General features: G+C 40.7%; 6 protein-coding genes across 8 annotated transcripts; 3 read left to right on the top strand and 3 right to left on the bottom strand.

Annotated features, from left to right (window-relative positions):
• The first annotated feature begins 452 nt into the window (after nt 1–452).
• znf276 (zinc finger protein 276) lies at nt 453–10,861 on the top strand. 2 transcript variants are annotated; one of them, XM_030424723.1, is made up of 12 exons: nt 453–597; nt 1,222–1,516; nt 1,791–2,097; nt 2,753–2,799; nt 2,890–3,315; nt 6,019–6,091; nt 6,326–6,409; nt 6,528–6,647; nt 6,761–6,836; nt 7,224–7,341; nt 8,467–8,566; nt 8,693–10,861. In XM_030424723.1, exons 2-12 carry the CDS (start codon nt 1,288–1,290, stop codon nt 8,967–8,969), a joined length of 1,857 nt encoding a protein of 618 aa, XP_030280583.1. In that variant the 5' UTR covers nt 453–597; nt 1,222–1,287; the 3' UTR covers nt 8,970–10,861. The 2 variants fall into 2 exon arrangements, with proteins under 2 accessions (XP_030280583.1, XP_030280582.1); XM_030424722.1 differs by having other exon boundaries at nt 1,788–2,097.
• On the bottom strand, nt 10,700–67,331 carry fanca (FA complementation group A). Its single transcript, XM_030424721.1, has 43 exons — nt 66,581–67,331; nt 63,961–64,040; nt 63,383–63,495; nt 62,783–62,873; nt 61,094–61,248; nt 58,613–58,708; nt 57,785–57,858; nt 48,361–48,470; nt 45,226–45,336; nt 44,970–45,027; nt 32,789–32,901; nt 32,219–32,295; nt 31,368–31,509; nt 30,400–30,533; nt 27,775–27,885; nt 26,783–26,878; nt 26,615–26,677; nt 24,631–24,719; nt 24,467–24,527; nt 24,303–24,352; nt 23,924–23,994; nt 23,530–23,628; nt 22,361–22,494; nt 22,159–22,229; nt 21,979–22,078; nt 21,590–21,777; nt 21,392–21,488; nt 20,005–20,208; nt 19,731–19,804; nt 19,524–19,652; nt 18,764–18,842; nt 17,994–18,169; nt 17,810–17,915; nt 17,600–17,659; nt 17,385–17,489; nt 16,922–17,037; nt 13,214–13,373; nt 12,695–12,757; nt 11,853–11,946; nt 11,613–11,688; nt 11,354–11,504; nt 11,171–11,245; nt 10,700–11,061 (listed from the first exon to the last, which is right to left on the bottom strand). The coding sequence occupies exons 1-43, from the start codon at nt 66,613–66,615 to the stop codon at nt 10,963–10,965; spliced, it is 4,386 nt and encodes a 1,461-aa protein (XP_030280581.1). The 5' UTR covers nt 66,616–67,331; the 3' UTR covers nt 10,700–10,962.
• A 1,350-nt stretch (nt 67,332–68,681) lies between these two features.
• slc10a3 (solute carrier family 10 member 3) lies at nt 68,682–71,153 on the bottom strand. The gene has a single exon (XM_030424724.1). The coding sequence runs from the start codon at nt 70,689–70,691 to the stop codon at nt 69,276–69,278; it is 1,416 nt and encodes a 471-aa protein (XP_030280584.1). The 5' UTR covers nt 70,692–71,153; the 3' UTR covers nt 68,682–69,275.
• A 2,847-nt stretch (nt 71,154–74,000) lies between these two features.
• chmp1a (charged multivesicular body protein 1A) lies at nt 74,001–84,322 on the bottom strand. The gene is made up of 7 exons (XM_030425438.1): nt 84,166–84,322; nt 82,060–82,079; nt 81,891–81,968; nt 79,969–80,115; nt 79,689–79,817; nt 79,289–79,482; nt 74,001–76,140 (listed from the first exon to the last, which is right to left on the bottom strand). The coding sequence occupies exons 1-7, from the start codon at nt 84,311–84,313 to the stop codon at nt 76,119–76,121; spliced, it is 738 nt and encodes a 245-aa protein (XP_030281298.1). The 5' UTR covers nt 84,314–84,322; the 3' UTR covers nt 74,001–76,118.
• Nucleotides 84,323–85,166: 844 nt separating this feature from the next.
• Nucleotides 85,167–87,506, top strand: LOC115586413 (charged multivesicular body protein 4b-like). Its single transcript, XM_030425439.1, has 5 exons — nt 85,167–85,475; nt 86,314–86,410; nt 86,676–86,787; nt 87,058–87,184; nt 87,351–87,506. The coding sequence occupies exons 1-5, from the start codon at nt 85,292–85,294 to the stop codon at nt 87,419–87,421; spliced, it is 591 nt and encodes a 196-aa protein (XP_030281299.1). The 5' UTR covers nt 85,167–85,291; the 3' UTR covers nt 87,422–87,506.
• A 1,877-nt stretch (nt 87,507–89,383) lies between these two features.
• On the top strand, nt 89,384–102,458 carry cdk10 (cyclin dependent kinase 10). 2 transcript variants are annotated; one of them, XM_030425435.1, is made up of 15 exons: nt 89,388–89,559; nt 90,917–91,130; nt 91,676–92,007; nt 95,770–95,842; nt 95,933–96,004; nt 96,459–96,561; nt 96,825–96,906; nt 97,450–97,517; nt 98,250–98,302; nt 98,703–98,772; nt 99,016–99,075; nt 99,285–99,408; nt 100,633–100,772; nt 101,428–101,480; nt 101,580–102,458. In XM_030425435.1, exons 3-15 carry the CDS (start codon nt 91,918–91,920, stop codon nt 101,672–101,674), a joined length of 1,083 nt encoding a protein of 360 aa, XP_030281295.1. In that variant the 5' UTR covers nt 89,388–89,559; nt 90,917–91,130; nt 91,676–91,917; the 3' UTR covers nt 101,675–102,458. The 2 variants fall into 2 exon arrangements, with proteins under 2 accessions (XP_030281297.1, XP_030281295.1); XM_030425437.1 differs by lacking the exon at nt 91,676–92,007 and having other exon boundaries at nt 89,384–89,559.
• Nucleotides 102,459–103,104: the final 646 nt, after the last annotated feature.

The following is a 103,104-nucleotide window of genomic DNA, read 5'->3' as shown; positions in this document are numbered from 1 at the left end:
TTGTGTATAGTACTATCTATCTATCTATCTATCTATCTATCTATCTTTCTGTCTGTCTATCTAAATAGTGTTTATGATTTTATGTTTCCATAATTTAGTCAAAGAGAAGGAATCACAAGGGCGAAGAGTAGAGGAAGTACTTACCATGAGTTCTGTGAAAGCACAAATAATACTGTATTCATCTGTGTTACTGTAAGGATTCTTAGCATGAGCAGCATGTTCTGTTGTATTATTAGTATTAGCAGATTAAGCAGCAAAATACAGACGCTAACCAAGTCATTATTTGCTTTTAATATAGGTAATATTGCCTTGGTAGATAATGTACGTCTCCATGCTTTCAGGCTACGCTCATTCCGTCCCATTAGTTTGGTATAACATTAAGTTGTTTGACTCACTGGGTGAATATCTCTCCATGAACGGCAAGTGGCGCTCTATCATGTTATCGCCTTCATTTTGTTATGGTTGCATTTCCGGGATCTAATGTTTACAACTGGGAACAGCTTTGAAGGCAAAGAGCTGTTTTCTTGCCTCCTGAAAACCTTTTTTTATGTTAAGGGCAACATGTTCTTCAAGTGCTAGGATTTATATACTCTGGCGGTAGGTTACGTCACTGGACTGCATGAATTATAACATTAAAACAAACATTTTGACACACTCGCCAGCAAACGTAGCAGGCTCACTCAGGCTAACCAGCTAGCTCGCGTTAGCTAGTTCAAATCAGCACTGGGTGGTGAACAGAAAACTGCACTGTCCAAGTTTAAATATCCCAGACATGTTTGTGTTGCTTTTATCGGAAATAATTGGAGACGAGCTTATGTGAAAATTGTAAATTCTGCTTATTTACTGGGCTTTGGCTACCATAAAACTCAAGCAAGTTTATTGAATGCAACTGCAATTACTGACTTTTCTTCTATCTTTTTAACGGTCTGTAATATCTGAAACTAAATTAGATGTAGTTGATGTATGTTGCTTTTAAAACAACGTTATCACTGTAGGAAAATAGAGTTACCAACTTACAGTGGTTCATGGGAAAATGATATGCTGGTGCGCAGACTAACTCTCAGAAAAATAAAAATGTTTTCCTAGTTGATATAGCTGCTGAAACATGTGCATAATTCAGAGATGATTAGCCTAATTGTTTCAATAATTGTCTATTTTAAAAAAGAAGATAATATTACGATTAACTCATCGGGACTCGGCTTGCATTGTATATCTGTACAGTGCAACGGGCGGCAAGTGTCCAGTACCAGGATCAGCTGCCGAAAGTCCATATTTATAGAATAAATCATGAAGAAGAAGAGCAGACGTCCAAGGCCCAGCAAGACACAGACAACGGTGAGCGTCATTGAGGAGAAGAGACCGCCTGGAAGCAGAGGGAGGCCTCGGAAGACTGTCCCTGTAACCACAAACAGTTTCCATTATAACGCTGCAGAGCACAAGACTGCTAACTTTGACTTCAGTGTGACGGCAGCTGACAATACACAAAAACATCCAGAGAGCAAGACCAAATCTTCAGGTGAGTGCTAATGTTAGTATAAAAAGTCACACCAGACCTATTAAATTAATTTAAAAACTGGGATTTTCTTCATCGACAACTGGCTTCCACACAGAATAGTTTAAGTCTTGAGAATAACTAGACCTATTCCCTTGTGATGTCACCAAAATTCTGGTGGTGGTAATACAGGAGTAGATTATTTTAAAAAAGCTATCTGTTTGATCAGATGTATGCTGATTTAAAGACTGTCTAAACAGTAAACAAAAAAACACTTATCTTTTGTTCCTCCCAGCAGGTAGACTATCAACTGCTATTTGTCGGCTCTGCCATGGAAAGTTCTCTCCACGCAGTCTGCGACACGCCTTCAACAAGTGGCCTCAGGATTCTATTGAGATCATTGACAATGAGTCAGCCCAGTCACCCCTTTTATTCCATACAGACTTCCAGCAACTGGTTGGAGTCCAGTTGGACCGTGACCCCCGGTTATCTGAGTTTATCTGCAAGAAATGTCACACAAAGTTCTACAAATGTCACAGCATCCTCATCAGGTTTCTGCAGAGAGTCAACATTCCACCTGTTGGAAAAGAGAACCGGAAAAGCCAGTGAGTCAACATGTGACTTTATGTCCCCACCATATGATCATTTTCAAGTTGGTACTTTATTTTGGGTGTCTACTAGAAAATGTTTAAGCCTCTGCACAGTTTTACACCTTGATTCCACTGGACACTTACCTGTTTTCTGTTACCTGTTGTGTGTGACACTTTTGTTTTGTTCCATCCTCCACGCTGCTTTATATCCCCAGTGGAATCTAGGGGTCAGATCCTGTGTCTTTGAGGCCCACTCCAAAAAAGCCCGGTCTGCTCTGATATGTCAGTTCTAACAGGCCTGAGAAGGCACTGCCCACCACGTGGACACACATCAGCTCTTCTGGTGTTTTGAAGCCACGGTTGTGCTGGGGCTTGGGCCAAGGGCTGTGACTGTAACATTTTTACATCACATACTCATGGAAGTCTTTACGGCCTGTTTGAAGACACAGTTTCTGAACGTGGGCTGCGTGCAATTCTCTGTGAATTAAAAAAATTGATACTTTGACACACAGTCAATACAGCACCTAGACCTGATTGATGATGAATAAAAAAGGACAGGCAATCTCCCCTTCCACAAAATGGGAGCTAAAAAGTGTGTATTTATTGCATGGTTTTCAATTGTTAACTCAGAAAATCTACAAGTACAATCCATGGTTTGTTTGTTTTTCAGGAACAATGCAAAGTGTCCAGAGTCCTCAGTAAACCATGGCCCACCAAGTAAAGAAAAGCCTTTCTTCATTGCTTTTGCTTCTTCATATAGAAATGGAATACAAGTCAAGGTAACAGTTTTATGCTGTTTTCTTTCAGCACCACCATCCTTCACCTCAGATCCTAAGTGCCTCCACAGCCTGGTGTCCTGGGTTCACCACCACGGAGAGGCCTGTCACTCCTGCCCTGACCTGAAGGAGGTGCTGGAGGGCCAGTGCTGGGGCTCTGTACAGGCCATTTGGGGCTGTGTTGATGGCCACAGATACATCATGGACACTCAGTGCACAACTGCTGCCAACCCAGGGTACATGGTGAACCTAAGCAGTGGAGCTTTCGGCAGTGGCAGTAGTGACAGAGTGATGTCAGATGAGGAGGATCAGGAGGAGGAAGATGAAGAAGAACAACCCAGTGGGAACGGGAGAACCCCTGTTGGAAGTATAAGCACTGTGTCTCAACACAGTGCACCTGCGGTCCCAGCACAGACTCAGAGATCAGCACTGACTCACTGGACCAGTAACACTGAAGGTGAGACTGAGATCAACAGGTAGGTAAGTTTTAAAATGTTTCATGTTTGAAAAGGACACAACCAATACTGCCCTTTTCTCCCTTCTGAGGATCTGGGATGAATATTCTCTTGTGTTTTTCTTTGGTCTGGCATTGCATTGTTGAAATTGCTGCATAGTGAGATTGCTTTACATTTGACCAATAGTGACAATCTGGCCTTTGTGTTGGTCACAGAAACCCAAGACCACAATTCTCCTGTATTTCTCCCGATTCATGACACAATTTTAGAACTTTTTTTCTTATTTTAGTTATCATAAACTTTCTCTGGTACCATACAGCATGTACTCTATTTTACATTTGAGCCTCATCCTCCTCAGAGGGTGAGAGACACACAGAGAGGAAGGAAGACATAAACATATCACACATCATGGAAAGAATACCCATTTCCTATAGCAACAATGTGTTAGACACTTCTTGTTTGTGATCCCTCTCTCTTGCAGTTAAACAGTACACTAATATATATATCAGAATACATTTTAAGCAGATATAGACAGTGTAGCAATATAATTAGAATTAGAATTGGGCAGCTATGGCTCAGGGGTAGAGCCAGCATCTTGATATCAGAAGGTCGCTGGTTCGATTTCCCTGGTCTGCGTGTCAAACTGTCCTTGGGCAAGATACTGAACCCCAAACTGCTCCTGATGTGCTGGTCGGCACCTTGCATGGCAGTCGCCGCCATCAGTGTGTGAATGTATGTATGAATTACTGGACAAAAGTTTCTGCTAAATGTAAAAATAGTTTATCAGCCCTGCCTAGTTTAGAAATTCAAATTGGAGCGTGGTGAGATACCCCTCCCTGATTATACTTTTATGTCTGTGGATGCGCGCATACCAAAAATGCAGCCCAACAATCTGTAGTTGATACAACAGCCCTGAAGTCTGACATATTTAGCCTCATATGGAGAATATTTGCCTGCAACAGAGTGATGGGTTTAAAATCATTCATTTGCATATACTGCCAACATTTTGGCGACGCAGAGCTGGCTGAAAATCACTGAAGCTCTCATTTAAATGTTGAATTGAATTGAATTCTTTATTGTCATTGTAACAAGTACAACAAAATTAAGTGCAGTCATTTCAGTGCAAATAGAGCTTGATAAATAGTTTTTTAAAAAAAAGTAGGAACGTTTTAACAAAGTTTTATTCAAAACAAACACATTTTCGACAAGCATGCTGGCAGTCTGGGTCAATGGAGGAGAGTCCCCAGGAACTGGGCAGAGCCTGCCTTTAAACTCTTGTTGTCAGACAGGAACCAATCAGCTCCCAGGCAACCTGCAACCACTCAAACACACCTGCACCCAATCTCACACACACACGTAAAAAGAGGGTTATTAAAAGACAGACAAGCATTTGACCTCTAGGGTTGTAACAACAACACATAAAAAACAATATAAAAAAAAAAACATGTAAGAACAGGCACGTCCAGTGAAAATAAAAAAAAAAAGTATATGTATAAGTAATAAGTGTAAGTAACAGTATTTCAAAAGAAAGAAGTGCATTTCAGTGAAAGGAAAAGGTGAGTGAGTTATTCACTTTCTGGCAGTTATTTAGTGCAACCATAGCTGTTGGGTAGAAACTGTTTTTGAGTCTGTTTGTGCGAGTTTTGAGGACCCTGTGTCGTCTGCCTGATGGAAGTAGTTTGAACAGATTGTGTCCGGGGTGTGATGAGTCCTGAGAGATGGCATGGGCTTTCCTGAGGCAGCGGAAGCTATGAAGTTCCTCCATTGGTGTCAGAGGGCAACTGATGACTTTATCGGCCACCTTGATGACCCTCTGCAGAGCTTTCTTTTGTGCCACTGTGCAGCTGGCAAACCAGACACAGAGGCAGTATGTCAGTATGCTCTCGATTGAGCAGCGATAGAAGGACACCAGCAGTTTTTGAGGGATGTTGTGCCTTTTCAGAATCCTCAAGAAATAAAGTCTCTGCTGGGCCTTCTTTACCAGCTCTGCCGTGTTTGTGCCCCATGTCAGGTCCTCTGAGATGTGGACACCCTAGAAGTGGAAGTGTGTGACCCTCTCCACGCACTTTCCACTGATGTGCAGAGGCTGGATGTCAGTTTTTTTCTTCCTGAAGTTCACAATTAGCTCCTTGGTTTTTGATGTGTTCAGGAGCAGGTTGTTGACCCTGCACCACGCCGTCAGATGCTCCACCTGGGCCCGATAAGCGGAGTCGTCTCCTCCTGAGATGAGCCCCACCACGGTGGTGTCATCTGCAGATTTGACCACGGTGTTGCTGTGGTGTGTGGGGGTGCAGTCATGTGTGTACAGGGTGTAAAGCAGGGGGCTCAGCACACAGCCCTGTGGGGAGCCCATGCTGGTGCTGAGAGCCGTGGAAAAGTGAGGGCCTACTCTAACCCTCTGTGTGCGGTCTGTCAAAATGACAATCTTGGTTTTGTAACCCTCGCTGATATAAATGGGCTGGACATTTAACAGAAAAGACCATTTCATCAACATTCATACTGTGGTTTATTCATGGGAACTCGGTTGCACATTGATGAATCAGCTGTACATTGGTTTCTCCCTGCATGTAAACACAACCAGTGAAGCATTGATATGCCAACAACCTGTTCTTACCCTGCAGCTGCTGACACAGATGTTAAGAACTCCCTTGTGGTAAATCTGTATGAATTCTTGACTTACAATTGTGGTTTGCCATCCTTTACAGGTCATGACAAGCCGATGTCTTCTGCTCTGGTCCAACTGGAAGACAGGGCTGTTGACAGTGATCTGTCTGACAGGTTGGTGATGCTGTTCTTCTCTCTCACCTGATTCTGTCTTAATGCTTATTGTATAACCACCCATTTGTGGGAATAAACCTTAGAACCTATAATTTGTGGGTGCTATTTAGCCTTAAAAGTAATTTGTACGGTGGCCCTGAATGGCAAACGACAACAACAAAAAGAAAAACACAACCACAAAAAGACATTGTGTTTTGTGTGTGTGTGTGTGTGCGCGCGGGCGAATGCATGCAGGGTTGTCTCTGATGAAGACTTTGAGGAGAGTGGAAAAGGAGGGTTATCAGACGATGAGTTGTTTAAGCCATTCTCAGACAAGAGGTGGGTACAGATATTCTTCAGTAAAGATGTTCTTTCTGAAAAAGGAGCGAGGGCGTCAAATGACTCCTAACAGCAGCCCAGGCTCAGTGTTTGTTGACCTTTTCTCTCCCTCTCCCAGAGCTCGTGAGATGACCATCCCCATCAAGAGAAGAGGCAGCCCAAAGGTGCCAGAGGAGCCAAAGATCAAAAAGAAACCTGGACCCAAACCCGGCTGGAAGAACAAGTTCAAACCTAAAGGGTACCCTGCCACATATTCTTTAATACACTAGCTTTGTTTCAGTTCACTTTAATTAACTGTTAAAACTTTGCATAGCATACATGTACATGAACAAACTGCTGTTGTGTTTCCAGAGAGGAGCTTCCCAACATCTACAAGTGTCCATATCAGGGCTGTACAGCTGTATATAGAGCTCCTGATGGTTTAAAGGTGAGCATTTGCAGCATTTCACTGTTACTTAGTAGATGAATGCTCTGTAGTTGGATGAATAGTAATAGCTGTGGCAACAGAAAACCTTTTACGTTAACATATCATCATGAAGTAAATATTGATTTCACACTCATACCGTGTACAAGAAACATGTAGAGTATTAATATTCATATGTTATTGTTAATGCATAAATGTAAATCATCCAATCTACAATTTGACAAAGAATATGTGACATATCTTAATAAGACAAAAAGTCCTTTTTAACCCACTCCTACACAAGGGCCTTCTTTTGCAACTTACTACTCAAGAATGAATGAAACCTGATTGTGAATATGCTCTGCCTTTGACAGTATAAGTAACTAGTTTTCTTATTGGCTGGATTTTTAGAAGCACATCAAAGAGCATCATGAGGAGATGAGAGAGCGACCTTGTCCTCATCCAGGCTGCAACAAGGTGTTCATGATCGACCGCTACCTGCAGCGACATGTCAAGCTAATACATACAGGTGAGGTCTACAGAAAGATTTCTGTTTGCCTTTAGACAGTGTGTTACCCCCTGAGGCCAGTATAACAAACCACTTTCAGATTTAGGGCTATATGATTCACACTGATTGCACTGAGTGCATGCCCAGCCCTGGGTTAAATGTCCATTGGAACATGTGACTAATGTTTACATTCTAAAATGATGCATATTATTAGCACCATTTCACAGCGCTGATAACCTTTTAAGCTCAGAGCAAACCCTGCTCTAGAGCAGTGCCAGCAGGCCTGCTTTGGAATGAGCCAGGATTGTGCAGCTTTCTGCACTTGGGGCTAACAGGTCTTTCCATTGTAAAGCCTATTTTCTTGGTTATTTGGCTTTAGTGAACATAACACTAGCAGTCCTTGATAACTGATGTCATGAAGCTGTTGATCGTTTGGCTCAGTTCACTCAGGGTTACCTATCCAGCTGTGAAACCATGGCAGAGGCAGATGCCTCAGTTACTGGCTAATCTCATTCATCATCAGTGTGGCAGGAAAAATCATCCGCTACTGCACAGGATGTGGTGTCTTTTTTATTGGTAGGAGCAGCTGAGGAAAAAGAATCTCACTTTTCTATGTTTAGACATTTCCCCAAAATACCTGCCATGGTTTACCTTGCCAGATGTTGACAGAGAGGAAGAATAATACCATCTCCGTGTATACTCACTAGCCTAATTTAAGGAGGTTTCCAATGTAATCAGGGCTGGGCAATATATTGATATTACATGGTTAATGTGATATGAGACTATATATCATCTTAGATTTTGGATGTCATTACATCATGATATTGCATAAATGTGGTCTTTTTCTGGTTTTAAGAGCTGCATTACTGTATAAACTGTATAAATACTATATAACAAACTATATATATAACAACACAATCAAAACAGTGTTCACTCAGTGGGCCATCTCATCATCATCTCCATCATATTACTCCATTTGTTTTGCTCCACTGGTAAAATGGTTAGACTCAAAGCCTGAACTTTGTCTTGAATTTGAAGGACATGCAATGTTAGAGACAGTCCTAGAAACAGACTGGACCATCAGTTAAATGAAGTAGGCATAAATTGTAGACGTTTGTGTATTTTAGCTTGTACTCTTGTTTTTAGAGGAGAGGAATTACATTTGTGACCAGTGCGGCCAAACCTTCAAACAGAGGAAACATCTTTCCGTTCACCAGATGAGACATTCAGGGGCCAAGCCTCTACAGTAAGTCCTGATGATGTCATCTGTCACTTTAGAAAAAAACACCTGACTTCTGAGTTATCCCTGGAAAGCTACAGAAGTTTTAGTTAAGAGACAGGCTGTAGATGCTAATGTGTTCCTTCCCTTTAGATGTGAGGTTTGTGGCTTCCAGTGTCGCCAGCGTGCGTCACTTAAATACCACATGACCAAACACAAGGCAGAGGCTGACCTGGAATTTGCTTGCCTGCTTTGTGGGAAACGTTTCGAGAAGGCCCACAACCTGAACGTCCACATGTCCATGGTCCACCCGTTGACCCAGACCGAGGTTCAGAGAGGAAGCAGTCAGCAGCAGCAGCAGCCGCTCTTCTCCGACCTGCACACCATCACTCTGACTGGGGAGGTGGTTCAGCAAGACCAGGACAGGTGACAGCAGGGGGTCCAGGTCAGCTGTGCGGGCACATAAACTTGGGACAGGGACCAGTTCTTGCACTGTACCACTTGTACTGAATTTCCCATTTTTTTCCACATTCATGGACTTGGGCCTGCTGCATGGCTTCACTAGCTAATATGAAACAGATATTTATTTTACGGACAGCTCTTTATCACTTCTCATTCCAAAATGAATGCATTTCATCATCAGGACATCTTCTGACCAAGTATACCACAAGTCTAGGGTTGAGTTTGTTTTTTAAGGAAGCTGCAGTTTTTCCTTCACATGTACTGTAACATTGACAAATGCTGGTGTGATACCTCTTCCTATAGTTTGTGAAAGCAAATAGGTTTAGAGATTCTGTCTTTAGGTAGAATACATTTTTAAAATGTCCTGGATTTTAAAGTTGTAATCCTTAAGTTTTCAGTTCTGTTTGATTTTGCAGCACCCATGGTAACTGTCAGAGCAGCAGTTAATACTACTACTTAGGTAGCTACTGTGACAAACAGGACAGATGAGTATCTGTAGTGAGTGTTTATAGTGCATACAAACTGGAGGTATGCAGCCATTTTCATTGTCTAACAGCTCACCATGGCTGCGCCGGACTCTAACAATACTCCCCTGCATTTTTAAAAATTGTCTATGAGGTGAAGAATGCATTGCTTTAAAGGGGCAACATGTAAGTTATGGCCAGAATACCCGTTTAAAACATTTAAAGAAACATCAACAAGTGTGAAGAAATAACAGTGTTGAAGCAATGCCAAAAACGACTGTGTATTGTATTGCAGAGACGTCTACTGAAGTTCGCATGCTAACCAGCTCACTCCAGCCTCTTCTGTTTCATAACACCACTTTGTACCCAAAGAGGTGATAGTCTGATAGCCTCTGTAGTTTAAGCTAGTAGATGAAAAATGGGCGAGTTTGTAATCTAGTCTCATAAGTACCTCTCTTTTACTGCACTAAGACAAAATTATTTGCCTCATTAACTCATCATAAAACACACTTAAAAAGTGTCCATTAAATAAAAGTCACTGATAAAAATAAATCCTCAATTCACTGAATAAAATGTGTAAATATTTGGGTTTTACATGCCCTTTTTGTCTGTTCTAGCTGCCCAACTTCTTCTCACTCATCTGTGGTGTATTCTTGTCCTCTGAGTTATAGTCCTAGTTAAATCACTTCTGTATTTTATCCCTTCTTTAAACTGATATTTGTTGGTCTCAGAGGCTATGTTCAGTCTCAATCTGGTGTCAAGCAGTGTTCACTGGGAGGTGACTTCCCCAGTGATTTGAGGTTGCAATCCAGGCATACTCTCCTCAGCTAATTGGGCCACTTAGCTCACGGCTAACTGAGCTACTTGTTAACTGCAGCCTGTTGCTGTAAACAAACATAGCTGTGAGCATAGTGAACCACGGCAGGCAATTATGCCGCCTCCTTTATTTTCCGAGCTACCTTTGATTTCTGGTCATTTCTTACAAATGTAATCTTTAAAGTGAAGCAGTACTATATGATGTTGGGCTGCATTAGCAGTAACTTGATAATCGTGTGAGAGATTTTGTCTGGAGGAAATGGATCTATATAGACAATTTTACGAAGTAGACGAATGCATAACCGATATAAATGAAGCTGTTAGTCGTATAATGACATATTCTCGTTACATAAATATATGTAAAGCACTTGTATGTGCAAATAGTTGTGCAGAATGATTTCAAGAACATTCACATCACTTTTAGTAGGTCATTGCTTTTATCAAGTTATTACAATACGAAGTACTCTTTTTAAGAGTTAATTGTAAAAATGTAGATCAGTTGTACATGTGTATAATAAAGTCCTGTGTACACTGTGTACAAAAATACATGTAAATAAATGTTTACCTTTTTTGTTACAAAGCTGAGTAAAGAATGTTTTAAACATTGGTCAGATCTGAACAAAAGTAATTTTGATATATTACAACAGGAACATGTTTGTGTTGGATTACATCAGCAGCTGTTCAGAGGAAGTCCATCTCTGGGCTGAGGCTGTGAGGGTCCAAGTGCACAGAGAGAGCTGCTGCCACTTCTGGGTCCAGGTCTGCACACTGGGACTGCAGCTAGAGCAGGAAACCCACCAGCAGACAGAACAGACAAGGAGGGATAAAAAGGAGATAAGACAAGTGAATATTGCCAATTTAAGATCCGTATAAACAGCATGTTGGTTACCTGGCTGGAGGACAGAGCAGCTGGAGGCATCTGTGAGATCACTCTCAGAAGAAACTGCTTGGCGTTGCTCAGAATCTGGAAAGGTTCCATCAGACAAAACAATTCATAGACATCAGGAGAGTGTCAAAGGTTACAGTTACACTGTCATCACTGTGATATAATCTGTTTGTGAAGCTCAGTCACCTGATTGTCAGAGTGTTCAGGGCTTGGTCTAAGTCTGTGTCCCTCTAGGAAAAGCTGCATCAGACTGATGTAGCAGAGGACAGCAGTATGGAGGAACCCTGGACAACACACAGCTCTCTGCTGGAGCTCAGCACTCTGATGGAGCAAAACGCTGAAAGGATAGACACAGACACATACACAGAGTTATAAAACAGACATTTAAATCTACTGGCTGGAAATATGATTCTCCTAAAATTGCTAAAAAGAAAACAACCCTTACCTGTAAAAGGCCCATGGCATCAGTTGAATAAACTCATCTGATGTTACCATGGTCATCAACTGGTAAATACTTTGCTCTAGAGTTGGTGAAAAAGATACATCACACTGATTTAACAAGGCAGAAAAATACTGATGGGAAAACATTTAATGGTGACATGTAGATAGATTCATCTGCCAAATGGACTACTTGGATAAACTTGCAAAGTATCTGAGGTGTGATTATAGAAGATGCACACTGTACCGTTTGATTTAAAGATGAGCAGCCAGTCAGCGGAGTCCACCAACACACACAGAAGGTCTGTGCATAAAGTCCTGGTTATGTGATAGTTGTTCTGCTACACACACAATAGTGTTTTTAAAAGGTTAACTACCATTGGGGAGAGATTTGAGGGAAATAATGAGGATGAACAAGAACAAACAATACATTTTTATGGCCTTTTCTTTTTTTAGTGTAACTTCAGCTCTGAACTACCTCTCATTGTTTTAATTATCATAGACAATCTGCACGTAAGGGGTTGTATACTTGCCAAAAGCATGTCTTGGGTTCATTTGTGTCCCATTGTTTATTTATTGCTTTCTTCAAAGCTTGAACGATAAAAAAAATTACGGTGAAGTTGGCCCTAATGTGTCAAACCCTTGCATTCTCTTAAAATAGTTCAACATTTCTGAAAATATGCTGATTAGACTTCTTTCTGAGAATTAGATGAGATGATTAATACCACTCTCATGGCTATACACTAAATATAGAAATAAAATGAGTATCAATATGAAAACAACAACGTCAGTAGTACACTCCAAATACTTTCATCAAAAATTTTGAGCATAGTCCTTTCTGTTGTTTCTAAATAGGGTGATTGTCTCCAGGCTTAATATTGTGTCATAAAGAGGTGCTACATCAACATATTAGTCAGATCTTGTACAGTATGTGAGAGTGCATGCTGCTTATTATGGTTATTAAACTGAGGCAGGCCTCAACGACTGACCTGTCACTCTGACTTGATTTAAATCCCAACTGCTTTACTGCAGCTAACCTACAACTGAACACAACCTGTGGATGGATTGGGGCAGCGCAAGGTTAATTACCTGAGGATACAGCAGTGCTAACACATAGTCATTAACACACAGGAAAAGCAGAAAAACCAGCACCTGGAAAAGAAAAGAGACAGCAGCAGGTAAACACACAAAAGCAAGTGCATGTTTAAACTAAATTATTTACATTTGAAATGTGCATTTTTTAAAGAGCAGAAGCACTAATGAGGCCAAGAGGTTGGAAGTCTCATATACAGTACAAAGGTTTGAAATGGCCCAGTAATATTAATCAGCATGCAGCTCAACCACATCATGTTTATTTTTATCTACAACCAGGGATAATGAACAACACCATTATTTTCGGAGCTGAGTACTGGCAGGCATTACCTATATGTCAAGAATTCAACATTGTTCATCTTGGTAGCAGCTGTGACTTACTGTATATAAAGATGATGTTTTTGAATTGAACACAAACATGCACATACATTGCATACATATACAAACACACTAGTCAGTTTTGCCTGACTTGGGGTTATAAAATGACATAAATATAACAAAGTTCTTCACTCTCACCTGTCTGTGCTGTGTGCCCCTCTCTGCTCGCAGCATATTAAGGGCAGCACTGAAGTGCTGGTTGTTGCACCCTCTGTCCTGCCAGGTATGGTGCAGACTGGCAGCCAGCAGCAGAGTTGACGCTGCAGGCACTGGTGACAATGACTGACCCTTCTCTAAACTGAACACAAGAGAGAATTAACTACAAATTACCTCCTGGTGGTTGTATGCCTCTGTGAAATGGTCAAGTTGCACTTTATATCCATATATGTAGTGATGATTTTAAATTTAATAAAAGGGTATTAAATGTAGTTCTTGGTGAAATGGAAGTAATCAATAAATTGACATGTATGATTCCAGAGAATAATTTCCAATGAGAAACCTGTTGACTATCTTTACAGAGGACTGATAGAGAGCCTTATCACATGGTGCAACAACAATCACCTGAAGCTCATATTGGACTACTGCTGTATTTAAGTGTTGAATTCGGTGAGAGAAACAAAAAAAAGTCGAACTCATTATACAGGAGTATACTCTTTATTACACTAACCCTAACCCAAAAAAAGTCACACTCTAATATTTAGTTTGACCACATTTAGCTTAGGTTATGGCTCACATTTGCCATGGCATCATTTTGATAACCTTATGCAATGTCACAACATTTATTTCTGTCCAGAGTAGCACTGATTGTATTGACGATGGGAGAGTCGGGCTGCTGCATAAAGCCTTCTCCAGCACATCCAAAAGATTCTCAATGGGGTTAAGGTCTGGACTCTGTGGTGACCAATCCATGTGTGAAAATGATGTCTCATGCTCTCTGAACCACTCTTTCACAGTTTGATGAATCCTGGCATTGTCATCTTGGAATGTGTTCATGCCATCAGGGAAGAAAAAATCCATTGATGGAAAAACCTGGTCATTCAGTATATTTAGTTAGTCAGCTGACCTTATTTTTTGGGCACATAATGTTGCTGACCCTTGACCTGACTGAATCAACCCCAGATCATAACACTGACCCAAGAGGCTTGTACGGTAGGCATTACTGCTTCTCTTCTTACCCAGATGTGCCCATCACTCTGAAACAGGTTAAATCTGGACTCCAGAGACCACATTGACTTTTTCCATTGCTCCAGAGTCCAATTTGTATGCTCCATAGCAAATTAAAGCCTTTTTTCCCTGATTAGCCTCACTGATAAGTGGTTTTCTTAAGGCTACACAGCTGTTTTGTCCCAATCCCTTGAGTTCTCTTCACATTGTGCATGTGGAAACACTCTTACTTTCACTATTTAACATAGCCGTGAGCTCTACTGTTGAGTTGTTAATATTTGATTTCATAAAACTTTTAAGTGATCTCCGATCAAGATCATTCAAAACTTTATTCCGACCAAATTTCTTCATCAAAGATGATGGTTCACCACTATCCTTCCAGGTTTCATAATGCATTGGACAGTTCTTAACCCAGTTTCAGTAGTTTCAGTTAAGGTGAAAGAAATCAGAAGCTACTCACTGCACCAGTTAGGGTTCAGCAACTTGTTGCCAGCTGAAACATTTTAATCCCTGCAGTAACTATCCAACGAAAGGTTCTTACTAATTTACTCTTACCTCTTACGACTTTTTGCAGTGTATGTGTTGACATTTGGTCAATAAAGCTAATTCTGATAGAACACGAAGAAGCTACATATTCTGAAACTTGGATGCTGCAATTCTCTGAGATTCCTACAGTCACCACAGTTTGAAGGTGGGCACTGGAATTTAGTGTCACCTATTCAGTGTCTGACCAAATGGGAAATATGGTCACAATCTCACATTCATTTTGACCAACTAAAAATCTTGTTATAATTAGTGTACAGATTTTTTGGTTGTGGCCAAAAATATGTTTTGTGAGGTCACAGCAACCCTGACGCCTGACTGTCAAATTCTAATCAGTTCATCTTTCGTTCCAAGTGGATGTTTATTAGGGATGTGAAAGGACGTGAAAACTTGTTCAACCAATTCTCGATTAAACCGATTCTCAATTAAACCGATTCTCGATTTAAACTATTCTCGATTCAACTGATTCTCGATTCAATAATTGATACAATGCATAGTGTGTTAAGGCAAATTATGGCATCAAAACAATACAGTTTGTATAAGATAATGTGATTTTTCCAATGATGTAATCACACAAAGGCAAACTTAAGAAAAAAGGTAACATCTATCTATGGTCACATTATGCTATACAAGAAATGAGAACTTCTCTCACGAAATGCGCAACAGCACAACTTTAATAGCGCAATCTGCTGCAGAATGAAAAAAGCAAGCCCTTAAAGAGTGTGTTTTCACTAGATGAATATGGGTTTTGAAAAAGTTGCTGTCTCTCTGCTTGGAAGGAAGGTGCTGGCTACACTGTGTGTGGATGTTATGACCTGCACCTTCTTTTTGTGCACTTCTGTTTGACATTGTGCCTGCAGTGCATGGCTGTCCTTGTTTGCATAGTTAATAGCCGCTTTTATACTGGGCAGTAAGCCGCCAATTTGACCATCCTTTTTGCGTCTCGGTCCGCGGATTTAGACAGAAGCAGGTAAATTTGGGGTCTGTCCTGGTTCGCCAATTTGCCACCTCGGAGGGTACACTTTTATCCAACTCCATTCCGATCTAAATCCGAGACGTCGTTATGCCGGAAATTGTGTGAGATGGGTGGAGGTGTGGATGACCGGCACTGTTGTGCGACCTACAGCTGGGGAGTTTTAAAACCAGGAAACAGCTGATCACAGCAGTCAGTCCATCACTTCATCTGCGGATGTAAAGATGAGCAACTGGACAGCCACTGAGATCCAGGAGATGTTAGCGTCTCCTCGGTCTCTGTAGCTGTCTCCGCTGTTAGCTTGTTGTTGTAGCGGCAAGCTAGGAACGGTCGCTACTTTCAAATTAAAAGCCCCCCGCTAAGAACCCAGTTCTAAACTCCAATGGGGTGCAATGTAAAGCTCTTATTTTGAAGACAAATTCGTTGTCTTTCTTTCCCCAAGCTTGCTGCAACGCTGTGTACGGAAGCCCGTGGGGACACACAGAGAGACGGGGGAACTTTAATAAAAAATTGATTTTTGAAGTTTATGAATCGATTCAGAATTGTGGATGATTAGAATCACGATTCTTATGTGAATCGATTTTTTGCCCCACCCCTAATGTTAATGCCAAATTTAAAGAAATTCCCTTAAGCATTCCTGAGATATTGCATTAAAAAAATGGGCCGGATGAATGGACAGACAACTTCACAAGATCACTTGAAAACAACTGACACACAGATCCACTACCAAACAGACAAAGCTGACACTATAATTCCCTTCAATCATTGTGCAATCTGTATCTAACTTATAAACCCCCCTTCTTTTACTTATTTGTTTCTCTTTCTTTCTTCTCTTCATATTGAGCCCGACTTTAAGCACCTTCCTGTATAGCTCCATGGTCTATGAAGTATAGATGATGCTAGTGTGATCTGGGGGCGACTGGTACAAAACGTACAATACACAACTCGGTCACAATGTGCTTTGTAAACTTGTCATATATGTTGTGCACTTTTTTCTTTTGTAAAATCCATTAAAAATATTCTTGAGAAAAAACGCTGACACTGTAAAAGAAGCCAAAAGATCCAGAGGAGACTACATTCTGCCTATCCTTTGATTCATTACACTAATGGATGGAGTGAAGTGGATCAGTGATTCAGAGGTGGTGGTTATAAAAATGTGGTTTTACCTGCACGCCCACTTCTGACAGTTGGTAAGGAGCTGCAGCTGCTCTGGTAGAGGCTCTCCATCACTTAGACGAGACCAGTGTGACAACAATACCGGAGACAGGCGCTTCCACCAGTGCTAAACACACACACAAACTCATAGTGAAAATTCATCTTTAGCCTACAAAACATTTATAGGTCAGCATTAGTATGGATTTCACGAACTCCAGGAAAATAATATGAAATAACGAAATACAGGACCAGATTTAGTCATGTAATATCTGTCTCACCAAGTCATATAAGCTGTGAATTTAACCTTTAAGATGTACAGTTTTTAAAATAAAACAAATTGTAGTTTTTATTTTTCAAGAATCTTCAAGAATGAGTGCTTATAACATACAAAATGGCAGACTGCTGCATGAGAATCCAGAAAATGATGCTTGAAAAGTTAATGCAATTCATAGCTATATGGAGAACAAACTGTACCACTGTGGAGACCAGGAGCAGAGGACAATGTAGACTGATCTGAGACCAGGCTTTGTTGACTTCTTCAGATGCGCGTCCACAATGTACACTGGCACATAACACACCCTGGACAGGAAGCAGACAGCAGAGTTACTCTCCCAGGAGCTCGTGCACATACAGTAAGAAATGTACCTTAGCTGTGATTTCTCTTCAGACTTTTATAAAGTGATTCTCACTTTCAGGAGGTGTGCTGTTAGATGGAAGGACAGCAAGCCGGCTGGAGAACACACCTTCCTCTGATGCATGATTAGAAGTGACCAGCATTAAATCAGTTTTACTGAAGAGGATATTTCTGACACATAATCACTGCACTTTTCCACACAGCTGATCAGATTTGGAAAAGCAATGTACTAAAACCTGATAGGAACAAGAACTCAGCAGCTCACCTGATGATGGTTGACATGTTTTATCAGCTTTTTACAATCCAGAGTCCTCCTCCCTCCTTCAGTCTTTACTTTAATTAATAACACCGCTGGGAGAGCCAGCAGTACTCTGTGACACATACAAACAGCTTTAAGTGGCTGTACGTCAATAACAGGGATGATCTTTATGACATATTTGTGTGCATACCTGTTCCATGTGTTCAGAGTGAGATGCAGGCTAAGCTCAGTGCTGATGCTAGGTGAAGCAGATGTCACTGTGGAGGAGCATCTCTCAGACACAAACTCAAACAGGAAGTCACACACATCTTCTCTGCTTCTACAGCTGCCACAGAGTTCAGTCACTTCCATCTCATAGATGAGCTCCTACAGAAACAATGATTAAACGTCACCTTCACAAGTGCAGCTTTTTACCTTCACACTTTTAATGTTAGAGAAAGAGTTCACCCAAAAATTACAATTTCGTAATCTACTCACTCTCCACCCTCATTATTTACACTTTTAATGAGCAACAGAGCTGTGCACCCACTTCAGATGGGGTGTGCACTGGCTTAGCAGCTACACAGAAGATTTCAGCTTCAAAATGTTATTTACAACTGTTTTCAAACCAATTTGGGATCTCAGGGCCTCTGGGGACTTGGATCACACTGAACAAGTTGTATCGAGCAGTTTTCTGTTTGTTTTTTTGTTTTTATTAAATTGTCTTTTTTTAAAAAAGGTCTTGAAACAACTCCAAATCCACTTCAGTTGTTTAGCGAAATACAGCAATGCTATTTCGTTGTGAAGCTCCAGAAATGTTCGGTGGACTATGACATTCCATCAGCATGGGGTTGAGAAGCCAATGATGGAAATTTATATTTTTGGGTGAACTGTGCCTTTTAGAACCACACCAGTTAATTTATAAATGTATTTTACTTATATCAGCTTAAGTGATGTCACACACATATGCAGTGAACACACCTGTAGTCTGGACAGGATATCTGGCAGACAGGTGCCTTTCTCTGACACGCTGCAATCTAACTTTTGCAGGCTCTGTTTGCTGTTGGCAGAAAATGGACAGAAGAGATACACTTTGACTAAAGACAGAAATAACAATGAGCATTTATTTTTATTAGTTTTTTTTATTGGTTAATTGTTGGTATTAACCTACTTAAACTTAAACTACTTAAACTTGAGTCCTACTCAAATCCAAATCAGCAGGTGAAACTTTCAAAATAACAGAATCAGCTAGGAATACTGCAATCAGTGCATCTCTACAAACAATAATATGAATATAACAGTGGCTGGATAAAGACAATAAACGCTGTGAACAGGCAGACAAATAAAAAGCACCATTATCTTGAATCAAATGACAAATTTCTCTGGGTTTACATTTCAGATAATGGAAGTACACAATTAGTTGTTTTAAGTAACTTGAGTGTGGAAATGTTACATATTATAGCCTTAAGCCAGGTGTCAGCAAAGTAAAGCCACTTGGTGCAGAATGTTTTAATACCTGCATAATTACTTTTCAAAACCTTTGTTATGTTCACCTTGTGCACTGAACAATAAGCTGTATATACTGCGGACCTCTACACCAACCTTTTTTGAAAGGTTTCTCCCGAAAAACATGTAAAGGAAACTAGCATGTAGAATTCAGCTCAACAATACAAAGTCTATTATTTTTTATTCCCTTCTCTAAATTTGTTTGTGTGCAGTAACAGTACAGATGTACACCCACCCTAAGTGCTGATCCATGATGGCATTAAGCAGATGAGAGCAGAGGCTCCTCATATCTCCTCCACAGCCTCCCTGCTCCTTTGGATGAGGCAGGTAGAACTCTAAGCAGGCCCACTGCTGGTACTCCTGACTACACACATAAGGGGTATATTGTCTTTATTTTTACTATTTGTCTAGCCTACAAGGTTAAGTGTGTTTCCTGTCTTACCGCTCTGGGTCTGACAGGGCGTCCTCACTTCTCTGTACTCGAAGCTCATTAGCTAGCCAGTCTGAGAACAAAAGCTTGACAAACATTTTTTGTCTTGATTTTTTTTTTTCGTTACTAACATCAATTCATCATACGATTTAATTTCAGACACAAAGGAAAGTAAGAAATCTATTGATTGCTCTCTAAGGCTCACTGAATATACTATACTTCAAAACTAACTAAACCAAGACTTCACTGAAATGTGAAAGCAAGCGAGCCAGTGGAGCTATGTTACCTGATACTGTGGTATGTCTCCTAGCTGATAGAAAGCAGGGTGCCTCCACAGATGCCATGCAGTCTTTCTCCATGTGCTGTTGGTGTCTGTGGCACTGCTCCACAGGCTGAGCAGGTTCTCCTCCTGGTATTCACTTACTGGACGAGAAGCAGTGATAAGAGCTCTTCTGGCTTCAGGCAACAGTCTTGGGATGAGGTACAGGAGCTGACCACACACAGTGTAGAATTAAATAAGTACAATGACATGATAATAAAATAAGAATAAAAATGATGAAGGCGGGACTGGGATTAATTGACCCCTTGTCCCCATCCTCACTCACATGGATCACATTGAGTTCAGACTGTGTTTGAAGTTCATCTATCTACATCATCTATCTTGATGTTTTCTTTTAATTTACATATAAAAACAGTAGTAATAGTAATACTAAGAGTATGAGTAAAACCTCAACATCATCAATACATGATCACGTTATTTTAGCTTTATTTTACATATTTTATAATAAACACCGTCCACAACAGTGACACAACATGATGATTTTATTATCACTTCAATAGAGTCTGTCCTAGACAATTGCATATTAACATGTGTAGCTGTTATTTAGACTGTGGAAAGTAACTACAGAGAGCTGTACATTGTGATCAGAGTGTATTCAGGTGTCAGACACTTGAAAAGAAAGCTTTTTAAGTAAGTTAAGTAAGTGTAAAGTAAAAAGTCACTATTAGGTTCAGTGGTAAGCCCAAAGATTTGTTCAATCAGAAATGTGGACTTTTACATAGTTGGTAAATAATAGAAAAGATCAATGGAATTAGATTAAAACTTTATAGCATTCAAGGCCTCACATATCTAATTTAAGACAATTTCATTAATACTTACTTACTAAATACTTTTAAGGCGTGATATTAATCAAACTGAAATCATGATAATTTAAGACTTTTTAAGGACCCGCAGACCCCGTGTCATGTACTTGGCCTGTGGAAAACATGATTGGTTCCAGATTCCTCAATGTGAGAATCTGTTGCTTTTCTCTGTTTAACATCATTACATCATCATCATCATCATCATCATCATCATAAAATTAATTTCCCTGGGTTAGGATGAATCTGTATCACTATTTTCTGACATTTCATAGACTAAGTGGCAAATCAATTGCTTGAAAGTATTATCATTATAGTGCTCTGGCAAAAATAGCTGTAAATTGTCAATATCCATTTAGCAAAGATTGGAGATAGATTGTGGCATAGTCTGATGCACCTGTTCACTCTATTTAAACACATTAACAGTTTCTACTGTTGCTGTATCAAGTTGTTGCTGTTGTACAAGTTGGGATTATTTCCCTTTCCTGACAAGCCTGATACAAGTGTTATGACCATTTTAAAGAAAGAGGTACCTTCTTATAGAAGCTGCTGAGGATAAAGTCCTGCTGTTGTTGCTGAGGCAATGAGTCCCCTCTGCACATCCCATAACACACAGCTGCCACACACAACCTGGAAAGCACCAACAAGATGTGAGTCAAGGTGGCAGCAAGATGTGAGATACAAGCTCAACAACAAGTCTATAATGGATCAGCTAAAGTTTGTAACCTCACCTGACACAGAAGAGCATGTTGCTGTGCGTGCTGCAGACAAGCGCCGAGGTCAGAGCTTCTCCAATTGGCACTGGCTCAGGAAGACTGGGTGGGACCAACTGAACTAGAGGACCGTGGGACATGGAGTTGTGGAGGTGGACTACGAATGCTGCTAGACCAAGTAAGTGGGCAGCACTCAGTGAAGAGCCCTTAATAAGAGAAGAAGTTTCTTAAACTGACAACTGACTGTACTGATGAAGTACCGAACGGAATGAAGCAGTTCATTGTTTCTTATTCAGTCCAAAAATTAACAACAAAAACATCCATGCTTGAAGACAGACAAAGATTTAACAGACACAACGTGAAAGACAGATGCAGATGATGTGTTTTTTGAAAATGGATTTATGTACCTGGTTATGAAAAAGGTCCCAAAGTCTGTGTATAAGGCTGGAGAGGAGCTGTGGTTTACCAAGCAGCGCACTGACAAACCCGGAGGCCCATAGGCTCTGTCTGGACAGGCAGAATTATCTGGTGAGTGGTTGACCACAAAGAAACTCGCTCAATCCATTTATTTACAGACCACTTCTCACTTGTTAGGAGGGTTAGCTCTTGAAGCGTCTAACATGCACTGGCAGAAGTTTCTTAGGATCATGTTTACAACCTGAGGATAAAAGTGAGAGATTCTTTAAAGAATACATATAATTACAAACATACATACAACTAACAGAATACAGCAGAATGGGAAATCAAAATCATAAAACAAAGAAGAAAATGAATTTCATCAGTACATACTTTGACATGGAGCTCAGGGGATGGAGGTCTGTTTGTGTTAAGTTTGATAACTGACAGTCCGATCAGCTCATCTGGACAAGCAGGAAAGATGACACTGAGAGTGTGTGAGATCCTGGACAGTTGTGCCGACATCTCTGAGGATAAATGACCAATGTGACAAGTATAGAAATTAGGGATCTTGAAGTTAGGAATGTGACTGAACAAACAGTGGAAGAAACTGAACATCAAACATTCCAAAAAATGTGTTCAACTCATTCCATCACAGAAAAAAATGAGAGTCAAGACTGTCATGATATACTTGTATATACGTGTATGGACTCTTTTGACTATCAGAAATAATACACACAGGATAAACTGCTGGTGGTGTATTTCCATTATCTGAAATGGGATTAACTCTTAATATCCTCTGATGAGTGATCTGAGTGAACTGTTCCAACTCTCACGTCTTTAAATCAACACTGAAGACCTTTGCGTTTGCCACTGCTTTTCATTGAAGCAATTTTAAAGCTTTGAACTGCACTGCGACTTTTATTTTCTACACTTGTCTCTTTTAAAACTGTTCTATTTAAGCCTACTTCTCCATTTCTCAACACTGTTTTGTGTCTTATGTCTTGTTAGTTGTTTTTAAATGTATCTTAAATGCAAATTTTAATGTTAACCTTATTTGTATGCTCCTGTAAAGCACAGACTTGTGTCTGAATTGTGCTATACAAATAAACTTGCCTTGCCTGCTTTGCCTAAAAAGCTGTCCATCTCTAACCTACAGACCTGCTGTATATTGATTTCCAGATTTATTTTGAACTGCAACCAGGGGGAGCCCACACATTTAGAGATCAAGTGCCCCCATTTGTTTATCCTTTAATTATGAAAGGGGACATCATGATTTATTATTTCCTTAATTTGTTTCACCAAATAGGATTTTTACTTAAGTTCAGTTATCTGTACTTAAAAGAAACACTATGTGAGTGTATCATTAGTTTCTTATTACATAGCATCAACTCACAAAGTGCTCTGTGTGTGTGTGTGTGTGAGTGAGAGAGAGAGAGAGAGAGAGAGAGAGAGAGAGAGAGAGAGAGAGAGAGAGAGAGAGAGAGAGAGAGAGAGAGAGAGAGAGAGAGAGAGAGAGAGAGAGAGAAAGTGATGTGCTGCATCTCATAAAATTTGCCTACCTCCATCATTTCCCCCAACAAGCAGCTGTTTGAACTCCTGCATCTGAATCTTCAGGACCTCCAGAGGATCATCATTAGTGTCCAAACACACTGCACTACCTGAAAACACAGAAGAGTGTAAATTAAAGCCATCTGTCTCTTAGTTACTGTTACTATTGTACAACATCACATCATCTATCTTTGAGGAGATTTCATGCTGTCCCACTCTGCGGTATTATAGATGAGACAGTCACTCATAAATACCATCTTGTCTGTATAACATAAACATTCTAAACTACCATGCAGAAGATATATTTCAGATGTGCTCAGTTTCAAAAATGTACATAATGTATTAGAGTCAAATAAATCAGTGATGGTTAATCACCGAGAAATTAGTGTTACAGAGAATACCCACAGTCCTGCTGCCTCTGTTTCTGGCAGGACTCCACATAAGATGAATACTGCGCAGCAGGGATCTTATCTGCTCTGAATACAGACAGACAACCGTTAGAACAGTGAAAAACACATAGTAATTACAAATAACCATTATTGGTCAAGTATAACGTTAACAGTCTGAGGGTTACAGAGGCCCACAAACACAAACAAATTATCATGAGCAAAGACGCTTCCTTTAAATTTATTTTAAAAAAACATTTTTGGAGACAATAAATACAGGAAGGGATAAAATTATATAAACTGATGTCTTGAAAGTTAGTGCACAGAGAAGGGATAACAATGAACACTGAACTAGAAGAGCTATAATGCATATTCACTAACTTCTGGTAATAACTCACTTTTTCAGAATTTCTATGAAACTCATCCGAGTATCAGGTTTCACAGGCAGCTGTGAGTGAACAACAGGTAAACTTGATTTAATGTTAAGATGTGAAGATTTAAATAAATAACAAAATAACTTAAGCATCAGACAATCTGTCGTTCAAACAAAGAAGGTGCTCACCACTCTTGGTGTCAGCAGAGCAGGGAGAAATCGTGTCAGGAAATATGGCCTCCGGAAAATACTGTAAAGATAGAGGCGTCAATGACTTTTAATTTCGACATGAACCCAAGATTTTTAAAAGGACCCTCATATACTCTGACGTAGCTGATAATATGACTGATTACCTGGCCTCCATGACTGTGGGAGAGATTCTTCCTGTGCTTGCAAACAGAGACACTGCCTTCTCCACATCCTGGACAGCCTGGCACTGGGGCTGCATATGCAAACATGATACCGTTATACTGTTTAGATATTAAAAAAAAAACACATCTGAAGTTTTGCAGTACACACAATAATTCTGGAGCTTCACAGCAAAACAACATTGCAACATTCTCCTTAACAACTTAAGTAGATGGGACATGATTTAAATTGTAAAATTGTGCAGCGTAATCCACATTTTCGCAAGTCCAGAGATTCCAAACTGATTTGAAAAGACATTATTTATTTATCTTTTAAGCAGAAATATCATATCATATTGTTAAATGTAGGTCCCATTTTTGCAGACAAAACAGCTGACCTATCTAGGCAGGGACTCCACAAGACCTCTGAAGGTATGCTGTGGTATCTGGCACATTAGCAGTAGTCCTGTAAGTTTTGAGATGGGGCCTTCACGGATCGAACTTGTTTGTCAAGCACATCCTACAGATGCTCGATTGTATTGAGATATAGGGACTTTGTAGGCCAAGTCAACACCTTAAACTCATTACTGTGTTCCTCAAACCATTCCTGAATCATTTTTGCAGTGTGGCAGGGCAGATTATCCTGCTGAAAATGGCCACTGCCATTAGGGAATACTGTTTCCATGGTGGGGTATGCCTGGTCTGCAACAATCGTAAAGCAGGTGGTGCATGTCCATGCAAAATCCACATGAATGGCAGGACCAAATGTTTCATGGTCCTGCTATTCATGTGGCAGCATGGGCCCTCTGACCGGTCTGCCACAATGCAGGCCCATACGCAGAAGGCTGTGATGCACTGTGTGTGCCAACATCTCTCTATCAGAACCAGCATTAATTCACAGCAATTTCTCTTCCATATGACTGGACAATATAGGCTAGCCTTCACTCCAACATCAATTTGCTTTGGGTGCCTGTGACTCTGTCGCCGGTTTACAGGTTTTCCTACCTTAGACCACTTTTGAGAGGTACTAACCTCTGCGGATAAAATGTTCACCTGCTGACTAAATATATCCCACCCACTGACAGGTGCCATCATAATGAGATAATCAGTCTTAAGACTATAAATTGTTTTGGCATTGCAACCAAAACTTGGGAATAGTTTAGAATAACAACTGAAAAATCATGCATGTTGGGTGTTTGGCAATTGATAAATATAATTCAATACCCCTTTTCCACTGGTAAAAATCCCACTTAAACACACTAAGATCAGGCTTTTGTGTGCAATTGGAATGTATAATTTCTGTATTTATGGGTCCATAGACTCTGGAATAGACAGGTTTTTATCACCTTGACTCAGCTCCGCTTTGATCGAAACTTAAGACCCAGGTGATGAAGTTCAGTGGTGCAGTGTAATTGAAGAAGGAATTTGGGATGCAGTCTATTGAAGGAAGTTTTATCACTGGACACAGTGTTGGAGGTGTAGCCACATTCATACCTATGAAGGTTGCTCAGTTGTGTTTTGAAGCCAAAAAAGATTGACTTCCCGACTATGAAAATACCTGGATCGCCGATCGAGCCAGGCTTACTTTTAATTTAGCGCTGACTGACTTGAATGGGGATAAAATAATGAAATTATGCAGATCTTCTTCTTGACTTTCAAATGTTATTGGCTTGAAGGGCTCAAATAATAACAGTAAAACAGGTGCATTCGTGATGTGAAACATGTCGGTGACATTTAACGAAACACTTCAGATAAAAATCACAGATGGTTATTACTGGTTCAATAATTATTTTACTAGGTCCTGAGGTCTCAGATTTTGAAATCTAGGTTCAAGCATGATGAATTAATTTTATTACTATCTTGCCTGTTTTCTAAGCCCAAATAATGAAACAGCCTTAACAAAATAAAAGTGTTCTATACTGTCATCTCTCACCATGTCAGTGATTCAACAGGGGTTATTCATAAACAAACCATTGGGTGCCACTGTTACCTGCACTGATGCGATGCCTGCACCAGACACATGCTCATATAATCCCATGTCCTCCACTGACTCCTGCAAACAAAACACAAACACACTTATTTTTAATGAAAAATGTAAAATAAAGCTAAAATAAGCGACCATGTATTGATGATGTTGAGCTTTTACCCATACTCTTACCTTGAGGTCAGCCAGTCTCGTCTTGGCCAGAGAGACGTACTCCATCAGGAGGCTGCGGTGTTTCAGGGGTACAAATGGAGGGTGCAGGACGTGAACCTACCAGGTAAAAATTACAATCAAAAGTCACAGCTGGTTTCCAGTGCTTTTTTCACTGTAATTATATCTTTTTAGCCCCTGACTTGGTGCAAGTTAAATCTAGCACCAACTACAGACCAGCAGTGGAAGAAGTACAAATATCACCTAATCTTAAAATGATTAATTACATGTAAAGGTCCTGGACATAAAATATTACTTAAGTAAAACTACAGAAGTACTAGCAACTAAAATTACTGTAAGTATCAAAGTAAGTACTCAATAACATGGTAAAATGGTGTCTGTAACTGGGTTCAGGTCCTTCTACAGTGTCAAAATAAAAATCTGGTGGTTGGAGAAATTATCAGTGTGAGAGGAAAGAGGAAAAAACTCCTGATACAAAGGTTTGAATAATGCATTCTTTTGTCTTTCTTGTGAAATATTCAATAATTTGATCTCTTTGAACCATAAGCATTAATCATTGATAGTTACATGAAATCAGCTGAGAAGTTTGGAGGGATAAAGTAGAAAATGTTTCATAAGCCAAAAAAAGTTGCAAACGTGGTTTTATAAGCCTATGATGTTTTCTGACTAAAAAATCTTGATCTGAAAAGTAAGGGTAAAGGTAACTATAGCTGTCAGATAAATGCAGTGCAGTAACAAAATATTCCCCACTGAAATGTGATGCAGCATGAAATGGATATAGTCAAGTAAAAGCTTGTTCAAGTAGTTATGTTACACGACATGCACCACATATCAAATATATTTTTCCACTTACCCCTCTTTTAACATGTCTTCTTCTGAAACCTGTTGAATCTAATTGGCCCTCGGGCATAATTTAATGTCAATTGACTTCAACAATAACTTTTTAATAATATTTTTTCTAATGTATTTTTCTATGACATGAGTACCAGTGTCACCTTGAGATACTGTGGCGGTTCAAAGGGCACAAGGTCAGAGAGGAACTTCAGCAGGAACACCAGAGATTTCTTACTAGCTGCATTGTAGCCACTGCCTCCCCCGAAAGACATCTGAGAGGGCAGAAACGAAGAATGCTACTTGTAAAACTGATTAACTTAAATCTGCAGAGAGAATAATTAAGTTCTATGGACCTATATCTGAGGCAAGGACAAACTGAAAAAACTGTTAACTTGAACAACCCAACAGCATTTTGGAAACTGTTGCATCACTGGGTTCATCAACAAGCCCATCAGCCCACCTTTATTTAACAATATTGAAGAGTTAAAAAAAAAAAAAATCAACTATCAGGACATACAACAGTGCAAGCAAATAAAACAAAGGATTGTAGTGAACACATACGAATACAACTGCTGGTTATGGTACTAAGAAAATGTTAAGGTGCTTGATTGAAAGTGAAGTGTGGCACATTCTAACTTCATACGCAGATTTCTTTACTTAGATAATGCTTCAGCCTCAGACCTTCAAGATCAAGACAAACAAATAAAGGAACCAGATGTTATATAGGCCACACCCTAGTAACACCTGTGAGAGTGATCAGACTATCATCATCCATCACTAGGGTGGGAACAAACAATACAATTTTAATGTGGGAATCATGCTCTGATACTCCACTGTGTGAAAGTTACAGATGTGGCGAGGGGGGACGGTTTCGCTGTGGCTCTGATCCCCCTCTGAAGGTAGTATCAGGACCAAACAACAGTAATGTGGTAACTGGAAGTGTCTTTGGCAACTAATATGAGACAAAAAATACACCATCCATACATGTAACAGTGTCTGTCATCCTCTCTGTCCTAGTGACTCTTTGTCTCATTCCTGCCCGAAAGACAGCCGTTGTCCCCGGCAGCACGGCCAGGCAGCTCCCACAGTTAAATGATGGTGATTATGTGACGTATTTCGGACCAAAAAAATTCACCATGTATTTGTCACCTTCCACTGTTGTGCTGTTGTGGTAACTGTCTCTGGCATAGAAAGAGATTACTGCGATGGTCAGCCCTCCCAACCGAGACTTCAGGAAACTTTCCCCCAGAAAACAGCCTCCCTCCTCGAGAGTGAGAGTCTGACAGGGTCCCTGATTTACTGATCGGGTTTATGTAATTATGTAATTTAGAGCAAAAAACATCTCTTTGTCATTTTCCAGGATGCACGGTGAGTCAGAATCTCAATAATGATACATTTGAACTGCATCCATATGATTATAAACAGTCTGCCGCAACATGATTAGATTAACATTTGGACAGAGGGAGACACATTGGAAAAAAGAACGCAGATGTCAACATCATGATGTGTACCGTCATGCCTCTTTCGATTCCGCGGCACTGGCTCAAAGGGATATTCCGGTGTAAATTTAATCTATGGTCTAAATCACCGTAAAACTGTGTTAGACTCCCTCTCGAGAGATCAAGTTATAAGACCGCTAATTTAGGAGTTTTATCAACCTCAGAAACGACCACACGACAACAATACACTGCAGTAAATGGATCCAAATATAAACCGCCACCAAAAAGCCAAAAATAACGCTCATAACAGCACCAAACTTCAGCAACAGTACAAATAGGGTCTCAGCACATAGTCTGGGGCATCTAACCTCCGCTAGCTTAGCTGGATTTCTGTTGTGAAGCTAAAACAGATTTCAGCTCTCCTCCATCAGCTTCCGGGTCAGGGAAGTCCTGACGCGACGATTACCGAGTGCGGTTAGAAATGCTCAATTCCGTTCTTTTCCCTGTCCGCTCTCGATAATAACTGTTATAAACTGGCAGGTAAGACACATATGAACTTTGATTGCTTTTCCATGGAGTCATAATCATACATTTTCATCCATGAGCCGCGGAACTCTACTGCACTCGGTAATTGACTCGTCGGGACTTCCCGTCAACAGGAAGCTGCTGCAGAAGAGTGGTAAATTTTGTCAGCTTTTCAGTAGAAATCCAGCTAAGCTAGCGGAGGTTAGATGTCCCGGACTATGTGCTGAGACCCTATTTGTACTGTTGCTGAAGTTTGGTGCTGTTCTGAGCATTATTTGTGGCTTTTTGGTGGCGGTATATATTTGGACCCATTTACTGCAATATATTGTTGTCGTGCGGTCGTTTCTGAGGTTGATAAAACTCCGTTAGCTAGCGGTCTGCTAATTTGATCTCTCGAGAGGGAGTCTAACACAGTTTCACGTGTTAGACCATGGATTAAATTTATACCGAAATATCCCTTCAATGCCGATCCTGTGTCATTTTATACAGCCTGCCGGTGCTGCTTGGTTCAGTGTGAACAGACAAAGGCAATGTATAGGCGAGCCTTGTGGCGATAATGCAGGGTCTCTGTGACAGCCAGTCAAACTATTCTTAAAGTAAACGTTTTAAACCACTTGTAAGGATTCAAACTACCTTCCAAAATGCTACACATTTCAACCTTAAATTCTAATAGATTTAAGACAAAAGCTAAATATCAGATCTAAATGAGTACAATAAAACACCTTTAATCAAATAGCCAATAACTGGTGCTTGATATCAGCAGCAGCTAATCCAAACAAATTAATAAACTATGAGCGAGTGTTGAAAAGCTGACATAAAAACCTTGAACCACTCGCTGTAGGAGGGGAAGATGCTGGCTCCCTCTAGCGCTCCCTGTCGAGCCAAAAGGAAGGCAGTTATCATGTTCTCCAGGTCATATCCTTCAAATGCAGAGGTCAGCAGTCTGGACAGCAGCTCTAAATGAGGAAGAGAAACACAATAGACATGACAAGCTTCTTCACACTGGAGTCACTACAACTGCAAGTCCTTCTTACACTATGTATGTATCCCTTTGTATAAATACACAAAGTCTAATATATTAGCTGACTGGTGCAGAAAATCAAGCTTTAATTAAAAATGCTAACTGCAAAATACAGTAATGCCTTATATTAAGGTCCTTGTATCATGTGTTAGTTAACAGGTAATACGGCCCTTATAAGTCCTGATGTGAAGTGTTAAAAAATATAGCAACACAAACACAGTCATTGTTAGGGCAAAGAACATCTATGAGCATGTCACATTAAAATATGCCATATGAGTTTCTTATAATTGTTTATAATAGCATTACACATTTAACTTTAATTTAACTTTTTGGTATAACTTTAAATGTGTAACCTTTAATCTCATAATATTTGTATTTATGATGCTATTATTAACACTTATTGTCTTATCAACAATTTATAATGTTAATAAGAATCTTATAAAGGCCTTATTACCTATAAATTAACACATATTACAAAGACCTTTCCCTAAGCATTACTCTAAATAAGCATCTATGAGAAACTGCTGACCTTTGTTCATTTTAATGTAACTATCTGAAAAAACACAACTGAAATGTTTTTTATTTTGCTGGATTTTCAGTGAAAACACAATTATTTAGTAGTAGTGTTATAGTATGAAAGTGTATGATGCATTTTATCATTTTTTTCTTAAATCAAAAAAGGTCAAATGTTTTCTCTGCACAGAATAATTGCAGTTGGTAGGTTTAATCCCATCTACCGGTAAAAGCCAGTTTACATTAGTTAGTTTACCTCTCAGGCTGGGCTGGGCACAGGGGTTGTAAACCAGCACAGTAGAGAGGAAGCACAGGACGAGTTTCCAGTTAACTTCGTGGGTTTCCAATACCTGCTGCAGGTGACACAGCAGCTGCTCCACACTGAAGATCACCGCCAGCTTTTACACAAACACAGCAACAAGACAGATGAGTTACAGCTGTTCATCACAGCTAAGAACATCCTCATTGATAAATCAATACTCTCAGTATTGTGTTGCTCTGGGCTGAAGGCTGCACACCTGAAGTGATGTGACTGTTATCTACAGTTTCAAATACAGCAATGACACTGACTGTGTTCACAGCAGAGCAGTGAGGCTGGTAACTGCTGACATTATGTGCAGTTTGGACTGGCCTATACTATATATCAATAATATATGATTTACCACGACCTGGATGACTGAGAACTTTTATCAACGATAAATCTATCTATATCGTGATATGGCTATATATCATCTTAGATTTTAGATACTGACATATCATAAGTCATTAGTGTTGTCTTTTCCTGGTTTGACTTAAATTGCTTTACAGTAAAGTAATGTTGCGATTTCTATATCGAAGTAATTGGTCAAAAATATTGTAATATTTGATTTCTTTGCTCAGTACCAGCATTTACAAATGTTTAAAAATATCAAGATATATTGTGTATCATGATATAGCCTAAAATGATTGCTATATTATCACCTAGCCCAATAATGTAAAAAAAGAAAAAAAGCATAACAGACATCACAGAGACACTAGCAGTCAGAAGACAGATGAGCAGAGAACATGAATTCATCGTGGCAAACTTCCTTATATGTGAAGGCTTATAAATGAGCTACAAACACTTACCTTACGAAAAAGGCAGGTGACCAATCGGTTGGCTTTTGCAAAGGTCCACTCGCTCTGCAGAGTGATGGCATCTGATACTGAGGAAGTATGACTTCATGTTACACTTTAACTTTGCAGAAATCCTGTTCGCAACCATTATGAAAGCAGCATGTGCTGTACCTCAGGATACTTATTTCAAAGTCTTCCCAAGCCTCTATTTTCTGACAGCATTTGAAGTTCTCGCTGTTTTGTTTACAGCAAAATTTAATTATAAATGTTGTTAAATAAAAACAGTATCACATTATTGATACCTGATATTTGATTTATGCATTTATTACTAGCAGGTTGAAGTAACTCCATGTTTTAACTGTCAACCAACAAGAGCTATTAGTTACACTGGTGCTGAATTTTAACGTTTCCTAAATTGGCCTGTGGAACATGCTAAGTTAGATTAGCACTGTTAACAGTTTTTTCTATTGTATTGTTTTTAAAACCTTACTTATGAGCAGTTGGAGCTGCATTTTAAGATGGAAAGGTGCTGTATAAATGTTGTTGCTGTTGTTAAAAAAAATGTCAATAACTTGTCTTTACCTGTTAGTTGAGGCTTGTATGTGAGAGTTTGTGTGAGGGAGTGTGTGAAGAAACACCGAAGGGCATCTTCTGATGCTGAACCTCCACACAATGAAGCATCAAACATCTGAATCCTGTATAAAACACAGGGCAGAGGAGTAAGACATTCTGTGGCAATAGATAAAATACATCATGTAGACTAAAACTGTGTACAGGCTTAATTACATTTTTTTTTCTGTTTTTCATATATGACCCTGAGACTCAGAAGGGCTGTGCACAGACTTATACTGTGAGTGGCTGCTTTCTTAAAATGTTTAAATGAACAGCTTTCTACTGCAGACAGAGTCAAGGGGCTGTGAGTCAATGTGTAAAGCATGCACACTGAGCAGAGAGCCAGTTACTGTTACTGTTCCACTTATTTAAGCAGTGTGATCACAGATGCCAGGTGCTCTGCTTCAGCATTTCAGGACCAGACAAGCGCCAGGAATGTTCACACAGAGTTTACTCTGAACAGGGTAGAACAGAAAAATCATGCAGTCAGCTGCCGTCCTGCTGGATTAGAGTGTTTCAAAAAATATGGTTAAGCTGCTAGACAACAAATCTGCACAGAAAATCTTGTGAGGTGCATCTTTTGAAGTTTATCAGCTACAGTAACAGATGAAGCTAAATGGGTGTAAGATCAAATCTGGACAACTGAAGAGCAAACAAACATTAGCTGGGCCAGCAAAATCCTGTTTTCTGTTGTGACATGACAGAAGCTGCTCAGCATGAATATACAGGAGCTGCATCCTTATGTATTTTAAAAAGAAGTCATCACCCGGAAATCGCAATTTCTCTCGTTAAATCATGCATATTGGTGTTGGACCTCTGTTGAAACTTGCCTGAAAAGCTGGAGTTTGAAAGTGGCTAATTTTTTTCGCTTTGGCTCTTTTTCTGAACAGGGATAGTGCACAATAGTGCGCATTCCTAAAGCACGAGATTTTGACTCTGCTCCTGTGGTGACGTTACCACAGGAGGCTACTTGCATATGCATCGGCTCACAGCCGTCCTCAGCCAGAGTGAGCACGCCGAATCTGCCTATTTCTCTGTCATTTTCACGCCATACTTCGTGACCGCCAGCATTAAAACTCAGGTCTTACATGTAAAACACGAGTGTGAAAAGTAAGAAGGAAAAAAAAAGAATTTACCATTCAGAGACGTCCTGCTGTAAACGTGTCTCTTCCACCGTCTCTGCCTCTTCACTCTCCCTTTCGGTTTCCGACTCCGGCTCGTACATAAATGCCTGAATTCCGTAAGGTTCGTCATTTAGTGTGTGCGCCATGATAGGGGACTGTTTATGTTTTGGAGTCTGTGTGCATGCAGGCTCGCCCCCCATTCCGGCTCTGTCCTTCCTGCGGCCAATCAACGCGCGCCTCATTACATATTAATACAATGCACATCCGGACCGGTCAAAACCTCGCACATAATCTCGCGTGAGAAAGTCGCGGTATGAAAAAGTGTCAGAACAAGCTCTATGTTTGTTTGTTTTTTTTTTTTTTCTAATAAGTTTTAAGAATTGATCCAAAGCGAACCAAGAGGGACTGGATATGTAAAAAACCAGGTGATGACTCCTTTAAGGATTTTGTCCTCAGGATCCCAAAATCAGTTGAGGGCCAGTAATATGAAAAAGGGTGATTTCAGGTGATTCTAATCACCTGATAAAATCAAGAAATATTACATGAACATTGTATTTGAGGTTACTTTAAATTGCCATCAGCAACACAAACATCATCTGGATTAGAGTTGAAACAATTAGTCTATTAATCGTAACTATTTGCAAAAAATCTATCTGCAACAATTCTGATAAACAAGTATTCCCTTTAGTCATCCATCAGTGCTTCTTTCATCTCAATTGGTAAGATTTGTTGCTTTTCTTTTTAAGAAGTTTTATACTGTTGGTCGGAAAATATAAACTTAAATCATTTAAATCATGACACAGGAAAGTTTAAACTGGTCATGGATCAAATAAATTATTTCCTCAATGTTCTTCTTCTTCTTCTTGATGCAAGTAAACTGTATTTGGTTTCTCAAGATCACAAATTATTCATGTGATTATCAATATAATCAATATAAATATGGTTTTCCTGAGATAGCAAAACAATGTATCAAGAGTAAACTACTTTATAACAGATTCATAAGAGTGTACCATTACTTACACACACTGCTCTGTGGAGTTAAACAAACCATATAAACTTTTTGAACATTTGCCATTTGTTTAGGGATAAGCAGTGCCATAGCAGCATGCACACATGGCTTCTGTGTAGCACCTAGTTTAAGCTGAAAAGTGTCTGATAAAGGAGTACCCTTTGTTGGTCAATGAACACTAATTTTATACATACTTTACAAGTCATACCATTCAAGCACACATCAATGTTGGCAGTTTCTTTTCCAAAGGCCAACAACAGGTTGTAGTCTACGAGACAGTATCACATCTGCTTTGAGTTGATCACTGTATGTAAGGCGATTGTTTCATCTGCTCTCTCTACAAAGAATTGATGATTAAAGTGTTAGCTGCTCACGCTGTCATATTGCAAACATGGCGTGACAAACACTCTAGCCAGCTACTCGTAAAAGTCAGTGTGGCAACAAGCACTACATAATAATACTATTGTTACACTTATTCCTACATTAGCCATAATGAAAATCCCCCATATCAAATCATTATCAAATCAATAGGTAAAACATTTACATGGCAAAAATTTAAAAAGTTCATATGGTTTGCTATGAAACTCCCACACCCAGCTCATAGGGAAGTGTGTGTATGTCATGGTCCACTCTCTTGAACCTTATGATGATCTCATGATACATTTACTCATTATCTTTGGGAAACAATATTTCGTGATAATTACATAAATAACTCCTTATCACGGGAAAACGGAGGAACTAATATGTTTGGCCCTCCCGTATATTTTTAGGGCTCCCGTATATTTTGGCACAACAATGCTGATCTAATAAACATTAATTTACCTTAATCTATGTTGTAACAACAAAGCTGGTTTTCTTGAGATAATGAAATAAAATAATCTGTTATCACAAGAAAAGAAGGATCTCTGTTATCTCGAGATAACGTAATAAGGAACTACGGACCAGACGATACCGCTGAATGAAGTGTGTTGGTGAGTGTTGGAGCTGTATAGTCCAACAGTAATCATTATTAGAATGTTTGGTCAGTGTTGAGTCAAAAGTCAAATCAGTTAAAGTCAAAGACATCATGACACCTGTAGGACAAGTGGAGCAGTGCATTGCCTCCCTGTTGAGGAGAGGAAAATCCCCAAACTAACACCAGCTGATTAGCTGACTGAGAGCACCTGCCTGCAGTCTTTCAGCAGGATCACTCAGCACTCCAGTGTGGATTCAGACAACAGAGGAGTTCAGGACTGTTCAGCTTGGGTCAAACCATGAAGGAGCTACTCGTATGGATAAACTGAAATTATATTGATGAGAAATGTTTGTTTTGTTTCTGAAAGCAGAAAAGGTGTAGTTTGGTTTCTTGCATGAATAGGATAGACTGCAGGCCTATTCATGTTGAGTAGCAGTGAAGCAGCCTGCTGGGTTTTGTTAGTCTCTTTGCTGTTGATTTTGAAACTGATTTCATGCTTCAATGTAAATAATAATTGAGAAATAATATTTGTTGATTGATAAATTAGATGTACATGGTAATCAAATATTGTAAAGATTAAAACAGTTAAGTTAAAGTTAATAATAATTATAATTTGAATAATAAATTACTTTAAAAATGACTAAAACCTTTAAGACATTTGTTTGTTTGAAAGTAATGATTCTTGTACATTTCTGTTTCTGTTTGAAGGTTTTCAACCTAATATCTCCTCCAATAAGAAAATAAAATTAAGAAGAGGAAAAGAGTTGTCCCATTGATTCTTTTATGGTTGGCCAGGCCATCTTTCAAGTTTGGGCGGAAGCTGAGCAGAGTAAACCTCAGGATAACTTTCAGTTGAAAACTACTACATGACAGTGAAGACTAATAAAGGATTAAAGGCCTGGGAAAAGTCAAGAAAGAGGCTGTCAAAGCAGAAGGGAAAACTGGACTCAGCTATAAACTGATGATCTTTGCAGAATGGCGGAGGAAGCTTTTGGGAAGACAGTGAGCCAACTGAAGAAGGAAAGGACCTTGGCTAAAACTGCTTTCACCAAAGCAGTTAATTTTCTCACCCGAGCAGCACAAAGCATGGCTAAAACTGAACTACAAGAGGAGTTCAAAAAGCTCACTTGCGAAGCAAGAAGATTCGGTGAAGCAAATGATGATTACAAAGCTGGTTTAATAGCAGACCTTGAGGACACAGGTAAAGAAGCAGAGCTTGACAAACAACAGGAGGCTGACCTGGAGAAAACAGTTTGCGACTATAAAACAAAGTTGGATGAAGTCAGGGAGCTGGTTCAATCCAAGCTATGGTCATGCTACGGGCAGGATGAGTTGGAAACTGCAATCCGGGAGGCGGAGAAAGCTTGTGATGATGCTGCTGCAATAGCGATCACTGCTGTAAATCAAGATGGTTATGAAGTGCAGATGACCTTCATGAGACAGTTGGTCCAAGAAGCTACTAAAAGCCTAGTGGCGTGGGAGTTGTGGATTCCAGCCAAGGAGAAACCTGAACTAGGAGGCCGAGTAAAGGACCTTAAATTGATCAAGAATAAGCTTGAAACAAGAAGAGCAGCATTTGCTGTAGCACAAAGGATTGCAAAGGAGAAGGTAGCAGAGGTGGCAGCAGCAGCCAGCATAGCAACCACACCAGCTGCACACACCGCACCAATTGTGAGAATTAAGCCGACTAGCCTGCCCAGGTTTTATGGTTGCAAAAGAGAGTTTCACCGATGGAAAAGGGACTGGGAGAGCCTGCAAAAGCAGGGAGAACCCACCGGTTCAGTTGAAGTGAAAAAAATGCAACTTTTGGACAGCATAGACGAAAAAATCTCCAAAGACCTCCACCTATCAACATACAACACAGCTCAAGACATGTTCCGTGTATTGGAAAACAGATTTGGAAATAAATCTACAATTGCCCTGGAGATAATAGAAGAACTTGAGAAAATTCCTGCCTTAAGAGCAAATCAGCCAAGGAAGGTGATTGACTTAATCCAAACCGTTGAGAAAGCTCTGGCAGACCTCACAGAGCTCGGGGACACAGGAGCCATCAAGAACCCTCTGGCAACCAAGTCAATTGAAAGCAAGTTACCGGATGCTGTAAAGAAAGACTGGCTTGTATTTATGGTGAACCCCGGCAATAATGTCACAAGAGACAATCATTTTGACAGCCTCCTCAACTTCCTGAAAACTCAAGAAGAAATTCTGGAGAAATTGGAACAGCTCGGAGTTACTGAGAAGCCGGAGAGGCAAGAGAGGAAATTCGAAAGAAAACTTGCTTTCACACGTTCCACATGGAAAGAAGGATGTGTTGTCTGTGGAGATGAAAGGCACAGAGAGAAGGTTTTCTTCTGTAAGCGGTTCAAGGGATTGAAACTGGCTGAGAAGTTAAGCGCTGTGAGGAAGCTGGGAGCATGTAAAAAGTGCTTGGGATGTCATAGAGAAGAGGATAAATGTGTAGGAACCTACCTGTGCATCAATAAGGATTGCAGAAAGGGGAGCTCATCAAATCACCATTTCTTTCTCTGTCCAAAAGGGGAATCCAGAGGGGGCGAAGAAGACAAAGGTGGAAAAGACAGCAGGAAAAAGCCTAAGCTTACAGAGGAACAAGAAAAATTTATAGCCGAACTCCCCCCAGAAATGGCAGAGAAATGCATGCGGGCTTTTACCAACATGACTGCAATAACGAACTGTGCAAAGAAGGAACAGCTGGGACTGGTGGCAATGAATGGATTGGAAGAGCTACCGGTTATTATGATGCTGCTAGAAGTCACTGCCAATGCAGGTCAAAAAATTGGAACCCTGATCGACTTAGCGTCGGACACCAACTATATCACTCACAGAGCTGCTGAAAGACTTAAGTTGAGGAGTGAAAGAGTCACTTTAGTGGTTCAGGGAGTCGGAGGACTGGCTATGAAGGTTGCCACCATGAGATATCTACTCAGGGTGAGAGTCAAGACACCCAGAGGGACGGAACAAGCACACGGACTCGTCTGCTACGGGCTAAATGAAATAGCTAAAGTCCACAGAGTCATCAAACCTGAACAGTTGAGGAAGTTCTTCCCAGAAACCGAGCTGGGGGATTTGAAGAGACCAGATAGCATTGAACTACTTATTAGCCATCGTGAAGGTAGACTTGCCCCACAAAGAGTGAAGATCGTTGGGGACCTGGTCTTGTGGGATGGCCCACTGGGAAAAACTGTGGGAGGAGCTCATCCGGATCTCCTTGAGGAAGTGGACATGGCAGCACATCAATCTAAAACACACTTTGCCCGTTCAATGAGAACAGCTGCTGTGAAAGATGAAGAGATCATTGAGGGAGGAGAGAGGCAGGCTGAGACCACAGTTGCTAGTCGAGAGTTTCTGGAATGGTGGAAATGGGACAGCATCGGAGCAGCCTGTGAACCAAAGTGTGGTGGATGTCGCTGTGGTAGTTGTCAACCAGGGGGAAAGGAGATGACATTGAATGAGGAAAAGGAGCTTGAAATCATAAAGCAAGGCCTCACCTATGTCAAAGCCGATGCCCACAGCGATGCTCCACACTGGGACTCCAAATATCCCTGGATTGAAGACCCGACTTCTCTTCCTAATAACAGGAGTGCAGAGGAGGCTACCTTTCTGAGGACAGAAAAACAGCTCAGGAAGGATCCCGAGTGGCAGGCCGCCTATACGGTTCAGGTGCATGAAACGGTTGCAAGAGGAGCAGCGAGAAAACTTACCAAGGAGAGTAATGACAGTTGGAAAGGACCGGTGTGGTATGTAAGCCACTTAATAGCACCAAATCCCCGCTCTTTGACAACACCAATACGCATCGTGTGGAACAGCAGCCAAAAATTCAAGGGGCTGAGTATGAACGATCTCCTATTGAAAGGGCCTGATGTCCTTAATCCAATCCGGGCAGTTTTACTCAGGTTCAGGAGAGGAGTTTTTGCAGCTCTGGGGGACATCAAAAAAATGTATAACTCTGTGTGGCTGGAAAACCGGGAGATGCACCTCCACAGATTCCTATGGAGAGATACTCAGGATGAGAAGATTGGAGAGTATGCGATCACTAGAGTGGACATGGGTGATCGACCGGCAGGATGCATAGCACAGCTGGCTATGCGGGAAACGGCGAGGCTGCCAATCTTTACTCACCTGAAGGAGGAGCGTAGTCATAGAGGAGGACAGCTACGTTGATGATATCCTGACGTCCCACTGTGACCCGAAAAGGCTGGACAAGACCACAAAAGGCGTGGAGGAAATTCTGAGAGCTGGTGGATTTTTCCTCAAGCCATGGGTCCGGTCAGGGCAAAGTGGGAGGCAGGCGAACTGGGAGGCAGAAGGACCTGGATCAGGACAATCAACAAGGGAAAGTGGAGTCATAATACTTCCAAATCAGATGAAGGAGGGTGAAAGTAGAGCCCTAGGGGTTGGATACCTGGTCCAGGAGGACAAGCTTTACATAATATCCTCAATCAACTTCTCAAGAAGGAGAAAGAAAGTAAGAACAGGCCAAGACCTCCTTGAAAAGGAAGTGAGAGAGAAGACTCCTGACCCACTGACCAGAAGAGAGCTATTAAGCTAGGTAGCTGGCCTCTACGATCCAATCAGCCTGGTTTCACCCACCAAGCAGAAAGGAGCCATACTCGTAAGGAAAGCATTCCAAGAGGCTGGAGGTGGAAGTCTGATCTGAGACACTTGGGACAAGCCCCTTTCTGGAGAACTCCGGAAGGAAGCCATCAAACTGTTTGAGGAGTATGTGCGTCTTGGCCAGATCACTTTCCATAGAAGTCTCACACCAGCTGGCTGGGTTGGAAAACCGTGGGGAATAACGTTCTCCGATGGAAGTGACAAGAGCTTTGGAGCAGTGGTATACCTCAGGTGGGAAACCGAGCAAGGCATCCAGGTCAGGTTGATTGAATCCAAAGCAAAGCTTACACCACTGGACCAGAAAGTAGAACCAGTCAAGGCAGAGATCTGTGGTGCAGTTTTTGCAGCCCGGCTCAGAAAATACTTCGAAAAGCACAGTCGAATGGAAGTAGAACGATGGTTCCACCTGCTGGACAGCCAAACTGTGTTGGGAGCTATTCAGCGAGACAGTTATGGATACCAGACCTTCTTTGCTAACAGGGTTGGTGAAATCCAGAAGGCTGGATCACTCGAGGACTGGTGGTGGATCCCGGGAGACGTAAACATCGCTGACATTATAACTAGAGGAGCGACTCCTGAGGATCTCAATGAGGTTTCAGAATGGCAAAATCGACCTTGGTTCCTGAGGCGGCCAACTGAAGAGTGGCCGAAAAAGTCAGCTAAAGAGATTGCAGCAAATGCCAAGGAGGGCATAGAAAAACTTCAAAGGAAGGCTTTCTCAGCAGTACTGACCAGAGCCCAAGAAAGAAAAGAAAAAACGGAGTACTGCACTGCAAAACCCTGACTGCAATGAACCTGTGACTCATCCAATGACTTCTGACTGTCTGGGAGAAGTTCCAATCTGCAGACCCCCCGCTGGCTCGGTAGTTAAGCTACTTGTTGATGAAAGGAACTTCAGTAGTTTGTTTAAACTGGTCAGAGTCATTGCCTGGGTGTGGAGGGCTGCAACAAGGTGGAAGATGAAGGGCTCAGCTGTCAGTAAGGCAAAGGAGGAGGCTAAGACCAGAGCCAAGCAAGCCGTTCTGTCTGTTGGAGAGTGTGAAGATGCACTTCGAGACCTTTTCCTTGCCGCCCAAGAGGGTGTTACCTTTCATGACACTACCCTCAACAGACTGGCTTTATACAAAGAAAATAAGTCAGGATTGTTACTATGTGGAGGAAGAATACAGTTCTTCAATAAAGAGGAAACTGCAGTACCAATCTTACCATATGAAGCATGGATATCAACCCTTCTAGCTCAGGAGGCCCACAAAGCAAACCACGAGGAGGTAGCAGGAACACTCCTTCGGATGAGGAAGAAAGCCTGGGTTATAAGGGGCCGAAGACTGGCTAAGAAAGTTGTTGACAGCTGCGTGATTTGCAGAAAAGCAAGAGTGAGAAAGTGCCAGCAAATCATGGGTGACCTTCCACTGGAGCGAACGCAGCCAGCCAGACCATTTGAGTTCACCACAGTAGATCTATTTGGACTGTGTGAAGTGAAGGACACAGTGAGAAAGAGGGTGAGGCTCAAGGTCTGGGGCGTTGTTTTCTGCTGTATGGTTTCAAGGGCTATACATTCAGACGTCGTTGGTGACCAGTCAACTGAAGGGTTTTTACTAGCCTACCAAAGATTCACAGCATTGAGAGGGCATCCAAGGAAGTTGTGGTCGGACCTGGGGAAGAACTTTGTGGGAGCCAAGCCTGCCCTAAAGAAACTTTACCTGTTTCTGGACCAGTTGGAGAAGGCAGACCTCAGGATAACTTTTCAGTCAGTATCTCATGTCTCTCCTCACCCTGACTCATGCAGTAAAGACAAAATACATTTTCTAGTATTCCTGGCCACTTCATTCAGTCAGGACAGAAAACTTCATAAATAGACGGTTCTGTCTGCTTGTGAACACACAGAGAGTATTATCCTCCTGTTCTGGTTCCTACACCAACATAGATGACAGCTTATTATACCAAACAGGCCAGGCAAAGAAAAATGCTTGAAGAAAAGAGAGAGATGAGTTGCGGGTTCAATGTGAGGTGTAAGAAATCAAAGGCAGGCATATGATTTATCACAGTGAGTTACAGATACAATAAATGTTTCAATAACATTTTAAATGTTTAAAAGAGTATTTGCCCTTTTAGTGTTTCAGAACTCAGTAAGAATTGAGCCAGATCACACATTTTCTTTATGAAATGGGTTCAACCAGGTTTTTTTCTTCTTTTCTTATATCGTCAGCCTCATAGCATAATTGCCTAAGTCATATTTTAATGTTTTTGGAAAACAAGAAAAAACATAATTTTTAGAAAACATATTGATATTTCTTAATGATATTGTAACAGTACATTCAACCAGATGTGTGAACAAGTGTGCAAAAAGAAAAAGACCCATCATCAATTCCCTAACAAATAAAAAGTGACTTAGGCAGAATATGCCATGACTTAGGCATTTTTCGCTCTTACATATAAATGCAAACATCACATAACCAAAGTTGTTTTACTCTCCTAAATATAACCAAGATGTTTAACTTGTCAACCTTAACCAAGTTGTTTATTAATGTCTAACCTTAATCACTGTTTTCCTTTCCCACCCTTAATCAAAGTTCCACTCAGGTGCTGTGCAAACTCATTTTCACACTGTCTATTGATGAGGGAGGTTGTCATAGTACTGGTGGGCCACTCTTGGTAGTACTGGTTTCATTGCCTGCAAGTCATTGAATTTCCTGAGAGTAATTGGCAATTGGGAAGGAAAGAGTGGGACCCATTGGAATCCCAGAGGAAACGAAAATTGGAAAAGAGATCTCAGTAGTGTCTCATTCATTTCTCCTAGACAACTATGAGATCTATGTGAGACCAAAGTGAGGCTGTGGCTGATTTCTTCTGTTTCTCAGTTGTTTCTCCTGAGAAAATCTCAACTTGGGCTCCCTGTAAGTTTCAAAGGAGATCTCATCAAGCTCTCAATGAAGTTTCAGAATGTCTCCTCAGTGCTGGAAAGGAGCAAGGTTTAAGTGGTAAAGTCTCAAGTCTCACCTATTGATCCTAAGGAATTTTAGGAGAAACAAATGAGAAATGTTTGAGACCAAAAAAGACGACAACGAGACTGAAATGAGAACTCTCATTGAGCTCCTTTATGGCTCCATAGCCATAAAGGAGCAAGCTTTGAGCAGTAACATTTTCCTCTGGGATGGTTCTTCGGAGATGCTGATTCGCTGAGGCATGTCCTCCCAGTCAGACTCAAAATCCAACTTGTACCAGATTCCACCATCAGTCAAGTACTGGAGAGCCCGGAGGTCATGGACTGTGGGGTCACCAAATTTTTTATCTGGTCGAATATTGATGACATAGGCCCCAGATAACTTCATGAAGTCATTGTGGTATAGCTGAGTCACATTGTATGGGGATGGATGCATTCGTGCAGTCTCAAAGATGACAATGTAATCACGTGGAGTGTGAAAATCTTTGATGATGCGCCGTTCAATGAGGCTATGCATGGAGTCACACTCCATTTGTATGTGCCCTGCAACCACAAACTTTTGTTCAATGGTGACACCATGCTTCATGGCCAGATGAAGGTAGGTGTTGCTGATGGTACCACACCGATTTTGATATCCACAGCCATCACTCCAGACAATGACTTTCTCGATGTTTCCGTTGGCCTCTAGGATTGATTCAAAGTGTTTGGACTGCAGATGGGCAAAAACCTCACTGCTGAGGGAGCCTTCATGCTCCTCCCAAGCATAACAATACCCATCTTTGTTACTCAGGTTGAAGCAAGCAAAGTTGTGCATCTGTAATTTAGTTTTATAATACATTGTACTTGCTTTTGTCTGGGGGCACAGAAGAACGCATTGATGGTCCATTGTCCACACTGAAAGTTTGTCACTGGATATTGAATAAAGATGAACTCTTACCAGATAAAAACGAATCAAAGAGAAGCGCTAATGCTTCACTTGTGGACAGCCGAGCCCTCTTTCTCATGTTTTCTGCCATTTTTGTTGTATCATCAAAACTGCCTAAGTCAAAGAGATGACTAAGGCAGATAGTGTTTTTGGATTCTAATGAGTGTTGTGATTGGCCAAGGACATAGGCAGAAAGGCAGGATGATGCAGCAGTGGTAGGAGAGTAAAGTTAGGCAGATATCACAATTTGGCCAAAAAATGACTTAGGCAATTATGCTATGAGGCTAACGATATTATATTATAAATCATATAATTATATATCTATATATTCATATATTTTACCTGAGCCAAGGAAGAGGTATTCATACAGAGTATCACATTTTACAAGGATGTCTGCTATTGCCATTTCATACAAATACATAATGTCCTTGTATATTGCTAACTGCCTGTGTTCTCTGTCATGTTTTGTTTGTGTACAGATCTCGATCTTTAGACAGAGACCTCAGACTCATATTTACTATCTAATTTCATCAAGGTGGGCGAGACAAAATAAAAGACCCCGAACCATAGCTGATGTCCAGATGTCTTCAGCATTGGACTCTTTTCCACAGTGTCTAGAAGCCCTGGAGAAGACAGACAGAAAAACAATGAAATGTTAAAAAGCAAGAAAAAAAGGAAAGTAGTAAAATGACACTTAGACATCTTCTCAGTTAAGAAAGTCGAAAAGAGCTTTACAGGTCCAGAGGTGTGACTGAAAGTGCTTTTGTAAATATTTTATCAACACAGGACAGAGTAAGATTGACAGGGATAAGTAGACTCACAGAAGAGCATGTCATCCAGCACTGAGCAACACAGCAGGGAGATCCTCTTGTCTGCAGCTGCTGGCTCGTGGCTCCGCTCAAAACCATTTTCCACCAAGACTCCAAGCACAGCTAAAAGACAGAAAATCTATTACAAGCATTACCCTTAGCAGCAGCATGTCTTTTGTTTTTTTTTCCTTTGTGTCTTGGGTGGTCTCAGTTAAAGGAAATATCCTGGTAGTGAAGATGACTTGCTATACAGTAATTGAGTTATTGATGATGATAATGTAGGACTGAAGTTTACACATTATCTATTCTTTTAAAATTTAATGAAAATGTTTAAGTAACCATGTTGTGTTGGGTAACAAAAGTAATCACTGTTGCCCTTTTCTTAAGGCAATGTGTGAGAGGAAAGGGCACCAGAGACAATATTTTTAATATTCAGTCTTCAATGTTTTAGTCATGACAATGTGGGAAATATGATTCTTGCCAAGATGCCAAGACAATCCATAGCAGTCTCATCTCATATGTACATTACCTTTGGTTAATATAAAGGCTGAAAGTAGGGAGAAACAGCTAGCAGATAGACATTACATCACTACTGATCATATAAAGTGAAAAGGTCACAGGGTCAATTTATTGTCATTTTTTAACACCTAAGGGTTTTAAAAACCAAATTATGTTTGAGTCCTTTGTACTACATCTACTCCTTTAGTGTTGATAATGAAATGAGGAGTCACATCCTGGGGGTTGCTCTGTAGCCTGGTATGGCAGCAGATACTTCGGTATCTATTGTCAGGTGGCAGCAGGGTGAACAGACTGTGGCTGGTGTTAGTGACACTTGTGAATTGAGAGGTCTGCATAAAGCCTATAGGATGCTAAAAGACAATGGCTGACGGTGTGTAGATGGTACCAGTGATGTTCTGGGAGGTTTTAATCACCCACTGTAAAGCCTTCCTGTCCTTGGCTGTGCAGGAGCCATGCAAATTTGTGATGTGTCCAGTCAGGATGCTTTCTATAGCTCCTCCAGAATCTGGCACTGGAACTCAGCCTTCCTAAGTTTCCGTAGGAAGTAGACCCTTTTATTTTACCATAGAAAATGTTGTTTTATTTAAGTCAATTAAAACCGTTTGATGAAACTACATTGTGGTGAAGCAAATTCATTTTAGAAAAAAAAGGATAGTAAGGAATAAATACTTGGATGAATTAAATAATGACAGCTAGCCTCTATCTAACACCCAGTGGATGCAAATGGTCACCTAGTGGGTGATAGGGATCACACATAAAATAGCAGATTTGCCAAATGACATACAGCCAGGTCCATAAATATTGGGACATGGACACAATTCTCTTCTTGTTGGCTCTATACACCATTACAACGGATTTGAAATGAAACAGACAAGATGTGCTTTAACTGCAGACTTTCAGCTTTAATTTGAGGGTATTAACATCCAAATCGAAATGTAGGAATTACAACAGTTTCTATATGTGCCTCCCACTTTTTAGTGGACCAAAAGTAATGGGAAAAACTAAACAATCATAAATCAAACTTTCAATGTTGAATACTTGGTTGCAAATCCTTTGTAGTCAATTACAAGTCTGGAGGGCATAGACATCACCAGATGCTGGGTTTCATCCCTGGTGATGCTCTGCCAGGCCTCTACTGCAACGGTCTTCAGTTCCTGCTTGTTCTTGGGGCATTTTCCCTGCAGTTTGGTCTTCTGCAAGTGAAATGCATGCTCAATCGGATTCAGGTCAGGTGATTGACTTGGCCATTGCATAACATTCCACTTATTTGCCTTAAAAAACTCTGTTTGCTTTTGCAGTATGCTTTGGGTCATTGTCCATCTGCACTGTGAAACGCCGTCCAATAAGTTCAGAAGGATTTGGCTGAATATGAGCAGATAATATTGCTCGAAACACTTCAGAATTCATCCTTCTGCTTTTGTCACCAGTTACATCATCAATAAATACATACAGCCATACATACCCATGCCATGACACTACCACCACCATGCTTCACTGATGAGGTGGTATGTTTTGGATCATGAGCAGTTCCTTTCCTTCTTCACACTCTTCTCTTCCCATCACTGTCGTACAAGTTGATGTCAGTCTCATCTGTCCATAGGCTGTTCTTCCAGATCTATAAAGGCTTTTTTTAGGTGTTGATTGGCAAATTCTAATCTGGTCTTCCTGTTTTTGAGGCTCACCAAGGGTTTACATCTTGTGGTGAACCCTCTGTATTCACTCTGCTGAAGTCTTCTTTTGATTGTTGACTTTGAAACACATAGACCTACCTCCTGAAGAGTGTTGTTGATCTGGCCAACTGAAGGGGTTTTTCTTCACCAGGGAAAGAATTCTTCTGTCGTCCACCACAGTTGTTTTCCGTGGTCTTCCAGGTCTTTTGGTGTTGCTGAGCTCACCGGTGCATTCTTTCTTTTTAAGAAAGTTCCAAACAGTTGATTTGGCCACACCTAATGTTTTTGCTATTTCTCTGGTGGATTTGTTTTGGTTTTTCAGCCTAATGATGGCTTGCTTCACTGACAGTGACAGCTCATTGGATCTCATATTGAGAGGTAACAGCTACAGAATCCAAATGCAAATGTCACACCTGTAATCAACTCCAGAACTTTTACCTGCTTAATTGATGATGACATAATGAGGGAATCACCCACACCTGTCCATGAAATAGCTTTTGAGTCAATTGTCCCATTACTTTTGGTCCTCTAAAAAGTGGGGGGCACATACAGAAACTGTTGTTGTGCTACACCATTCACCTGATTTGGATGTAAATACCCTCAAATTAAAGCTGGAAGTCTGCAGTTAAAGCACATCTTGCTCGTTTTCATTTCAAATCCATTGTAGTGGTGTATAGAGCCAAAAAGAACAGAATTGTGTCGATGTCCCAATATTCATGGACCTGACTGTAGGCCTAAATCCCAGGGGGACGGGGGGCACAATCCCCCATCCTTGGAAAAAATATGGTTTCATGGTGTCCTGACAAGTTCACAAGATCAATGTTGTTTTTGTGCAGGCTCTTGGTGATAAACAGTTTTATGTATAATAATGAGCGATTTTTAGGTGAATGAATGAATGAACGAACACACGTCTTCCATGAAGCACAACTACAACTTGCAAAAAAGTCTGTGTGCTTACTTGACAACACTTTTAGCTGAACTTGTCTGGTCTCTTCTTCTCCTTCAGGAGGTGTCCAGCCACAGAGAGCCTTCAACTGATAGACCAACCACATTCTAACTCCTTCATCACTGAATGAATAAAAGAAACAAAAGCACAGAACCAAGCAAGGGGTTAAAGATCACTTTCTGCAGACTTCATATCTTGATGTCTTACTCTGATATCTTTCTTTGTGAACTCGTAATTTGAAGATGGCTCTCACTGCACCCACACAGGGGCGCTGCATTAGCAAAACTGACAGCGACAGTGTCTGTCTTTATAATGGGACTTCAACCATTTAAAGCAATCAAGGTTAATTTATTAGTCATTCTACTGTATAAGTTGCACAACATAGTGCTAGTTGACGAACATATTTTTTTTACCATATTTTTATGGTAGCCATCTTTATGTATTCATGTAGTTTCATTTCCAATCCCTGTCATAACCAGAAGGTCGTTTCAGGTTTTCCTAAATTAAAACCAGACTCATACATTCAGGTATAAGATCTCGATTGCCAACTTGACCATTTTGGATCACAGAGGTTAGATCGATCCTCAGCAGTCTGGATGTTTAAGTTGGATGTTTCCATCACAAATTTCATTGTCCAAATTTAAACAGTCCCAGTGAGCAATCACATTTTCTTGACTTGGTATGATTTTTCTGTTGAATTTTAGCAACCTGAATATACTTTTTAAAAATATTACACACTTGAATTTTTGAGAATCTAAATATGAGAAGTCTAAAAAAAAAAAGAAAGCTAAAATCATATTATATGTGCATGTGTAGCCTTTTTTTTTTTTTTAACAAGATAAATATTGACAGTCACTGTTAAATGTTTACATGCACTTGTAAACAACATATACATTATATCATGAGTCTTGAGTTCCAATGCTTTCTAAAACTCGTAATTGTTCTGTGATGGAATGAGTGGAACACATACTACTTTTTCACAAAAAAAAAAAATCATGAAATTTGGTTCAATAATGACTTTACAATAGGTCTTCTGAAAATGTGACCACATCTGCTGGCTCAAAAATATACATAGAATACATTTTACCATACATTTTGGTGATTTTGAGAAGTTGTGTGAATCAAATTTGCTTTGACACATGGCCCCTTAACGTCCTCTGAGTGATTCTTATTGATAACAGCTGATGACTTTTCTGGGCCCATTTTAATAGGGCTTGCTTGATTCACGCATTAGACTCAGCAACAAACACTACAGTTGGAAAGTCTACAGAACTCAGCATTGATCTGAAAGAGCACCATATTGAACTGGACAGTCAGGAAAGTCACTAGGAGCCAAAGCAGTTACAGTTCTCAGGATCAACTGTACAACAACTGTTTATAAGTATGAAGTGCATGGCACAGTTGTGTCACTACCACAATCAGCAAGAAAAAATCAACTATCACCTGCTGCTTAGAGAAAACTGGTCAGGACGGTCAAGAGTCAACCAAAAACAATCTGCAATGGAAACTGCTGGAAGACAGGTGTCCGTGTCCTCCATCAAGCGTGTTTTACATCAACATGAGCTGAGAGGCTGCTGGAAAGAAAGAGGCTCTTGTTCCAGACGCAACATCTTAAAGCTCAACTGAAGTTTGCTGCTGATCACATGGACAAAGTAAAACCTTCTGGAGGAAAAATCTGTAGTAAAATGAAACAAATACTGAGTTGTTTGGCCATAATGGGCAGCAAAATGATTGGTGGAGAGAAGGTGATGTCTTTAACTCCAAGAACACCATACCCGCTGTCAAACATGGTGCTGGTAGTATTATGCGGTGGGGCTGTATGGTCTGGGGCTCTAAAGAAAGAAAATGGAGTAATGAAGAAGGAGGATTATTTCCAAATTCTTCAGGAAAACCTAAAATCATCAGCAGTAGATTTGGTCTTGGGTGCACTGAGTGTTCCAAAAGGATTGCAAACACACATCAGAAGTGGTAAAGAAACTGCTAAATCAGGCTGGAATTGACGTTTTGCAATGGTCTTCCCATGTCCTAATGTGAACCCCAACGAGAACATGTGGACTGTGCTGAAGAAACAAGTCTGTGCCAGGAAGACAGCTATGTAAGCTGAAATGTTATGTAATGATATAGGTTCAGTTCAGTACAGGTCTTTATTGTCCTTCAAGGGGAAATTTGATTTACAGTAGAGGACAAAAAAAAAACACTAAGACAACATAAAGAGGACATGGGACATTAATCACAGTTACAGCAAACAACCAACCAAAAGATTAAAAGTAAAAGTATCAAACCATCGAAATAGTAGCCATAGTAAAGTGCTGCTGAGCAATGCAATCAAGGTTAAGTACAAATTAACAAAGGAACATTTGAACCTATTGTCTATTGACTATGCTATGACAACGGCGGCGCGTTCAGACGCAGCGGCTTAAAGCCCCCTATTATTTTGCATCTTTTTTGTGCTTTATATGTCATTTTTTTGTTCTTCTGGCACACACATGCCACAGCGGCCCATCTACAGTCGCCAAGACCTGATAAGAATTGGCTTTCAGGCAAAAATAGAAATCATGGGTGCCTTCGCATGGACCCACGGCATCCCACCGGAGATAGCGAGACCGCCGGGCACCCCATGGATTGTTATCGGGTCCAGCAAGCACTGGAGGCGGCACAGGGATAGGAGGCAGAAACGAGGATGCCGGGCAGGACTACTAAATCAGCTTAGGAACCAACCACACAGACCTCCGCTACCATTCTATCTTCCTCACAAACGCAAGATCCCTTGCGAACAAGATAGATGAGCTGCAGTCACAGATCGCCTACAACTGCCACATCCGTGACTGTTGTCTTTTGATTGTTAGCGAATCCTGGCTGTGCCCGCATATCCCCAATGCTACCGTGGAGCTTGCAGGACGCACCTTTCACCGCTGCAACCGGACTGAAGCCTCCGGTAAGAGCATGGGAGGGGGACTCTGTGTTTATGTGCTTGAGGACTGGTGCTCGGACAGCAGAGTGATAGACACCCACTGCTCGCTGGCCATGTCTGTTCAGTGCTGACCCTTCTACCTGCCACAGGAGCTAACGGTTGCCATAGTAACCGTTGTTTACATCCCTCCCATGCTAACGTTAGCACAGCACTCGGCCAGCTTGAGCTCATGGTATGTAAACAACAGAGGGCTCATCCGGATGGCGTGCACATCATTGCTGGGGACTTTAACAAAGCATGCCTCAAGACTGTTCACCCCAAATTTCACCAGCACGTCAAGTGTGCAACCAGGGGAGAAAACACACTTGATCATGTTTATTCTAACATCAAGCATGCCTACAGAGCGACCCCCCTCCCCCACATGAGACAATCAGACCACCTCTCTCTGCTCCTCTTCCCTGCCTACACCCCCCTCAGAAGGCAAACAAAACCAGCCACCCAGACCATCAAAGCCTGGCCTGAAAATGCTCTCAACCAGCTGCAGGACTGCTTTGCCTGCACAGACTGGAGCATTTTCGAAGATCAGGACCTGGACACACACACCGAGTCTGTCCTCTTCTACATCAGGTGCTGTGTAGATAACGTCACCGAGGATAGACGCATCCGGATCTTTCCAAACAGAAAGCCCTGGATGACAAAGGAAGTCCAGACCCTGATCAGAGCCTTCAGGACGGGAGACAGAGCTCTCTACTGCACTGCCAGAGCTGACCTGAGGAGGGGCATCAAACAGGCCAAGGTCTCCTACAAGAACAAAATAGAAGGATACCTGATGGACAATAACCCGCGTCAGATGTGGCGGGCATCCAGGCCCTAACCAACTACAAAGGCAACCCCCCCCCCACACACACATCCTCCAACAGCAGCAGCACACTGGCAGACGAGCTAAACAGCTTCTTTGCCCGGTTTGAGAACACCACCACACACCTGCAGTCACTGCCTCCCCCTGGTTCCAGCACCCCACCTCTCTCTCTCCAGGAGCATGAGATGAGAAAAAACTTAAGATCAGTGAACCCCAGAAAAGCTGCTGGTCCTGGCGGTATCCCAGGGGCGGTGATTAAAGCATGTGCAGACCAACTGGCAGGGATCCTCACCAAAATCTTCAACCTCTCCCTAACACATGCCACCGTCCCCACGTCTGAAGGCCTCTATCATCGTCCCCATCCCCAAAAAACCTGCCATAGACAGCCTGAATGATTACAGACCTATCGCTCTGACGTCTGTAATCATGAAGTGCTTGGAGCGATCAGTTTCCCAGCACATCAGAGACTGTCTCCCTCCCTCCCTCGACCCCCACCAGTTTGCCTACAGGGCAAACCGTTCTACAAAGGGACGCCATCGCCCTCACACTCCATACAGCGCTGAGCCACCTGGAGAACAAGAAGAGCTATGTGAGGATGCTCTTCGTGGACTACAGCTCAGCATTTAACACCATAATTCCAGACATTCTCACCACCAAACTGCTGGAACTACAGATCCCCCTCCCCACCTGCAATTGGATTAGAAACTTCCTGTCAAGTCGCCCACAGTCTGTGAGACTCGGCCCTAGGGATGTAACAGTTACTGGTATCACGGTAAACCATGGTAAAATTCCCGCCGGTGAAGGTTACCATTTAAGTTTTAATCACCATGGTAACCACCGCGGTCGGTAACCACAGTGTGGAAAACTTGCGGCACATGCGCAGCGTGCAATGTGCGCTTGTTATGTAGTGAAGAACACACGGCGGAGAGAGGACGTGACAGTAGCGGCCCTCACAGCATTTTTCCACCTTTAAAGAGAACCAAATCTGCAGTCTGGGCGTATTTTGATTATAAGAATGCTCAGGGACAGCTGGACGAGGATGGCAGCCCTGTCTGCAGGAGCTGCGAGAAGAAAGTTGTTGCGAGGGGTTGCAACACCTCCAATTTACTTACTTTCACTTTACGACCATCACCCGCAACTGTTCAGCAAATGCAAGGTAAATTAACCTCAAGCTTGTGTGCATGATGTATGTGCATGTCGAGTTTTCTCTGTCTAATTTGCTGTTGTCACTAGCCGTTTTTAAACAGCCTCTCCGCATTATCTCCGGAGCGGTAGTTCGCCAATTCTCTGCCTATGGTGATTCACACAGAGCAAAGCATCTCCGCCTTCATGTGTGTAATTCACACAGAAAGCCGGCGCTGCGGCTCCTAAAGAGGCGTGACGGAACACGTCATGATGATGACGTCGGTGTTTCCCAGGTGTTCCCCCCTGTAAATCTAAGTTTATAATCATATGGATGCTGTTATAATGTGTAGTGATTGAGATCCTGACCCACCAAACATCCTGGAAAGTGACAGAGTTAAGTTTTTCGCGTTAAATTACATAATTATACATAATTACCATCAGTAAACAGGACGCTGTCTGACTCTGTCACTCGCGGGGACGGAGGCTGTTTTCTGGGGTAAAGTTCGGTGAAGTCTCGGTCCGGAGGGCTGACAGTCGCGGTGATTAATTTTCGTCACAGACACTCGGTGAGTTAAAGTTTTTTGCCTGTGACAGACGCTGTTGTTTGAGCAGAAATGTGAGGAAAAGTTGGTAGGACAGACGGGAGGACAGGCGAAAGAAAGATGCTTCTCCACATACAGCTGTGGTATTTATTTTCCTCATATAAGTTGCCAAAGACAGATACAGTTACTATGTTACTGTTGTTCGGTCCTGTAAAGTTGCTTTGTGGGACATTTCTCTGTATTTAGTTGAGTGAAGGACCTGTGTAGTTATCAGACTGTCAGACCGACACGCCCCCGCTCCACGCCTCCGGATTATCCATTCACACTGGGACGGCTCACCAATAATGCAGCCCTGATACTACCTCCAGAGGCGGATCAGTGCCGGAGCGAAATTTCCCCCCTCTCCGCATCTAAAACTTTCACACAGAGGAGGGTGTGGAGAATTGGCGTAGGATCCCCGCATGCAAACGGCAGTGTGAAAGAGGCTACTAATGTAAACTGACCAGATAGTTGTATAACTGAACGAAGTTGATCCGTGATTTGGTACGTTATCTGAACTGCTTATTAACTGTAGATTTCACTTTTTAAAGTCGACCTAATAATTCCCCAAATATTGATGCAGAGCTGCAGTAAGTAGGATTTGACACAAACACATACTGGGTGGACTGAGTTAGTGAACACAAACTGACTGAGATGACTGACTTTCATCTCAGCTCCGTTCACCTGAGCAGCGTCTACCTGTGGCTCAGCAGCATCTGACCAATCAGACTGACCAAGTCCACTGACAACAGACGAGCAGGCAGACAGAGAGACAGACAGCCAATATATAAGTAATATCAGAAATATATAACACTTGTGGATTATTTGTAGAATAGACTGTATATAAAGAATAATATAAAATGGTGAATATAACATGTGTCTAGATAGAAATGAGAGCCAAAATAGAGTATTCATAATTCATTTAACAACAATAATCCTTTTTGTTTTGATCTAAAAAAATTATCCAACCTGTTCCTCACAAAAGTGATGTGATCTAAATTGTGAGTTTTGTGATCTGTTGGTTGCATCATTAGTATTAAGTAACAATGACAGTAATGATTAATAATGACATTTTCATTCATTTTTTCACAGAGAGGGTCTGCTGGCCAATCGAGTGCTGCTGCCACTACAACTCATTCTACCTCTGTAACGCAGACATTAAAGGACACATTTTAAAAACAGGCTGCTTATGTGCCCTCATCACAAAAAGCCAATGACCTATTTTGCACAGTTTTGATACATTCTTTTATAATTATCTAAAGTCTGTGTAAAGCGGCAAAAAAATTGTGTTATGAGTTTGTCACACCAAAGAAACATGTATCATTGACCACTGACCCAAATTTGAAAGATTAAAAAAATTGTTAAGTATATAAAATTAGGTCTCAAAATCATGGAAAAACAAGCACTTCTTTCTGCTGTGAAACGCTGGGGGCGTGTCAGTTAGAGGCGCTGGAACCACGCCCATGCGGAGGGGGCTACAGGTCATGTTAATGACGTCGGTGTCTCCCCAGGTGTTCCCCAGGTGTTCCCCTTGTCTATCTAAACCTGCGGACAGTTTATAATCATATAGATGCTGTTATAATGTGTAGTGATTGAGATCCTGACCCACCAAACATCCTGGAAAGTGACGGAGTTAAGTTTTTCGCGTTAAATTACATAATTATACATAATCACCATCAGTAAACAGGACGCTGTCTGACTCTGTCACTCGCGGGGACGGAGGCTGTTTTCTGGGGGACTGTTTCCTGTAGTCTTGGTCAGGAGGGCTGGCGGTCGCGGTGATTTATTTTCATCAAACACTCGGTGAGTTAAAGTCTTGTGACAAGCGTGACAGACACTGTTTTGTGAGCAGAAATGTGAGGAAGAGTCGGGAGGACAGGGAGGGGACGGACAGGAGGACAGACGCTTCTCCACATACAGCTGTGGTATTTGTTTTCCTCATATGAGTTGCTAAAGACAGTTACAGTTACTATGTTACTTTTGTTCGGTCCTGTAACGTTGCTTTGTGGGACATTTCTCTGTATTTAGTTAAGTGAAGGACCTGTGCAGTTATCAGACTGTCAGACCGACACGCCCTCGCTCCACGCCTCCGGATTATCCGTTCACACTGGGACGGCTCACCAATAATGCGGCCCTGATACTACCGCCACATACCGCCGGTGGGACCCGCCGTCAGCGGGATGGAGTGGGTCGGCTGCAGCTGCGGTGGTGGCGGCGGCAGCCACATTATGCCGGTGGGACCCGCTGTCAGCGGGACGGAGAGTGTCAGCGGCGGTCAGCAGCGGCCACATCTCCTCGTCGGCGGGAGGAGAAGATGCAAGCCGGGGACGGAGTTGACCAGCGTCAACGGACTCCCCCGTTTCCTTACGTTGTCATCCGAAGGAAACTTAAATAAGATAACAGCGCCGTCACCCTGCACACTGTGGCATCCAGGAAAGATGCAGAGGATGTGGAGGAGACATGACTGGTTAGCTGACTGGTTGACTGGTTAGCTAGCTGCAAACTATTGTAAGCAATGCTATCTGAGACTGGAGAGCAAGTGGGAGAACCGCTGAAGCCGACGCGCTGAACGTATTTATAGCACTTCCGCAGCAGGGCCGGGTTTATGCAAATCATATGGCCGCGTTACGTAACGCGGCCATGATTTGCATGATTTCTGACCCGCCCATTAAATCCTGAACACAGAAATGTTGAAAAACTGTTTGTGAGCCTAGCTCCAAAATTAAATTCTACATGGCCGAATGGCTTTTACATGTTTTAAGTAAACACATTTATGACCTGTTTGATGTGTTTAGAAGAAAATGGCTGATTTTGGTTTACACAGACTGTTGATTGTTGATTTTGCAGTGTTTTGTTAAGGTTTTGGATTTGGACTATTTTCATATATAATAAATATATTTAAATGTAAATCTTGATGAAATTATTTCAATTTATCAGTGTTTTTTCAACATTTTGAAGACATTTTAAAAAATACCGCGGTATATTGATAACTGTGATAATTTTGGTCACTATTACCGCGGTGTGAAATTTTCATACCGTTACATCCCTACTCGGCCCCCACCACTCCACTGCACTCACACTCAGCACTGGTTCCCTTCAAGGCTGCGTTCTGAGCCCTCTACGGTACACCTATGACTGCTCTCCAACTCACCCAACCAAACACATTATTAAATATGCGGATGACACCACAGTGTTTGGACTCATCCGAGGCGAGGACGAGACAGCGTACAGGGCCGAGGTGGAGGAACTGTCGCTATGGTATATATATATATATATATATATATATATATATATATATATATATATATATATATATATATATATATATATATATATATATATATATATATATATATATATATATATATTAAAAATTTATTTATATTTATATTACTATTTGTTCTATGTGTTGCTTTTTTTTATTTGTTGCTGCGGGAGCACCCTCAATTTCATTGTACTCTCCTGTACAATGACAATAAAGACTATTCTATTCTTCTATTCTATTCTATTGGTTTTTACCCTGGGGGACCTATATCTCCACCCAGAAGGGAGAACACAAATTCCTCCAAGAACAAGTGGTCAGAGCTGGCCAGGATCGACCGTGCCCTCCGCAAAACTTGTCTGTCATAGATATCTGCCAAAGAAAGCTGCTGCATGCCAATTATATTGCTGGCTACCTTAACAATACTGAACAAATTATTTTTGTTTTGCACCATGAGGTTCCCATACCAAGAAGGTTCCACTCATCACCGAAAAGTGAAAGCTGTAGAAATCATTGGAACTCAAGACTGCAATGATATACATGTTCTTCACAAGTGTATTTAAACATTTCACATTTAGTTTTGCTTAAAGGGCTGGAAAGCAGCTACATTTCTCAATTATGTATCCAGCCTCTCATAAGATTCAAATCCTTGTGTTTGTAGAGCCAAAGTAGTCGTACCATAATTGTAATTGTCTTACCTCTCTAAAATGTACTTCAGAGTGAGGATGTTGTGAAGGTGAAAATTATAAACCACTTCCAGTTTGGGTGGCCTCTGTAAAAAAATCATCATGTGAGAAAGTCAAGCCAAGTTTTTTCAATTGTGGCAGTTTAGACCAACTGAAAATGGATACATAAATAAACTTAGTTTCTGTTTTCTTATCTTGAAACACATCACGATTTTACCCTAACCCTTTACTTCTTCTACTACTTCATCTGTAAATAACTTTGATCTGAAATCCTAAATGAATGCATTTTTAAGTATTACTTCAATTGAATTACAAATGGTGCTAAATAGGAATTTGACAATAATATTTTATCATGAAACACTCAGGATAAGGTGATCTGGTGAATTTCCATTGGATTGGATTGAATGTGTGGACTCCAAACTAAAAACAACAGGGAAGTGAGCTGTCCACCTCCAGAAGTTGTTGGAGGAAGGTGTCCGCCCCACAGCTCCAATTTACATGCCCATCTCTGTGACTACCATCCTGCTCTGTTTGCACAACTGTTGATTGGTTTTCACACAAAAAGTGTCCAATCTGTGATGCAATACAAAATATGTGTTTCTTGACAAAATGTAGGGTAGAGTAAGTCCAGCATGTTTTAGGAGTTTAAAGCATATTTTGATGATTACTGAGATAATATGCAGTGAATCACAATTATTTGGCCCACCATAATCATACCATGACATTTTTGAATCATCCTATGCCTAATGTAAAACCTCATGAGAGGCAAATAACTTTGTTAGGCTTAATATAGAGTGAATGTACTCTAACATACACGCAGACATACACACAAACACCCACCTGATCTTTTCTGTACTCCTGCCAGAGCAGTTTAGGGCAGAAGGCTCCCTGTGATAGGAGTTGCTTGCTGGACTCAAGCAGGACACACAGTTGGACCTAGAATAAATAGGATGGGAGGATTTCATGTTATCTGCACTCTGAAACAGAATTCTGCAGTAACGAAAGACATACTCAGGATGGAACTTCTGTGCCTGAACAAGATTTAACCACAGAAGTAACAAACCATCAACAGAGGTCACGCGGCAACCCTTTTCAAAATGCAGAACAGTTAAGTTGTGATGCTAGGGAAGTTAACCAGAAAAAACACTAATAAACTTACACTGTTTTTATGTCACAACCACAGTGACATATGGTATCAAAAAACCAAAAGGCACACATTCATCAAACTAGGGCTGGGACGACGCGTCCACATAGTCGACGACATAGATTCGTCGACATGAATAATTTGCGTCGACGTGTCGTCCCAAACAGGAGGTGGTAGTACCTGCGGAGGCTGAGAATAGCCCCTCTCACACAAAGACACTGCATTTACGCCGCAGCGGCGGTCGGCCAATTCTCCGCTGTTGGTCATTCACACAGTGCGAAGCACCGCTGGAATAAATACTAACTACCATGTAATTCACACAGAAAGCTGCGCTGCCGCTCCTAAAGAGACGTGACGGTACACGTCATGATGATGACGTCGGAGTGTTTCCCAGGTGTCCCCCCTGTCAATCTAAACCTGCGGACCGTTTGTAATGTGTAGTGATTAAGAACCCGGCCCCCTAAACCTCCTGGAAGGTGAAAGAGTTACGTTTTTCGCGCTAAATTACATTATTACATAATCATTAGTAAACATTATTACATCATTATTACATCATCCCCGCAAGTGACTCTGGAGGCTGTTTTCTGGGGGAAAGTTCACTGAAGTCTCGGTCGGGAGGGCTGACCGTTGCAGCGATTTCTAGCAACACAACCACTTGAGTGAGTTAAAGGTTTTTGCCGGTGACAGACGCTGTTTTTCGGGCAGAAATGTGACAAAGACTTGGTAAGACAAGAGGACAGACGCTGCTCCGCCTACAACTGCTGTATTTTTTTCCTCATATAACTTTCCAACGACAGTTACAGTTAATACGTTACTTTTGTTTGGTCATGTAATGTTAAATTAATCGTTAGATTAGTCGACTAATCGAAAAAATATTTACTAGATTAATCGTTTGAAAAATAATCGTTTGGGACAGCTCTATTCTAAACATCCATTTGACTTATTCCATGAAAGAAGAGTGCATGACATTTATCATCTATCATATCAAATTTTCATTATAAACTGCATATAAGTTTAATAGTGCATATGATATGCTGTTTATAATTAGGTCATCTGCTTTGAGATCAAAATCTCTACAGTAAGACACACTTCTGTACAGCAAAAAAACAACAAAAAATGTATTGGCCATATAACTCCCCAAACAGAAATAAAAATGTATTTTTCGATATTTCATACTCATAATCAACAACACGCTCACTCAGGGGTGCTGACAAACAGCTTTTACTCTAACTTTTGTCACTGTTTTGGAGTAAACACACTAATAATGCTGTTTAAGATTAGTGTGTAACAAGGATTTGGACCACACTAATGGTCTGGTGAACAGTTATCTAAATTTGATGGGTTTTTGAAAATCTGCGATACTGATATTGTAGACTGAAGATGCTGACAAATGCTTATGTTTTCACACTTTTATTGCACACGGAATTCTTCCATTGTACTAATAATCAATAATAATCATATTTTCTTTTAAACTTAGTGCACAAGAAGTCAGCCTTACCGGGCGCTCACACCAAAAGCGACTTGAGCGACCGAGGCGACCAACTGCCATTCATTTTCAATGTACGCTGGCGACGAGGAGCGACCGGAGCGACCGGCGGCGTGAGCAACGCAATTTCAGCGATTTCAGCGACGCGATGCGAGCGACGAGAGTTGACAGATGCTCAACTTTATGCAAATGAGCAGCGGCGCGACCGCGGCGACAGCCAATTGGGGGCTGATCTGGATTCCGAAGGCGGAAAAAGGCGGAAATGCCTGCTGCTTGAAAGACCCGTCCTTCGGTCGCTTTGGTCGCTTCAGTCGCTGCAGTCGCTGCCACACAGGCGACTGCAGCGACGCGATGTGAGCGACCAGAGCGACCACAGGCGATTTTATCGCCTTTGGTGTGAGCGCCCAGTTAGGTGAAGAACCCAGGGACAGCATCACACGTTTTACAGAGACTGTGTCTAAATAAACAATAACACTAGTGATATGGGCAGTCTTCTTCATGGCTCGAGTGGCAACTGCATTGACACACTCAACATGCATGATGTTGATGAGGCGCCTAACAGTTTAGATGGTCCTTCAACAAATTTCCCACAGTTAACCATAGGTTTACTATTGTCTGGGGGCTTGTTTTTATATTTGCATGAGGGTTCAGCCACAAAACAATGAGTCAAAACATACAGTCAGACACTTACTCGCTGAGAGCAGGTGAGCAGCCCTCTCCTCTTGTCCTCTTCTTCCTTTTCATCCTCAGTTCCAGTGATCTCCATCAGTCTCTCCAGTACCATCTTCACTGCCAGCACTGCCATAGGGACACCCAGCTGCAATGCCTGCCGCCTCAGCTCACACACTGTCCACGTACAATACAACACATCCTGCAGTTCATAACATTTACTTTGCAAGCAAACAACACCAGAATATTGATAGTTTTTCATATCTCAGCTGACTCAAATTTCAGATGTTGGACAGTCCAAATACACAACAAACACAGAGTACTTTCTTTTCTTCATAGTTTTACAGCTGTTGTGTACAGCAGCAGATATCTCCAGGACAGAGTCTGTCACAGGAGGTGCCATTTCAACTTCTGTTACATTAGGAATGTTCAGCACATTTCTGAGATTTAGTACTCACTAGGGCTGCACAAAAAATCGTTAAAAAATCGCGATCTCGATTCACACATACACGTGATCTCATATCTACACACAGCGATTCTGAAGCATTTTATATCTCGAGCTGAATCACAAACAAATGCTCCTATTTTCCTCCCGGATTTTTTGAAGCGCCCCCAAACGCAGCACTGCCGCTGCCTCCTCCCTCAACCTGTGGTAAAGCGTCTTTACAACACATGATTCAGTGGCGGAAGCCCACCTGCAGTTAAGTGTATGGAAGGAGTGAGTGGCTGTGTTCAAATTCAGGGGCACCATCCTTCGGAGTGCGTATTTGAAGTGCAATTACGTCACTAAGCTGCGCGAAGCCTGTCCAAATTCAAAGTGTGCTCCAAATGCTCCCCACAAATGCCTCCTTCTTTTGCCTGTTCCTGGACGACACACCGCTACTATCCTTCGCGGCTACACATTGCCCAAGATTCATTGCGCGCCTAAAGAGAAGAAATAAATAAATAAATAATGGCGACCTCAAGTGGGGCAGATCTCGCATTCAAATGTAAGTATTGGGTCTATACTCCGTTTTTAGTCATTTGAGCGTCAAACGCCAGATATGTTAAACTTCAAGGGACCTTAAAACCCCCAAATATCAGTTAAAATACGTTGGTAATGGTTGTGTTAGCTTGTTGTTGTAGCCACAATCTAGGAACGGTCGCTACTTTCAAATTAAAAGCCCCCTGCTAAGAACCCAGCTCTAAACTCCTATGGGGTGTAATGTAAAGCTCTTATTTTGAAGACAAATTCGTTGTCAACTGCTCACAGCCCAACGTCGGGCTTCACGTCACGTCACATGTTTACCTCTACCTCTGAGGCGGCTTTTGGAAAAGGAAGAAAATTATGCCTCCGTTTTAGAAAGCCGATCACAGCAGCTATCACATATCACCTAGCTTAAGATACAGCCCCAATAAACACTGTACAACATGAGGTATAAAAGGATGCCCTCTCATCTTGGGAGACTAATTTTTTTTTTTTTTTTAATTTGTGTAAAAATATTTTCTCATCCAATGATAGAACTTGAAATGAACAAAACAACATTGCTTTGGCAGAGGCATAGTAGTATCTGCCATACTATCATGTTTTTTTTTGTGTGTGTTTTGTTCAAGTTCATCAGTACAATAAACATTTTGTGAAAAAAATCGTGCCAGAGAATAGTGATCTCAATTCTAAGCAAAAAAATCGTGATTCACATTTTTTCCAGAATCGTGCAGCCCTAGTACTCACCCAGCAATGATCGAGCAATGGCACATGAGGCTCCTTTCGACTGTTTCTGCTCTCCAATCTGAGAGCGAAAAATGTTACACAGCTCTGGATTCTACAAAAAGTGTAAAAAAAAATACAGATACATTAACAGAATATTAGAGAGAGGACACTAACTATTCAATTTGAGCATTCAATTCACCATCAGTTCCCTCTTCTAAAAGAGTTCCAAATGAACTTAGTACCAGCCTACTCCTGATGAAATGTAATGGTGGAGCAGCTTTCTAAATCTTCTTGACAGCCATTCTGCATTCTGTGTGTCATACATGTATAATTCACCTGATCCTTTTTGCCAAGTTTTATGTTATGTTATGTTTTATGTTACTTCCTTCGAGCCAAAATAGTTTCTACCAAAGCCAACCAAGTGGTATAAATGTTAATGCAGTATAATGGCAAGTTATGACATCATCTGACAGTCATGACAATGTCAGTTGTTACGAACATCTTTCTCAGTACACAACTTAGTAACTTAAGTCATATTTTGAGTTTATTATGACTTTAAGTTTTATCCATTGCTGAGGAGCGCAGTCAGTTCTGCCTTCATCCTGAAATCTTGTCACTCACCCCAACCTCCCTGAGCAGACTGCAGAGGTTCTGCTGCTGCCCCAGCAGCTGGATCGTTGCCTCCTGCTGCTGCTGTTCATCTTCCTGCTTCGGCCTCTTCAGCACACGGCCAGCTGGGCATACAACAGCAGGAAAAACACATCATGCTTTTTAAACTATGTTTCAGATTTTCAAATTCGATTTTTGCATGGACAGAGCTTAAATATTGTACAACAGAATGTGTATAGAATTCTGTAAGTTTGTTCCACAGTCATAGCCAGAACGTAGCTAGTCTTAAAAGTGTCCTTAAGTATTTACAGATGCCTTTAGTGAAAATGATTGTGAATTGGGATGGTTTTCCATTGAAGGCCAGGCCGAACTTTACTTAAAAAGCTGCTATTTTATAATATCAGTGCTAGAGGAAGAAGCATGATAACTGAACGTCTATATCAATCCGTAACATTAACGTCACATAGATCAGTATATATCGAGACAATACAACCACATGCACGGGGAGAATGCAGTGGGTTTATTTCAGACAGTATTCATCATCATACTCTACGGATGATAACGCTGACTCGGTCCAGCTGTCAACTCACCGAGGAGGTTCGACACAGTCCTCTTCTGGGAATCCGATTCACACGATGCACTGAGTGACATTCCACTTGGTTTGACCACGCTACAAGAGACACTCGACGTTTTCATCAATTAGTCTTTTAAAATAAATACATTAACAGAGCCTAAATGATTCACACTACATGACATCGTTTGTTCCCTGGTTTGGTTTATCAAGCTGCGGTGGGACTGTTTGCTTCACTGTCCTCCATGTTTCCCCTCGCGCTCTTCTCTTTCACTGGTCTACGCGGGAGCCAATCAGGATACCCTATACACAGTTCTACGTCACATGATCAGCGCCGAAATAAAAATAAATATATATTATATCTTTATCTTTTATCGTATTATCATAAGACATTTTTTAAAGTATGTATTATTGTATTTTTATAAAACATTACATTATGCTATTGTAAATAAATAATTAATCCTTAAGTTAAGAAAGAATGTGGCACGACGAGCAGCCAGAGTATGACGTCACGTGAAAAAAATTCTGTGGGACAAATAGAAAATACAGTTACAGTTTAAAGGCCTCATATTGGAGTACTAATATAGATTTAAAAGGTCAAGTCCAGATGGCCAGTGTCTTCCTCTGCCCGACTGTACTGAAATCAAACGCATGCATTTATGCATTCATGGAACAAACTAAATTAGTCAGGGCTACACAATAGATCAATCTCCCCAGACAGGAGAAGATACAAACAGATCAATATGCCTACACCATACAGAAGGCATGTCATTGCTCCTTTCTCTTTTGTCAGCTGACAGGCCAGAAGCCATTAGATGTGTACCATCACCACTGACTGACTGGAGCAGTCAATCAGACGTGCAGTATGCCATCACAACCGTCGGTAAGACAGTCTGCTACTACAGAAATAATCATAACACTACATACAGTAGATACATGACTTAAAGAAGAAGTGTAAAAGGTGAGCTCCAGGTGAATTTGCTGAACAACGTTTCATGTTCTTTTTGATGATAGTGGAAGAAGCACAATAGGTTTTGAAATGCAATGCTGATCTTTTGTTGTGTAGCCTACTTCCCTCCCGAGGAAACATTCCGAATGAGAATAGGAGCATTAGCCACTAGTCAGCATTAGTCAGTACTTCCTATGTGATAACAACATCTACAGTGTATATCATTTTTCATGTCCTGTACTGTTTATGTCTTACCTTTTACACCATTCTATTTATCTTTCAGTGTAAATGTTAACAGGGCATTGCTGTAAAGGTGCATGTGTGCTCAGCTCTATCTGTATAGATTAAAGAAATAATACCGCTGAAGAAATAAAACCACAAAGGGATTATTTGGATATAGCGAAAATCTGTGACGTGTGAATTGAATGGTAGTTTTACAACTCTGGTCTCATTATGACGTTGTTTCGCCATGATTTTTGATTGTGCACTTTTAATCTTGATGACAAAGCATTCTGCTGTAACCTCTAATGAAAATAAAACACAGTGGAGCCTTGACACATATAGGCCTTTAAAAATATATGATCAGTTTCATGCTTTAAACTATTTGACATTTTAAATAGTTATAATTTAATCCACAGAGGAAGCAGAAAGGCTACAGAGTAAAGTGAATTAAACGTGACAGAAAATTTGATAAGTTAAAACAGCTATCATCTGTATTCTATATTAACAATGGATCTTGTGACTATTTGTTAGCCATCTCTGCAGCTCCCCTTATCTCTGTTGAGCTTCACAACAGTCCCACCTACATCTGTCATTTAGGAAAATACATTAAGGTATTTAAAAGTATGTTACAACTGTGTTGTCATTTTTCTCAAACACAAATATACTGACTAATGTGCAGTTATAAGTATGCAGAGCCTGTAAGGACAGGTGGGTAATGTAAGCTTCTCCCTTTACATTTTGTTTATAGCACACTGTGCACTGTATATATACACTATGTATATATTGGATTCTATTTATGTGTTTTAAGTGTTTTATTTGCTGACCCACTACTGCTGTAACAAAATAATTTCCCAGTCTGGGATCATTAAAGTAATTCTATTCTATTCTATTACATAACAGAGATGTAACAGAGATGTGACCATGTGACAGAGATGTGACCATGTGACCTGGTTGTGGAGGCCTAAAGGACTGTCCTTTTATTGTACTGTGGAAGCTGCAGCAGAGTGAATTCAGTTGATTTTTTTCTCAAAACTGAAGTTATCAGCGAGGTTTCGGTGTGAAAGATTAAGAACGCTGGGAAATAACATTTTAATAAGTTCCACTGAGCCTTGAACAAATATGATTTTGACATACTGAGAGCCACACCCTTCCAAACCACACCGAGTGACCATGACTGTACAGCAGCATGCTCCATCCTGCCCTTGCTGTGCTCGAGTGAAGATCATTCTTCACAGTGTATAGTGTCTGCTCTCCCTTCAGCCACCCTTGTATTTTCTGGATTTCCCAGCTTTACTGCGGCAGACAGCAGGAAAACCGTCTCATGGGAGTCGGTGAAAGGAACTCATGAAAACTTAATGCAATGTGTCCTCATGAATTTTTAAGAGCCCTCTCTTCCTATTGTGCCACTAATGTGCAGGGTAGTAATATAAACAGGAGTGTTGATGTACCGAGCTGAGTGCAAACCTACCAGCAAAGCAGAGCGTCATCAACTGTCAGCCTCATGAAGAACAGCACACAATGACACCTGAGGACACATACTCACTCACACACACACTCACACACACACACACTTTCAGTTACAGTGGCAGCTCTTGTCTGAATCTGAAGTGAGCCATTGTCACTGGAGGCAAATGTTTTGATTAAGGGCTGACTGGATAAAGTTTGAGAAGGAGGCAGAGGGAGCACATGATGTCAGCATGATGTCACTTTGATTGCACAGTCCCAATAGCAGGTTAGCTCACACACATAGAATACCAAATACTATCAAAGTCAAACATAATTAACCCATGAGTGTCAACTAAAAAAGAGTGTAGAACAAACTCAATATATCCTCTGAAGGCCAGAACATGTATTTAGTTACATTTACACTCATGTACAGTAGGTCAGGGAACAGCTACGTTCATGACACATGCCTCTCGTGAGAAAATTCTATAAAAAGATAACTTGCTGTAAAAAAAGAGGAAGAGGGAAGTGATCATTGCCCAGAGAGATTATGTTGTTCTTCTTACAGTCATCATTCCCTTGAGAGAAACACAGAGAACTTGACTTACCCTCCTGTGGTAGGAGGCCACGGGGTTGAAACACACCAGCACTGACTGAGATACCCAGCAGCTTCAGCTCAGCCTGGAGGCTTTACAGCTGTGCATTCCTGAGAGATTGGACCAATCTGCTGGGCCAAAGCAGCAGGTCTCAACTGTCTTGTTTTCCACCCAAAAACTTCCACATAAAATGTGTTAATGACAGGACATAAAAGTCTGCTGCTCTTGGTGCGTGCTGTAAACAGGAAATTCAGTGTGCACAAAAAAAAATGCCTGAGTACAAAACCTTTCCCCTCATTCACTGGATCTGGGAGCTGTTTCTAAGGCAGGAAAGGGATGGTTATTGTGTTGATTGTGAACAGTGAGTGTATATTCTGAACTTTGAAACATCTTGTTGGTTCACCTCAATAGTTAAATAACACAATCTTTCAGTTGGCTGTGTTCTTTAACTGTCGCTTACTATCAATAAATGTAAGCTGATAAAAACTGAACCCTGTCTTCTGGTTCAATACTGAACTGGAGGCATGTCGCAGATTTACTACCCATACTGACCTTTAGCACGGTTTCATTGTCATGGACTTTCCCCAATGGTATTTCACAGACTGGTCTTCTTTTAATCTAACCGCTTTGATTCCTCTTTTCAGTTCAAAGAACCCCAAAAAGGAAGAAGTTTGTATTCAACTCCTTCATTGCCTGAATTGATAAAAGTAGAAACAATGAAGTTGCATTTCTTCTGTTATCTGTTTTTATCACTGGCAGGAATTCGATTAAGTTCAAAATTGGCTTTGTTTATCAGAGAATATTAAGTGAAAATGGACAAGTCAGGACAGACTGTTAATGACATTCTAAGGTTGTAAATGGTTGAAGAGCAATTCTTTGTATTGTTGGGTCGACGGATTTACTCTTCACCAGGGCCATGTACATTTTCTAGAACAGAAGTTAGTTTCAAAGATGAATATCTTAAAAGGTCCGTGTGTGTGTGTGTGTGTGTGTGTGTTTGTGCCCACTGGGCCCTTTAAGTAGTCCAGTCGGTGTAGCCATTTTTGATTTGATGATTATCCTTCCTTTGGTCTGAATCAATCAAAATACTAAATGTTGCCTGCTGAAAAAACTAATTGCAAGATTTGATTCCACTTATGTATGTTTGTATTGTTCTGTGTTTTTAGTAGTTTCTCAATAGTGTGTGAATGTTGTTTCAGTGGCTTTTTCTCCCTGACCAGACTACAGTTTAAGAAGAAACAATAAACTTCTGTTATGTCTGACATAAAAATGTGTTGTTTGATTAAATCAAATATAAGAATAAAACTGGTATCTAAGCTTTTAGAAATGATAAGTAAAAATGTTCAACCTGAGAATTACAACATATACTGTGGAGCTGTTTTTTCAATATGCAAAACACTGAGGAACTGTTGATTCAACCATCTGTGTGCAAAGTGAAACCAAACAGTCACTAAGTGCAAACAAGCCCACAGCTCTCCAACAACACTGACCTTTTAGACATGTTACCTGGTACATATACTTTTGACAAACTTATATTTGCATTAACAATGTATTTTATTTACTATTTCCTCATTTCTCTCCTCTTATGTTCAAGTACATGGATGCGTATATCCAGGGAACACAATCAGTAGCAAATACTTTCAAAACATCATCATCATCATCATGTTCCTGTTTGATTCACAAATGATTCCACTTAACACCCCCAGACACTCCCCCAGGCTAAGACACATGGACCTTTTGTAAACATGATGCAAATCAATCTTTGCTTTTTGATTACAAAAAGTAATCTGGTACAAAAATATCTTTTCTTTTATAGGTATTTCTCTTCTTATGAATATTTACATCAATAAGTACCTCACAGTATAATCTGATTTTAAAAAGTACATACTGTAAAATCAACACAAAAAGGTCTCAGAGGGGTAAAAGGCCTTTGGTTTTCATGAAAAATACGAAAACAATAACAAAAAACAAAAAAGTTCGCTCCCTGTCCTGTGTATCACAACAGTAAATACTTGACTGGTGATTGTTGGGTGTCTTGTAGCCACGACTGTAGGACACCAAATTTCCACAGGTTTGAAAGGGTTCATTATCCAAAAAGTTTAGAACAAAAAACTGCAGCTACAATCAGGTGTCACTCCTGGGAACGGCAGACCCACACAACCTCCGCTGGGCAAAGTACCCCAGAACGATGAGCAGCATCTCTGAAGTGCTGCTGAGGGCCACGATGAAGGGTGCCTGGGATGCGAAGTCAGCCTCTGCCCGGCGGAAGGACAGCTGCATGACAGCAAGTGCCAGGAGGCTGTTCTGGACACCCACCTCGATGCTGACCGTCTTCCTCTGTGGTGGGGCCAGGCCTGCCACCTTAGCCAGGATGGCCCCAACCACCAGGCCCAGCAAAGGCACCGTCACCCCAACAGCCACGATCTGAGGCCCGACGTTGGCCAGGATGGACGCGCCCATTTGGTAGGCCATAAAGATGCCACCAACGATGAGCACCAAGCTGAATGGTCTTATAAGAGCCAGCAGGACACGTGTGAGGGCGGGCAGACGCAGCTTAATCAGCATGCCCAGCGAGATTGGGATGGCAATGAAGAGGAGGGTACCCAAGATCTTCACAAACGGTACATGTAGGGCAGCATGCACACCCAGCAGCCGACCGTACAGAGCTGATGACAAAGGCATAGCTGCCGCCGCCACCACCGTGGAGACCAGGGTCATGGAGATAGCCAAGGTAACGTCGCCTCCGAGCAGCAGGCTGTACAGGTAACCACCCCCCCCTCCCGGGGCAGAGCAGGTGATGACCAGGCCCAGGGAGAGCGCTTTGTGCAGTGAGGCCAGGCGGGATACACAGTAGGCATACAATGGCATCACCAGGAACTGACCCAGCACCCCTAAGAGCAGAGGCACTGGGCTCCTCAGGAGACCACGCAGCACCTCCACCTCCACCTTGCACCCGAAGGCACACTTGTTGATGAAGATGAGGGGCAGCAAGGCAAACAGTACAGGGTTCTCAGAGAAATGGGACAGGCCACTCGACTGGATGAGCCGGGTGGCCGGGTCATCATTACCGGGAGCCACTCTGATAGAGTAGTCCGTCCTCTCCTCAATCAAAACCGGTACCGAGTCCTGGTCCATGTCCAGCAGCTGGATCTGCAGCTGAGCCCTGCCTGGGAACCCGGAGCGGATGCTGATGATGTAGCTCTTGGCTGTTCCTGCGTGGCCGCTATCCGTTACATTAAGGATGGAGAGCACCTCCGGGTCCAGCGAGCGGACTGTAACCGTCTGCTTCCAGCTCTGTCGGCCCTTCCTGCTGGTCGTGGCGCTCCGGTACTGGCTGGATATTACAATCACGCCGTTGGTGTTTTCAGGAAACTCAAATTCCTGCGATGAGCCGTCTCCGATTCTGATATATCTGCTGCTGCTGTCGGCCGTCAGATTGGTGTCGTTGCTGCTGTCGACAGTGAGGTTTCCGGTGGCCCACGCCCGGTCCGCCCCGCGGGTAATAAGGAAGAGACAACAGAATGTAAATAGCGTCCTCATCTTAGTGACGGGCAGGGGGCGGAGGGGCGCCACAAAGACACACTTCTCCCCTTCCAGCAGCCTCCCCAGCCAGTTACACCGCCGGCCTGTTACACCAGGACGGTAAACTTCTCATTCTAGCCTCCGGTAGAAAACGTCAGTGTCGGCAGCAGACTCCACATCTCGTCTGGTTCCCATTTTCTCGCTGCCTTTATACCGGAACCTAAACATCACCCCGCCCTGTCCTGTCCGAGCCCAGCTCTACACCAGCAGCCCCGGCACACAGGAAACACACTCGCACAGGTCTCTCACCGCTTTTCTCTTTCGTCTACTCGCAGCTAAGATGTCCGTCCCGGCAGACCAGGGCTTCTCCTCGCCTTTCGTTTTTATTATCACCCCGGTGGATGAGAAATGAGAGCATCGTAGCTCGGCTCGAGTTAGCTTGCTTGTTCAGACTTATCTGTAAAATAGCGTCAGTTGAAGTCAAACTTCCGGTCCTGAAATGCCAAAGTAAAAGCCCTTTATTGAATTGAGGAACATTGGTGGTACTTACGGATGTACTGACATCAGACTTGTTCACTCCGAGAGGCTCCCAAAGCCAGTTGTGTTTGTTGATTTCAATTACATGCCAGTTTCACTGGGAATTTGTAATACAAACACCTTCATTATTTCAGTTTTGTAATCTACATGTGAACTTACATAACTCGTGTGTTTAACCGAGCATTAACCTAGCATTACAGTATAATAAAAATGTATACATTGCACAGGTGGAGCAGCAGGCCACCTGTCAGCTCAATACAGCCAGAGTGCTAATGCACATAAATGTGTGTAATATTACCTCGTCTTCACATACTTGGGTCATTAATAATATTAACTTGATTTAATAATGTTTCCCCAAATTGCTATGTACAACCGTTTCCTGGCCAATGAAAAGTCGTATGAGTTTATTTTAAAAGAAAAAATCCAACCACTTCCTGTCTCACTCTGGTCAATTGTGACCACCTTGACGTAAGCCTTTATTAATCCAATCGGAGCGGCCAAAAGCGTCAACCCTCTCCGTGCCTTAGCCAATGAGCAGGGGCGGTCACATGGGAGAGGGAAGACCGTGATTTCTGTCCACTGGGGGACGGGGGGGGGGGGGGAGCCAGGGATTACCCATCACAGATAGGCATAGGGTGACATGGATTTAATTTCCTGACAAAGCTAAAATGGCGGAATTGGAAGAAAATGAAGCTATAATATCAAAGTGATAACTGAGAATATTATAACATGTTGCAAGTTGCAATGATGTTTGGTGTCCATGATACTGTCCAAATCTCATCTCTTACTTACACGTTGACATTGTCTTTCCTATGGTGCTTTGCAAACATGTAAATTGCAATTCTATTGCTGACTCTCACTGTCATGTTCTCTTCTCCTGATCTCTAATCCCTCTGTAGTACCTTGTGAGACTGATCCATTTGACTCATGGAGGTAAATCCACAGTCACGCTCTCTGAGCAGTTTCCAGTTTCAAACAGGCTGCCAAGTAGGCTATTGCTTATTTGTCATACACAAACACCAGACACATCCAGGAAACCTGACACTGCTACTCATCCTGGCAACGTGGCATCAGATGGGAGCTCCATTTTGTCAGCATAACCTGTGAGCATCCCTTTTTATAGTAGCTGGCTCCTGCTGGGACATTCTCACATATTTAAAAGTATTTTCAATTCATAACCTCTGGTTTTCTTCTGGTGAGTGCACAAGAGGTGTATCCTGGACATTACCTAACACAGCTCACTGTGTTCAAGTCAGTCCTGGGACAATCTGTTCATCACCATTGTGTTTTCATGAGTTGTGCGTCCTCTTTCTGTCACCATGGCTAACTCAAAGCTTCAAGACAAAGAAAAGGCGGGGGAGTCCATGGTGGAAACACTCAGTGCACGCCAAGACAACCTGCTGGGGTGATCGCTCGGGCCTCTTCTTTGACATTTCATGGAGCGACAGCCAGTTGTTATGGGGCTGCGAGGCACGCGCAATCCCTGCCTGGCATTTGTGCTGCTCCCCTCCCTGGTCTGTCTAATTATTTACCCATGGTATGATAATTTACCTCATGACTTATTCCACAAACAGAGAAGGGCAGCAGGAGAGAAAGACTGGAGAGGGATGCAATTGTCCATCTCAACATTTTCCCCAGTAATGGCTTCAGTGAGAAATCACAGAAAAAAATGATGTTTGTGGTGTTGCTTCAGCTGTTTACCCAGAGAACACAGTAGCCTGTATTTGCCTTTGTTTGTGAACACTGATTCTTAGTGAATATTCATAAACCAACTGAGAGCAGCGGTTATGATCAGCCTTGTTGTGTGTTTCTAATGAGATCATAAGCAGATGACTAATCCAAGAGCATTGTCCTGAAATGCAGGTTTAGCACCAAGTCCATACAAGGTTATCCTCTGCTAGACAGCTTGGCAATGATACATCACAAACAGGGCTGTAGTCAGGATTTTATAAATAGAGTTCAGGGGTATCCCAGTGAAGATTCTCCTGCTTAAAGGTGTGTTCAGACTGAGCAAAACTAATGTTAAGGGTGGTGTGAGTAAATAAGAAGCCGGTGCAAAGACGTAATTAGATACTAATAGACATGAAATTGCTCCGGGCAAAATGAAAATGTTTCAATATGAATGAAAAAAAAAGCACTTTGGATTCACCTCAAGAGAATGAACTGGAGTTCCTGGTAAGTTCTCACCAAACCATCCCACCCCAAACACAGTCATTGTGATACACTCCCCTCCCACAGGAGGCTCCTATGCCCCATAGGACCAAAACCTCATGCCAACATTTTTCTCCCTGGCTGCAGCTGGCTTCATCAACCAGGTCAGGCCTCCCTAACTCCTACCCCTCCCCACAGAGACTATAAGAGAGGTTCACCGAAAAATGGAAATGTAGTCATTATCTACCCACCCCATGCTAAAGCAAGCTGTAAAGAATGCTATGTGAAGTGCCGTAGCCCCCCTAAAATATCTGGAGCTTCACAGCAAACCAGCATTGCAACATTCTCCTAAACAGCTGAATTAGATGGGGACTTGTCTTAAAACAAGTGAAATGATTCCACTTTTCTGCCTAGGACCCCCTAGAACGCTGTTAAGAACCCCCACTTCGAGAACCACTGACATTAGGAGTAGGAAGAAAGACAATTTAACATGAAGTGGATTTCTTTAACTAACATTTGTGTCCTTACTACTGTAGAAATGCAACATTTGTAGCAGCTGACATCTTCGCATTCATACTTTTGGTATCCTCTACAGCTTTATCCCTCTGTGTTAAGTAAACAAATGATGATATCAAATGATAGATTGTGTCAGATGGCAAGACTTTATTTTCATGAGGTTAATATACAAACCAAAAGTGCCGCAAAGTCTGCTGAAAATAGTATAAATAAACTCTCCCTGTGTTAAAATGGATGAAAAAATGAAAACAGGGTGACGATGCACTGTCATAGGTGGAGGTGTGGCTTTGGCCCACAAATCCTCTCACTGTTGTTTACTTTGTTGATGCATCTCTCTGAGCGTACAATCAGTCAAAGCACTCAACAGGCTACTCAGTGTAGAGCCATGATCACAAAAGACGAGAAAAAACATCAGCTTCTGAATAATGAATAATCTTCCGGCACATCTTTACTTGAAACATTCATTTCAAACAAATACCTGGTTAACAAGGCAAGCAGGGAGTAGCAGCTAAGGCTTGGAAATATATACAATATACATCGTTATCGTCATGAGTCTACATATCTTCTTAGATTTTGGATATTGTTAAATAGTGATATGAGTGTTGTCTTTTCCTGGTTTTAAAGGCTGCATTTAAGTAATGTAATGTTATTTTCTGAATTTACCAGGCTGTTCTACTTGCTCTAATACGTGTCTTAGTTATTTTTTATCCCCAGTACTAATGATTATTAATCAGAAATCTCAGCCACTATTTTATGAAAGTACCAATAGTCATCCCAAAGTCAGGAATATTTGGGCACCTAGTTCTAACATTTATGAAGGACTTTTGAGAAGATTTAAAAAATATTGAGATATATATCGTATATAACAATATGGCATAAAAATATTGTGATATTATTGAAGCCATACCGGCCAGCCATAGTAGCAAATTACTCTTGTCAAAAAAAAAAAAATCCTGCATGTCTATCTTCAACTAAAACTGTTTGGTATGGAACTTAGACAGGTGGGGAGGAGAGAGGCATCCACAAACGTAAGGGAAAAGTTCCTCCAAAAATGGAAATTTAGTTTAACGAAACTTCTGAGTTTGAATTGGCAGAGGCTCGTAAGATATGACTGAATTTTCTTTTTTGGGTGAACTGTTCCTTCAAATCAAGCACCCCAAAACAAAAAACAGATCAGGCAACCAAAGCTCACACTCATCACAGTCAGTGTTGAAGTGAAGCTGGCTAAGACACACCATCTCAGGGTGGTCTGTCAGGAAGAGGAATGGAAAATTCCTTTTATTGACCAATGTCGGTCTGAGCGCCAGTTTGCTGCTGTTTGCCATCTAATTTACCGTCCTTCAGGCACTGGCGGGGGAAGCAACTATGCAAGCACCTGCACCCTAAATAAGGCGTTCAAAGCAAAAGATCTGAATACAGGCATGAGAAATAATCAACAACAAACCAGAATACAAGTAAAATACATAAATCACCCATTTTGACACTGACAAACAAAAAAAGGTTTGATGATTGTCCATTGTCATATAGCAGGTGTTTACTGGATGAATCTGATGAAGAAAGGAGACTGTTAGTGTCACCAACATGCCGTAAGCTATAAGCAAAAACTGATAATTCTTTCCCATTATATATGTCTCCTTCCTCCACAGGGAATCATCCATTTAAACCAAGCTGAACTGACAGAGACCAAAAAAACTTAAAACATGTAGATATATCTATAACCCACCCTGCACCTTATGAAAGCCAGGGACACCAATCCCCTTAAAATTATTATAACTGCTTAATAAATCTTCATTTTCATCATTGTACATTATACAGTTTGTAAAATGGGTTTACCTGTTGTACAAAGCATACATCCAAGAGCATGTGATTTGAGAACTGGAGAGTGTAGCCAAAAGGAGAGTGGGTGGTGGTGACGGAGGACACAAAGGCAAACAAAAGTTGGTAAATAAAGAGAGATCTGGAACTGAGATCCATTGGGGGATTAGAGTGGGGAAGATAGAAACGGGAATAGATGGGTCGAAATGGGAAGGTGAACCAGAGGGAGATCCATGCCTGCTCAGGTGGTATTTCTAGCTGGGTTGTGTGTGTGCATTTATAGAGCAGGGAGATGGTAATCAATAGGCTCATTAAGTCCTCCTGGTAGGAACAGTTCAACAGAAACACACACAGCTCCTGCTGCCGTCACCAAGCTCATCTGCTTCCGAACAGCTGTAAGCTCCATGTCCTATCCTGGTGAAGGCTTCAGTTCCGCAGGGCAGCCAACCTAGAGCGAGTGAGAAATGTGGTGAGAATGAGTCTTATTGTTTGGAGCTTTTGTGACATGAGATAAAGGCCTTAAAGGGGCAGTGTGCTGAATTACATTTCCTAACTGTCAGTGTTTACACAATTTGAAGGGATCTTAATACTCTGGCAACATCTCTGATGAAATATTATTTATTAATAGTCATTATTTTGTATTAGCAAGTACTATAGCCATATATTTGAATAATAATTGTTATTTTGTAAACTCTGGCAGCCTTTTTGTTGTGTTCCGTTTGTGTTCAATTTTATGTTGAATTTTGTTTGTATTGTTTTTTATGTCCTCAATATACTTGAGGTCTTCCTTATTGTCATCATGTTGAAATAAAATTACCTCTGGTGTTAATGACACACCCAGATCTGAATGATGGCTTAAGCTGGTTGACAGTATACAGAGATAACAACATAAATACAGTATATCAGCTAGCAGATTTTTGCCATACATATGGAGATATACCTTATCTATAGTTGTGAGTCAATGGGCATGGCTGGAAATCCATTAACAGGACTGATTTATACATTAGATTTTAATATTATTTTTGCAGCAAGCTGATGAAGTACTTTGATTTGTCAGGTATTTGATTCACTGTATAAGACAATAAAGTGCCTTACTGTTTTCATCACTGGAGTACACTCTGTATCATTAAGTTGCTTGAATATGCAACTCTGATCAGATAATAATTAACTTTTGTGTCTATTTTACACAATAAAAAAACAATTGTTTCTTGGGATTAGGAATGAATTCTTTACTTTAATACACTGTTCAAGAAAATTAAGGGAACACTTAATTGTGACAGCATAACACCAGATCAGTTCATCCTCAGTGACAACAAATGCAATGGAGAGGCAAAAAGCAAGATAACCCCAAAAAAGGGAATGGTTTTGTATGTGATGGCCACACACAATTGCTCTCTCTCCTTAGCCTTCCTCACTGATTCTTCTCTAATTATCTTCTGCTAGTGTCCATGTCACTTCTGGTAGCGTTAGGCGGTACCTACAGCCCTATCAGGTTGCACAGGTAGTCCAGCTCCTCCAGAATGGCACATCTATACACAAGAAGGTTTGCCGTTTCTCCCAGCACAGTCTAAATACCATGGAGGAGATACCAGGCGACAGACACAAGGGCATGAGGGCCATTGAGGATGGCATTAGGGCTTGACCTCCTCTAGAGGGACCTGTGCTCACAGCCAGGCAGCATGCAGCTCGCATGGTAGTCGCAAGATAACACCAGAATTGGCAGTTTAAGCAGGCGCCCTGCTCTCTTCACAGATGAGAGCAGGTTTAAACTGAGCAAATGTGATGAGCATGGTGAAGGTTATGCTGCCTGTAACACTTTCCAGCATGAATGGTTTGGCTGTGGGTCAGTGATAGTCTGGGGAGGCATATCCTTGGCGGGTCACACAGACCTCCATGTCAAAGCCAGCAGCACCCTGACTGCTGTTAGGTAGGGATGCTCAGAGAGATTGTCAGTATTTACTCTGTTGCAGTGGGCCCTGGGTTTCTACGGGTGCAGGTGATTGCCTGGCGTCATATGGCAAGAGTGTGTAGGCAGTTCCTGGATCACCAAGGCACTGATGCCATTGACAGACCTAACACCTATGGGACATTATGTATTGGTGCATCCAATGCCACCAAGTAACACCACAGACTGTCCAGGAGCTCACTGATTCCCTGATCCAGGGCTGGGAGGCGATCGCCCAGGATACCATCCACTGACTCATCAGGAGCATGATCATTCCACACCAGGATTAACTATTAGAAAACTACAGTTAGCCTTTCTTGAGAAACTTTCAAACTTCCAGCTGTCAGCCTGCTTCAACATGGAGCAAGAACAGCCTAATATCATGTTTTCCTGCCAGAAATGTGTCAATAACGAGTTAACATTAATGCTACCTCTATATCTTAACACCTGCTTAATGAGCATTTCACAGCTTGGCATGTGAGAGCTGGTCCCTGTGTTGTGTTCCAATTATATTTTCTAGAAATAACTTGTGATTAGATAGAAAGACCACAACAACAGCACAGCAGATAACAGAGCAATTCACTGATCAGACTATCTCTAGCAGCTCTCTGGGCCTGGAGATAAAGTCAAACATTGAGCTGAAAATAAATAATACATTTCTTTATCAATTTCCCTTTTTAAATATAAATTGCTTAATATATGTAGTGTAAGAAATTAGTGAATATACCTGCATCAATAATCAACTTGATCAAAGTTTTGTTGGCCAACAAATCAATACATTTATGGTATCAGTACCAGTCAATTCTTAGTCACCCAGAACCTTAATCACCGACTGCAGAATCTAAAATGTTAGATTTAAGGATTTTGAATACCTCTTTAAGATCATTATTCATGCATTCTAAGACCTTCTAGTACTATAATGTAACCAGTAACCATAACAGAAACAATCTCTACCAAATGCGTTTAGTAGCTATTTTTGCTCCAATACATTGTTGTTATTGGATCCATATTGGGTTTTGTTCTGTAGTTTTGTTACAGCATAATCAATAACATTTTCCTAAAAATATGCAAGTGAGACGGAAGTTATTCAACTTATAAAAGTGGCCATCACTTCATAATCCACTCAGTTTTTGAGACCTGTCGAAATTGTATTTTAGACATTTTAGGTCCTAAAATTCACACAGGACACAAGGATCCACATAAACTGTGAATTACTACCAACTAAGAAGAGGTTACTGCAAAGACTTTTTTCTGCATATGTAACTTACCAAACAACAGCTCATTTGACTATTCTGATAACCCTTTGGTTACATTACAATGCAGCTTCTGTCTCTGAGCTGAACATAGTGTTTCCTTCTTGTTACCTATGACTTTGCAACCACAACAGTTGTGTTATATGTGTGGGTGTTGTAAACGGTGGTTCAATCTAATTTACTGATCTCATGCTGGATTCTAACTGCAAAGTTGCCTGATCATGAGTTACTTGTTTGCCTGGTGCCAGAGGATTAAGACAGCTTTATCAGGTTTGGAGCAGGGAGATAAATTCTCTTGCTTAAGGAAACATGAGCAAGACACACATATGTTTCCTTTAACCTGTGACATAGTAGTGAGCACCTATTGTCTTTTACCAGGTATAGACAGTGGAACTTACCGTCGAGACAGATGGTCCTCCTTCTCCTGACTCCGTGAGCTCTCGGCGCCCACTGAGGTGGCTCCTGCAGGCAGCTGGTTGAGCTGGTCCATCACCTCCAGGCCACTCTCCTCCGCTATTTGGTGGATGAGGTCGTCCACCTGCTCCTGAGGGGTGGTCAGCGTCATCGCAGAGCTCATGGAGTCCTCCATGACCTGGTGTAGAGAAGAGATGGCTGTATCATATGGGACGTAACATTGAAAACTCAAACAAAACAGTGTTTTTCAGAAGTTTGGGTTTGTTCTTAAGGGCTTAATTTTGGATACAACTAATCAAGTCCATATTAGTTCAACTAGAGAATACCTAAAGAAAACTGAATGAATATACATACACCATACAAGAACAAATAATAGTCACTCACTGAGGTGTGGACATCAAGGTTCTGCACTTGGGTTTCAAACTTATCCATGACTGCAGAGACCTTTTGGAGATCCATGGAGTTTAGAGCTTTGTCCAGGGCTTTGGTCACCTGGCCCATGTTTTTGGTCACCTGGGGGAAAAAAATGCCTTTATAATGTATATGATTCATTCTGAAAAGGACAAAAAAAAACCTATGTTCTCCTCTCCCAAGCTTATGTGATGTAGTTATATGAAAATAGAGGCTTTATGATCCAACGTTTTGATTGAACACAGTAACTTACTGCCTTCATGGTGACAGCAGTTTGGACTTTGGAGGCGACAGCATCGACTCGAGACGCCATTCGGAGCCAGTTAAGACCCTCATTCTTTTTTCGGATAGCGTTTTCTGCATAAACTCTGGCACATTCCACATTTTTCTGTTGCAAAGCCTGGTAATGACACAAAGACACTGTTAATCAATTATGTTTCTACAAATCACTTTCAGTATATCTCATTCAATTAAATCTGAATATACATGTAAATGTAAACATATGTTAAATCAATTTTGAAACAATATCACCTGTAAATTTAACTTATTCTTTCTTATAGTCTTATATTTTATGTTTCTGGGTTTCTTTTCCAGTAGAGTCATTGAGTGGATAAAACAGTGTAGCTCACATAAAGTTAGTGATAATCCTTTCACCAAAATGAGCATGCATGTAAGCTGTTATACAGGATATGAGAAGTGAGAACTATAATGACTCAACAGGGAAATATCTTTGGCCAGTGAGATAATAAGAGAGTGGTCTACCCCTATTGTTCCATGAGAGTAGTCATCAGGATATCTCCTCTGTAATCTTCTCAACTAAACATGCATTTTAATCAGAGACAGAGATGCCTAATGGGCTTAGAGCAGAAATATTTACCTCTAAAAACAATTCCCGATCTCTAACGTAGCCACATATTAATTTCACAAAACAACCGATGCAGTTCTTGTTAAATGTTTAAGTTGTCGTGGCCCCTGCTGGCGGATGCGTGACACTATCTGTGCCATTTGAACAGCAGCGCTCAACATAAATAATCTACTGATTACAAAATGCACAACAACCATAGAACCGCCAAAAACTGACAGGGCAGGAAATCTATATTAGACAAGTTCAAAACATAACTGAATTCATGAAAAATGTTTGTTAGTAAAACATTTAACGTGGAGTGTAAAAAAGAAAACAGATCTTGACATGTCTTAACTGTGTATCATTATATCTAACCTTCAATCAGTTGGTTTTACAGCTTTTAATCTTTTCTTTTACCTTTAGATGTATACACTTTGAAATAATATCATGAAATAAGACAGATACATTTTATGCAAGTTAGAGCGTAATGCAGGTTTTCTACCCAGAGGTTATTGTAAACAAACTATGCAGTTCATTCTGCAAAGGGTTCGTACACATTTTTCAAGGTCAAATTCAAGCACTTTTCAAGCACTTTTAAGGGTCATTTTTAAGATTTTCCAGCACCTTATTGCTGAGGTAAAATACGTATCTACAGGAATATATAAACTCATTATTTTTTCTTCACTTTTTATCACAATTATGTACACTGTATTATGCTGTGAACATCTAAAATTATGTTTCATAATAGCAAAAACTTCAGAAATTAATTATCCAGTCTGATCCCAATTTTGTGAAAGGCACAGAGTTATAATGTCAAGCACTTTCAAGCACTTAAACTAAAATCCAAGCACTTTCCAGACCTTGAAAACACAACATTGAAATTCAAGTACTTTCAAGGATTTCAAGCACCCGTACGAACCCTGTATTAATAAATGTCAAATCTATGACTAAACATCGGTTAATAGTTATTTTACTGTTGAACAATTAAAAATACTTACCTAATTATCACTGAAAAATGAATATTATTAGCTTTGTATTAATTGCTTCTACACTTTAATTTTCTACACATTTTAACTACTGTGTTATCTATCCATGTATTCAATTATTTTCTGGACTTGATAACCATTTATCACCATTTATGGCTTTCTTTGGCCACAACGTCTGGAAAAGGCTATTTTGGGCACAACCCCAAACATTATCATTACTCTCTACAGGCCAAATGCAAAAATTACACAACTCAATTAAAACTGGGGAAAAAAAGACATTGTTGGAGATTATGATCACAATATACAGTATGTGACTTTGCCTTCAGCTTGGGCCAGTGTGCTCACCTTCTTGACCTTGGCCTGCTCTTTTTCAGACTCCTTCTCTGCCTTCTTTGCAAGTCTTTCAAGCTGTTTGGAAGTGAACTGTTAACCAACGAGAGACATGTATAGAACATTAATAAATAATGCCCTCCTATCAAGCTCATATGGATTAAATATTTGAACAGACACATACCTTAAGCTGGAACAGCGTGTCTGGGGAGAGACAGTAAAATAACCTGTTACATGGCAATATATACGTGAATGTGAACATTTTGAAAAGCATTATACGTCTGAACCTGCCAGGGCTCAGGGATTTTTCAGTGTTGAAAGGCCAGTATCTGTGACACGTGACCAATAAGAGGACCACAGAGTGGTGACTACAGTACTGCTTCACTGCCAAAGTATTGGATTTTTTAATTAACTTATTTAATCAACAATTGGCCAAAGGATCCTGCTTGGGCAAAAATATATATACAGCAACTTGAAGAATCAGTTATGGTGATTATAGAAAGTTGTGACAATCAAATTTACTTTGAGGCAATGATGTCTTAATTTCTTCTGAGTGATTCTGATTGATTACAGCTGATGACTTCTTTTCTGTGCCCACTTTAATAGGGCTTCTTTAATATACCCATTAGATTCAGCCACAAACACATAGATGGGAAAGTCTAAGGGGCTCAGCATTAATCTGAAAGAGCACAATATTGATTTGAATAATAACTAAAATCATTGCAGACACAGGTGCCAAGATCAACAGTGCAAACAACTGTAAGTCTTAAGTGTATGTCACAGTTGTGTCACTGCCATGATCAGGAAGAAAATGCAAACTATCACCTGCTGCTGTGAGAAAACTAGTCAGAATGGTTTAGAGTCAACCAAAAACCATTTTACAGGAAGTCCACAATCAATTAGAAGCAGCTTTAAGACAGGTGTCAGAGTCCACAGTCAAGTGTGTTATGCATCAACATTAGCTGAGAGGCTGCTGTGCAAGAAAGACGCTTTTGGCTCAGAAGATTGGGTCTTGGGTGCAGCTGAAAGTTCCAACAGGCCAATGATCCCAAACTCACATCAAAAGTGGTAAAGGAATGGCTACATCAAGCTGGAATTACAGTTTTGGAATGACATTCCCGAGTCCTGACTTGAACCCCATCAAAAGAATGTGGACTGTATTAAAGAAACAAGTCCCTGCCAGGAAGCCAAACCAAATATTAGAACTACTATATGTATATTCTGGGCCCAGATGATTTGGTCACAACTTCAGGAAACAAACATCATTAATATTTTTTGTAAAAAAGTTAGTATGTTTCCCACTCATTCCATCACATAAAAAAAAGAAATTTGCAGAAATCATTTAAACTCAAGACTGCCATGATATCCATGTTCCTTGCAAGAGTGCAAGGACTTTATATGATGCATTTCTTGAATAGGACTACTGTCTCCTGGGTTTCACTTCTATTTTTGTTGGAGCCTTTTATTTGAAAAGAAAATATGAACAAAAGTTGTCCAAAAGCTGCAACAAAAACATAATCTGAAACTGTAAAAATCGATGTTCCATAAAATCATAAAGGAGGAAAACGTTGTTAAATACAAACCCATACATAAACTAATCTTGTTGTATATATTTTACTACTGTTGTATATATTCTACTTGTTTGGAATGTTGTAAATGTTCTTTTATCTATTTTTGCTCATATTTTATATTTGTCAAACAAAGAGCTGCTATCTGTGTTTCGTAGTTTTCTTCTGAAAACATTGATATTAAGGATCTACTCTACAATTCTATTGAAATTATGTAAATACATATTGTTCCAGTAGAATACAAAACACTAACGTTATACATGAATTTAGTTTCCAGAAAGGCTGTCAATATGTACTGCCAATACATTATCTTATTGATATATAGTCAAATTAAATACTGTATCTTTCAGTTATAAGTCTTCGTGCTTTTCTTCCAAGTTCAAAACAGGAAGTGTCTGCGTCTACGTTTGTCAAAGCTACAGCAATCAAGTTTTGAAGAGTGTGACATTCCTAATGTAATAGAAAAGATTCAGTGGCAGGCAGAGTTGAGACAAGATGTTAAATCAAAACAAAGGCCAAATTAATTGCCCGTAAAACAAATATAGTTAGAAATGATAAGCGAATAAGGTGATAATCGAAACAGGTCTGACAGCTAACCTAGCTAGCCACCCACCCAAGATAGCAAGCTAATGCTACATACCTGCCATTAGATTAGCAATACAGCTAAAAACAGAGACAAGATTTATCAAAACGTAACGTTCATCTGTTAAAACACGACATACCTTCCATGTCAAGGCAAATAGGCTCCCAGCTGAAGACAGGCAAAATAATATTCAGCTCCAAAACAAGCAAGAATTGGTTTGTTTTGATCCAACCGTGTATCTGACCCACCACTTCCTGGTTCAAAACCCTTCCCCCCATCTTCGTCATGATGTTGTTTTTCCTGTTGGCAAACAGCGAAATTGCGCAGTACCGCCGCCAACTGGTAAGGAGTGGATTAGAAAAAAAAAAAACAATGAAGCGCTCCAAGAGTTTCATCTATCACCTCAATTAAATGTGTTCTCCTCAGATACTAAAAGCAAGATTTGGTCAAACCCTTGTATATAAGATATATTTCCAGCTCTGTTGCTTTTTGTGTTGCTTTTTGTGTTGCAGTCAAGACCTTAACATGTCTTGTGTTGGATGACTTTTCTCTCATTTTAACTGCTCATACTGATGTTGGAGTTGTTCTAAGGGCACCTGGACCTAAACCCACAGCCCAGTACTTAATGTGACCTAACATTTTGAGAGATGTTCTTGCTGCAGATCCAAATGACACACTCTCCTAATCTAATACTGACCTGATTGGGATTAATCAGATATAAATGCTTCTCAGGGCAAATCTTTCTGCACCCCATTCACTTCCAACCTGCTGCATTATGTTTTAAAGGGGCACTGTATAGTTTTGGACAAGAAATAGTAAACTCGGAATTTCTAAAGTTTCTAAAGTGGTACAAACTCATCTTTTTCTTGTAAATTACTTTTTTGTTTTGTTCACTGAAAATCTAAAATCCCCCTTAACCACTCAAGTTTTCAAATGTACACTTTCATGAATTGATCTTTCAATTGAGAAGTCCTTGATATATCATAACAGATTACATTTAATCCATAGTTTACTGAACTATAATAATAACAATCCAATCCAATCCAATCTTTTACATATAAACATGTCATAGGCCTTCTCTATACATCACCACCAATAAACATCCAAACAGAAAAGCAGGGAACGTTCCTAACAGAATCACGTGTTTTGATTCCCTCTGCTGTAACCAGGGAGAATCACGTTAAGATACACGTTTTTCAATGCAAACCAAGGCCTAAACTCGGCCAACTAAGGTGAAAGATTGCGTTGTAGCCAGAATCACACACATGTCTTTTTCTGTAAAGATGTCTAGCGGAGGAGAGGAGGTGAGAATGAAGCCCTGCGAACAACAGGAGACAGAGAAACTCTCTCAAAGCCAGGAGTTGCTCATGAAAATGAAAGAATATTTGGAGAAGAGGATTGACAGGGAACTTCTCAATGTCAAGAAAAACAGCAGAGAAAACAGAGGAGGTAAGACATTTGAAAGGAAATTGGCAGATCACGTAGCCATGTGAGGTCAAATTAGTGTCAGTGCGAAGTTAACCTAGCTGAAGAACCTATTCAATAATTTCCCGGTCTGGAATCAATAAAGTAATTCTATTCTATTCCTCTATCTCTAATTAAGCTAGCAGCTAAACAAGCTAGCCGCTAATTGACCTTTGTTAGCTAACTGTTAGTTATCAAAAAATGAAATTAGCGTAATTGGTCACAGCTATGAAACACGTTCATGATTCACTCTCACTGTCATGTAAGCCTGCATGAGGAGGTGTTGAATTCAAATGGTAAAATGTGAGTTAACAGTATGTGATTTCCACAGTATGATAACCATACAAATGTATCACAGTATATGGTATTACACGTTTAGCTATTATCATAACGATCCGTTACAGTGACCCTCAGAGGAATGGAAACAGAAGTTTGTTTGGGTGTTGAAACCATTTATTAACATTTCACAAAATGTGCTATTTCCTCATAGACATTACTCAATAGATAAACTTATGCTACTGTAAAGGCAAGAGGCACGTTTAGATAGCTGTCTGAAAATAATTATGATATGGCTTCATGGTAAATCCAATTAGTTCAAAGATCTTAAAAAACAATGGGGATGAAACAACAGAAGATTTAATAAGGATATGCTACCTGTTTGCAGAAAAACATTTAAAATCCCTTTAAAAATGTTGGAGGAAAAACTCATGATGATATCAATGATTACCTCAATGCTAAATTATCATTACTCAGTTTTTCACTTCACTTTATGAAGTGCTTTCCTAATCATACACTAATATATCTGACCATGCTCTCCTCACAGTGGCTCTGCAGGCGCTGAGAGGAAAGAAGTGGTGCGAGAAACATCTCACCTACATTGACTGTGCTGTGAAGGCCATGAGGTCCACTAATGAACACATGTAAGGGGGAAGATGTCAGCAGAAGAGGTCATTAATGCCACGTATGAATGTCTGAAAGAAAGAGGACAGAGTAAAATAAAGAACTCACACTATTAGAAATATAGATACCATTTTGGATACAGGTTATAATGTGCATGTGGATGTTATTCATTTACAAAGGACACCTTGAATTTTGATCCAGCTAACAGCACATGTAAGAACTTCCTCCTCATACCAATGCTTGAAATGAAAGTTGAACTGAGATAGGAACTCTGTGCTGTTTCAGAGACATTCTCAACAAGGTGAATAACCTGCTCCAGGATATTAGAGAGGAAGGCACTCAAAACATGACAGACTCCCTCTGCACACCTGTGAGCTTTGGAGTAGAATGTGATGAGGTACAGTGACAGTAACTATTTCAAGGATTTCACTTGAGTAACATTTTTGTAATTTCAGAAATGGACGGCATGACGATGTAATAAATATCATATAAACATTTTTGAAAAAGGTCTATCTTTCAAAAACATATCAGAAGACTTTTGCAGGATCACATCGTATTCGGCTTGGATCTGCAGCCATTCACTGACAACAGGACAGCTCATAGATCGTTTGTGATTAAAAATTAGATCTACCTTTATATATCAAATACGTGTGCGTGTGTGTCTCAGGATGAGCTTCTGGCAGAGCTGGAGAGGCTGGAGAAGAATCTGGATGAGACTCCCCTTGAGACAGACGGAAGAGAAGAGAGAGTCTCCTTTCTCGCAGAGTCATCCACCGCATCTCTCTCCAGTCCTGGTAGGAAAGATCTGGTACTAAACTAGTCAGTCAGCTTAGTTGGTAGTGCCGATGCTTGCAGTGGTCAATTTCGCACGTTAGTTGCTCTAAAATAAGCTGCAGTTGGCTGGTGTTTCAATCAATTCATGCAAAAACGCTCACAGTTTTTGTTTTTTCTCTCCCGAAGCCAAGATGGAGGAAGACGAGGTTGAGGAAGAGTTACAGTACCTGTGGCGCTGGTTGAACGAATCGTCCTAAACATACACACCATCAGCCACAACACAGAACCAGTAAAAAGAAAAATAGGAAAGTTCAGGATGGAATAATAAATAAGCAGAAATAATGTTATTGTTCATGAGTGATTTATGTTTGTGTGTTTGAGTCTTCTTTCTGAGCAAAATGTCAGTGAGGAAGAGCATGCTCTTTGTCAGAAACTACTAAATTAATATTGTAGTAAAATATTATGAGGTTTGCATGCATTGTCCCCGTCCCCTCAACTCAAACTATTGTTGTTTCAGCTACTCATGAAAAAGCCCTCTCACCTGTGGCTCTTATTATTTGGTGTATTACTACAAACTGGTCTTATTTAGAATATGGTCTTTGTTATAGCGAGAGAGAAGTTTTGTTAAACACAGTGTTGGCTTCTGTTGGCTGTAATGGTCCTGCTCATAAGAGCCTTTGCTTCAAAAAACTGTTAAATGTTTTAAAAATAAACCTTTATCACCTTAATAATGGCATCTGGCATGAGACAGTGGGCGTCATGCAGCAACATTTTCTCAGATTTCTCTTATATTCTCTATTCATTTGTCAAGAACTTGATTGTAAACTGGAGGCATGTGGATGTATGTTCATAATAAGCATAAGTTATGCCCACTAAATACCATATTAAGCCAGGTGTGGTGCCGTGTGCAAATAGACAACACTGGCGAAACCTTTGAAGAGATGTCACCAAAAAAGGCTAGTAAGAAGAGGAAGAATGTCAGCAGCAGTGAAACAAAGGAATTGTAAAATCAAGTAAAACAAGGTAAATATGTGATCTTACACACCATCAGAGCTGGTGTTACAGGAACATCAGAGACACAGTATCAGGCCACATTCAGCTCCCAATAGTGTTGGGGATGGCATGGATTTGTAAACATCTTGTGCTTTGGAAACACAATATGAGTGTTTGCCACTGTGATAATGATAAGGTTTGATTGATCATATTCAAATTTGATATATATTTTTATTGGACAAAGATAATTCCACAATAAGCTCAGTTACACTGTAGAGAAAATGGGAGAGTCTTAGATCGTGTTTAGCTAAAAAGAGATATTGCTGCTCAATCTTTGCTTACTCCTCCTGGGTTATTAATCCAGTCAAATTTCATGTGCAGCATCAGTCACCTCTTCAACTTTGGGCAAATTAGTGTCAGGATTAGAATGGTTTTTTTTGTTTTTTTTAAAAAAAAGACATTTTTAGTTAAGTCTTCAAGTAACTTGAGAGTCAGAGACTTTTGGTGCATATTTTTTTTTAATATGTTAATATAGGTTAAGAAATAATTGTGAAAATACCTGACTTAATTGTATTTTTATTGGTTACAAACTCGTACAAAATATCAGTATGTAACAAGGATGTTGAATTTCCTTTCTTCCATTTACAGTTTATGAAATCAGATTTTGAAAGACAATTATGAAGCCTCCTCAAATAAGGATTTTTATCAATCAACTCAATTTGAATACATTACGATAAACACTGTGAAGGCTGCCAACAATTATCATTTAAAACTTTAAATTATTTTTATTTGAACAATGATAATGGTATTTTTTTCAGTTATTACTGGTACATTTTATATTTTTGGAACATGTGTAATTGTAAATCAACTTTCTTATCATACATTTTTATATTTTACTTTTAGAGGTAATTATATGGCTACTCCAGAATTGCCATCTGCTAGCTATGGAGCCTGGGAGGTGATGTGAATGTCTTTCCTTTTTTCTTTTTTTTGTTTCTTTGAAACACATCCATGTCACCTCACATGCTCTGGAGGTAGCAACACATACAGTCAAATGTATTTGTATATTTTTTCATAATATGAAAAAGCATATACCAGTTTTCTGTATTTGCCCTATAAAACCAGTATCTCTTCCTACTGTTATCAGCAGCTGTGCTGGATTAGAGTCTGTCACCCAGACTGAGCCAGTGACACAGACAGGGAGGGAGTGGCAGGGACAGAGAGATAGAGTGGCAGTTGCCTCAGACAACGCACCGACTCTTCAATGGACTCGGCTTCACTTGAGTGTTCTGTAGCATGGACTGAGGACAATGTGAGCATCATGTATGTAGACATGTAAGGAACTGTACTACAGCTGACTGAAGCCTAATGGGGTCTGGAGCAAGCCAGAAGGAAGATTCAGGTAGGGATGAAATAAACAGGACCTCAGATGACCTCACAAACAAAAGATAAAACATGTTATTGATTCTAAACAATCTTTTGTTTGTGTGTGTCTAAAAGTACAGGGGAGGTATCAGTCCACAGACTGTAAGTGGGAATATGTTTGTGTATACTGGCATGACATCCTGAAACCTTTGTTAGCATTTTTTTATTTTTTGCTATCAGCCAAAGAGTAAACAATTTAGAATGAATTGGACATTTAAAAGTATGACAGGGAACTTTTAACTGGTTATTAAACTGTGTCTCAGTTTAATGATAACGCCTTAATACAACCCACACAAGCAAACAAGTCCATCAGTGAGGAAATTGGCTGTTTCTGTTTAGTTATTATAGTAATTCTGAATACCTGTGAACATGTCAGGTTCAACTCATGCAGGTCAGATAAGTGATAGAATTAAAACAGTTAATGATGGTGGGGTATCACAGCCTTAGGAGTGAAGCTGCTCTGCAGTTTGGAGCTACTGCACTAAAACAAAACAAAAACTTTATTTTGTCATTATCATCAACATCTTATCGTTTATTAATATTGAGACAAAAGGCAGTGGAAACATTACCACCTTTGTCCACAGGGGACACCAGAATTAACAACAAAATTCAAAGTTCCTTGCAGTAGCTTTAATATCGGTCATTAGTACAGATGTAGATATTGTATCATTTAAGGTGAAGATGCAGATGACCACTTTATGTGCTCTTTGTTATTGTACAATTAATGCTGATCACTATCCGTTTAAACCATGACCAACAAAGCACTGTATTCATCAGTGTAAAAATGTCAGGCACCTTTTTATCAAAGCAGTTGAATATATTATTAACAATCGTTGATGATTATTGTTAATGATAATCTTGTAAATCCATGTTGTACTATGGGGTAGACACATCCCTAACACTCTAAGGATATTATCGCAATCCAATTTACAGGGTGTTGCTGCCCTTCAGACTAAACAGAAACACTGTGACAGCACACCTAAGCTGACACACACACACACACACACACACACACACACTCACTGCTGGAAATCTTTTCAGCAGTTGACCTCACCCAAACTGCATCTCATTTCAATGCCGACGTCAGTCCAGTCTATAGACTATATATTACCTATGAGGACTGAAAGGAATTTAAATAGCAGCTGGAGAAGAGCATCGTTTATTAGTTGAATGGGTTCAACATGCTTGAACCTGTTTTAGTGGGATGTTGGCTGTACAAAGCTTCAGTATGTGGACTAACAATACATAGGTATATGTGACACATATCTAGCAGCAGTCAGTTTGTATCTTCCCCTGCTGATATTTTAGACTCATTTTCTCCCTCTGTGTTACAGAGTGTGCTCCCCCGCCACAGGCAGATTCAGCTCAGTCCTCCTCAGGTCCGCCTGCCATCCTCATCACTGCTCCATCACGGGAAGACGTCTACGCCCCATCAACCAGCATGACTATAGCTGACGCAGTCAAAGAGCGGAGGCCTTCCTCCACACCCATGGTAGTGGGGAGGAGATTTGCAAACAGAAAGTAACTCACTGTGTCCTACCACAGAAGGTAAACTTGGAATCAAACAGTGGTGGAAGTATTCAAATAATATAGTGTATAAAAGTATCAATATTTTTCATTAATATATATTCATATATAGAGAGAGTGAGAGAGTCATTTAAGTGTGAGCAGCTTTTTACCAGGTAAATAGGTCTACTGCCGTGTAATCCATAAGAATGCATCATATTTAAAGAAGTAAAGGAACTTTACTGATTTTACTGACAAAGATCCTTAGAGGAGACTATCAAGGTGTGTGTGTGTGACTAGGTCTGCATCTGTCAGTCTATTTCCTTGGTGGATATCTTCCAACTGGAATGAGATGTGGGCTTTTGAAATATTGAGATATTTCTAAATATCTCAACTCCTGCTGCTTGAAGTTTAAAAAAAAAAAAAAAGTGCCAATAGTACTGCTACTGCTACATCATCCATGCTTACCAGCCTCCTAGCAACAATATTTACAGGATAGCAATATGTTCTTCTATGTGAGGGCTAGTGGGACTAGATTATGTCATAACGTGAGTGAATAAAATACTTTTTAATCACTGTCTTTCTAGAAGTCACAAACTGGACTTCTCAAACACTTCTGAGCTGTATAATAAGCAGGAAGTGTCTCGCACCGCGCCCCGGTCCATGGCTGCTGAGGCCCCGGGGGAGAGCACTCGGTTGTCCTCGTGCGAATCCGGAACAGAAACAGTATGGCGGCGCCCAGCGAAGGGAGCTGCTTCCATGTTGACTTAAACCCGTCGAGGGGACATATTTGTGTCTTCTGAGGCTAAGAGCGATCTCAAATAAAAGAATGGAGACCTTGGGAGAGGATGAACCAGACCCTATAAAGCTCAAGTCCATCAAGAACAATACAACATTCACAGTGCCTCAGAATGACAGGGTAAGGCACTCAGCTGCTCGTGGTTAAGAAAGTGACGCCAAACTCTTCAGGATTCTCTTGTGTTAAATTATAACCAGCGTGTTAGCGTCAACACAGCACTCACAGAACACAAGTATCGCCTATAGGAAATCCAAATGGTCTACTCAGATATTCGGCACATATTTGACAAAGGCATGGTTAAATGTAATGGGACTGGAAGCTGTCTTGCTCAAAATGATCTCAGCCCTCATACAACTATATAATGCTAATTTAAAGCAAGAGCAAATGAACCAGCTACTGTTCTGAATTTCAAATTTCATCTATACGCTCGTGATATTTATGATGGGCCTACCTTTTTGGGGGGTAAAGTGGCCGCCAGTGTGCACTGGTAAGCTAGGTAGTTGTTAAAATTGTTGATTTTTAAATGGAGTTTGGCACGCTCTCCATCATACACAGAATCGGGTTTTTTTTTTCTCAAATTATAAGATATCCGAGTTTAAGGGTACACATTGTTGAAGAGCAAATGGGCGATGGTAGGTACCTTGCTTTTTGATTTTCTTAACTTGCAAGTTAAAGGTCACTGGGACACTTGCACTGTCACTACTTTGTCTCAGGCACAAGCCAATCTCATTACTGACTTCCACCAACACATAAGCCTGCATGTCAGAACACCAACCATCTACGTCATCTAGTGATTTCTAGATGAACCCTTACTGTGTCCGTTCCTTACCTTTAGCATTCCTCTTCTAAGTCTTGGTAAACCTTTTTGGAAAAGCAATCACAATCCTCCCACACTGGCCGTGCAGATTAGTTGTCTAATGTGCTTTTTTCCATTCAGGTAGTGGGTCATTCCTTACCAACTCACCCAGGGCCAATTTTTCTTGGCAGTATCTATATTTCAACTCTTATTACATTCATGACATTTTGAAGAATCTGATGGCTGAACTTGAAATTCATTTTAAGTTATGATTTTCTTAAAGCTGCAGTCTGGATTTGTGAGAAAAAAAGTGGACTTTTGAATGTTTGAATGATACAGCTCCCAGGTCCCTGCTTCTGCCTCTCTGCTGCTGCAGCCCTGCCTTCAAAGCCTGCTGTGCATGAGCAGACTTGTAACCACGGTGACAGAGGACACCAGATAACCAAGACGGCGCATTCAAAATAACAACAACAACATAAGCCCTGATTGTTCTATTTCTGAACAATACAACTAAATTACAATGATGAGTGCCTCATGCGGATCACTGTATACATCCCCAGTAACAAACAATATGCCTCACATTGCAGTAGACAGAGTTACCAGCTAATCATTACCCAGTGCAACATTTTTGCTATGCTGCCTTTCTGAAGCATGAGTAAAAAATTTTCTCTAAACCAATTCAACCACTTCAGAGCGCACTGAACACAAACAGTTATAACAAACTGTTATAATGTTAAAACATAGAATGAAAAATATATCAACATATATCCCGCAGCTCCCTCCACCACTGAAATGACGCTCTGATATTTATCCTAGTTTTCTTTCTGGCTCGGTCCAATTTTTTCTTTTTACACTGCCTTTCTTCGTCACTCTTCTTATTTCTTTTCTTTTACGTGGGCAATGGTGGGGCTTTTTTCGACCAGGTGAGAGAAGACACTCATCCTGCGCAGGGGAGGGGGGCTGCCAGCGTATGCACGCACATAATTGCAGGGCTGCCAAGTTTCAGAAAATGACAAGAGTGAGACTTTAGCCATGCGATGTGTTCGGCGAAAAAAATGTGGCCTTTTTTAACATCGATTTGGCCTGTTTTAACGTCGATTTATTCCTTAAGACTGATGTCCTCACCTCCATTCCAGCGCCTCTCCCTGCACTGTGGCCTCCTAATGCTAGCCTTAATTAACCAGAAATTAGAAATGAAAATTGTAACAAGAATTTTGACAAAATACATTTATCAGGGTTCTAGCAGTTTTCAGTAAGTCAAATTTAAGACCTTTTTAAGACATTTTAAGACCATAAAAATTAAAATTTAAGACCTTCATGACGCATTACCAAAAAAATTTAAAATCAAATAAATTCTGAAAGAATCATTTTATTACAATGAGTTCAATAACATAAACAGGCAAAAAACAAACTTGCCTTCAAATAGAGTATATTTAATTTCATATTAATTAAAAAGCCCACTGCAACTTACAAATGCAAGAAAAACAAGCACACACTCACACTCTCTCTCTCACAAAAAGCACACACACTCACCCGCGCTCTCTTTCTCTCTCACACACACTCACCCGCGCGCTCTCTCTCTCACACACACTCACCCGCGCTCTCTCTCTCTCACAAACTGGAGAACGTCGAGTGGGTTTTAAATGTCGGCGCTGTTGTGTGTGAAAGATAGTTAGAGACGCCAAGACCCGCCTTATGTTGCTTCTGATTGGTTTATATTGCGTGGTGCCTTCCGTGGTTGGTTAGATTTAGGCACAAAGGACTGATGGATTGGTCTGGGATTGGTTATCTCGGTCAGTCAATCAGAGTTACTCGAACTACGGCAATCCGCGAGGACCAAAGTTTATTATCATAAAAAAATGAATATAGAGTATTGAATGGGGAAAAATAAGCGTGAGAAATGTAAAGTGTGGCGTGTGGTGTGAGAATGGGTCAAATTGCGTGACTGTCACACTTAAAGCTTGACGTTTGGCAGCTCTGTAATTGACACTTCTCAGACACTCCACTTGGCTCTGATTGGTTGTGTTGAGCCGGGAGCGATGGATTCTTGCAAATCAAATTACAGCCACTGGGTGGAGCCACAGACAGTGGATTTTCACACAGCTGACCTATAACGTATTCTACTGTCAGATCATAATGACAATTTTAACAAATATAACAAAAGATAGTTACAGACTACAGCTTTAAATTTAGCCCTCAATGCTAAATTTTGCCATTTTTGTAATGTTTGGTATGTGTACTCAAAGTCCAGCAATCACCCACTTTTCACTGGATTGGTTGACATTTTTCCTGAACATCCAAAAGACTCGGAGGAAACTTGTCAACATCTAGCCATTCAGTAATAGTAATTCAATTAAATAGTTGTTACTGAATGGTTACTGTGCCTTCCCAATGTCCAAATTATGTATTACAGCTTCAGGAGGCAGTGCTTCCATACATGGTTATCTGTCTAACAACATAGCAAGGGGTATGGCGATCCGGATCTGTTGATTTGTGAGACATTGGGAGCCAGGAGAGAGAGATGTTCCCGAGGGCCTGTGGTCCATCAGAAGGGAGCCTGAATAAAAAGACATGAGGAGGAAGAGGAGGAGGAAGCTATGGAGAGTGGAGAGTAGAGAGTGAAAGAGTGACGTAGCATGCAGCTTTTGGGAACAGAAAACAAAAGCAAAAGTTAGAAAAAGGCAATGTTAATCAGAAAAATGGATTGTTTCTCGTCTGCAGGACAATGTAGAGTTCTGGATCTTGGGTGAGTTGGCATGGAATGAGCCTAAGTGCAAGTTCTCCACACAGTCAAGTGGCTCAAGGCGGCTGGATTGATGATCACTACAGTTCCATTTTATTTAGTTTTTTTGTCGTCCAAGAAAGAATTCTAATTTAATATTTAATAATTTCTTCACAAAATATTCACTTAAGTTATATGTCACATGGAGCTATCCAGAGGAATAGCGCAACTTCCCTGTGTCCGTCCATTAACCAAATATTTTCTTTAAGTTTGATCCTGTAAGATAATATTGTAATCAGAATTCAGTGAATAGTTGAGAAGATGAAGAGAATCTTTGTGCCATCACTTTTTTCATTCTTTTCAGTTTGGGAGCTGCAGAAGTGTCAGAGAGTTTGAGAAACTCAACCGCATAGGAGAAGGAACTTATGGCATCGTGTGTAAGTCGTTTATGTTGGAGACTATTGATTGGCTCTACTAGAAAAGTAAGAGTATATCAGTAGATTAACTGTTGCTTGTTCGTATTATAGACCGAGCCCGAGACACCAAGTCAGATGAGATAGTAGCATTGAAGAAGGTCCGGATGGACAAAGAGAAAGATGGTAAGAGTGCTGAGTTATTCCTGTGTGTGCATTTTAGATTGTTTTGAATGCATTATTTTTGCATTTGTGTATATTGTGTGTATGTGTGTTTGTCTTTGTGCATTTGTTGTTTGCATAGAATTAGCCATTTGGGAAATGTAGTGAGCGTCAATGTTCTTAATAAATTTAATTCAAATTTGTCCATTAAGATTCTGATATCTCTTGTATAGATATGTAAATCATGGCCTGATTGTGGCACTAGAGGAGTTGAGAGTTCCATCTTGCTCTGGAACACAATGTTGAACCTACCAGCTAACCTATATTTTAATCCCTCCGTCCCATTTTTAGCATTTCAAAAATATTGGCAATGAATAAATAAATCCCAGACTGTCCCTCTTGTTGTTTCTGTAGTTTGGTTGTCAAAATGAGCTGTAAAAGTTGTTGAACCTGCCAACGCCCTGCTCTCGTCCGTCAGGGATCCCTATCAGCAGCCTCAGAGAGATCACCCTGCTGCTGAGGCTCAGACATCCCAACATAGTGGAGCTGAAAGAAGTGGTTGTTGGCAGCCAAGTGGAGAGGTAGAACGCACACTAACATAATGGTGTGAGGGTAGATACACATCAGGGGATTTCCTACAGCAGACATTGTGTAATGCTACTTTTCAGATTCTGCTTATATGTCGTGAATATATTATTAATTAAATTATATTATATCCATCAGGTATGAATATGTGTAGTTTACGTTCCAAACTATAATCTTCGTCACCACAACTGGTTTTACTATGATCTGTGTGTACACGTGATCACTTGTTATTCTGTATTTCTGTGTGTTTCCTGTTCAGTCTGTTTCTGGTGATGAGTTACTGTGAACAGGACTTGGCAAGTCTGCTGGAGAACATGCAGACGCCGTTCTCTGAGGCTCAGGTACAACTGAGTCAAGATTAATGATCTGTACAGGTTTGAATCTGTAACAAAAAATGATGTGCTAGCGCGCAGGTGGTCGAGTGGTTGGGGCGCATGCCATAAAACGCAGCCGACCCCGGTTTGATTCCGGGCGGGGGTCCTTTGCTGCATGTCACCTCCCCCTCTGTCTCCCATGTTTCCTCTCTGTCTACTGCTAATAAAGGTCACAAAAAATCTTGAAAAAAAAAAAAATAATAAAAAATTATATGCTTCTGTCTGTTGTCTGTTTTAAAAATATGTAGATGTCTGGTATGCAGGATAGTTTTTTTTTAAATTGGTGGACCTAATTTGTGCTTTGTTCTTGTGAAACTGCACATTTTCACACGTTCTGGTCCTTTAAAAATCAGTCAAATGAATCAATCTGCAAAGGAAAACCAAAAACAAGGGTTTTAATTATACATACAGCTTCTTGACAAGACCTTACCGATTTTGTTCACGTGGCTTCTGAATTGCTGGGTCAGTTTGTGTTGTCTACTTTCTAATATTTCCTCTACGCTTTTTCAGGTAAAGTGTATTGTCCTTCAGCTGCTCAGAGGCCTCGAGTATCTCCACCACAATTTCATCATACACAGGTCAGTTGAACACATTTACTGGAAACCTGACCAGTTTTGCACCAAATATATTAAAACATGAGGTCACACTTGCTCACAGGTGAACAGTCAGTAATGTAGGAATCGATGCATTTACACAAAGAAAGGTAGGAAACAATATACATGAGATAACAAAAGAAGATACCTATGGGGCTTTCCCACATTTCCTGATTTTACTGCTTCATGATAAAAGCTTTTAAATAACTAAATAAGGGAGGAGTTTTATTATGAATAATTTATAGGAAATTAAGCGTGTATAATGGCGCTTTGTTAGCTGCTTTTTCCGGAAAGTGCAGTGGAGAGTGTTTACAGCCAATCCTCTGACCACTCCACAAGCCAAGCATGTCATTAGTTAAAGACGGCCTTGTTGTGATGGAAATGCAAATCCCTGCTGCCGTGGGCTGATGTGCCAAGTCACACAGAGTAGAGCCAGGCCGGTTGATGTAATGGAAAAACAGCAGTAAAGTGAAAAAAAGCTACAACTTTTGTGTGTTCATGTTATTTAACATGAATGTCATAATCACCGATAAAAAGTCAGCTCTGTCAGAATTCTGTCAGGAGATGTGCTGATACAGACGAGTTAAAGTTGTGACTGAAAAGCTTGAAAGCCGTTTTGAATTCACCTGGAAAAGACCTGACAAGAGAAGGGGGCTAAATGTATCGTACTGTCTGGCAGCTGGCTCATTACTGTGCCCTCTTCAATCTTGTTCTCAGGGACCTGAAGGTGTCTAATCTGCTGATGACAGACAAAGGCTGCGTTAAGATTGGTGAGTCATCACTGTTACCATAACTGCCTCTGCAGCGCTCAATATAACCACTGCTATAGTAGGTCAGTCTGATATCTGTCTCTTACTGTTAAAATCTATGTGCTTTACCCTTTATGTGGATTAGCTTTATTTGATGAAAATAAAACAACGTTTATTCAAATATTCCCTAATTGGATAGCATGGGGGAAGGGACATCAGCGAATCAGCGAATCCTCACATTTTAAGAAATTTTGAAGAAATTTCTGTAGTATTTTTTTGACATTGTATCAATTTATAGAGAAAATAATCAACATATTCCTGAATGAAAACAATTCTGTCAGTTGCAGCTGTAGACTCATTTTATGAGTTGTCAGTAGAAGTAATATTTCATGGATCTTGTTTTTGTTTCTGCTGTATTCAGCTGACTTTGGGTTGGCCAGGATGTACGGCATCCCCCAGCAGCCCATGACGCCCAGAGTTGTCACACTGTGGTGAGTGTCTGCTGGACTTGTCAGCCGTGTTTACCCTTAATGCCCCTTTAGACTAAACCTGTATGTGAGGGTGAGAGTGTTGTACACGTCAGGTAACACAAGTAACCCTTGTGTTGCTTACCTTGTGCAGCCTCAGTGGAAACTCATCCTCGTAATCTCTCTCCGTAATCCTCCTCTTTTATAAGCCTCATTGCCTCATGCTGACACAGTGACACCTCCCCTGTCCCCCTCTGTCTGGTACAGGTACAGAGCTCCTGAGCTCCTCCTAGGGACCAAGTCCCAGACTACAGCCCTGGACATGTGGTGAGGCTCCAGCCGCTGGCATCATGACAACATACACGTACACAAACACAACATACACGTGAGATCAACACCTACTGTCCACACATACAGGTCCACTTTAGGCCCTTATCACATTGAAGTAACTCCACTCATCATCCACTGTTAGGATCCAAATGAACATGATGGCATCACTTGTTGAACCTTAACTTGCTGTGATGTTTCCTTTACAGGGCTGTAGGCTGTATCCTGGCTGAGCTGCTGGCTCACAAACCACTGCTGCCTGGAACCTCTGAGATCCAACAGGTCGACCTGATAGTCCAGCTGCTGGGAACTCCCAATGAAAACATCTGGCCGGTGAGACTTCAGCTCTTTATATGTCTTCAGTAAAAACTCTTTGGGCCCTGTTTAAACAATCTATGGCCCATGCCACAAGTGTGTTTAGAACATGTACATTCTGTCCAACTCCCTTTTGCTTTTGTAGTAAGGTGCGTGTGTGTGTGAGATGCAGTTAGCTGACATGAAACCTTGTATGAAATTAAATTCAGAACTCCAACACATCTATCTAAAATTGTATTTTATAAACTACAAATGTGTTTCTGTTTTTCTCCAGAGAGTTTGTAACTACAGCTTTTAATTTTGCTGCTTAAATGTGCCACGATATTTGTTACAGTGACATTACATGAAAACATTGAAACATTTGAATTAACTGAAGTCTCTTATCATAATATCAGAGTAATACGCATGTTGTGAGCCCGCTTTAAGGTGTGGCATACTGTCTGAATAAGGTGCCCTTTAAATTGCAGGAACAATACTGTGCTTTTGACTTTAGACCAGTTTTTTTGTTGGTCTATGACACAGATGCTTTCTGCTGCCTAAAGATGGCACACCTCATCTCATTTTAAGACCAAGACACCCAGGGGTGTACAGATGCACAGAGCTAGAACATGTGCTATTTACACAAAGTGGCTGCTGGGCTTGAAAATGACAACTGCCTCGGTTTGAATCTAGCAATGACACTTGTTAGATAGATGGATGGATAGATAGATAGATGTACAGATAATAATATAAAGCACAACAGTTATGTGTGTGTTTTGTGTTTTGCCATGGAGCGTTGTACAGTCAGATGGCACCAGGTAGGAATGATTTCCTGTGCCGTTCCTTTAGGCAGCAGGTTGAATGAGTCTGTTGCTGAAGCTGCTCTTTAGCTAGTTTTGTGGAGGGGGTGAGAGACATGGTCCATGATCGCCAGCAGTTTCACCAGCATCCTGTCCTCCAGGGTGACAAGCTCAGAGCCAACAACAGACTCTGCCTTCTTAATGAGTTTATTCAGTCTGTTTGGGTCCTTCGCTTTGATGCCAGCACCCCAGGACACCACAGTGAAGAAGATGGTACTCGCAACAACAGACATATAAAACATCTGGAGCATCCGGTTGCAGACATTGAAGGACCTGAGCCTCCTCAGGAAGCTCTGCACCGCTTTGTGCCAGGTGTAAGATAGAGCTCTCTGTCTGTACTGTCTGCTAAGGAATATGCCATGTTTAATTTGTGTGTGTGTGTGTGTGTGTCTGTCTTACCCAGGGTTTCTCTCAGCTGCCTCTTATTGGTCAGTACAGTTTGAGAAAGCAGCCGTACAACAACTTGAAGAATAAATTCACCTGGCTGTCTGATGCTGGACACAGACTGCTCAACCTGCTCTTCATGTACAACCCACAGCGCAGGTTCAGACACACACACACACAAACACAACATCAGTGCACTGAAAAATAATTGGAAAATACCCCAAGCACCTTCATGAGAAAACATTGTCTCAGATGCCATGATAACGCTGTGGTAAAAAACCTTACCTTTACCATTTGCACTTCCTTTACTTTTGCAGCCAAGGTCAGTGGTGTTGCCATGGCTACTGCGAGGTTGAAATCAAGAGCTTGTCAGTTGCACTGACTGATAATAGTTCAACTTAAACCCACCATATTTACAGTTTGACGTTATTAATCAGAGTATTCATCTTGTTTACAGCCACAAACAAATGACACATAATGTGATCAACACATTACATGACATGATGACATGACACACCCACATACTTTTGCCTTTTTTTGTAATTGTGTTTTATAGATAATTTAACAATTATAAACAAGTAAGAAAACACGTCGACTTGACACCTCAAACTTCTTTACTGCGCTATTAAGTGACAGTGCACAATTCCCCAGCTTCCATATCTGTAGGCTATGCATGTACCAGTATTGTTGTCTTTATAAGGAATTGATAGCAGAGGGCGGATTTACAACTATTAGCTGACAGTGCAGTAACAATTCTGTCAGATATGTTCAGTTCTTAATCAGTGGCTGATTCTTGTCTTTTTTCCTGATCCAGAGCTACTGCCAAAGACTGTTTGGAGAGTTCCTATTTCAAAGAGAAACCTCTACGTGAGTAAAATGATCTTGGATCAGTATCAGCTGTAGCTGTATCCCTGCCCTCTGATGTACTGTAGCTCATTAATCTTGTCTGTCTGCTTCTCTGTGCAGCCTGTGAACCAGAGCTGATGCCAACCTTCCCCCACCATCGCAACAAGCGAGCGGCTCCTCCAGCAGAGAGCCACTCGAAACGGAGCAAAGTGTGATAAAGGAGTCAGTGATGATGAGACAGCTGGTTCTAAGATGACCCTGTGGTAGTGACACTTTCAGGAATGTGCACTCAAAGGATGGACTCTCTGTTCAACCTGAGTGGACGGAACGTGGATCTGGAATTTTCAGCAAACACAAACCAGTTCCGTTGGAAACAAACTCCGGCACCGATCAACGCATTACTGGACTGTTGACATAGAACTCTGCAATGTGCAGTGTGGTATTAAAGGGCTGTAAGCACACACTCAGTAATGTAGCTCCAGTGGTTTGTGGCACAGGGTTCCACTTATAGGCCCACTAGAAGTCCTTTTTCTGGAGTATTCCTTTCGTATTGCTGCCAAGATCTGCACACTAAATAAGGGGGTGGTAGTTTAGACAAAGTTGCCTTGACAAATATGGTGAGGCAGCGTGTCCTTCGTGTTTCGCATTTGTCCTGTTTTTAGATGTGCTGTTATAACTGTCTTTGCTATTCTGTAATCAGTTTCAGTCCTTACATCTAAACTGTAAAACTGTTAAGAAGCAATAAGTAGGAACTTAAGTCTGAAGTCTGCACAAAAGACCTGTGAGGAGTTTTTATAAACCATATTAGTGAACATAGGAGTTTGTGGTTTGATTCAAACAACCATCAGTATGTGTCAGCTGTTGAAGTGTCCTTGGATAAAATGCTGAAACCCTGAATGTGTTTGCTTTGTTGATAGCTGTTAAAGTAATTGTTTGACATTTTGGGAAATCCGCCTTTTTACTTTCTTGGGGAGCGTTTCGATTAAAAGATTGAAAGCACTCATGTCTGCTCTCTTAAATGTGATTTGTAAAGCCGGGAGAGTGATATCAATCTTCTTGTCTAACTTTTGGCAAAAAAGTGTAATGTTTTGCAAAATGTTAATCAGTTCCTTTAAGAGCCTTGGCTTGAATGCTCAAAACGTACTGTAAATGGCCTCATGTATAATCTACAGCCCAATGGATACTCAATTTTAGGGAATAATAGACTATCTTATCAATGTAATACTCAGTGTATATATATATGTATGTATATAGTGTGTGTATGTATGTATGTACATAAACATATACATACATACACATATATATATATATATATATATATATATATATATATATATATATATATATATATATATATGTATATGTAAATGTATGTATAGATATATATATGTATATATATATATATGTTATATATATCTATATGTATATGTAGGATCTGATATAAATGTATATATGTATATATATAATGTATGGTAGTATATATATGTATATGTATATATATGTATATATGTTCTATATATGTATGTATATATATATATATATATATATATATATATATATATATATAGTATTATATATATTATATATATATGTATATATATATGTATTATATATATGTAATAATTATATATGTATATATATATGT

The sequence above is a fragment of the Sparus aurata genome, chromosome 8, assembly GCF_900880675.1.
Source record: "Sparus aurata chromosome 8, fSpaAur1.1, whole genome shotgun sequence".
In the NCBI taxonomy this organism is placed as follows: Eukaryota; Metazoa; Chordata; class Actinopteri; order Spariformes; family Sparidae; genus Sparus; species Sparus aurata.
This window is presented reverse-complemented; position numbering and strand designations above follow the sequence as displayed.

What these genes read in the sequence shown, in the direction of transcription:
- slc10a3 (XM_030424724.1), bottom strand. Translation starts at nt 70,691, where the DNA reads ATGAGGACGCTATTTACATTCTGTTGTCTCTTCCTTATTACCCGCGGG.
- chmp1a (XM_030425438.1), bottom strand. Translation starts at nt 84,313, where the DNA reads ATGACGAAGATGGGGGGAAGGGTTTTGAACCAGGAAGTGGTGGGTCAG. An exon ending in CTGCTGTCACCATGAAGGCA is followed by an intron (nt 79,818 to 79,968) that starts GTAAGTTACTGT and finishes TTTTTCCCCCAG; the next exon opens with GTGACCAAAAACATGGGCCA. An exon ending in ACCTTGATGTCCACACCTCA is followed by an intron (nt 79,483 to 79,688) that starts GTGAGTGACTAT and finishes TCTCTACACCAG; the next exon opens with GTCATGGAGGACTCCATGAG.
- cdk10 (XM_030425435.1), top strand. Translation starts at nt 91,918, where the DNA reads ATGGAGACCTTGGGAGAGGATGAACCAGACCCTATAAAGCTCAAGTCC. An exon ending in CGCCGTTCTCTGAGGCTCAG is followed by an intron (nt 96,907 to 97,449) that starts GTACAACTGAGT and finishes ACGCTTTTTCAG; the next exon opens with GTAAAGTGTATTGTCCTTCA. An exon ending in CACAATTTCATCATACACAG is followed by an intron (nt 97,518 to 98,249) that starts GTCAGTTGAACA and finishes TCTTGTTCTCAG; the next exon opens with GGACCTGAAGGTGTCTAATC.
- LOC115586413 (XM_030425439.1), top strand. Translation starts at nt 85,292, where the DNA reads ATGTCTTTTTCTGTAAAGATGTCTAGCGGAGGAGAGGAGGTGAGAATG. An exon ending in CAGCAGAGAAAACAGAGGAG is followed by an intron (nt 85,476 to 86,313) that starts GTAAGACATTTG and finishes CTCTCCTCACAG; the next exon opens with TGGCTCTGCAGGCGCTGAGA. An exon ending in AGGTCCACTAATGAACACAT is followed by an intron (nt 86,411 to 86,675) that starts GTAAGGGGGAAG and finishes GTGCTGTTTCAG; the next exon opens with AGACATTCTCAACAAGGTGA.
- znf276 (XM_030424722.1), top strand. Translation starts at nt 1,288, where the DNA reads ATGAAGAAGAAGAGCAGACGTCCAAGGCCCAGCAAGACACAGACAACG. An exon ending in AAAGAGAACCGGAAAAGCCA is followed by an intron (nt 2,098 to 2,752) that starts GTGAGTCAACAT and finishes TTTGTTTTTCAG; the next exon opens with GAACAATGCAAAGTGTCCAG. An exon ending in TCAGGGGCCAAGCCTCTACA is followed by an intron (nt 8,567 to 8,692) that starts GTAAGTCCTGAT and finishes CCTTCCCTTTAG; the next exon opens with ATGTGAGGTTTGTGGCTTCC.
- fanca (XM_030424721.1), bottom strand. Translation starts at nt 66,615, where the DNA reads ATGAGGCTGACAGTTGATGACGCTCTGCTTTGCTG. An exon ending in GAGACATACCACAGTATCAG is followed by an intron (nt 19,805 to 20,004) that starts GTAACATAGCTC and finishes ATGTTTGTCAAG; the next exon opens with CTTTTGTTCTCAGACTGGCT. An exon ending in ATATCCTGTCCAGACTACAG is followed by an intron (nt 18,170 to 18,763) that starts GTGTGTTCACTG and finishes TTGTTTCTGTAG; the next exon opens with GAGCTCATCTATGAGATGGA.